Source organism: Mauremys mutica, chromosome 6 (assembly GCF_020497125.1).
Source record: "Mauremys mutica isolate MM-2020 ecotype Southern chromosome 6, ASM2049712v1, whole genome shotgun sequence".
Lineage (NCBI taxonomy): Eukaryota > Metazoa > Chordata > Testudines > Geoemydidae > Mauremys > Mauremys mutica.
In genome coordinates this window covers 75145356-75289534 of record NC_059077.1, presented here as the reverse complement: position 1 = coordinate 75289534, position 144179 = coordinate 75145356, and the positions used below count along the sequence as shown (strand labels likewise).

Genomic DNA, 144179 nt, shown 5'->3' with positions numbered 1-144179 from the left:
GAATCTGCTTTCCAGTGGTGCACACCACAAAGGAGAGGGACACTAAGTGTTACCTGCAGAATTAACTGGCCTCAAATGAAATGTTTCTGGATGGGAGGATACCCTCACTCCCTTGCATGCTGAGATTGCTGTAGCAGAAGGCATTCTTGCTACAAGTGTAGCAAGGCCTACTCACCTCAAGCATTTGACAGGCAATAATGCCTCCTCCCATCCCCTGGGGAGACTCGGCCTTATAGCTGAAGGCATAATTTGCACTTCAGCTTTAAGGAAAGTTTCCCAAATCCTATGTAATTTTGTGTGCATTTCTATTGGCTTTTTGTTTCCATTTACAACTTTTATTTTGTTGTTCAGGAGGTGATTAAATGTTCCTTACTGTGATTTCAAGAAAAGGAAACAAACCTCTTTTCCCCTGCAAGTTTGCAGCCCTCAAAAGATGTGCACAGATTTTGGAAGGAAACTTTTGTAGATTTTGCTAAAATTCATCTTATGTGTACGTTGCCCAAAGTCCAATTTATTTTCTGTATGAGAAAAACAGCATCATCCATTTTTCTCTGACATTTGCTTTGTAAAGACACGAATTCACTGTTTTCACTCCAGCAACCTTGCTGACTAGAGGGTGGGACGTCTTTATAAAAATTTGAACAGATTGTCTAGTTGTTCCATGTAGCAATAACTTTCAACTGACACAAGACTGCTTGTTCATAGCTTGCTACCTATATTGCTACTTGTCATCATGGAGCCAGATTTAAAATGAATACCCAGGTTGAAAATGATTTATATCACATTTTAGATTGATTAAGGCAAAGGTTCTCCCCAATAATAGTGGAAAAAATAAGGGGAGGAGGTGGAGGAGAAAGGCTGACTGTGTTTGCTTATATGATTTATAAAACAAAGATTCACCCAGAGACCCTAAGTACAAAGTTAAAAATATAAAGAAGTGCAGCAGTTCACACACTGAGTCTATATCAGATAAAGAGCTCCCTAATATCCCAAAGAGAAGAACCTCAAATCCCCTCTGGCAACACCTATTTCAGTAGATAAACTTTGCAGTGTGCCCTGAAGGTCAAGAAATTTTAGCTGAATTGGGTCACTGCTCTGAGCAAGGTTACACGAGACTGTGTTAAAGATGTTGGTGACAACCAGCAGCCCACCTATAATGTAGGCCTTCCAATTATCTTACTGTAGACAGGGACTATGGTAGACAGGATCGAAACTATTTACATTTTCTGAATTGTGATTATTTGTTTGTTTCTGGCAGTGATTTTCAAACAAAAGAGGACACAGTCCCTGCACGCAAGTGCTTACAATCTAAGACAGACAGACAATGGGAAGAGATAAGTGATACAATACATAAGTAAAGAGGCAAGTCTGGTAATTTGCTATTTAAGTGAATACAGCATATTAATAAGGTTATCAGTTTTCTCCTTTGGTATCTAACCCAACCATAATCAGCCAGTTAATTTCCTGTAGGCACCATCTGGAAAGAAATCAGAAGCCAGTGCAGATTATGGAGTGCAGATGTCCTCTGCTCTCTGAGTGAAACACAGCTAGGTAACTTAGCCCTGGCATTTTATACTCTGGTTTTTAGTAGCCTTAAGGATTAAGCTGAGCAGAGCATATTGCAATAATCCATATTGGATCTTACAAAGATGTAGATAACTGGAGAGAGGTCCACCTCCAAGAGAAAAGTCACAATATTTTGGCTACTGGGGCTCCTTGACTATCTGAATCCCCCTGGATTGTTCACATTACTCATAATAGGTGGACCAACCCCCCTCTACTAAAAGGGCCAATATCATCTCATTTCCTCCAGATGTTCCCCTAACTGGCATCATAGCCATTTATTCTAGACTGATCTTCAGATCTGATTAAAAGGAGTGCTATCAGCATATTGATGGCACTGCTGCCAGTGTGTGTGTGGGAAATGATACACAAGTTCATATTTTAGTTATGAAGCGACAACCATCATATATAAATGCAGAAAGTGCATATGATGGGATGGTGAGGTGCCATTCACTATACTTTTAATAAGAGTTAGTGTGAGCAAGTTGTAGCCAGTTTGAGGAGAAACATTCTTGATCTCAGAACAAAAGATTCATATTTGTTTTGTAACATTTTATGTGCACTGACTTTCTCTGATGTTCTGTTTATTTTCATGCAATGAATCATGCTTATCCAGCAAGAGAATCGAGGGAGATGATAATTTAATAACAAAGCTAAATCAGAACTGTGTCAGCACTCTGGATGTAAATTTGAGAACAAACACTTTTGAAACTATACAACCCATTATGAAAAATACAAAATTATTTGCAAACCAGACTATCCCTAGCCATTCATTTCCATTTGACATATGTGTATGATCAAAATGTAGTCCTAATAAAATGCTACATTTTCCTTTACAAAACTTGAAATCTTAAAGGAAAAGAGATCCTGTTTGCAGGGAGATGAACGTAGGTGGTCTAATATGTCTCTTCCTTCTCCAACTCCTATGGTTCTGTGATGACTGACAAGTAGTTTAGGCCTCAAAATGCAGGGTTTGTTTAAGTGTTTATTTTGGATTTTCACATTTTCTACTGGAAACTCAAACAAAATGGTACTTTTCAGGAATCTTAAATTATGACTCACCATCCCTCTTCCCAAAAGAATCTAGCCTTCCATGGGAGCTCAAAGGGAAAGAGGGAGCAAGGAGCCTTCTCTTCCCTTGCACCAATGTGCAGGGACTGAGAACAATCACAAGCTTTCCACACTGATCGCAAGGGTTGGGCAAGTCTTGCACTGGGAATGGCGCTAGACTGGCCAGCAGAGCTCAGCTACCCTAGGTAGGGTACACGCTATCTCATGTTATAGGGTGGTAGAATTCATGCTGTGGGGGATGGCCCTTCCACACCACCTGGAGGAATTCTGACTTAGTCTGCTGTGTGCAGTTTTGCTGCCTGACTCCTTCACACATCCCTCCCAATCCCATTTCTGCTATGGCTTAAATCCACAAGGTAGCCATAAAGCTATCAAAAGAGGTCTTGGAAATACTGCATACTTGGTGCATCTTGGAGGACAATTCTTAACAGGTGGATGAGGCAGCTGGAGCCCAATCCCAGACAGTCAGCAGGTGCATAAAGCAGCAGGAGGGCAACACCAGATGCTCAGCAGGTGGAGAGGGCAGCAGGAGGGCAACATTACTTTGTACTCTACTTGACATTAATTACACTTGTTGGAATCCTGCATGCCTTCAAAAATGTCATAAAAGTGTTAAATTGCAAATGGTGTTGGTTTAAATTCTGGAAACAGGATTTTTTTAAACAATTGAAGATGTGAAGTGAAACTTAACATTAAACAAAAAAGCATCCTTCTCCAGCCCTACACCATAAAATAAGGGTTAGATCTAGTTTTATACAAAGGTGTGAGCTGCAGTTTTAATTTGCCCCGATTCATCCAGGCCTTCTAGGAAACCTTCAGAAACATTAATAAAATATTGGACTTTTTAATTGTTGCTTTGCATTGAGCAGAAGTGTGCACTGGGGTCTCAGTGATGCGTAGGTATTCATAGATTTTAGAACCCAGTAGCACTTCCAGTTATTCCTTTCTATTTCCATTATCTTGCTTTGGTCAATGATGTCTTTTATTATCCACCATACGTGCATTCACTTAGCTTTGTTAGGCTCCTTTGGAGTTCCCTTCTCTTTTCTAGTCGACTAACTTAAATAATTTTGTGTCCTCTGCAGATTTTCCCACCTCCCTGTTCATCCTTTTCCCCTAAAACATCAATAAATACAGTAAACTCTAATCATACTATAGAAACCTAGAGATCCCCTGTGTAAGCCTTCTGTCGTGTTGAAAACTGACCATTTATTCCTACTCCTTGTTTTCTGTTAATCAGTTTCTAATTCATGACAGTCCTTTAACTCTCACCCCATTACTATTTCGTTTCCTCAGTGGCCTCTGGCAAGGTATTTTGAAAAGGCTGTTTCGAAGTCCGAATACACTATATCTATAGTTATATCTATTGTATTTCAACAATTTTGTTGCCATGCTCAAAGAATTCTACTGGATGAGATGAGCATGATTTTCCTTAACTGATCTTCTTTAGCTGGTTTGCCCAGCTCATCTTGTTCAGCTCACTGTTGTAAATTCCATTTTTAATTGTTGTTCCATCCATTTTCCTGGCACAGAAGTAAGTTTCACTGGTCTGTAATTCTCAGGAATGGATTACCTCTAGGTATGTTAAGTAAAGCATTTGCTAACTTCTAGAGGAGGCAGCCTGGAAACCTAGTGGAGCCATCAGTTCCATGGGAATACCTAGCTCCTTACCCATGTATGCTGGACTCCTCGGTGCTTCTGCTTTGAACCCTCCTCCTGCTATCAGCACAGCTCCCTGAGTATCTGTGTTGCAGAAGGCTTTTCCATTTGTGCCTGTAGTTTACCATTTCTTCTCTGTTTCCCAAATGGAGGTATAAGGCAGAGGAGAAGTGCTAGGAATATTAATTACTCAGCAGTTTTCTGCTAGGTCTGAAGGAGAGGATGCACTTCAGCAATGGTGGATTTAAGCTCATGCAGCCTGAGAAGTCCATTGGTTCTGCTTTTCCAGAAATTGCGTATCACTTATACACATGACTTATCACCCAGAACGCTGTCATTGCGTCCCTATCCAAGGTTCTGTTTTACTCTGGTTCCATTGAACCATAACAGAGAATGAATTCCTTAACTCATGGAATTCCTTAATTCCATGCTCATTGTTTTAAAAACTGCACAATGGCATCACCTCATGCCTTCCTGGTCCATATAAGGGTTGTCACATTGTCTGGAGTTGTTCATGACATGAGTGCCAATCTCAGGGCAGACACCCCAAATGGGTTTTATGTTCTATCGTTAGATTTCATCAACACAGTAACAAATGTGAACTCCTGAAGCACTATAACAGTCATGGAGTCAGACAGTCCCCTTTGGTATTCTAGTGTATTTTGCAAGCCAGGCAAGCTGAATTTAGTGATAATTGGTTGCTATACACCAAAGATCACAAAAAATTCAGGTTGTTTCCAGTCCCAAGAGTGCAGCCACTTATCCCAGGTCAATTTGCACTTCAAAACTCACCCCAAAGACAATGCTTATAGTGAATCCTATAGTAAACTAACTAAGGATTTATTAACTAAGAAAAAGCTAGTTACTGTAAAAAATTATTTACAGGTTAAAGCAGGCAAATACATACAAATGAGTTAGCCTATGGTTGTAAAAGATCACAGAGCTGTAGTTGTCTGTCAGCAATGAATGTCTTTTAGGGCTAATCCAAGTTGACTTTGGGGATCTCTGCTTGTTTGACTCCAAACAGCAAAGAGATGAAAAATTTTCATGTCAGCTTGAATTCTGGAGGAAGGAAATAAAGATAGCTGATGAAATGAGCCCTTTTTCACACGGCCTGTGCAGGGGTAATTAGCAAAGTCTTTGTATTGTGATGTTCCACAATCGCCTTTTCGTTTTGATAGTCCTTCCTGGTATCCAAGAGATAATACTTTTCATAAGGATTAAGCACTAGGTAAAGTTTTTTGTTTGTTTGTTTGGTAAGTTACATAGTTCAGAACAAATATTTTGCAGCTATATGACAAGCATTACCTTATAGCATGGGATACAGACATTATAATTTGAATGCAGAAAATTACAAACATTTCATAAAACCTCATCACATCCTTAGCAGTTCAATTCCCATCTTAACCATACTAACACACCGGTGAGCTGGACTAGAGGCCTAAAGCTTTGGCAAGAGCTGATGCCTGGTTTCCCAGCATCACAGGTGTTCCAGGAAATGCAGAACTTCATAAACAAGTGGTGACTAGGAGCGAAAGCAGACAGGTAGTGACAAGGGGGCTTTATAAATACACAGAATTGGGAAACTCATTCTGGGTGAGAAAGTAGCTGGATGGGGTGGCTTATATTACTTTATATAGTGCCCCAAAAACAGATCCAGCCCAACATGGAGAAAGGATGCGCTCACCATGCTCCATTTCTACACCCACAATGCCCCATACCAAACTGCAAAGCCCTGACCACGTGGAGCTGTAATAGAGGATCCTGTATTGGCTCCCAGGGATAATGGAGCATAAAGCACGTTTTCATCCCCCCTTTCTTGGCCTCTATCTCAGTTCTCTTACTATTAGCTGTTACCAAGAAGTTAAAAAAAAAGTTCACTTGTTTCTGCAAGTTAAAGAATAAAACATGATGCATCCCATTTGGATACATGGTTTATTTTCCTCTTACCTAGATAAGGCTCCCAGTTTGCCTTTACCTAGATTAACAATGTTTGACCTGAAACACTGTCTGTTTCTATCTAGCTTTGCTAAACGGCAGTGCTGGGTTTCTCTCCTCCTTTCCCCAATCAATACTTTATGTTCTGAACAGAAGAATCATGACTCCATCTTTTTTTAAACAATCTGGAGGATGGAGGTTTCACAGTCCTTCTATGATTTCATTTGTGTATATCAGATGGTTTTACTCAGTTCTCTAAACCAGCAGATCCCTTTTATTAAGACCACTTAAAATTAGACTTTTAGGAGCCAGTGTTGATTGATAGTACATACAGTAAGAGATTTGAGTGTTTGCCTGCCTGATACAAAATGGCCATAATAATTAATTTTACTTAGCACATCTAAAACATCTTTCATCCAAGGATTTAAACCCTTTTACAAACTAAGCCTCAGAACATCCCATGTGTGGTAGGTAATGGATGGAGAGAGATTATGTCAATTCAGCCATTTCTGGGATGGATTACAGCAGCTGTTTGGCAGCGCTTTGCAACACTACAGCACATTTTAGGGCAAATAGTGAAAAGGGCCATATTCAATTGAAACTTCAGGGCCAATGGAAGTAGGTGCTTTGAATAATGTAGTTACTCAAGCTGATGATTGGCCAGGATATGAGGGTTTAACAATACCTTAGAGCTACATTAAGGCTGGATCTACCAAAATTTTAGTCTTCACAAAGAGCTTCAGGGGAACCCCGAATCAATACTTTATCCCAACCTCACCAGATAGACTTTTGTATACTTCCCACACCATGAGCAACTCCCAAATGTCATGCCTTGACCCACTCCAGAAAACAGAATAATCTGTTTGCTGCAGCCTTATCTGCTGTACCGATTCACTATTCTGCCTGTGTCCCATTTGTGTGTGGTATTGAAAACTATGTCAAAATTATAAGCTGTCAACCTAATTTGTAAAGGAGTTCCTGGTCCTGCTTGCAGGCACAGGGCCTCTGCAAGGAAACGTGCAAAATCAGTCAATCTGCAGAGCGCCAAGCTAAAATAAGGTGGGTTGAGTTGTACCTCATTCTTTTAGGGAGCAGCCTGCTTCACGTGTGTCTGGTTTTTGGGCTCTGGTGAATTCTGAATTCTAAGACATAAAGTGATGTTTCAACCTTCCAGCAAGAGTATTTGTTTTTCATCTAACTTCTCTTTGTACGCTTCAAACATAACATCATTGACCATAGAACCCATATCCAAATGGTTCAGTAATGCTTTTTTATTTCCCCCATAGTCTGTTACTACTTTAGAAAGGGCCAATGGATTGCTCATGACTAGTAGCCAGGACCTCACTTTTATGCATAATTGAGGGCAACAGTTGTATTTTATACAGTGCCGAGCACACTGTTGGCACATAACAAATAATAAGTACAGGCCAGCTTGTGCCCATACCTCTGCACATCAAGGGTTCCTTTCTATGTGTGGCTCTGACCCCAGACATGCATGAAGTGTTTAGCTGCCTTCACAACATTATGCATTTGGACTTAGAGATGGGCTCTTTATAGGTCCATGGACCAGACGTGTAGATGTGAGAAGATGTAACAAGGTCTCACATTGTCTGCCTGGCATCCTGTGGGGATTCCATGGTAAAATCAATATAGCCTGAGTCTCTGTATTGAGGGATCCCTTCTCCCCCCTTAAGCTTTAATATGGACAAGGCCTTTGATAAATGGCTCTGGAGGTCAAACAGGAGGAGTGCACCTTCAGTTCTGACTCCTATCACACATTTATGTGAAATCTACATCTAAGACATAACCACTCAGCAAAATGGTGACTAGCCAGTGCAGCTATTTTCTATTGAAACATTAAACATGCGATAAATTACATCTGCAAAAGATTTGTTTCATATGTCAAGCACATGTTACTTCTAAATCAAATGCTAAAACATGCCTAGTTTAGTCAAAATTGAGCAGAATGCTGTAATTTATAATCTTGAAGCACACTGCAGCGAAAAATGAAAGACTATTAAAATGTAATGCCAGAGATGCACAACACAGAATGCTGAACAGGCATGTTTGATTCAGTGTGGTGTTTCTCACACCATTGTGTGCACACACAAAGTCAGTTTGTTTACCAACATTTGTGGAAACAACCTGGAAAAAATGATTTTAGCTGTTTAAAGCTGCCATCAGGTTGGAAATTATTATGAGCACAGATACTCATGGCAGAGGTTTTGTCCTCTCTTCCCCCTATCAACTTGCTTTTAACAATTGTCTGTTGTTCTTCAAGCTGGCTCCCTGCAGTACAGTTGCTAGCAAATATTCATTGGGGTGTCATCTCTGTTTAAAGTCTCATCCTACACACCTATTCATCTGTGTTAAGTGAACAGCAGCATCAGCTCAAATTAAGCTGGCATGAAAACAGCCACTGTTAATAATTTCTGCTGTGATTCAACTTAGCTTTGGATAACAGGTGAAGATGTTTCATAACTGAGGCAATTACAGCTCTGTAAGCTCTTTCTGGCTGCCTGTTTAATCAGAGGAATGGAATACTACAGCTCCTGGTGCATGTGGAATGGTCCGGGCCCAACCGCCATCAGACCACATTTGTTATCTGCTAGATTGAACAGGCTGCCTGGCAGGGACAGATGCTTAGTGCAGTGATTAGAATGTAAAGTGTTTGGAAAGGCTGAGGGGATTGAAGTGAATGTACTTTATCTAAACTTACTACAGACCTTTCCAGTCAGATAAAAATCTTATAAACCAACATTCTCTTGATTGGAATAGAAACTTTATATACACACACAGATGCGCGCGTACCCACACACACAGACACTGTCTCTGTGTACACACACACATTGTTTACATGGAGCTAAAAAGAGATCAAATCCATGGTGAAATCATTTCATATATGAGAAAAATCCTATTTACAGATGGTCAATAAAATGTTTCTTTTGAGATTATAATCAAGTGCACTGATTTAGTGAGCTGTTTAACAGATGTTAGTTAAAATGTCGGAGAAAAAAGAAATAGCAAGATGGGTGGAAATTAATAACTAGCAAAGTACAGATGAAGTTTGTGCTCTCATAAGAGAAGTGATACATTAGTTTGATGGATCTTTGGTAATTTTTTTTAAAATTAAAGAACAATGTATTTCCATCTAATGAGAACGCAGTTGCGCTATTTAAGTGGTCTTTCATGTCAACACCACATTGTTCAGACTATATTAAAAACAGTCATATACTTTATTGTGTGGATTTTCAGATGGTTCATTTTGAGCCAAATATTTTTTCCTTCAGAGCTGAAAAGAAAACCAAGTAACCTAATTGAATTTTTATACATTATGATTTCCAGAAATGTAATTCTTAATGGTTTCTGATGTGCCTAAAGGCATGAATCTTAAACTACTTTTTTTAGAAATGGGCTTGGGAAAAACTGAAAAACATGTTAGATGTAGCTTTTTTCCCCTCATGTTGCAAATACTGAATTTGTATTGTATGGATTAACCTACTTGGAGTATAGTGCTGTAATGTTTTCATGAAAATGTTTTTAATAATCAACATATATTTCAGAAGCAATTGATTACAGTTCCACGGTATCTGCAAATGTGTAGTGTGCATGGCTTTTCAGAAACAGTAGGCATATCTGCTTACTTTTCAAAGCAGACTGTTAGTAGGTTTGAAATATTTGTGGTTCCTTTACACAGAAGGTAAAATTTAGAGTGACCTATTTCCAAATTTCATTATTTTTTTCCAGAATGTACATATAGAAATCTTCTTCTTTCAGTTAAGAGTACATATTTTTGAAATTATCTAAAACCATCTGACAGATAAAAATGTTTGTGGGCTTCAATCTATATTCAAATCCTAATCTGACCAGCAAGTAATTGTTTAATTTAGTTTTGACAGTCCTCTGTCTATTGTTGCCTTGGAATATACTCTGCATACTGTATCTTCCCCTGACAATTACTCCTGTTCCTTATCCTTGAAGCTTTTAAAGCTCTGTGTAACATTAGCCTATCTAGCCTAGTGAAAATGTCTTTACAGATTAGTGTAATGTTAATACTACTGGCTCCCTGCTTTTGACCTGAAGTGGAATATATTGCACTGCTGGAACAGATGGAATCAGAGCTTCATTGGGAAACAGAGATTGGTTGGCTGCCTGCCAAAAGCTCAGTGCTAGAGGCTGTAGGATCTCCAGCTAAGGAAAGCAGCCTTGAATCTATTCTGTGTTCTTAGAGAGAGAAAAAAAAGTATCATAAGTTTGCCATGAATTGAAATATGATTGTTAAGGTTGTTCATCTATAGATGTTTACTCACCATTTTAAAAGTTATTGAATCTTTTGGTGCACAATGAAGACATCTTCACTGTGTTTTGCTAAAAGAACTGAGAAAAAAGTGAGAGAGGAAAAATCCTCAACTCCAATTAACATTCTGCATAAGCACTGATATACCAATTAGAATAATACAAATAATATTCATATGGCTTACTGAACTAAAAAAACCCTCACTCCCTTTCGCAGCAAAGTGCACAGAGATTCCAATGAAAACTATCTCCTTAAACATCTTGGGTTGCATACTAAAGCTATTTAACCTCTACTGTATGGAAAAATATAAAGGGACAAATCGTTACAAAATATACATCCTCTGTTATATGCTGCTTAAATACATTAACTGCATTATCACAAGCACACCAGCTTTCATTTCATGTATATTATTAGACCAAAAGGATCTCTAATTTGATACATTTTTAATATTAATCTGTCACATCACATTTCTACATTTGTTGCAGTTATATTTTTCCTCTCAAGTACTGCATTTCTACAGCAGTAAAACATATGTTGTTTTCTGCCTAAGTAGATGGGTAATATAAGCTGTGATGTGGAGAGTATTTTATTTTTTTTTGTATCCTTTCATTTTTGAGGGTGTAGTTGCAGAAACATATATGTGCTTTTATCTGTGATAAGAACTACCATCTGGTAGCTAAATGTGCACAGCTTATTGCTTGGAGTGCTTATACATATTGTGAAAACACACAGCTTTTGTGTATGTTAAGAATATGTGTAGGCAGTATCCTAATAAACCCACATATTAGCTACTTGAAAGTGTCAAATGGATGTAAGAGATAACTAATTCTAGACAAGAGGGATTAGGCCTGGCACGTTGCCAAAAGTGTATATATGCCAATAGTACAATTGTGACCTTTTAATATCACATTGTTTTCAACCTCTTCCAGCAGATAAATTGTTTAGGGGGAAATGGAACCTCTTTGACAAGGAAAAGGCCTTTGTTACATTCAAGGAGTTGAAGCTTTTATCCTTAGTATACCAATTCACAAAGATGTGCAGTGCATGTGTGAGAGCAGAGAGAGAGACAGAACGTATAAATTTGAGTTACTTTGACCTTTAATCCAAGAGACCAAGAAGAGAAATGCACTAGGAAGGTTGGTTTGTTGCTGTCTAGAGACTGATAAGCTGTAATAAAGGTGCACTCAGTTGCAATTCATCTAAAGCTTCCATTGCTATAGTCCTCTTTTTTCGATTTTTGTTACCTCAAGTACTTATCTAAATCCCTTTCAGTGCCAGCTTGAATGCACTTTGTATTCTCTCCAACTGTGACTGGTGCTGTCTGTGTGCTTCAGCATACACTCTTCCCCTTGTTTGACAAGAACCAGTGCCAACACCTAATTAAGGATAAGCCACAGAGCTCTCTGCTCTATCTTTGTCAATTGCTACCTTCCTATCTTTCTGCCTAGTTAAGTTTTCTATGACATGAGCAATGTTTCAGGTTCAACCTACTTTAGGCCCATCGGTTCCCTACCCAAGAACTAAATACAGCATAATTTACAGCCGTTAATTTTAGAAGGATGTTTACTGTAGCTAAATCTATGCATCTGTCTATGAATCTCTCATATAGACACACATGCAGATATTAATAAACACCCAAACATATATTTAAATATTGTTCACTATTGAATTACTGTCTTTGTCTGATTTTTCTCAGACTGTTTTCTAGTGTGTTGTGGGAGGGACTGGAAGTGTATTTCTTTAGAAAGTAGTGTATTTCAAAATACAACAGGAGTCTAATTTATCAGGACAAAGTACCATTGGCTCACTCTCCTGTTGTGCTGTACTAAACATTCTATTTCAATTATACAGATGAATTTAAGCCACAGAGCAATAGCAAAAGGGTTTGTCATTCTAAAAAACAGAGAAAATCAGATTAACATTGTTGATATGTGAGTGACAGACAACCAATTAAATGGGCATACCTTAAAACTTGTTTTTGCAACTATATATGAGACTTATTTTCTCCTACGTACACACCTAGGTTAAATTATTCACATGAAATTATTCACTCTTATTTGTATTTGCTTTTCCTTCTTTGCCCTGAATTTTTCTATGTATTTCTTATTTTTTCTGGGTTATTGGATTCTTAGGTCCAAATTCTGATCTGAATTAGTTTGGTGTAAATCCAGAATAACTGCATTGAAGCCTAATAGTTATTCTGCATTTACACTGGTGTAACTGAGAGCAGAATATGGCCTTTTATCTTGTATTTTTTCCACTTGGCTTTCTGGATAAAAAAATAAAATGAACCACCACCAACCGAAAGTTCAGGCAGAGTAATAGGAACATCCTAAAACAACAAAAATCTAGTTCTCATTGAAGGCAAGAAATATTCTCAGTGGTTTGAAAATTTGAGAACCTTATTATGCTGTACTTACTTAAGGAGCACCTCCCTCCTCCCCAGTGGGAATTTCTTCTAAGTAAGGGCATCAGATGCTGAAGTACCATTGCTAAGTGAGTTATATTAACGTTCTTCCTAGATAATCAGTGGTCAGCTAGAAAATTGCACTTGAATGAACACTAGTGATATTTGGGACATCCATATGCTAGTATGGGAATTTGGAGCAATTTTTGGCCAGGAGTAGTGTTGTCCCATTAGGCCATCTGTTAACTGTGGAAGTTTAGAAGGGATCTCCAGACCGCAGATTAAGTTATTTTTACATGTTGGCTGCTCCTCTTGAGAAGTTTCAATTTAATTGATAATGATGCGGTGGTGGTCTCAGGGCAGTACTAACTTATGTTCCAGCTCTAATGTCTTTTACCCAACACACTGACTTGCTCCTTATACTAGAAAGGATGTAGGAAGGATTTGTTTAGAGCTGGCCGCTACTCTGTTAGAGCAGTTTTACATGCCCATTGTATTGCTTCTCAGTGCAAAGAGGATGTCTTCGGTCTCGTGACCTAATGTCACTTAGAAAGCTGTGAGGAAAATGTGTTTGTGTGTGTGTGTGTATGTTTGAATATAGCATATATATGTACATATATAATGTCACAACAAATAACTTAGTGTCATACACAACAGGGTGCTTAAAATGTGTGTCTTACAAGAATAGACTCACACCAATAAAGTCTTTATTACACATGATACCTGTGTTTTCTACCAGGAGAATTAATGAAAGCTATGGTTTAGAAAGATGCCTGAACATTTCTATTCTAAGACCATGTTTTATGTCACTTATAGCTTCATGAAGCTTTCACCTACTGTAGTTAAATTAATTTCTTCCTATGCATAATGTTTTGTGGGGTCAAGTCTGGGGAGAAATTGGCTTATCTGTTTTCCAGGCAGAGGGAAAGAGGGGAAAATGCTTTCCTCGTGTTTTTTTTTTAAACTTATTTTTTAGCAATTCCAGAGCCAAAAGAGCTGAGGGCTAACAAGTCAAAATCTGGCAGACACATAGATTTCAATGAGCAGACATGCTCTTGTTTATGCCAAAGAAAATAGGGTTTGATTTGGCTAAGTTATGAGCCTTGGAATATCATTCTTTGTGCAAACTCTATATATTTAACAATAGCAAAATTAACTTCAATTATGTTAAACTCTGAAGGTAATATGAGTAAATTTCAGGGACTCTGAGCATACATAGAAGTATACAATGTAATTAATGTTGTAGAAAGGTATAGGAGATATCTAGTATGAGAAATAATTGTGTGGGCACACTTTAAGATGTTAAATTTGTTGATCCATAAATTGGTATCAAAGGAAATTATGCTCATTGATCTCTCTGTTGCCCTGAGTCTAGTTGCAATCATGCGCCTTCTTCTTACTAAAAGATATTAGCTGTCATGCATTTCTGCTAAAGTATTTCAGGGTTACTACAGCAGCCAATTGTTTATGGCAAGAAGCAGCCATGTTTGCCCATCTTCTCATACTACCACTGAAACCTTGTAAATGGCCTACCTCAAAAGATAAATACTTTATTAAAAAAGGATAACATTTTAAAAAGCACCTAAATGCCAAATTTTCAAAGGCACTTAGATGCCTAGTGGGATTTTCAAAAGTGCCTAGGCAGGTTAGATGCCTAACTTTCATTTGATTTCAAGTCTTTTTGCTCTGAATCATTCAGAACAGGGAGTTGAATTTGAGTCTCCAGGTAAATGTCCAAATGACTGGGTTATTGTCTGTCTTTCTTTCTCCTCTGTTCCCAGGGCCAGCTTTAGGAACTGCGGGGCCTGATTCCAATACCCGTTGGTGGTCCGGGTCTTCAGCGGCACTGAAGGACCCCCCACCACTGAAATGCTGCCGAAGACCCGGACCGCCGCCGGGTAAGTAAAAAAATTAAAAAGGTGCCTAAGGCACAGGGCCCTCTTAGGTGTGGGCGCGGGGCCCTCTTAGGCGCAGGGCCTGATTCCGGGGAATTGTGGGAATTGGCCTAAAGCCGGCCCTGTCTTCCCCCCCCTCCTCCAAGACATTTTATCCTGGACCTGAGAAACCTTCCTGACAAATGTATTTTGTTGAAATCAATGTTTTCTCAAAAAGTAGCAGTTCCTGACCAGCTCTACTACACGCCTAAGTCCCACTTTCCAAGATAAAGCCTGAGTCCCACTGACTTCAAATGAGACTAAGGGCATGTCTACACTTATTGTGGATCAATGCCATGGTGATCGATGCACTGGTGGTCAATTTAGCGGGTCTAGTGAAGATCCGCTAAATCAACCACAGATCGCTCTCCTGTCAACTCCGGTACTCCACCGGAAGCTGTATTGACTCCAGCTACATTATTCACATAGCTGGAGTTGCATAAATTAGGTCGACTTACCCCGGTAGTGTAGCCAAGGCCTTAGGCTTCTAAGTGCCTTAGTTATTTCTGAAAACAGGACTGGGGTTCTTAAGTCATTTAAGGACTCTAAAATAATTCTATAAAGTCTCTAGATAAAATTTTCAAATTATTATAGAATTATCAGCTTTTCCTAAGTGTGCCCACCTGTGTGACCATATAGTTAGTGAGTTAACTTTTCTCGCCTGCATGTTTAAGGTTGCACAAGTGATCCTAATTTTGGTACTTTTCCATGCTCATCTGTCAAACCTCAATTTTCTTTTCATATAGTTTATGTGCATCTCTTTATGTATGTGCCTGTAGTCACACTGGTGCGATGTGAGAAGCTGGGACCCTGATCATTGCATCCTCCTCTAGGGAAGGGAACAAAATGTGTAAGTTGCACCACTGTGCAGGAAATGATGGGAACGTACACCAAATTAGCAATACTGTCATGCTGCCCTTCACAATGCAGTGAGTGCACAAGAGCACATCAGCAGAGCTTAGGTCACACACAGCTCCAAAGAAGTCGCCAGAACAAAAGAACAGAGGAGATGGCCCCAGAAAATAGCACTGAACTGTAAGCTTCACACACAGAGTGCACATTCAGAAAATGACATTCCCACCCTGCTCCTAATGCAGCACATGCACACACTGGATAGGATCCAGGCTTACTCCCTTCCTGTGGTTTTCTTTGTTGTTAACTTAAATAACAACAAGATTGCCTGCCAAAGCTTGCTCCTGAGCTTGGCTATTTCTTGGGTTGCCCCCTGCAGGACCCTCTTTGTCCCTGTCGCTAGTTTCCCGTGCCTCAAGGAGGCATTCAAAAACCATTCTATATCCTGAGCTGGAGCCAATAGGATTCACCTGCTCTGGCTGCTTAACAGCATAAATATCTCTACATCTTTATGCAGGGCCTTCGAACTTGATCCCAGAGTGTGCCAGTAGAATAACTTGGCATCAAAAAGCAAGGCTTTTTAGTGTGAAGCATGGTGTTCTGGATGTACATCACAGTATCCATGCTTACAGCATGATTCTGTGAGGCCTGGTGGTGGTAGTGCATTGTCTTGATGGGCTTTTACGAGTTCAGATGCTCGGTGAAGTCAAGGTCCCTATCATGGTAGTATTGTTTGTTTCCGCGAATTGTCCTAAAATCCAACTCTTGACTTAAATTGCGTACATTTCACTCTCACTTTATTGCAGGTCATTGCACACATAAGGGTTCTCCTCCTATTTCTGCCTGTGCACATAGGTAGTAACTCAAGTAAAAGTTTTGGTTATAGGTGAGTGCCCTATGTATGCTGCTCCGTTATGCTACAGGCAAAGAATGCCCTTCAGAGATATAAAGACAGAGTTCTTTTTAAAATATTGTGTTGTAGTTTATTCATTTTAAAGCTACTACTAACTGAAGCATAGTCACTGATTTATTTTATTTTATTTATCTTTTGAGACAACCCTGCAGGAGGTAGTAATACAGTAGGAAGAACTGCCTCTGTAAATAATAATATGTAAACTAGGAAAGTGTATTGTTTATAACAGCAAATGTTTATTGAATTTGATTTCATAGTGTATTTTTGGAGCAGGCTTTTGGGGGGAGCTAAGGAGACTGGAGTGGGGCTTCTTTTCTGAAACTGAGAGGGGGAGAGGTTTATTTGATTTGCATTTGTTTTGTTGCTTGGTGTTGTATGTATGAGGATATGGAAAACATGCTGCTGTTCTTAATTTTGAACTAATGACAAGAGTGCCTAGAGCCTAGGATAAGACTTTCTTTGTTACTTCAAAATAAATAACTGCTGATCAGTCATAATATATTAATTTAACATATTAAGGCTAATTTGGGATACAAAGGAGCTCAGCTAAGTCCAACAATCTTATAATCTTAAACCAAAGTATGATCCAATTTTTTTTCTTGGCATTTGTATGCCTCAGCATGCTTTTGCACAGGCACGCCACTACTTAAAGTAGATTCCAGGTTAACTCCTCAAACTCTTTATAATCAAGGTTAAGTGGACTCTGTATTTAAGCTCCTGCAACTCTTTTTTCTAACGGAATTCAGTGTTAAAATTCATTCTGTGTGAATATAGATTGCTAACTTTGCTTTGGTTAGAAAAACAAAGGCATCTCATTACAGCAACCTGCTCAGGGAGCTGTAGGTTAGTTTCCCCTATTGCAGAATCTGATGTCAGTGTGGTAATTACTAGGCACAGTCAATAATACCTCTCCTCAGTATAATTGCAAATCCAGTACAACCATGACCAGAACTAAATTGCTTCAGAACAATCAATAGGAATCTCCTGATTGCATTCCCTGGTGAATGCATCAAATATAAAGAGGAAAACTGTCCATCCAAGCAAAAGGTCAATTTTTACAAATAAAAAAATACAGCACAAGTACTAGCACATTAGGTTTGTTTTAGAAGCCTCTTGGCTTACTATGACTGGAAGTGGGAGGACTGAATAGGAGAGTATTTTTAATCAACTAATGAAATAATACTTCCGAAGGATAAAAATTTACTCAAGAAACCAAACCAAGCCATTTTGAGGGCCTGATTTTGCAGCCCTTTCTCATCCTGAGTAGCTTTTACCAGGGCCGCCCAGAGGATTCCGGGGGCCCGGGGTCTTGGGCGGTGGGGGCCCCCTCTTTGGGGGTAAGTCGGCAGCGGGGGGGTCCTTCCGTTCCGGGACCCGCCGCCAAAGTGCCCCAAAGACCCACGGCGGGGACCCCCCACTGCCGAATTACCGCCGAAGCGGGACCCGCCGCCAAAGTGCAGCCACCGCCAAAGTGCAGCCCCCACCGCGGGTCTTCGGGGCACTTCAGCGGTGGGTCCCAGAATGGAAGCCCCCCCCCCCCCCCCCGCCGCCCAATTACTGCCGAAGACCCGGCTGCACTCCAGCGGCGGGTCCCGCTTCGGCGGTAATTCGGCGGCGGGGGGGTCCTTCTGTCCCGGAGAGGAAGGATCCCCCGCCAGCGAAGACGGGGAGCGAAGAAGCTCCGGGGGCCCGGGCCGGGCTCCGCAAGAGTTTTCCGGGGCCCCCGGAGCGAGTGAAGGACCCTGCTCCAGGGGCCCCGAAAAACTCTCGTGGGGGCCCCTGCTGGGCCCGGGACCTGGGGCAAATTGCCCCACTTGCCCCTCCTCCCCCCTCTGGGCAGCCCTGGCTTTTACTCATATATGAATGTCTGATTTGCCGTTCTGGCTTTGGTACCATTTGTTGTCCTCTTAGTCAAGCTTTTGCTTCAAATGTTAGAAGCAGAGATAACTAATGACTCTAAGGTGTGTATATGGTTAATTAATAAACAATATTGGCAAGATGATGTGCAATGGTTGAGATGTTCCTAAATTTATGCCCAAAATCCATCATTGGACATCTAAATAAGAGGCTTAATTTTGAAAAGAGCAGAGTACCCAGCAACTCCCATAATACCTCAGAGAGCTCCTAGCTGCTCAGCAGTTTTGCAAACCCAGTCACTAATTTAAGAGATGTTTTTCAAAGGCAAAATTGGAATTAGGTACCCAGTGTCCATAGGCTTTTCAGTGGGAATTGTGTTCCTAACTGACCTTTGAGCCTTTCAAAAGCTCTTCTAGTATTTGACAGCATAACTTCAGGGAACCTATTTTTGAACAGCTTGACCATTTTTTCCTTTTAATTTTGGATCAGCTGTATAGCAACTACTAAGTATACAGAAGTATGCTAATGCTGTTTCCTTATGACAGCTTTACTGGATGGGTTTTCTAAACTGAGTTTTTAGATACAAAATCTTCTTTAGCATAAAATTGTTAGTTTTCTCACTACTGCAAATTATGCTGCCCACACAATGCAAAGTAAATACACCCACACAACGCTGTGGTGTGTGAAACATCAAGTCTACTTCTGCTTAGGCTGTGCTGACAGAAAATGTTTTCCTTCCAATGTAACTCTATCTTCGGGTTTGACATATCTTTTGTTACAGACTTCTGAGCCAAATATTTTCAACAGGTGTCAGATTAAAAAAAAATATTTCCAGACGCATTTGTAATTTTAGAATAGTAGAAAACAGCATTGCCCCACGAGAATACATTTTGTATGAATTGCTTGGTATAAAATTCTCTTCCTCACCATACTTTAAAACAAACAAAAAAACTACACGTATTTGCATTATGGTATGGATTAAAGAACTGTAGTCAAAAGGCTGTTAAATAGCTAATAATTTCCTTATATTGGAACTGAATGTGGATGTACAGTGTAGCTACATTAGCACTCTAATGCTATGAACATTTTCAATTACCATGCTTAACCTTGCTAAGAAGCTAAACAGAATGCTATCACTAGTGTGCTGCATAAAATAACACAAAGCAGCACACTATTTTCTCTTGCTTTCTCGCTCCCTTTTTCTCTCTGTTCCTCCCCTCCCCCAGTAATGGAAATGTGTGGACTGTTGCCCACACCAGTTTTAAATTGCTCAAGCAATTGTTTCCTGTAGATTAATTTGTAATTCTAAGTCTTAAGAAGAATGAAATGTGAGCATGTCCCTCCCTCGGGCCATTTACAGATCTGGAGCTTTAATGTAATCTAAAGCAGAGGTTGAAGACCTGCACAGGAGAGAGTGAAATAAGGAAGAGGAGGAGAATGTGGGGGGAGACACAGACAGAGACCCTGATATGGCTGCCTGGTTATTTCTACAGTGAAGGATTTTCTTTGCCAGACAAATACTAGTTTCTTACAGTTGCATGCTGTTTCCATTCATGTAAAAGTCTCACATGAGCCTAAATGCATTGAGTATGTGTACATTGACACGTACATGAGACTGTATTTCAGGGAGGCCTATATTCAGTTGGATTCTTTGTTTATACATAGTTTGCTCTGACGGCAATGAATAGCTACATTTAACAGATAGTATTCAAAAATCAAAATCCTTCTCCATTAGAACCACTTGAATTCCACCATTTTGTATACGTGACAGTTGGGGCAAGGTTTTTAAAAATATTTCAATTCCTAAAGATGCAGGTAGGTGCTTAGCAAGATTTTCAAAAGTGCCTAGATATCTACTGGAGTTTTCAGTGGCCCCAGGATGACTAATCGAGAGAAGCTAAGCATGTAGGAAAAAATACGCATTTTTAGGAGCCTAAATACCTTTACAAAATGAGTCTTGGTAACTTCCTTACACCCCAATCTTCCTTATTCCCCTCCATCTGTTTTATTTTCCAATATGATTGGCTCACCGCAGCTTGATATTTTATTACTACTTAATTTCAGTCCTTATCAATGAACACATTTTTAAGTTCACATCAGGTTAGTACAACCACAACAAAGAACATAGGAAGGAAAGAAATGAAGCAATGGAGATACTTAAAATAATCCGGATGTGGTATTAGAAACAACAATGTGGTTACTTTGGATTTTTGCAGAGAGTCACCCAGGAATTTCCAAAGGATATATTAGGTAATCTATGTAGGACATGGCCTGTATTCTGAGAGATTTTAGTACAATAGTCTGTGGATGGGTTTCATTAAATAGGGGTATATCACTCTTTCCTCTTCCTTGGGGTTAACCTCCCATGGAGTGGAACCATAGACTCTATCTCTCAGCACTAGGGTGACCAGACAGCAAGTGTAAAAAATCGGGACAGGGGTAGGGGGTAATAGGCGCCTATATAAGAAAATGCTCCCAAAATCTGAACTGTCCCTATAAAATTGGGACATCTGGTCAGCACACAGGACAAATTAGTTGCTGGGAGAATGGGGAAATCAAATGACCTCACTCCTTCATTTTATCCTGCTGGAGCTGTTATGCTTAGGTCTAAAGTCTCCATGGCAGTGGGTGGGACTGAAAATTGTTGTTTTGGGTTTGTTTTTTTTATACAAACGCAGCTTAAGGTGGAGACAGATCATTTAGGAAGCAAACATTTGTAATGTTATCCCTGGGATTTCCGCCAATGTTTCTTTTTTCTGTATTGGCAAGAGCTGGTGTTCATTTCTGTCTGCTTGGAAAAATTTGTTGTCATAATAAACTTCAAGGACTATTGTTAAATAAATGTTTAATATTTCTCTTAATTTTACTCTGAGTGTGTGCTGCACATTCACAGCAGCATTAGATTTCCAACCATTCTCTTGCAATGCAGTGAGGTCTAATAAGGATCTCCCTTCCCTACACAAACATAGTCACTCCTGCCAAATTCTCTTTGCTCAGGCAGTAATGTCAAAGCCCATGCTACTCTGTTGTCAGACAGGGAGAGTATAGGATTGATCAGAAGGGAATAGGAGAGGTTGGCCAAGTACTACTCTGGAAAGGCCTCTCCAAGAAATATCTAGCACTGACTTCAGGAAGAAAAAGTCTTGCCACAGCATCCCATGTGTATTGCAACTACCTGCAACCCACTCTTCAGTCTCTGCACAGGTAGGCTCACATTAATAACAAAGGAAATTCACAGGAGCCAATTTGAACATTAGAGCCCTGGGGTTGCACTTGGAACAAATCCTGGTGGTTCAACACAATGCTGATAGAAGGACAGGGATGCAGGAAAATGGAGTATACCTAAGAACCGTGTGAGTCCCCTTTGGCACAGGTTGGGGTGTAGTTAAAATGAAGAAGGAAATGTTCATTCCCAGATACCTAGGTCTTGGGCAAAAATTGAATTGTCATGATGTATCTTCCTGGGATCTTACTACAAATACTGCAGCGTTATCAAATATAACCAGTACTGACTCTGTAAACAGGATACTAGACTAGACTGATCACTGTTCTGTCCTAATATGGCAATTCTTCCATTTTTATAGGTAGGTGGTGTTATACTTTGCATGTTTCAATGTTTCATTCAAAGTTCTCAAAACACTTTGCAAATGTTAAACAAGGAAGGATCTCCTCACCTCTGTGAGTAGGAATTTATTTTATAAACAGATCAACTGAGCCCTAGAGCTGTGAAATGCCTTGTCTACGGTCTCTCAACCAGTGACAGTGAAAAATGTGACCCAGAGCTCCCACGTTCTCTCCTAGACCTTGGATTGTGGTTTTAGATTAGGAGAAATACTTTTTTTAGAAGCACATAAGTCCCAAATGAAAGCTTGTTTAGGCCACATGGGACCTTTTAAAAAAAATCCCACTCCTAACAATTCTTTTGAAAGTGATTTTTCCTAGTTTAGAGACCCAGTTATTAAAGCTGCATTTTATTTATTGATGTAATGGAATTAAATTACCTAAAACAGTTCTAAATTCTGCTTCGAAAGTGTGGTGGGAAATATGGTTAGGAAGAACCTATGAGCTGAGCTCAGATAGTATTGCTGTGTTCTGTAACTACCACTCCACCAGTGCATTATGGACAAGCCACATAGGGAAAAAATGGTGTATTATTTACCATGTGTTAACTAACACATAATGGCTAACACCTGGTAACACCCTAGTGTGGACAAGGCAGTCATAGTTTTAACATGCATTAGCAGACAACTGGCTCACCCTTTATGTTAGCTAACACATTGTGCAAAACCCCCTATATTTTTACTATCTTTCTGGTCTGTTTGTACTGTGCTTAGTAGAGTAGGGTCCTGGTCCATGACTGAGGCTACTAGATGCTACTGCAATCGAAATTAATAATAGCAAAGACATGGTTTAAATGTTATGAAAAGTTCAGCAGTATCCCTAATTTTCAACGAGACACACAATCTTTTTTACTCCTGAAGTTTTCCAAGGCAGCATTTCAGAATTGTCAGATTGTTTTTAAAAGGACAGCTCTGATATAGTACTCCAATTCTTCACGCAGAATGGCGTCCATATGGTGAGCTCAGTGAATTCTGACCCTTCACTTATGATGTTCCCACTTTGCCAGCCAAAAGAATGCTGTAGTAGGAAGCCAATAGACATCCGTAGCAGCCAAACAATTGAGCTTAAAGGGCACTCAGTCAGTTATAAAGATATTATATGGAGCCAAAATTTGCGATATTAAACAGCTTTTCTTTGTGTCTTAGTGAGAAAATGTGCATTAGATTTATATTAAAGAGATTATAAAAATGAGAGTTCTGGAAATTACACTATAATTGCCTGATGTCTTGAAATATGAAATGACCCAGTTCTTCCATGTGGCTTTTGGATTGCCTGCCAGGTGTTGCTCAACATTTCAGCACAGCGCTTGATTCTTTGCCACATAACTCACTTTTAATTTTTCCTGCCTGGGAACTTCCTGTCATCTGACTTCAAGAATGCTTCATAGGCTTCTGATTGTTGAAAGCATTCAACTCCCTTTGCTCAGCATGTTCACTCCATTTTACCTGCCCTATAGACTTGTTTTATTGTTGTCAAACATTGCTGTTGCACAGTTTCAATATAGTTCTTAGCCTGTTTTTTTTTTTCAGCTGCACTGGATCTTTGAAAGCTGGCAGGATGAATTGCTTGCTTTCCAGTCCTTAATGTTTATCTCCCTTTAGATCTTGCCATCTGCTGTGATTTGGCAGCTCAGGTAAATGAATTTTTTCAGCTTCCTTCGGTTGTTGTCTCCTACGGATATTACCTTACCTGCCTTCTCCCTCTCTCCAGATAGCATCAGCTTGGATTTGATGGCATTTATTGAAGCTGATACATCTTATTAGTGTTTCCATGCTGATTGTCATTCTTTAAATGTAGTGAAGGATGCTGGTGGAGAACAGTACAGAGTCATCTGCAAAATCAAGATTGGTTAATATTGCCCTTTTTTTTACTCTTTCCACTTCATTCCTTTTAACTACTTACTTTTTATTGTATTCTCATTGTCTACTCTCTGGGCACAGCAACAAATTACAAACCATTCTTTCAGGATCCCAGTTCTAATTTATGTGCGTTTTATGTCAGTGCAATCATATGTAGTACCTGGGTCACAGAAATCATAGATGGCAATGGCCTATTAGTACATCGTGTCCCAGTATTAAGGACCATGTATTGTAGTGGTTAGATTTAAAGAGACAATCTCAAGCTTTCTTATTTTATTTTTATTTTTTTTATAGTCAGGTTCAGGATGAGCCTAACTTTTATATACTTTGTGCTTTTAGATTGAGTCCCTGACCCCAAGATCCCACAAAATCCAATATGCCCCTTCACCAACACACAAGGGATCAAAAAGAAGCAAAGATAAGGCATGGAATATGGAAGAAAAGGGCATTTCTGGATTTATTATTATTATTATTATTATTTAATATCGGTGTCCTAATTTTGAAACACTGCCTCCATTCATGAGGCTGCTCTATGGAGTATGGAAGAAGGGGGAATTTGTGGGTATAAATGTTTCCTTTTAAATATAGAAGTAATTGATTTGCACAAAATGGCTGCCAGGTTGTGCCTTCATAATATCCTCTATGCGTTGTATTACTTTTGGTTTGTATCTCTGTATTTTTTTATTATTCTGACACCTGGCATTGAAATTAAATAGAATCAGCTTTTGGTGTACGCCAAGTCATGTTCAATCAGTTATTGAAGGGTGGTTGAAGAGCTCCTCCAGGCAAGAATTAATTTGAATTAAAAACCCATCTGCTGTACTTTTTTTGTAGTTTGTCAACTGTTCTTGGATTCTCTTCTAGGTCAGACCTGTGTTGTAATTTGGCAGGTGTTGCAGTCTGTCCACAACGCTTGTTGACCAAAAGTAATCTCCATATGACAGCAGTTCTGTAGCTTATATGAAATGAGTTGGTGGTCTCTGTCCAATTCTGATAGACGTCAACATCACCAAAACCATCAACCCATTTGGTACTCTTGTTGTGAGTCTCAGAGGAGAGTCCAAGAACTGAATTGGAACTGATGCTAAACTACCCTCTTGCCTGTAGAATCAAAAGTCTTAGCAGTAATCCCTATGACTTTCATTTACCTCGGTCTACTTCGTTAGGTCTGGGGTAAACTACATTGCCAGGGGATTGCATGGGGTTTCATTACATTGCTGCTATCTGTGCTTCATCTGTTCTGTGGGTAAACAGAGGACTTTTAAAAAGTTGCCAGCCAAGCATCTGCAACCACAGGCAGTAAATTAGTTTTAAAAAAGGAAGTTGTTTGGTTCTTTTACAATGACCCCTTGCTTCTTTCCATATTTCAGATATTTGCTCTTCAATAATTTTTGGCAGCTCCTTTTTAACTTTATACAGTACAGTTCTCTAGCTCCTTTCAAGAGCATGCATATTGAATAAAGCTAAAGAAGCTCCATAAAATGTTGAAGAGGAGCATTTTGACTAAGGACATTACCAATTTTTGGGGTGATGGATAGCTGTTTAAAACACTTCATTCTCTGACAGCTCTGTTTCCACAGCTACTCCTTCATATTTGTTCTCACTTAAGAATTTTTCAAGCAGTTACAGTATATCCCAGAAGTTAAAGATGTGAAAGGTTTACTAGGTCATCTCTGGCATCTCAGTCTTTGAACTGCTTAACTTCTTTCTAATCCTTTTGTGTGGGCTCTGATTTCAGGCTGTTTTAAAAATTACAATGATCAGATTATTGAAGGTTTTATATTTGGTAAACATTTCCTGACTTCAGGCTTGTTCATGTCTGTTTGATTCACAAAAGCTTTTATTTCCTCTAGACATAACAAATGTTGTTTGTTTTTTTTTGCTGAGTTATCTAGCAAACTGCTTTACCACACTTCAGCCAGTGTAAGATTCTGCTGTCAGGGCATTATATGGAACAAAGGATAGGTTTCATGACTCCAGGGCTGATCTTTACTTAAAATGCTGCAGCAGCATCACTATAACGCTTCGTGAAGATGCTACCTATGCTGATAGGAAGAGTTCTTCCATAGGCATAGGAAATCCATCTCCTCAAGAGGAGTTAGCTAGGTTGATGGGATAATTCTCCAGTTGACCTAGCACTGTCTATACCGGGGGTTCAGTAGGTTTAACTGCATTGCTCAGGAGTGTGGATTTTTCACACCCCGAATGATGTAGTTATATCAACTTAATTTCCTTGTGCAGACCAGGCCTCAAGTATTAATCTATAATACTCTTTACCACCAGGTCCTGGATTACATTTCAGATTTAGATTTCTAATCGACGCAGATGCACAGCACATATTACTGCACTTCTAGTTTTTTTGCTGTAAGTTCTATAATAGAACCATTTAAATCACTGCTTTCATTTTGCATTGTTTTAATTCACTAACCCAGTTTAAAGTTGCATATTTTGTTGAACCAGTGCAAATCTGCATGTAGATAAGGCTTTTTAATCAAAAAGTAATGTTGCCATGCAGATCATTAGGAACAATAAGTGACTGCTTCTTGGAGCAGCTAGTTCTGGGACCGACAAGGGGAGGTAGTTGTTGATTTAGTCCTAAGTGGAGCACAATATCTGGTCCAAGAGATGAATATAGCTAGACTATTCGGGAAAAGCAACCAAAATATAAATAAATTTAACTTTCTTGTGATGGTGGTGGGGAAATACCAAAGAAGTCCACCACAGTAGCATTTAACTTCAGAAAGGAGAACTACACAAAAATGAGGAAGCCAGTTCAACAGAAATTAAAAGGTACCCTTAGTTTGCAAGTGAAATGCTTACAAGCTGTATGGAAACATTTTTAAAACACCATAATAGAGGCCCAAATTAAATGTATACCCCAAATTAAAAAACAGAGAGGACCAAAAAAGTGCCGCCCCGGTTAAATAACAAAGTAAAAAACAATTAGAGGCAAAAATGCATCCTTTAAAAAGTGGAAGTTAAATCCTAATGAGGAAAATAGAAAGGAGCATAAACTCTGGCAAATGAAGGGTAAAAATATATTTAGGAAGGCCAAAAAAAGAATTTGAAAAATAGCTAGCCAAAGACTCAAAAAGTAATAGCAAAAAAAATTTTTAAATACATCAGAAGCAGGAAGCCTTGAGATGCTGAAAGAGCACTCAAGGACAATAAGGCCATTGCAGAGAAATTACATGAATTCTTTGCATCAATCTTCATGGCTGAGGGTGAGAGGGAGATTCCCAAACATGAGCCATTTTTTTTTTGGTGACAAATCTGAAGAACTGTTCCAGATTGAGTTGTCATTAGAGGAGGTTTTGGAACAAATTGATAAACTAAACCAGGGGTCAGCAACCTTTCAGAAGTGGTGTGCCACGTCTTCATTTATTTATTCTAATTTAAGGTTTCGCGTGCCAGTAATACATTTTAATGTTTTTAGAAGGTCTCTTTCTATAAATCTATAATATATAACTAAACTATTGTTGTATATAAAGTAAATAAGGTTTTTAAAATGTTTAAGAAGCTTCATTTAAAACTAAATTAAAATGCAGAGGCCCCGGACCAGTGGCCAGGACCAGGGCAGTGAGAGTGCCACTGAAAATCAGCTTGTGTTCCGCCTTTGGCACGCATGCCATAGGTTGCCTACCCCTGAACTAAACAGTAATAAGTCACCAAGACCAGATGGTATTCACCCAAGAGTTCTGAAGGAACTCAAATGTGAAATTGCAGAATTAGTAACTGTGGTATGTTACCTATCATTTAAATCAGCTTCTGTACCAGATGACTGGAGGATAGCTAATGTGACACTGATTTTTTTTTAAAAGGCTGCAGAGGCATTCATGACAATTACAGGCTGATACATGCGCAGTGGCTATAATAGGCCAGGGGAGGCTCAGCCACCCCTGGCACTGCCATGGCCACCGGACACTTAGTTGCAAGGTTTTTGCTTTATTATAGCCCATTCGGGTTCCGGAGCAGCTGAGGAGGTAGTATGTGCTATTCAGCTTTCCGGGTTCATCAGTAGTCTCCATGGACTCCAGAGAGATTACTAATGAACCCAAGAAGCTGAGTAGCAAATACCACCTTCTCAGCTGCATTGGGCACATCAAAAGCTTCTTTGGGAGGAGAGTGAGATGCCTTTCTCAGGAGCAGCTTGGGGTTTTGGGAAGGGAGACATGACTGCAGCTGGCTCAGAGCTCCTCCAGATGGGGAAGGGGGAGGCTTTGAGCACCTCCAGGCAGGTGTGTGTGTTGGGGGGTTGGGCCTCTGGCCAGTCAGGGCTCCTCTGGCTGAGGGGGGAGGTGGTACTTGTGGCTCCTTCAGGTGGGGGGAGCTCATGGCTCCGGCTGCAGGGGGAGGATGGGATCTTGGGGCTCCAGTCGTGGGGAGGATTGGGTGGAGGGGCCGGAGCCAAGGGCTAGCCTCCCCAAAGAGGGGCTCCAACCTACGCCCATGGGCCGATAAGTCTACTTTCAGTATCAAGAAAATTGGTTGAAACTATAGTAAAGAACAGAATGATTGGACCCATAGATTGACGCCATTTGTTGGGGAAGAGTCAACACGGCTTTGTAAAGGGAAATCATGCCTCGCCAATCTATTGGAATTCTTTGAGGGGGTTAACAACTATGGACAAAGGGGGATCCAATGGATATAGTATACTTGTACTTTCTGAAGGCTGTTGACATGGCCCCTCACCAAAGGCTCTTAAGCAAAGTAAGCACTCATGGGATAAAAGGGAAAGTCCTCTCATGGATCAGTAATTGGTTAAAAGATAGGAAACAAAAGGTAGGAACAAATGGTCAGTTTTCAGAATGGAGAGAAGTAAATAATGATGTCCCCCAGAGATTTGTACTGGGACCAATTCTGTTCAACATATTCATAAATGATTTGGAAAAGCGGGTAAATGGTGAGTTGGCAAAATTTGCAGAAAATACAAAATTATTCCAGATAGTTAAGTCCAAAGCAGACTATGAAGAATTACTAAGGGATCTCTCAAAATTGGGTGTGTGGGCAATAAAATGGCAGAGGAAATTCAATATTGATAAATGCAAAGCAATTCACATTTGAAAACATAGTCTCAACTATCCATAGAAAATGATGGAATCTAAATTAACTATTACCATTCAAGAAAGAAATATTGGAGTCATGTGGATAGTTCTCTGAAAACATCCGCTCAATGTGCAGTGACTGTCAAAAAGGCTAACAGTCTTGGGAACCATGAATAAAAGGATAGATAATAAGACAGTAAATATCATAATGCAACTAAATAAAATCTATGGTACACCCACACCTTGAATGTTGCATTCCCCATCTCAAAAAAGACAAATTAGAATGGGAAAAGAGAAGGCCAAGAAAAATGATTAAGGGTATGGAACAGCTCCCATATGAGGAGAGATTAAAAAGACTGGGATTTTTCAGCTTGGAAAAGAGATGACTAAGGGGAGATATGACAGAGGTCTGTAAAATTATGAATGGTATGGAGAAAGTGAATAAGGAAGTGCTGTTTGCTCCTTTGTATAACACAAGAATCAGGGGGTCACCCACTGACATTAATAGACAGCAGGTTTAAAACAAAAGGAAGTACTTCTTCACGCAGTACACAGTCAACCTCTGGACATCATTGCCAGGGGATGTTGTGAAGGCCAAAACTGTAGCAGGGTTCAGAAAAGAATTAGATAAATTCATGAAGCGTGGGTCCATCAATGGCTATTAGCCAAGATGGAGGGATGCAACCCCATGCTTTGGGTGTCCCTAGCCTTTGACTGCCAAAAGCTGGGAGTGGACAACAGGGTGGATCACTCATTTGCCCATTTTGTTCATTCTCTCTGAAGCACCTTGCATTGGCCACTATTGGAAGAAGGATACTGGGGTAGACGGCCATTGGTCTGTCCCAGTATGGACATTTTTATGTTCTTAACCAAGGGTGAAAATCTGGCCTCATTGACGTTACTAGCAAAACTTCCATTGATTTGGTGTGGCCAGGATTTCACTCCAAATGGGCAGTTCTCACAGATGCATAATAAGCCTCCCATTATTCACAGAAATTTGACATCTTAAAATGGGAAATATTTAGGGAGATATGTGGCAGAGAAACTGGAATATAAGGGAGAAGTGGAGCAACCCACAGTGACACTGTGGGAATGTTGTTTGCATAGTGCACACAACTACTATCTTAAAACCCCTCGTGGGCAGGAAGACTGTGGTCTGAAGCCACTGCTAAAGTCTGGGGGCGGTGCGAAAGTGACTGTGAGCATACACTCCCCCATTCTCCCATAAATCATCCACATGAAGCCCATTTACCTAGGCTGTGCATTGGTGACAGCATTTAATCCCCTAAGGCAGGGTGGCACAACAGATTATTCTGTAGGATGAAACACAAGAACCAGTTTAGGTTCTTGGAGATTTCTACCATTGGATCAACTGCCACAGAAGCCAATGGAAGATTTCCACCCAAAACTAAGGATAGATTTTTTGTCTTTGTTATATAATTTTCTGGTCTCTTTCTTGGTCAGTTCATATTTTCCAACTGTGCACAGTTTTGTCCTGGTCCTGGTCCATATTTTTGTTAACTTTGTAAACTGGTCAAATCTGGAACAACCATGATTTTCCCATTTTGACCTTTACTTTGAAGATCGTTATAATTGTGCCAACTAACTCAGCTGTCAATATTTTCATTTCACACCTTTTTATAGGGGTTTACAAATGAGCTATAAAATTATACGCACTGAGCATATGAGGTGTGAGCCAGCAAGAAATTTAATAAATTATGTACATAAATACAAATGTGTCCATTTTAAAGTTATATACACACACAGTTAAAACTAGTGATTTCAGGTGTATTTTATAGTCCTGTAACTCAAAGGAAATTTTGTGGGGTTTAAATTGAAGTGATTAGTCTATTAGTTTCTAATGCGGACCAAACTAATCTCTTTAGGCATTATGGCGAATAACCACATTATTTGATTTAGGAAATTATCTACTGTGCACTTAGGGTAACTTATCTCAGTGAAAATCACACACACATTTTAAACAAGTGACTTATTCCAGGACTCAGTCCTCCTCTCAGATACACTGAAGCAGAGTGTGTCTCCATTTTGCAAGTATATCAGAGTATGTTTGAAAGACTCTTTTTTAGCATGCTAATTAATGTTACTGACACCAGACTGTCTGAAAGATTAGTGGTAACAAAAATAACTTTTTGAAAATTCCCAGTTGTGTATCTTTTAAAAAAAAAATACTTCATGCTCATATTAAACCATTAGACAGTAACAGCTCTGAGAGAGCTCCTATACTGTACTGTAATTTCCAAAATTGCATAACTAGAGCGGTGGTAGGTAAAACTGTACAAAATTAACCGGGGTTTACAAATAATCTCTCCACAAGCTTCCATATGACAGGGGGGCTGTGATCTGCAAGCCACTTCAGAGTTTTGCTTGGAGTTTTAGGTCCCCCTGAACTACAAAACTGAGTGAAACATGAGCAAACCCTTCTGAAACTCTTGCAAAATAAGGAACCCTTGTTAGCATGTTGCAGACTGGCAAAATCTCAGACAAGAAAAAAAATGCCTTGGGATGTGGCAGCACTGTGATCAGAGGAATATTTCTTGATGTGATGGAAATGCTCACACAGTTGTAGTACTGGGTTACATTAATAAGGATGTACACTTAAAATTTAAAGAAATTGGGTGCTTCTTTATAAGGCTACACAGAGCTCTTCAGATCTGGGGAAGGAAGCAGAGTGTCTGAGATAAATACAGATTGGGACAGTATGTTAAACTGAAAGGGTTAACGTGGTGTAATACAAATTGTTGTAATGAGACATAAAATAGTGTCCCTGTTAAGTCCATGGTTTTTAGTTTCTAGCACGTGTTACTCCTTCTCCTTAACAATTTGCTCAACTTGTACTTAGCTCAGATACTCTGCTTCCGTCGCAGACCTGGAAAAAAGCTGTGCATCACCCGAAAGCTTGTACCTTCCACCAATAGACGTTGCTCCAGTAAAATATATTACCTCACCTACCTTGTCTCTCAGAAACCCCACAGTTAAAAATAGTGGATAACACACAAGTTTTGGAATGTGCTTGAAGGATTACAATCAAAGACACAGGCAAATGCCAGGCCTTTCCAGAATAGCTATTGCTTGACTGTTATACTTAAGGGATAAAGATTGAATCCTTTCAAAGGCCAGGGAGCTGAAGACAATCACAAATAGAGAAAAATAAATCCTTTTCTTCCTAGAAGTTGGGCCTACTGAAATTTTTTTACTGAAATAGCAGTAGCATAATCTTTCAAAGCGTAAGGGTTTTGTTCAAAATATAGGTCTATGTATTCCTTGGTTCGGAACTTGCAAACAATACACTGTCTCACCTGGAGGTAGATCCTTCTTCAGTGAACACATACAAATACATAGCAACAGATTCTGAAGACAAAATATAAAATACCAGAACTGTTTATTTGGGAAAATTCTAATAATCATATTTTCTTTGCTTTGCATGGAAACAAACGCTGAATTTCCATCTCGTGTTCCAAAAACTTTTTGTATACAGAAGCTGTGTGAATACTGTGGAGCTACGTATTTGTATTGCCTTCATCAATGTAGGATATAGTCTCACAAAAAAAGCAAAACGTCCCTCTGAACTGATCGCATTTCCTACCCACCTCCCCATTTATTTGCTGATTTATTATGCAGTTTTCTCCTCCTTTTATTGGAAAATTTACTATCACTTATACTTTGATATGGTACCAGTGCCCCTATTTCTGCATAAAATAAGGGTGAGCATAGGGCAAACACTCCTACAGCATTAAAATGCTAGTGTTAAAATGAATCTGTCTCTTGAGGAGGGAGTTGTATCATAGTTTACTTAACACAAAGGAAAAAGGCACAGGGAAGGGGCTTGGAGGAGAGAAGGAAAGTAATAGGGTCCTCCTGTCCACACTGGTGATCTTACCGTTTCTGCCACCAGGGAGATGTAACAGTGGTGGTTGTATAATAGTGGGAGATTCCTTGAAAAATGCTAGCGTTCGTACAGCTCAAAGCATATTTTTCTCAAAGCATCCCTATTAGGAATCCAGCTGCTACTGCTGATCTCAAGGGAAAGAATCAAATCCAGATCAAGTAGGGCAGAAGCCTGTATCTCATCTGTGGCCTTCATATGATTTCTACAGTGATGTTCATTACGATATCCCCTAAGAAGTCATTTGAGTTTTATGAAGAAAAAGAAAAACCCAGCCCCATCACAAGCAATCTCTAGTCTTCACTGATTTCACCAGAATAATTTTGCCTATCTCTTAAAATATATATATTTTTCATTCAACACAGATTCCCCAACAGAATGTGCAGCTATAGTGCTGGGCAAAGTATCAGAAAATGGAAACAATCAGTTCTGAGAATACCGTTCTATCTTGCAAGATTTAAATGCAATTGAAAATGTTGCCCATTTTTATATACTAGTAGCAAGAGAGAAAAGAAACAAAGATAAAGTGATGCACAAAATGGGAAAAGTCTTTAGGGACATTGAATCAATTGAGAACAAGATGGAAGTAATCAAAAGGCAGTCAACAGACCAAATAAAACTTTATAAAAAGAAAGTTTAAAGAGGGCTGGATAATAGTACAAGCTTTCTGTTTACACAAGAGACTAAGATTACAAAACAACGTATGAAATAATTAGCATTGGTTAAATCTCAAAAGGTTTAGAGCTTTGTTTTCAGTTTGAATAAGCATCCAAAAATTTGATTGCTTATCCAGATCTTATCCATGCTTTCATGAATCTGCCAAACTGGGTTAGAAGACACATAGAAGAGGCATGTTCATTAAAGTTCCAGTACTTCCTTCTTCCAACTGGGTCAAAACAGCCTCTCTCTATATTCTGGCACATTTGCTGCTGCTCTCTGGAAATGTAGATACACATAAAAATGAATTTTAAAAGCCCTGCAGATTTCCCTAACAGTATTAATTATCAAATAATGTTCAAGTTCTGAGTGAAAGTTTGCATAAGTTCTGATTTCATTCAAAATGGTTTTGTTCCTCCTTAGAAATAAAGTTAGGGAAAGATGGTTGTGATGACATAAATACAGTGCTGTGAAAGATATAACTCTGTAAGGGAGTGGCATAGACTGAAAAGGGAATAACATCCATATTATATTAAGCTTCTTCTTTTGATACCTTTGAGGGTAGGAAAATGGGTTAAACCTAGATAATGACTAGGTCTAAACCATTCATTAATATAGTCAATCAGTCATGATGATGATGGGAATACAGCTAACAGATGTGAACCAAACTGCAGCACACAGGGAAAAAAAATAACAAGGTAAACTAAAAGCTATGCCTCTGACTGAATTACAGGTGACGTGTTGGAAACTGATGTATTATGTACTCAAGATTTCAGGGTAGCAGCTGTCACATCATTGATATGCTAGCAGTGCATTTCTCCTGACTCATTCTGGTTCCTTTTTAGCTTGTTCTTTGAATGTGCTATTACTATAAAAAGATTAATTTAAGCATATCAAATGAATTTGAATTTTATATATAAAATTCTACAAAGGATAGGCAGATTTTTTGCCTCTTATTTAGATGCTCTATGAATTAAATGTTACATTTGCAACACAATCTTACATTTCTAGCAGAACCTATGAGTTTAACAACACAGCTCCATTGACTAAGAAATAGTTTGTCATTAAATTCCTACCTTTTGACTTCCACTGAGGAGCTAATGTGCCGTATACAAAAAAGGGATGTTCTGCTGAAACAGGCATAGCAGAACTTCCATTGGCTCCACCGCACAGGTTCTTAGAGTTTCTCAACTGTGGGAATGCAAGACTGCCATGTAAAGTTAATAATCTTCTGGATAGGGGAGTCTATAAATTAGGCAAGAGTTCTGAAATGATTGGTCACCAACTGTCAGACAAAACAGCTTAAATTTGGGGGAAAGGGAGTAAATGCAATAATTATCTTCGTATCATTCCTTCTTTAACTAGAGTTAGAGTGATGCAAGCACAATGTAGTTCCTGCGCAAGGATGTGTTTCAAAGCTGCAGAATATTTCCATAGTCAGAGATCAATTATATGAATAACTACTCAACAAAGAATACATACTGGCATATGGTTTTGCTAAACAAACTTTGTCAATCAGGGTTTTAAAGGAATAGGTAGAAACTCCAGGAAATGGGTTCAATATGATCCAGATAGGTATGTGTTCGTTTATCAAGCAGCAGCAGAAGCGTGTGCATGCAGTAATTTCAAGTTACTCTTAGTTTCAGTAACTACTTTCATTGCACTTCTATTGTAATTCTAAATTGTTCATGTCCAGTTTTGCATGCCTCTCTTCCCAACATGGGCATTAAAACCTGCTCATCAGCCAACTAAACTTAGGAGTGAAATTCATACTCTAATTATGTTGATAATGTACACTCATACTTTAATCCCTGGCCACATCCTTAGGCTCTACTCATTTATATTTGCTCATGCTGGAGTTTGCATATCTCTCAACTTCTGAAAATATGTTTCCATTTATGGAATAATTGTTTCCATTTATGGAATAATTACATACATGGAATTTATTCCATACCTGTATTATGACTTGATCATGATCTACCTGTATTTTCACGGAGAAGAGATTTCTGGTAGTAGTCAACTCTTTAATCTAGAAAAAGACATAATGATAGTCAATGGTTGGAAGATTAAGCTAGACAAATTTAGACTGGAAATAAGTCACACCTTTTAACAGTAAAGGTAATTAACAATTTGAAATGACTTACCTAGTGGTGTGGTGGATTTTCAATCACTGAAAGTATTTAATTCAACACCACATATTTCTCCAAAAAAATGCTATAGTTCAAACAGAAGTTATGTGCTTGATGCAGAAATTAATGGGCAAAACTCTATGCCCTGTATTAAATACGAGGTCAGACTAGATGATCATAATGATCTCTTCAGACTCCAAATGTTTATCTTACTCTGCTGTTGCCTTCCTAAAACATGAGGATTAATGTTTAGATTCCATACTTATGTGGTGATGCAGACACTTTTGCTGACAATAACAAATAGAATGAACCAACAGAGATGTTAGTGAGATGGGCTGGAAATAACAATGAGATTCAACTCGGAAAAACTTCTGCCAATATATCTGGGGCAAAAATGAAGTCAGTGTGAAACTGAAGTAAGAGTGAGAAAAATCAGACCCCCCTATACTATGAACTTTTTTGTAGAGTTCATTGAGATCAACTGATGAAAAATGCTATATAAGAGCCAAGTCTTATTACTGTGTAAGTAAAATAGATGTTTCAAATTGGCAATATAGTATATAATAAATACAATATATGAGATGGCACTGGTTGAACAGTGCAGTAAAAGTTCAGAACGTCCCCTATTGCAGAATAACCGGTGTGAGGAGTCTTTGGAGGAGGAAATCTCAGTGAGGATCCACTCACCGAGCATCAACTCATCATTCCATGAGGAATAGTGGTTCCTGCCCCTCATTTTGTTGTTTTTGTGTTTTGTGCAACCAGCTTGATCTCAAACCTGGTGACTCGCCAAGGATCTAGGGGAAGCATACAACTCTCCCTTGGCTCTGGTTTTGTGTGGCTCCCTGGTAGCATGGCTTCATTAGACACTCAGCCAGGGTGCTCCATGGAAAAGTTGAGCTTAAGGACATATTATTTTTCTGATTAAGATTCATGGGGCAAGCAGGAGGATCATGTGCATTTTCCTTGGCCACTCACTTCTCCCTCTGGACCACTGGGTTTCCTTCCCTTCCTCTGGGAAGTTCAGAAGAGGCAGGAAGAGTGTGGTGCTAAAGAGATGGCTGAAGCTCCCTCTCCTCTCCTACATGCAGATCTGGGGGAGAGTGATCCAGGCCAAATTTTAAAAAAAAACGAATTACCATTGTCTTTCTTGCTGAATATTGAATATAGGAAAAGGCACTTTATAACACTCACTGCTTCATATTTTGCCTAGCATAGAACTATTCAGGCAATTATTGATGCTGACAATGCAGCATGGGGAGATGATTGCATAGACAAAAACAGTTTGCCTAATACTTTCAGTACAGTCACTTGTCTAATTGCCGTTAGAGATACATAGTAATGTACAACAGGACTTTGGAACTTTTCAATTAAGAAAGAACTGGAGAAAAAATTCCAAAATTGAAAGCATACATAGTCTATCCATGGGTAACCTAGGTCAGATTGTGGGCTGAAACAACAAACCACCCATTGACGGGTATTCTAACAGTGCAATGTCCAGAAATTGTGTGTTTACTCATTATTGGTTTTCTTGTCACTTATAATCCACATTGGTAGATACTTAGGCAATGCCCCTACAATGGACTCCACACAGGTGGATTTCTGCATCCATGCAAAGCCCCATTGAATCTGTATGGGGGGCAGACTCCATTGTAGAATTGGGTCCTTAGGATTTTATTTATTTTTATTTATTTTTCTTGATTCTTAAAACAAGGAAGAAATTGAAGATTTAAATTGTTTAATTCTTAATGACCAACGTAGGCTCTATTGACAGAATCTTAGTGCTTCAAGAATGTCCAGTAGAAAATAGTCCTGGTTCAGCTGAGGAATATGGAGTTTCCTTGGTATCACTTCCTTCTCCATGTCTTGTCTTCTCTTATGCTTTTATCTTTTCATCTATTTTATTCCCTTTAGCAGTGACCATGAAAACATCATTTCCTATTCATTATAACTTGTAAATTATTTTTAAAGAGAGTCCCAAGCAACATAGTTTGGATCTGAATACAACCTCTTCCAAAACTTTTAGTGTAGATGTTTAGTTATAGGGGTTTGGCTTGGGGCAATCTCTGTTGTTCAAGGTACTCTTCTCATTTATATATATATATCTTGTGCTTGCACTATTTTGTCCAGTGGATAGGGCACCACATTACAAATCAGGATATCTAAATTCCATTCTTTCTTCTGCTAGTTAGTTGCTGTAACACTTTGAGCAAATCATTTACCTCTCTACACCTCTGTTTTTTCATCTGTAAAATAAGGATAATGATGCCTTATCTAACTTCAAAAATCACTTTGTACTCTGGTGATGAAAAATCCTATTGAACTGTTAACTATTATGTCTGTATGTTTACTATAAGAACATGTAATTATACAATTGTATGACTTAAAATATTTTCATAATCCTGAGAATTCTCTTTGCACTTTCTATGGTTTCAGATGTCTGGAGAAACTTAGACCTTAGTCCTGCCCAGTAATATTAGCTCTGATAGAAATCCTCTAGAAGTTAGAACTTCAGAGTGGCAGGAAATAAGGCCTCAGTCTGCACTCAGATCTGTGTGGGTGAATCCCTGAACCCATGCAAAGCCCATGGAAAGTGGGGCTCTACACAGGCACAGGTGTTCACCTAAATGGATTCCCACAGCAGTATCAGGTCCCAGATTTAGTTTCCAAAGGATGAGGCTAGGAAGATTTAGGCAGCCATTCACCACTAGTAAATTAAGGAGAGAAAAATAGTGGGTAGAAACTTTGTTGTTGTCCATTCTCACCCATTTACCAAGATTTTGAATTATATGCATACTTACTTTGGATGGTTATGGGGCTGCATTGGAGCAATGAAAGGAAGTAACATTGATAGTTCATCAATGGCAGTAATGATTTGTTGTTGGCTTAGTCTTGTAAGCAGTGTGATGGGTGGTGGGGTAATTGTGAACCCTGTGTGCGTGATCCTCTATTGCCTTGTCCCTTAGGCTATTATTACACATGTGCAAACTGGATGTAAAATGCTACCATGAGATCTGGAAGTGCTTTGTACTCACTTTGCACTCTGTAAGTGACTACAGAAAGTACAAGGTAGTGCAACCCAGTGAGTTCTTTTGTCTGTGTTTGCACACCAGTTTCATTGTGACAGGATTTCTCCTGTTAGCATTTAGAACTTTATTGATAAGTGTTTTAAGATACTTAGAGACCAATTTTTTGAGCAGTTAAGTGCTGGCTGAGCTGAGGCCACTCCCCTTAATGGGATCGGGCCGTTAGAAAGCTAAACCTGATATTACTAGTCTTACAATCAGGCAGAAAAATATCACATCACATTGATTGAATGATCATCTATACTGTATGGCTAATCTTGATTTTTCTGAACTTGGGAATTGAACCAAAAAAGCTCATAGTAATTCTAACAAATCTAAAACAAAAATGTATGTAACTAATTTATAAACTACAGAACAAAGTACTGTGTTCTAGTCTCATTTCCTTTTATCATTTTTGCATGTAAATATTCATAAAATATTCAGCAATGTACAGTAGAGGCATTTCAGAGCTGGTGCAGAAATTGTGTACATCTCACTTTCGGGGGCTGTGAGGGCCAAAACTCCAGACAGGATCAACAGCTCCATACTTTAGAGGTCCCATGTAGCTTTCTTGTCCAGTTTCCTGAATTTTCCACTTTCAGCTGCAATCCCCAGTTTCATGGGCACCATTTTAAACATCATCTGATGGAGGCACCACGTGCTTCATACAAACATAGGAGACACGTACTCAGCCATGGGTCCTTGGCTCTCCAAGACTAACCTGCTAAACACAGTTTAACGAATACACAATTTAAATGCACTCAAGATGTACTGATAGCCTTGCCATTGAGAGAGCAAAAGAGAAGTGTGCACAAAAATATTCCAATAATCTGAAACACATTGTAATTCAAATATGTGCAAAGGTATGGAGCCAAATTTACACAAACACCATTCATAGTGTAGGAAAAAAGCTATCAATGCTTTACAACATACAAGTAAAACAGGAGAAGCAGAGGCCGTGGAAGCATGAAAATACATGCTGCCAGCCTACTTCTAAAAGCATTACTGACTCAGAATGCCTGTTGTCTAAGAGGTAATAAGCAAATGCCGTAGCTCCAAAAGATTTCAAATGGAACAGTTGAACAGCTAATTCCTGCCCCAAGAATCATGAAAATGAACAGTGGAAAACATTAAATCAAATCTGAAATATAAGAAAACCCCAGCCCATGAAGGGGTTTAAAATGTTGTGAACATAAATTTAAAGAATGTGTAAAATGCTAAAATAATAGCAAGAGACACCATAACAGAAATAACATATCGGGCTACACTATCCTTAGCAAGGAGCCTTGCAGCAGCATCTGCAACTAAAATCTGTAAATAAACTGCCAATAGGTCCAACAAAGAAAAGAATTATAACCACCACACATGGATATTATAAAAGCATGGCTCAAGAGTTCCAAATCAGATCCGGAAATGTACTATACTACTGAATCTGAAACAGCCCTCAAACTGAAAAAGCTGATATAGCAACCTATGACCGGTATCTATTAAGCATTGTTATCTGTAAGCAGTACTTGGTTTTGGATATGCATTGAAGTTTGTGGGTTTATCTGAACCTCTTGGATCTGCAAAACCGGACTGGTTATTTTAGAGTATTTTAGCATTACATTTCTGATCTGGAGCAAAACCAGAAAGTGCAGAATGCACAAAACGAAAAACCAATGGGAAAAAGATGGGTCCAAAAGCTTTCTTGAGCCTTATGAAGGGCTTGTTTCTTACATTGGGTAAAGTCTTGAATTGCTTCTTAATTATCTCAACTTGTTCGTAATTCACCACTTAGAATGCAGAAAATATTGATAACACTGTTTCCCAATGGTTAATTCAGTGTGGAATTAGATCAAACAAATGAATTATGTGATGATTCTGAATACTTCAAGTAGATGTTTTTATAATGATCACAAACACTGCTTGAACAATCTCAAAATTATATTGCCTTGTGTTACAAAAAGCTTATTCTTTCCATAATGGCATCTTGATAGAATGTGGGTGGATTGAATAGCTCCCAGGACATTAGCAAAGCAGTGACATAAAAGCTTTCTTTTATTTTCTGTAGCTGTTTGTGATACCTTGAGGGAAAATACACACTGTATATATACATACTGGAACATGGTGTGTTACAAGGAATAAATACATCAAGGAGTTCTGGTGACATCATAAATCATGAAAGGAAAGCTTGAGTGAATTGTCATGTTTCCAAAAAGGTGCAATATATTTTTAATGTAATTCTCATTTCTTGTTATAACAGATCAATACCATGCCCATTCAGGATTGCCAGAAGTTCTGTGGGGGCACCCATGTCTTTATGCCTATAGTACAGTCTGACTTGCTTGTCTTGGACTGAGGCAATGATTTCACTAAGCTCTGAAGCTGTTTAACGCATTCTTCTGTATGCCCTGCTAATGGGCTCAGAATTGCTCTGTCCATGCCATACATGCTTCTCTTTGTGTAATGTACCTCAAGGAGACACTCTGACTGTGTGTACTGTTAAATATGATCCAGTCAAAGAAAATTTATAGCATTTATTATCGGTATTTACAAGGTTGGAAATATATAGTATAGGAAACATTAAATCAAAAGAAACTGCCACCCAATCTGTCTGACATTTAGTCTAATAGAAAGCTTTCTTGTAGGGAAAGATAAAATGTCCAACTCTGAAATTCCAATCTTAATAAAAACGGAAACACCAATTTTAATCTTATTGATCCTGGCCTGACCTTTTTCAGAAGCTCTGCTCTGTTTATACTGGAGCTTCTGTGAGTGACTGGCAATGAATGGCTGAGAGTGAGATACCCCCGGGTGTCACTGCCTGTTTCCCACATCTACTCTGAGGCTAGGCAATGTTGTGTGAACTCCACCTCAGCCATCATAAGTTGTTCTAGAGTTCTTGTACCTAGAGTTCTTGTACCAGCAGACCTCGACATTGCTGTCCTGGAGAGCAAAGTTCAAACTTCTGGGAGTATCCAATTATTAAAAGCTTTGTTCCTCTACCTGATCCCCATTTTTGTACAGTTGGATGTAGTCAATGCTTCACAGCAGAATCTGTGCAAGACTGACATCTTCAGAGCCCTGACTCCTTGATCAAAAGTGTTGTGGAATTCTTGAAACACCTTCACTGCATTAGTAGTTGAGGGATGTTACAACTAGAGCTGGGAAAAGAAGTGATTTTGGTTTACTGGCAGCTCCAAAAAATTGTAAAAGGAAAAAAGGTTGATTTGGGTAAACTGAATCCAAAAATTCTGAAAAATTTAGGTCAAAGAAGTTGACAATTTTGTTTTGGTTTTCTGCAATATGAGTTCAAATCCCTTCTTTATGTCAGGCAGAGGGGGGAAATAAATAGTAAGTCATTGGAGTAGGGACACCAATTTGGGTCTTATACCTCCCAGATGAGTGCCATAGCCACTGAGCTATAGAGTCATTCTCACTCTTCATCCATATGACTGTTGAAGTATTTTATACATAGTGGAACAGCTTCAACAAGAGAGAGACCCATAACCTAGGATCAGAGCACATGTCTGTAGTGTGAGAGAACCAAATTCAAATCCTTTCTTCACATAAAACAGAGAACATAGGGTGCAAAAGTGGGCAGTTGTATTTCCTCCAGATATTTTGTGAACGGTGTCTAAGTACTCAGTGTGGGGAGGGTGGAACTTTATTGCCAAAACTATTTGGTGAATTTGCGTCAAATTTGTGAGTAATTTTGGGTCAATAGAAACTGTAATTTTCAGGAAATAAACTATTCATCCAAAATATTTAATCTAGTTCTAGTCAAAACTGATTCATGCTTTTGTAGAAAATTAGGAAGTAACCATACAAAGAGGGAAATAACATGGAGTTTTGTTAAGGTGGACCAGACACCAAGTGTGAAAAATCGGCACAAGGAGGAGGGGGGGGGGATAATATTGGGACTGTCCCTATAAAATCGGAACATCTGGTCAACCCTAAGTTTTGTCCATGTGGGGCCAGGGTTGAATTTTTCCAGTTTGTGGGCTAGATTCTGCCCCAACACAGCTCCTTTGCACTGATCCTGTGCAAAGTTTGCTGTATGTTTCTGCAGAATTTTAGCGTTATAGATTTCCATCTTAATCATTGTTTCATACAACAAACAATTAACTTTTGGGATATTATTCCTATCCTGGATTTTCATTTATTTCTAATTAGAACTATTCTTTGTATTTTAACACATGATCCCAGTGTCTTCCATATATGCACCACTAAGAAACCTTCAAAACTTTTGGCTTCTAATTACAAAAGGTGATTATGGCTTCCCATTAGCTTCCTTCTTATCAATAAGGTGCACCATGCCATCAGTGATGTGGTCTTGTACTTAACACAAAAAAAGCAAAATTCCATTGAGAGGTTTATTAAGCAACATCTAAAATTCAGAGGCATTATCTTTGGTTTAGACAGTACTATTTTAACTATAATCCTGTGATTTACCCTAAATGGATGCTTGAACAGTGATAGTATGACTCATTAATCAATAGTGTGCTATTTGAATTTTACCATGAAGCTTAATGGGATGGCTTTGACAACTTTTCAGCAGCAGTGTCAGTGTATTTCCTATCTCAGCATTTTCATAAATCCCCAACCATCATTTTTCACTTTAAATCCTGCTTCAGTTCAATATTGTCCAGCCATCTGTTCAGAATTTTTTAAAATTTCCTTCTATGAAATACATACTCTTTGTAGATAGCCATAGGTATACACTGCTGGAAGTGGAATAGTGAGGAAATTCTGCTTTTTGTACAATTGGAATAAACATTCTTTACAAAGGAATTTGTTTTCAATTTACATAACGATTTTTCTTTGGCTTAGAGACTTGTTTTTCTAGTCAGTTGGGGTGGTACGTGTTCAAAGGTTAGACATACTTTTTAGATATCTAACATATCTTGCCACATCTGGCTCAAACGGGCTTGGGGAAATGCCATACCTACGATGGATAAAATAAGCAGCATGAGTCTTGAACCAAACTTGAACTGAAACTTGAGATTTGTGGAGGGCGGCAGGGAATGGTGATTGTCCGATTCCTTTTACTCCTGTGATTTAACACTTCTCTGTGATTTTTAGTTACAAGAGGGATTTTGTGCAGCCAGGATCTCCTGAGAGCCTGTTCATGTACAGTCTCTAAATATCTGTCTAGACTAGATCCAAATGTTTGGTTTGAACTTTGGGACCTTACAAATAAAACTGAACCTGTTGAAGTTCTCCTACCCCACTACAGAACATGGTGATCTTGAGAATCCCAGTTGTAGACAAGGTAGCTTGATTACAAAATGTAACTTTCCATCAGTGGTTACCATCATCTTCCATATAGTTTCTAACAATACTCCCATGAAGATGAGGTATTTCCACAATTGTTATATTACAACAGCTGCAGAATTGCTGCAACTTGACTCATGGAAGTACTACATTTTAAGTGTTGTAAGGGGCATGGGGAATATTAAGAAAGGAACATTTCCTGTACCCGCAGGTAAGTTGAATACTGGGAAAGTACTACTCAGTAAGACAGGTTACGCCTCAGCCCAGCACCTATGACATGTGGCAATCCCAAAGGATATTTGTGCTGTTGCACACATGAAGCAATATATATGGTGCAAGCAGCATGGTGTCTAGGTCTGTAGAAATAGTCTCATCCAATTCTGGCTTCATGGTCTGATGTATTGAGAAACAGTTATTGAGACTGTGTAGTAAAATCCATAACATCCAGGGAAATATACCCTGTCAGTCTAGAACTTGATACTCCATTGGCCCAACTGCACTTTCTTCCACACCTGACCCCAAAACTCTGTTCAAGATGCTTTGCAGACCCCCAAACAGGTTCCCCCAAATTGTATCCTTCTGCTTCAGAGCGGAAGGCACATTCAATAGAAGTTCAAGTTTTTTTAGTCTTGTGCTGTAGTCCCTTATTAGCTTGATTGAATATGCAGGTGTTTTATTTCCCCGATTCCAGGGTAAACAGAAGGAACAAACAAATGTTGCAACACCCTAGGTTTCAGTGGCTGTGGAGAGAATCTAGACTTTAAGATTACATGTTCAGAAATAATGCCAAGGTCCAGATAAAAGATGTGGTGTGGAACTGCATGCCAACATTTGTGTGCACACCTACTGCAATTGCACACAAAATGGTCCTATAGATAGGTAAATGTAACAACTTTATGCACTTCTTATTCTGAAAAGCTGGTCCCAAACAAGAAAAATAAATTGATAATTCTACAAAGGTGACAGCTGGGTGATTTTGTGGTTGCATACCAAACTATTATTTTTGGAGGGGTGGAGGGAGTGAGAGCGGGCCTGGGGATGGCAATTCAGTTCAGCACTTTTTGAGATTTCAAAATATGTTCTCCTTACATATTGGAGTGAAAACAGAATTGTTGGAATATCCATTTTCAAAGTGAAAAGTTTGGGCTTCAGTCCAGGAAAAGGTATATATATCTGTCCAGCCATCCCTGAGGGTTAGGGAATTAGCTTGTAATGTGGAACACACAGATTCCAATGCCTGATCTGCCTGATTCCAAGGAGAATTTTTCATCTCAGATCATTCTGAATCAGGCAGAGCCAGAACTTTGAACCTGGGTCTCCCATATGTCAGACCACCACCCTAACCACCAGGGTACAGAGTGAGAGTCCCCACTCCACAAAAACCAAAACATCTCTTTAAAACTTTTCAGCTTCAAAAAAACATATTTTGGTTAAATGAAATTTTGACAAAAATGTTCTGACCAGCTCTTGTGGGGTGGGGGTGGGGGTGGGGGCAGGGGGAGAGAAACAGGCCCAGATATTCCAAATTAAGTGCATATAATTGCCTGCACTTACCTGATATCTTTCAGCATGAAAATGAATTCAGGCGTTATATTTAAGTGAGCAGGAGAATTGTGCAATCTTCTACATTAAGCAGCAGTCAGTTATATTGTGTTATCATGCTAGCATCAACTTGCTTATAATTAGAATTATTTGCCAAACCAAAAAGATTTATGCCCCACTGCATTATTGTTTCCTCTTCTAAGTTGGATTGTGTTCATGTTTCATAGGAGCACTGTCAAATTATGTGGGTGCAGAGCATATGAATGGAGTTTCAGGTGGAAATGGTTTCCATGATGTAACTTGACAATTTATTGTAAGCATAGTCTCCTTTTATCCTTTGGAAGGCTTAAGCATTTGCTAGAACACCTGGAAATTGCAGAGATTAAATACTAGAAATCAAGTTGAGGCAGATTCTGATATCTCTCTGGCTGTTGAGTAGTATCTTATTCTGGGGCTACTCTTGCTGATTTCAATAGGATTAGTCTGAAAGCAAGGCAGTACTCAGTGGAAGCGGGGAATCAGAATTTGGCCCTTTATTTTTAGACCTCAAACACTAACTCATGCTTAGCTTTGCTTATTTAATCCTGTTGAATTAAGTGGAGCTATGCACAGGCATTAGGTTAAGCACATGTGTGAGTGTTTGCAAGATGGGAGCCCCTTTCTCAGCAGTGACAGATTGCCTACTCTTCTTTTGGGGGAGGGGTGATTATTATTTCTAAATAAGAAACATACAGCGATCAGGAGAGGGGAGTTAGTATAACCAATAGCTGCCTTTTAAGATATGCATTAAATCAAATTGAAAATAAAGAGCCATTTAAAGTTAGATTTTTGTGGCACACTTTTTTTTTTCTTGCATACAGTAAAATGTTTCACCTTGCATATAATACACAGATGGAGTGCATGCAAGTATGTTTTTTTGTTTTTTGTTTTAAAAAGTGTACAAATCTGCAAATGAGAAAAAGAATGTCAGCAATAATAGACTTCTGTAATTCAGTAGGGATTATGTATTATCTTCTTTTCCCCCTGTGATATTATTTTAACTTTAATTCTGCAATCTACTTTATGTTCAGATCAATACCATCTGGTCTTGAGGAAGTCAGACTGTGAGTGTCTGAATTCCTTTTCGTCACAAGCATGTGAAAACTAAAATAAAAATTACTGTTTGTATCTGTAGGACGGGTATTGGCCAAACTGGGATTATAGAGGAAAAGTCTTAGCTCTTGCCTTTTAGTGGAGCCTTTATTCTTTCCTTTACTGCAAAAACATTTTCAAGGAAATTGGTAAATATTTTATGAAAAACCATCCTAATCCTTCCAACACCACCGGAGGGATCAATGTTTGCATTTTATATTCCAAGTTTCTTCATTTTAAAACTGTGGAGTTGGCAGTGAGATTTGGCACCACCAGTAGGATTTGGATGGGTTGGTTAGATTGGATATATTTAGGACAGTTGACTTCTTCTGATGTAATGGATAAGTGTAATGTCACGTTTTTGCTATTTCATTAGCTATAAACAAAATATTTAGTAAATGATTAAATTATGGATGCAAGGCTTCATTTTCACTCTAAATCACAATACTAGCTTTTCCCCATGATCATTCACTTGGGATTGGAATTTACAATTTATGATTGCACCTTTTCAGTGTTAATATTTTTAAGACAAATGCTAATTGCCAAGAGAATTTTAACTCCTTCTCCCCCCTTATATCTGGCATCGGAGAAGCATTGAAACTGCTCTGGGCTTGTACTGCAGTATAGAAGCTGCATCCTTCCACATGTGCAGCTAGCCCAGTGGAACTGATAGTGACTAGATGCTCCTTCATCATTCCCATCATCATTCATTCCCATCCTCAAAATCCCTTGAATGTTTAGAGGTAGGTGCCCCTCAACCCATTGCACTGGTCCACCAAATCCTGCTCCCTCCCTTAACCAGCAAAAACACATCCGATGTGTCTGGGATCTCCAGGCCTGCTCTTTTACATTTTGCAAGTCAGAATTAAGCATATCCCCCTTCTTTTTTAAAATTACATATTATTGAACCTCTTTAAAAATTCTGTTTGCAACTTGCTCAATATTTTTCAGATCTATACACTGAAATAGTAGAAATTAAATTGCCTGGACAAACATTGTGAACAAATATTTCCTTTATTTTTCAAGAATCAGAAATCAAACAACATAATCTATTTCCTTCTGCCTTCAGACAGCCAACCGTGTGTTTTTTGTGTGATGGAAGTATATAAAAAGTACACCTACTTATGATCCCAGCTGGGAGCTTGTGTTCTCCAATTCTAGAATATCAAATGGTAATGAAATAGTAATAGCTTCTGAAATCACCAAAATAAGAATACACAGTTTCCCTTTTTTATGTGGTAAAAGCAAGGCCTGCCTTCCCTCACTTTAAGCCCATGCAAATTATATGGCAATAGGAAAACACATGTTAATTCTTCTGGACATGACTTATTACAGAAAATACATATAGTTTCTTTTAGCAACCCAGTCATTCATCATGTGCTTCCTATTTAGCTTTTTGGGGGACCTGAAGGCAAAATCCCATTTGAAGTCTATGGGTATTTTTCCTGCACAAGGACTTTTGTATTAACCCTTTATTATTATTTATCACTATATCAATAGTTGGTTTTTTTCATGTTCACATTTTAGCTATAGACCTGTTAAATAATATTTAACATCTTCATAAATTCTTCTATAAATTCTACATTTTTACTTGATGGACTGTACAGATTCAACAAACTCTAGGCCAAGCCAAACTGCATGTTTCAAAGGCCTAATGCTAGCTTGGGGTTTGCTGTCTTATGGGACAATTTTTGAACCTGATGATCTTATTAGTGTAATTCCCAGAAATGCTACCAAGGTAAAAATTTTGGGCCTGATAGCACAGTCCTGGAAAAGTTTATTGTTCCTGGATATATTACAATTTGAAGACAATCTGGGAGTGAACTAAAAACACAGTAATGCAGATAGCTGGGCACAATGTATGTCCTAGAAAACAGATGTATTGCATCTGTACTGATCTCACTATAAGGCCTCTTTGGTTCTCATGTTTTTTGTGAAGAAGTAAGAGCATTGAGATGTTGGAGAATGTATGGCATTACTAGAGTAGCTGTTTTTGACTAAACAGGTTTTGTTTATGTTTTTGGGCTGGGGGAGGAATGCTGTTTTGACAAAATGTTTGTCAGGAAAGGGTTCTCTGGTCCAAGCTTCACTTTCTGGTCAAAATGAGAGAGAGAGAGGGAGGGAGGGAGAGAGAGAGAGAGAGAGCAGTCAATAGCCCAGTGATTCAGATGCCTGAGCTATGAGAGACTCAGGTTCAAGTCCTCGTTCTAATATATGTTTAACTACTTCTCCAATAGAAAATATTGAGAAACTAACCCTAGAAAAGCTGATAGATTGTGATTAGGGCACTCACTGGGAGACCCACCTGCTAGTAGGGTTATCAACCCTCTAGGATTGTCCTGGAGTCTCCAGGAATTAAAACCCAATCTTTAATTAAAGAGTGTCATATGATGAAACCTCCAGGAATACGTCCAATTGAAACTGGCAACCATACCTGCAAGTCCCTGTTTAGAATCAGACAGGACACTCACCCAGGATGTGAAAGACCCATGATCAAATCCTTGCTCCAACACCAAGATTCTTGTGGAGTGAATGGACCTTGCATTGTTGTTTTCATCAAAAAGTTTCAATTTTGTTCCAATGTAAAATGGGAAACAATTTGAAACTTTGAAAATATTAGCAGGATGGGAAAACGATTGTCTACCCAGCTGAAGTTATTAATATTTGATTTTGAGCTGCTGCTAGGTAGCAGGAGAGTTCTGACAATTGCATGTTGTTTTCTTAAATTTAAAAAATTGGCAGAATCAACAAAACTGTACGTGGACAGTTGTTACTTGTTCTAAATCAAAGTAAAATAAAAATAAACATTTATTTGAGGTATACATTTAACTGCTTTAATAAATACATTTAAAATATTTGTGTAGTTAAAATATATAAAAGATGTTACACATACCGGTATAATGAAACCTATATCTGTAACATACAGTATTGTGTAAAGTATTTGTTCTCTTAATCAATTTGTTCTCATAATCATGAGTACCAAGGATATTTCGAGGACTGTTCCTATTCATAGCCACCCATATTTTTAGTACCAGTCAATTTTGTTTTGTTGCAATTTCATCCTATTCCAGCATCTGTGTTGGTTTGACTTAAATCACACTCATGTTTCTTAGACCAAACCACAAGCTAACCAGAGCCAGTTTATTAAAGTCTGCATGTTCTCTTAAAAGTTTCTAGGCAACTTATGGAACACAAATTGAAAACAAGTTGGGATTTCAGACCAAAGATGACACAAGGGTGAATAGGCTTAGCTTGATCTTGTGTTGCTGCAAAACATTAAAGCTCTAAAATAGTTTTTTCCCCTAATAAAAACTAAAGATAAAATTTTCAAAAGACATTTAGACACTTAAGAACCTAATTCTTGTTGAAAGTCCCTTTGGAAAATGGGACTTAGGCTCTTAAGTTTCTCAGATGCTTTTGAAAACTTTACCCTGAGCTAACAAACATGGTTGTTGTCAAAGTATGCTATGTAAAATATGGTTAGCTACCTTGATCTTCTATTTGAAAATCCTCTTTATTGCTAAATTCAAATTTATAAAACTGCAGAAGGAACTCTTTTTGTTTATTTATTTATTCCTCTCTGCCATAACACTCAACTCCATTCCATTCTCATGCATCATGTGTGAGCCTTACTCATAGAATCATAGATTTTTAAGGCCAGAAGGGACCATTATGATCATCTAACCTGAAGTCATGCATAACAAAGGCATAAAACCTCTCCCGATAATCTCTGCTTCAAGCCCATAACTTCTGTGTGAGCTAGAGCATAGATTTTAGAAAGACATCCAGCCTTGAATTAAAGACTTAAAGTAATGGAGAATCCATCATGTTCTTGGGTAAATTGTTCCAGTTGTTGTTTACCTTGCTCTGCTAGAATAGAGCCACTTACTTTCAGAAATCTCTACCACATGTAGGTACTTGGAGACAGAGTTCCTCCCCTGCCCTGCCTCTTCCCACCCAATTCTGCCCCCTCCCCCAACTGCGCGCTGTCCCCACTCCTCCCCCACCCCGCCTCCTGCATGCTGCAGAACAGCTGATTGCAGTGGGTGGGAGACACTGGGACAGAGTGGGGAGCTGGTTGGTGGGGCCACTGGCAGATGGGAGGCGGTGGGAGGTGAGGGGGAGCTGGCTCCTGGTGGGTACTAAGCACCCACTAATTCTTTTCCATGGGTGCTCCAGAGTACCCACAGAGTCGGCACCTATGGATTTGTCTCTGTGGAGAGTTAGACATGTCAAAGGGTGGTAAGTATTATTATTCCCATTTTGTAAATGGGGAAGTAAGGCAAGCTAGGGGTGCAGTATGTCAAAACATACTATGGAACTTTTCGTGCATAGTAGCAGTGTCCACGTAGCCAGTTACTGTAATAGATTTACGGCCCAGTTTGCTGTGCGCTAACTCCCCATATAGACAGACTCTTGGATAAAGTAAATAGATTGAGCTTCTTAAGTCTCTTACTATAAAGCGTGTTTTTCAGACCTCAAATTCTTGATGTAACTCTTTTCTGAACCCTTTCCAAATTTTCAACATAATTTTTTGAAGGGTAGACAGAAGGAGACACACTATATTCCAGTAACAATTTCACTAATATCAGATATAGAGGTAATACCATCTACTTCTTGATATCCCCCTAGTCATGCATTCAAAGCTCATGCCGTCTTAGCTATAGTATTGCACTGAAAGTTCCTGTTCAGCTGGTTATCCACCATTACACATCTGTCTCATGCTTTCAGAAGAAAATGACACAGGTTCTGTATTCTTGTAGGAATTTTAGAGACTCTTGTAGAAATTTAGCAAACACCGACCTAGCTGCTTATTACTATTGTTTTATTTGTTACAGCAGCACCTAGAGTTCCCAAACCAGACTGGGACTCTAGTGAGCTAGGCACTGTTCAAACACAAAGCTAAGAGAGTCCCTGCCCTGAAGAGCTTACAATCTATAAGACTGTCAAAGGGTGATAAGTATTCTCCTCCCCATTTTTCAAATGGGGAAGTAAGGCACAAAGATTAAGCAAGTTGCCAGACAAATCTTGAGACAACATATTCAATCAAATTGGAGAAGCTTTAAAAATAGCTCTTAAACTATGTTATCAGATTTGAATTAGTGCTTTCTGTAACATTAATTCAGTACTCCTTTTGGAAGATCATTGAAAATATGTTTGCCTTGATCAAGCTTCATTAGGTGCTTTGCAATGAACTCAGTTATCATTAAACTTCAATTATGAGATAATTAATTACCTTTCAGGGACAGAAAAATGCCATATAAAATAGAAGTGAAAGCTTCCACACATTACCCTACTAATCTGCTCCAACCCAATTCTTAAAGGTCCACCTCTCGGAATTAGTAGATTGCTCACTCTCCATGTACAGCTTCTTTGCTGGGACTGTCAACAACAGTCTGTGGTGATAACAGCTGTATTGTTTGGGTTCAAGGGTAGCCTCATGATTTGGTGCTCCTGATTGGCTGAGTCCATTCAATAGCCTCAGGGAAAGAGAGGCCTGCTTCTACACTGTTACAGTAGGAAAAATCAAAAGAAAAAATACTTTTTCCACCCTGGACCTCTTGAACAGCAGGGCTGCAAACCCAGGAGAACTAGTTTTTACACACACTATTCACATGGGAGTGTATGCACAGCTCTAATACATATCACTGCCTGAAATGGCAACTTGTCTGTAGTTCTGCTTCATTCCAGGCAGTCATTGGGGCCATTTCTTTTTTTAATTAGAGGATATCCACATTCCACACACAAATCTGCACCCGCCATGGTACACATTCATTTGCAAATCAAATTATTAAGGTTGAACATGGAGGCAAACAGCTAGGTAGGCTCCAAACTAGCTATATAGTTGTCTTAGTTGCATGCACACCTGCAGAAATTGTGCATGTGTATCAACTGGTAGACCTTTGCCTCTCTTTTTAAAAGATTGGATCAAAATAATCTTTGACTGCTTCCTACCTTTATAGTGATATGCATCTCAAATTAATCTGTGGCATATTTTTGTTATCTTAAAAATAAAGCTACTACTTTAATCAATCTGCATTGATTGAGGGAAAAGCCTCATTAGCTAGCTGTACAATAAGTTATATCCTTCAGGTTTCTCTATGCCTGAAGAACATAGATAGTTGTGCAAGAACTTAGTTAATGGGGGTATTCCTGAATCAACTCAAATAATAGAACTAAATTTACTTCCACCTTATTTATAAGAACATTGCCATCAAAACTTATGTTGGCTTTTTTGGAAAAAAAAATTACCAATATTCCTATAAACTTTATCCATTAGTTGAGCACTTTCCACCTCCATTCACTAAAGTTATTTTTAACCTTTCTCACAATCTTTCTTTTCCATGTTCTGTCCTTTGACTATGCACTTATAAAACCATTTCAAAAGGGTGAACTTCCCCTTGGTTTGCCTGGAAATAAATCCTAATGATATTTATTACATGACAAAGGAGCACTAGAGAGTCCTTTTTCCCTAGACAACTTGAGAACTAAGAGACTGCAAAGGCTGCACACTTATAAGCACAAAAACAATACAACAAAGATATGGTCAGTTAGAAATATAGATCTGTAGCTTGTTTGGCTATTAATTTTTCCACCAATTATTGTACATTATAATTTTCACTCTTTCTTGTATGCCAAAATAGCAGCCAGAAGCTTGGGATGCACGATGCAAGATGTTAGTAAATTACACTGAGAGCAATCAGATAATGTTGTTAATATGACTCACTTCAGTGCAATTTCTTTGCTCCTCCCTTCTATGATTAATTACAACTAAATTGATGTTGCCAGCAATGATTAATTTACAAATTCAGCTGCAGAGTAAATGAGCTACGCAAAACTGAGTTGACATTGTTACTTGTTTTAAAAGTTCTCACAAAAAGATCACACGCCACAGCTCAGCCTATTACTAGTTATTGCATATGCATAAATAGTGGGTAGATGGCATAATTTTTAAATTAATATTTTATTATTTATATGCTACTTGTTTCTCCAAATTTATTCCTGGTTCCATTTAAATCAGTAGATTTACAATGAGGATGAGTTTGGTCCATTCTGTAAAACCAGTCATTTAGTCAAATTACTGTTTAACTCAGATATTTGAAAAATAAATAAAACTTCCAAGCCTTTGATTAGAGAACTGAAAGAGGGCCACATACTTGATGATATACCTAAAGTAGCTAATTGAAATAAACACTTAGAAGAATAAATTAATTGCACTTCACTGCATATTGTCTAATGGAAGAAATCTGCCTTCTTTTATTGTACATCAGTGGGAACGGTTATCTATCTTAGGGACTCATACTGCTCCCCTTCACCATAGTATCTGTGCACCTTCCATGTAAAGCCAATAACAATAGTGAAATGTGATTCACAAAGTCTCTAGCACGTCTCTCTTTCTAGGGTGAAAACTCTGTTTGGAATGGGGGGGAGTTAAGTTTTATTTTTTTAATGTTCATTTATTTTGGGAGGCGAGGGTTGGGTCAGAGTTTATTAGCTAAAAGGGAGTATCAGTGTCTTGCTGTTCTTATGGTGGAAAGATCTCCAAAGAAATTTCTGTGGGGTGCTCTGCATTTTTAGGAGCATCAGGAAAGGGTTAGCCTCCTAATTTTCAGCTCCTACTTTTGAAAATATAGGCCTAGATGTACTTACAGCTGTTTTTCAGAAGAGGTGGTTTAGTCACACCTTGCATAACTGGTGTCTCAAGATGAATGGTCCCTCAGGTAATGTGTCAACTCTTGAACCACAGCTCTTATTTGAGGCCTAGCATAATCTTCATCAACTGGGTGGACCTCTTGTTACTGCATTTAAATATTGTACATTGTGACTATGACAATTTTAGAATCAAGTGGAGGAATTCTAACACAAGAACCTATAAAAATATACCATATAATAAACAGTGGTAATATATAGATTCAGGAGTCTGGGGAAAAAGAGGAATAACTAAGGCTCATACTCAGTTCAAGTGAGAGCCGTGTTCTGGTCAATTCCTATTCCTTTTAAACTCCTTTTCCAAATCTTAAGATTAATTTTTAATGTAACAGAATCTTAGTGTGCAATTACATTTACGTGGAAATAACTGGCTGAATAGCCATGTGCCTAATAACAGCACAATGGAATTTAACCTCTCAAAATTTTGACCCCAGATTCATAGGTGCAATATTAAAAATGCTGACAATGACATTAGAATTTAGTTATAAAGTATTGTTTTCCTTCTACTGAGCAGTAGCAGATTTTAGAACATTGCGGGTTGTTTTCCCTTTTTAGGAGAAATCAGTGACACAGCATCTGGGTGTTAAGTTAACGTAACTTGTTTTATTTTCATTATATATGCTAGTCCTTGAACAGAGCTGGTCACCAGGAAAAAGGCAAACTCTTCTTTCCAGCAATCTCAGCCAAAACACTAATGCCCATTTCCCAGGAAATGAGTCTGTCCCAAATTAGAGAGATTAAGGGTGAGGAAAAATATTTTGTTTGCAACAAGTTCCCCCAAAAGAACCTGCATCACAAAACTAAGAGGCTAGTGTTTTTCAGACTGCACACTGCTTGCGTGCTAACAGAAACAACTTGCTAACTTACACTCTGGTGACTTCCATCATAACAGTATAACTAGAAGATAATGTAAGGTTTATTCTGCAGCCCTACTCACATTGAATAGAAATAATGCAAGTATTCTTACTGGCTTCAGTGACACTATTTTGTCCATATGTGCTTGAAAATATATTCCATTTAAAAAAAATTTAATGGTCTTTTATGAATTTTTCAGTTTTTCTATAATTTGGCGTATAGAATTATGGATCTGTACCAAATATCCACTCATTCATCTGTTACAGGATTGGTTATCTTCTTATTTGACTCTTTAAATCACCAACACAAACTCTAGTTTTTTAAGAGGCTTGTCAGAATTCAAACATCACACTCTCCAACTCTATTTTAAGGCCCAATAGAATGTAAACATTAATTACCACCAAACTGACCAATAACACACTTACCAACCATCTTCTTTTATGCCAGGCAGTTAACTCCATGAATGTCTAAATGACAGTAGCCAGGGCTTTATGTTAAACCAGTTTAATTAGACGAATGCCTGGATTAATTTAATCTTTAAAAAATCCAATTTGGAAGTAGTCCCATAGTGCTGGTCTTACCTAGAAGATGCTAGAAGTATATTTAATTTAAATCTGGTCTTTACTCCACTGCTTAATTATTTTTAATGACCCATGTAACCTACAGTAACCTCAGTGGATCCCTGTGGATAATTTTTTGTTGCCAAGCAATGCAATTGCTATTGTAATTCTAAATTTCCTACAATTCTGCGCACATGGGCCAAATTCTGCTCTAATTTTCATCCTGCAAAACCCTTTGAAGCCAATAGGGTTGCACAGAATTTTGGCCTTACTGCAGGTTTTTTGGACATTGTTCACAAATATGACCTACATTAACCTTCCAAGTCCTCATCTACATTTTTTAGATGAATGACTATTTTGTTATCTTCTGGAGTCAAAGCTGAGCTCAGAATAGATTTAATCCAAATTTAATTTCTTCATGACAGAACACATGATCTACAGAAAGAAAACCGCGGGGATGCTGAGGTCCATAGGCAGTCCAAAACTTGGATCCATGCTGGATACTGAGATACATGAATCTAGTAGTCTCCTCTTCCTTGTGGAGGGTTTATATTATGAGATTAATTTAATATAACAGGTAACCTCCATATGAACTCTTGTTTCCTAATACTAGTCATTGCTTATTTGGATTTAGGGATGCTGTTACTAAAATTAGAAAAACTTTTGTGTGCTAAACCAGATTAAATTACAGAAACATCCTGGAACAGGCTGAGTGAATAGCCCATGATAAGACAGCTGCATTCAGGAACATCTGGGTGATGTTAGTACCAGAGATCAAGAAAATGTACATCCAGCATTATAACATTAATAGGTAAGTGATTTGTGTGCTTCTGTGATGTCTCTGTCAGTATATCCCAAGTAAAATGGTGAAACACTGGATCAAGACCTGGTGAAATTTATATCCCCTGCACAAAGCCAAAGTGGGCTTTGTATGAGGTACCTATGCACCAGCTGGATCACTCCTGAACTAGCTTAGAAGTATTGTATGTGGCATCTGTGCAGCCACCTAAGCTAATATACAGCTTCAAGAGCAGAGTAGCGATCATTGCTCACTCACTGTGTGTCCCCCCTTGTGTGTGAATCCACTAACCAAACCCCTGCAACTCTCCCAGAATACCCACACCTCCCTCCGACCCCCTACAGTGCCTCACAGAGAACAGCCATGAAGCATTTATCTGTAGCTAACAGACAGCTGTGAAGTTCTCCTGTGCAAGCTCTTTGTAGCCTGCCACCCTAGGCAGCAGGGCTTTGGCATTTCTTTGGGATTTTGAGCTTTCTGTACCTGAAATGGCAGAGGCAGGATTTCATGCTAAATGTAGAAGTCAGTCCGGAATGTCATTTAACTACAGTGCATAAGTTCAATAAGAGTGACTTAGAGGTAAAGACCTCGGCTGTACAGCAATGAGAGAAAGAGAGACTTTGCATGTGAATAGTTTTCACTTGTCTCACTTCCACTAACAGAAGGTCTGTGCTGGTACTATGTAGAAAAGTGCAAGTGGCTGTTGTCTTTGAAATAACTGGATGGTCTCAGTTCAGTTTCTAATCTGTAAGTTTCCATTTCACACAAAAACACCATCACAAAGAGCATTAAAAGGAATCCTTGTTGGCCCACCCTGTAAAAGGGCAAAAGATTAAATAAACGTAAGAATTAATATACCGCCTCACACATGAGGTGAGAGTTGAGGAACAAGTGTGTGGTTCGGGGAATCTTGTCCTTGTAATAAGGTTCTGACATATAGGTAGTCACATGATCCCAGTCATGTGACAGGGTACCCTAGGGACTGCTATTGTTGTGCTGCTATTACTGCAAACAGGGAGTTTCAATTCCCAGTCCTGTCATTCTATCTCTCTTCAAAAGCCCTAAATCCTATTTAAATTTGAAAAGAAGCATAGTATTTCTCCTGAGATACATGTAAAATGCAAATAGAGAGGAATGAACAGAGGATTCTGCAATTAGCACAGCAGTGTCCTCTTCTTGGGACCTCAGAAAGTTGTGAACAACCCTTGCTGGAGTTGCACTAAGGATGAATTTTCCCTCAACATGCCAAAGTTGCTGGTAATTAAAGAAATTCAAAAATTGATCTGGCCCGGTGAGGGAGTCTTCCTTGGTGCATACATAGGCAGCCCTCAAATGTGGTGGTTTCTCCCAGATGTGAGAGTCTCCCTGGCTCAGAAAGTAATTCTGAGATTAAATGCAAGGGTGTGTCTTTTCATCCTAATGCTGGAAGACATGGAAAATGTGTTTAACAGCAACAGCAGCAGCAATAGGAGATCTTCCTTTGTGCTCTCTAGACCCTCTTCCAATAACAAAATATGATAAGGGTCTTTTACTGGTTGGTTGTTCTGGGGCTGTGCCTGCTTCTGTTTGCCCTTCAGTGTGGAAACCATGAGGTCAGGTTGTCATGCCTTGTGGCTCTCGAACTTTTGAAGATTATTGTATGTAGTTCGAAGGTCAGTAAGTTTGGCCACCCCTGCTATAGGGTCAGTCTCACTTTTTCTCTGGCCCAGTGACTACTTGCAGTCATTATAAATAACTACGACTTGCCACTATGAATTTTGATTCTCTGAAAAAAATCATTTTGGTTTCAACTGAAAACAAAACTTTTTTTTATTTTTCAGAACAGCCAGTGAACCCAAACATTCATTATTCTCCCCCTTCTTGTTGGATCCTCACACACACACAGCTCTCACCAGCTTTGGCCACTAAGCTCGTATTTTGCTCTGCTACTTTCATAATATTTTTTTTCAGCCAGTATACTCTGTGCCCATGAGTTGATCAGAGCTTTACCATTCATTACTATGTACAGGTGGCTCAAAAATCATGTCACCTCACAAACCTGTATGATGATGATGTGTAAACTTCTGGGAACATTCTATCATAAAGTTGAATATTATTCTGTTTGTTAAAGTCGAATATTGAAATTATTCATGCAGGTCACATTTAATAGATTAAGAATTACCCCCATTTTATTCAAAAAGCAGTTATTCCTGGAGACTCAATAGCAAAATAAGTTCAACATTTATATACTCCATTCAGTTCTAGTTTGTATTTTTAATTACTTCCCCTATTGCTAATAGCCAAAAACAAGTGTGAGGTTTTCGTAGTTGTAATTGTGGGTTGTTTTTCTCCCTGATGTTACAATCCCTTATTCTTTGATGCTAACAAATGATTAAATAGATTCACAACAAAACTCCATGATCTTATGCCTTATTTAGTAAACAAGTTGACTTTGAAGCGCGTGTTCAAAAATTACATGACTCAAAACTGCATACTAGAGAACCAACATTAGTCTTACAATCAGGTCTGGTTAAGGATAAACAAATTTGTAGCATATGTGGCATGAAAGAAGGATGATCTTCTGTAATGACTTGTTCAAAGAAGATGAGTAAATCAGGATTTTTTTAATTAGCTGTGCAGCAAAATTGATTTTCATATTAATTTTCAGGCCTTACAACAACCTCAAGACTATCTCTTTAATTTTTTCTGTTACATTAAATAGGCACTTTTTTTTGTCCATACCTTTTATATAGTGCAATGAATATATACAGCACTGTACAAAACTGTTACCAAACAAATACCAGGTTTCTTCTTCCAAAAATCTAACAATGCAAAGGTTTGAAGCCACTCTTAGAGCTGAGACCTGTTGGAAACATAAGGAAAAATAACAAAAAATACATGGATGTTATTTAATATATCAAATTAAGTAGTGTAACAAGATGAATGGTATGCTTTGCAATGAAACATGTGCCTTAAGGCTTTGGGAAACAGAAGATTTTATAATACCCTGTGCTTGTATCATCCCAGCATGATATACTTTACAGATCTACAGTATGATTTTTTGTATTACCTATTCTTTTACATAACATGATAAATAATGGAAAAAATGGCCATGATCCTCAGATATGGAATAAATCAGGGGTTGGCAACCTATGGCACACGTGCCAAAGGTGGCACGCGAGCCGATTTTTGATGCCATGCAGTGGCGGGCTGAGTGGCTCAGCCCACCACCGCTCTGGGGTTCCAGCTGCTGCCCCGTTGCCAGCTGTGGTCCCGGCCGCCGGCCCCACTCAGCACGCACTGCTGGCCTGGGGACCCCTAGGGAACCCCAGGCTAGCAGCGGGATGAGCAGGCCAGCGGCTGAGACCCCGGCTGGCAGGAGCCAGCGGCTAGAACCCCAGAGTGGCGGTGGGCTGAGCCGCTCAGCCCGCCGCCAGCCTGGGGTTCCATTCACTCAGCCAGCGGCGGGCTGAGTGGCTCAGCCTGCTGCCGGTCTGGGGTTCCAGCTGCCGGCCCCGCTCAGCCTCCTGCCGGCCTGGGTGGGCAGAACCCCAGGCTGGTAGCGGGCTGAGTGGGGCCGGCGGCTGGGATCCCGGCTGGCAGGAGCTGGCAGACGGAACCCCAGAGCTCAGCCCGCTACCGGTCTGGGGTCCCAGCTACTGGCCCCGCTCAGCCCAGACTGGCAGCGAGCTGAGCAGGGCATGGGATCCTTGTCTGGGGTTCCAGCCACCAGCCCTGCTCAGCCCGCTGCCGGTCTGGGGTCCAGCCGTTGGCCCTGCTCAGCTCGCTGCCAGTCTGGGGTTCCATTCACTCAGCTGGCAGCGGGCAGAGCGGGGCCGGTGGCCGGGACCTCAGGCTGGCAGCGGGCTGAGTGGGGCTGGTGGCTGGGACCACAGGCTGGCAGTGGGCTGAGAGGCTCAGTCTGCTGCCGATCTGAGGTCCCGGCCGCTGGCACCACTCAGCCCGCTACCAGCCTGGGGTTCCATTCACCCAGACCGGCAGCAGGCTGAGCAGGGCCAGCGGCTGGAAACCCAGGCAAGGATCACATTAAATTGATAAGATCTGCATTTTAATTTTATTTTAAATGAAGCTTCTTAAATATTTTTAAAACCTTATTTACTTTAAATACAACAATAGTTTGTTTATATAATATAGACATATAACATTTACAAATGTTAAAATGTATTACTGGCACGTGAAACCTTAAATTATAGTGAACTTGGCACACCACTTCTGAAAGGTTGCCGACCCCTGGTATAAAACATGAGTTGTCCAAAGCCTAACACAACTTGCAGCATTAGTCAATATTTTTGTTAAGGGTGGAAGGATGAGGTCTGAGCATTAACTTGTGTTGTCAAAATAAATAGGCCACTTCAATATGGTGACATCCATTAACAAATTTGTGTGTCTGTTTGTGTATATATATTTATAGTAGCTCTTTCAGAAAGACAGGCAGAATTTTCTATATTTCTCAAGCAAAACTATTCTTTCAATGTATGGAATTCCATCAGGCCTGTTTCTATTGAGTTGGTTACATCTGACCTCTAAGTCCTTATTGAAGCTAACGAACCTTATATTTTATTGATGAATTAAGTTATCTGAATACGGAGATTTTATAGGTATTAGTTATATTGAGTCAAATTCGCCTCTCATATTCATGGGCCCAACTCCATGAAGGCCCTCAGAGATTTTGAAAGTTATACTATAGATTAAATAATTCAGCAAATATTAGTCATCTACCTCTACCGGTTAGAGTGGGATGTAAATATTATCATTATTAAATATTATCATCCCAATTTTACACAGAAACTGAAGGAGAAGAAGTTAAGGGTCTGGTCCCAAGCCAGGTGATAAAAATGGGAGTTCTTTGACTAACATCAGTAGGCATTGCATCAGTCCCTAAATTACCTCCCCAGAACCAGGATTTTAGGATTTAGGGTTCCCTGATTCTCAGACCTGATTTCACTCCAGCAGACACTTCTTATTCTTATTCTCATGCTTCTTCCTCCCCTTCCCCCATGAGATTTTTTTCAGTTTTCAACTGTGCAGTTCCCCTGTGAATGATAGTATTTCTTCATCATACAAGTTTGAGGACCTTTAGTCTGTCTCCAATAGGAAAATTATTGAAATATTTTCCATTAGTGAAGCCATTGGTTCAGTTGTTTTGGGATCCTTTGTGGAAGCTGGCCACCACTTTGGGTTTTTTTTTACACTGTACTAACAAGTCTTCTTCCAAGCAGATCTAATTAATATTTAACTCTTTTTTTAGGAAGAGTGAGAGGCAGGGCCGGCTCTAGGTTTTTTGCTGCCCCAAGCAAAAAAATTTTTGCACGCCCCCCCCCCGAATTTTTTACATATGTTTGCACTTTGCAGTTTTGTTTTGACTGTTTAAAATTTAAAAAAAAATGAAAACAGAGAATTTGTAGTTAGTGAAACAAAACTATTTCCTACTAATGTAATTTTAACATTTAATTTTAACAAAACCCTCCTGCCTGGCCCAACTCTTACCTTGCTGCAGATCTGGCCCGAGGCGGATTCAGCTCCAGTCACCACCGCTCCCAGGGCCAGGGGTTGGGGCTGCTGCTGGATCCCAGCCCCGCTCATCCTTGGTCTTCGTCTTGGCCCTGGAATGAGCTGGGCTCAGCCCGGGCTGCCACTTTGCTCCCCTCTCCCATCCCCTGGCAGGAGGTGGCGCGGAGGGGAGGAGGTGGGGACAAGCCAAGGAGGAGCGGCCCGCCCGGGCATCATGTCCCTCCCGTCCTGTGCAGCCAGAGCAGGGACGCGCTACCGGCTCCTGCCTGGGGGGTGGCTGCTGCCTGTGGGAGAGCGGCGGGGACAAGCCGAGGAGGAGCGGCCCATCCTCTGCAGCCGGGGAAGGGCTGTGCTACTGGCTCCTGCCGCTCTTCCGCGGTCAGAGGCCACCACCCCCAAGGCGGAGCCGGTAGCGCAGCCCTGCCCAGATGCAGAGGACAGGCTGCTCCTCAGCTTGCAGCAGCGCGAACCAGGGCCGCCCAGAGGATTCAGGGGGCCTGGGGCGAAGCAATTTTGGGGGCCCCTTCCATAAAAAAAAGTTGCAATACTATAGAATACTGTATTCTCTAGGGGGAAAATTGCCACACTTGCCCCCCCCCCGGTTGCCCTGGGAAAAATAAACATTTAAAAACCTTCTGCATCTCAGCACAAACCCAGTTTTGAGGATTTCTTTTCAAGTCACCTTTACAAGGTATCACTGGTTCTCAGCATCAGCTAGTGCTAAAAGGCACTAAAGCTCATTAAAAAGGTTGTACAAATATTTTCCGTCAAAACTTTTTTTGGATCGAAAACAAGGGGTTTTTAAAAAGCAGAATAAAATCACAGACAATGTCTGCTTTCTTTCAAAATTTGTTGTGGTTTTTCTAATTGAAAAAGCTGAAATAAGTCTGCCAAAACCTGAACATGATTTGGGGTTTCAGAAGTGTGTGGCCAAATATTTGCTGCTTGCTGTGTTTGATTGTTTAAAGGAACAATAAAAAAATTCTGCTTAAAAAAAATCCAAAACTTTTTAATTTTAGTGGAGTTAGATGGCTTGCCCCCTTGATCTTCTCTGGCAAAAGCACACACAACAACAGACAGACAGACTTTCCTCCCTCCCAGATTTGAAAGTATCTTGTCTCCTTATTGGTCCTGTTGGTCAGGTGTCAGCTAGGTTATGTGATCTTCTTAACCCTTTACAGGCAAAAGAGGAATTCACCCTTAATTGTATGTTTATGACACACTCTAAAAGCTTATCAGATGTCACTGCTCAATCTGACGGGGGCCCTAGTAAGCCAAAGTTCTTCCAGCCCTTCTGGAAGGGTTTCATCTTTGGTCAGAAGGACTTGTCTGCTTGCTGAATCAAAAGAAGGCCCTGAGTCAGTTTAAATGTGGACTTTTTATGCCAAACACCCTTTCTTAGTCAGTTGGTCTCTGGAAAACCTAGTTTGAACCGGTTTATGCAAGCGTCCCCAGGCATGGTACCTCTCTGGAGGTCTTTACAACCTGAGTGATTCACCTTAAATCACCATCCACTGCTTTTAGTTCCTGAAGGAGCTGTGGTATCATTCCCCCTCACTCTCCTCCACTGCCCCAAGTTGCATACAGTCCCTGGCCCACAGTGATACATACACCATTCATAAGCTTAATACAGTATGTATCCCCAGAGATACTGCACGAGGTTGCATCATATGTCATAACAACCTAGTATGATATTAGTTTCTTTTGTAGCTGCATTGTATTGTTGACACATTCACTTTGTGATTCACTATAATCCCCAGATCCTTTCCAGCGGTACTACTGCCTAGCTAGTTATTCCCTATTTTGTAGTTATGCATTTGATTTTTCATTTCTAAGTTTAGTAATTTGCACTTGTTTTTACTGAATTTCATCTGCTGATTTCAGACCAATCCTCCAATTTATCAAGGGCATTTCAAATTCTTATCCTGTTCTCCAAAGTGCTTTCAACCCCTCCCAGCCTGGTGTCATCTGCAAATTGCCTAAGTGAACTTTTGACTCCATTATCCAATTGATTTATGAAAATATAGAATAGTGCTGGACCCCTGTGGGACTGCTGGACACATTTACCACTTTGAAAGTGTATCATTGATAACTGTCCTCCAACCAGTTTTTCACCCACTATTTCCCTACCTGCACATGACCGAGCCGTAGAAGGCAGGCCAAGCACATACTTGGCTAAAATAATGTAGAAATATCTTGTGGTTAATCTGAAGAGCAGAAATACACTATTTTCCTTCTTTGCCCAAGGACTGACTCAGTGATAGGTCAGAAGGAGGAATGTGCTCATCCCATCCAGCAAAAGTAATAGTTTCAGCCAGATAGCTAGGCACTGGAACAGAGGCTGGGTGAGAAGCTGAGGGTTAAGGTAAGCAAGATATATTTAGTAGGTGCCCCCTGTGAGACTGAACTCAGGCCAGTGGGCCATTCAGGCTAGGCATAAGAAGACTGTGTGGTTACAACTAAAGCTGGGTGATTTTTTTTGTTCAATCAAAACAACATTTAAGAAAAAATGTGCAGAAAAATGTTATTTCATTCAACTTTTGTTTTCCACTTAAAGTCTTTAAAAATGGTTTTCATTGAGCTTTTCCTCTCTTGGCCTTTCCTTCTCCTTGCCTCCTTTTCCCTCTCGGGGCGGGAAGAGAAAAAGGTAAAGAGGGAGAAAAAGGAGGCGGGGTAGAGGGGTAACAACAAATTGAAAACCTTGGAGGCTTTTTTGGTTCTTGTTTCACCAAGCAGAAAAACAAAAACAAACAAACAAATAAAAACCCTGCTAAACGTTCCAAATGAAATGAGATGAGATTTTTTAGAATCCCTGATCCATCCTGCTGCTTGTCCCCTGACAACCACCTCCCCGAGACCCCCCCAATCCAACCCCCCCTTCCCTGTCCCCTGACCGCCCCCCCCAGAACATCTGCCCCCTCCCTGCCCCCTGAGTGTCCCCGGGACTCCCTGCCCCTTAGCCAACCCTCCGGCCCCGGCTGCTTACCCCTGGCTCACTGCGCACGTCGAGAAGTGGCCCTGAACAGCGCTGCAGCCACATGGCTCCGGAGGTGCCTGAGCTCTTCCCCGCTCAGAGCCGCGTGGTAAGGGGAGGAGCCGCTCGGCCTGTTTAGGACGCGCTGAGGCACCGGGGGGATGTCGGCCCTGGCGCGAACAAGCAGAGGAGGAGCGGCCCGTTTTCTGCAGCCAGGCAGGGCCGCGCTACCGGGTCCCGCCGCTCTTCCGCGGTAAGGGGCCATCCCTCTTCCCCAAGCGGAGCCGGTAGCGCGGCCCTGCCCCAGCTGCAGAGGACGGGCTGCTCCTGCTCGGCTTGTTTGCGCCGCTCTCCCGCGGTCAGTGCCACCTCCCCCCCCCCCCCCCCCAAGCGAGAGCCGGTAGCACGGCCCTGCCTCGGCTGCAGAGGACGGGCCGCTCCTCGGCTCACAGCGGTGGGATGAGCTGGAGCCCCAGCCTTATGCCACCCCCTATATTTTGCCGCCCTAGGCACCTGCTTGTTTAGCTGGTGCCTAGAGCCGCCCCTGGTGAGAGGGTAAATGAGTGGCAGAATGTCTGTTAATACCAAATTAGGACTGTTCCTGCTCCACTTGAAAGCCAGAGGGAGCTTTGCTATTGACTTCACTGATAGCTATAAAGAATAAGATGGAAACCTTAGAATATCCTGGCAGTGTCTAATTATCTTAGGCAGGAGTGCCGCCAGCTTTTTTGGCGCCCTAGGCGGCGGAAGTTCCCGCCCCCAACAGAGGCGATAGAAGATCTGGGCGGCGCAGTCGCTGCCCCCCAAATGTTAGTGCCCTAGGCAACCGCCTAGGTCTCCTAATGGGTTGCGCCAGTCCTGATCTTAGGGGATAAACCTGCTCACTGGGACCATTTTGCATGTGGAGAAGTTTTTCACTGCAGAAACTCATTTATGTGATTTCCCCCTCTCCTGCCTCCCACCTCCACTGTTTCTCCTTTATATTACGTACAGGAAAAAACAGCCATGGGTAAGTATTGTGTTTCAAAATCTTTCTGGGTACTGCTACCGGTATAGCAGTGGGGAAAACAACGAAAACCATATTCTTAAACTTGTCCATCACATGTGAAAATAATGAACAAGAAAATGACTTTTCTTTTCTAGTATTTTTCTTATTTCTTTTAAATTATGCTTAAAACAAAGATTGGTTTTAGTCATGTTTCACTATAGGGTATTGTTGATGCAGGGTAACCAAAATCCACCTCTTAATCTCCCACTTTCTGTAAAATGAGCTTCTTCTTATCAAAGCAAATATCTTAAATAATCTTTTGAGTTACTATTGAAACAGCACCATTGCATCTACATCTCCACTGACTGTAGGTGTATCAAGGTTCCCACCTTTGAATAAACCCACAGCTTAGAGAAGGAAGAAGCCACAGAAGTAATCACTAATGTGGGGAACCAGTGTCATTCCTTTCAGGACTTTATTAATGTATTTATTCGACTCAATTGAGAGTACCTTGGGAAATAGAAGTGAAAGACAGCAAAGCCCAGTTAAATCCCTACAGTTAATTTTTTGAAGGCTTTCTCCAGAGAGGTTTTAAATGACCAAGAGATGAGCGTGCAGGAAAACGCAACAAACTATGAAAACACTAAATCTAAAAATTGAATTGTTGTAAATATTCTACTCTGCAAAATTCTACAAAAAATTAGCCCCCCAAAATGAGGCTAACAAAGGTGTGTGCACAAAGCTAAATAATCTGTTTTAATGTAATCTTTATAGCTGACAGAGCTGCGGAATGTGCTAGAGTCAGTGATGTCATATCTCAACAGCCCTTGGCACCTTCTAACAGCCATAGCAAGTGTGATCCAGCTAAGCCTGACAAACAGTGCTGACATTTGGTTTCACATACTGTGTATTGTGAGAGCTGCGTGCACATTATCTCGTTTCTAGTAAAATGATCTTTTGGCTTATTTGGCATGCTATTTTGTGTATATACAGGGCGAAAATAATGTAACATTAGTAAATAAATAACTGTCAACCATCCTCCTAAATCTATGGTTAATACTATATCTCATACAGGGTAAATACTGTGTTTTTGCTAACAAATAATGAAAACCTATTAGTAACAACAGTAATAGTTGTAAATGCACAAGTGAATGGATTTTAATTATGACTCTGGAGGAGCAAAGAGAGTAAGGGAGGGAGAGAGCACCATATGTGTAATATATTCGCTGTTACAGCTTGCACTGATTAAAACTCTGTTTGTCGTATTATACATCATTGTACTGTAGTTGTAGTAAATGTTCCTTGTAATGCATTTTCAAGTACAAAAATTGCTTCAGAAAAGAGCATTTAGGAAACTAATTCTATTGAAACCAATGAAGTGTTGACACATTGCCTGATGCGGATTTGTTTAAGGAAGCTTATTTTAGGTTATAAAAGTACAGTCCTCAAGGCAAAAATCAGTGACTGCTTGGTATAGTGACTGAGAGAACACTGCAACAGTATGTTCAGCAAGAAACCCCTCATTAATCCTTTCCTGTAATTCTACCCTATTCACCTTCTCCCTTGCCTGACTCAATAGAATTTAAAACCTGCTGTCAGCACAGTAACTAACCCAGAACCCATTCATTACTCATTGAAGGCATTTGTAATGTTTGCTGATTTGTCCATGAATAGGAACATGGTCTAAATCTGGATGGAGGAGACCTTTTTTTCCTTGTCAGTTTAATTGCCCCTGTGTGATGCGTTCCAAGTGTTAGAAATCATCAGGGGTTTTGACACCCTCATCTTTTCGAATAGCCATGGCACTTCACTACATCTAACCCCAGAGAAAAAGAAAACGTTTGCAGCTGAAAAGAAATATGCATCACTTATTAAAAGCTGCTCATTCACATCAAACTAGGCTACTGGCACCCACAGTCAACTTCCAGTGCCTGAAGCCTCTGTTGAAATTAAACATAAAAAAGCAGACGTCCCCTGAATCCTAAAAAGGCTCCCAGTGTGACAGAATTCAGCAGTTTAATGGCAAGAGGATGATAATTAATGAATTGAGTGACTCAGTTGTTGCCAGAAATATGCATGGTACATTTTACAGGACATGTGTTGAATGGAAAACATGCAAATGACAATTTGTAGGGAATTTACATAGTCCCTAGATAACTGCTTTCTTGAAGAAAGGTCTCTCTCTGTAGACTCAATGAACAACAATGCAGCTGCAAGCAGGGTGCTCAACTGGACTGTCAGGAGAACATATACATTTCATTCATTTGCTTGATATACTAGTGTTGGTTGTTACTGACATATGAGCAAGTCAGCAGGAGACATGTGAACATCTGTGATGAGGCCTGACTGGCTCCTCCTTTCAGAAATATTCTGCCAGGTTTCTTTATAGATAGATAGATATCGATATATATCCTGTATCACAGATAACATTCTTTGTTAACTGAGGAAGACTTTACTTGCTTGTTGCTTTGCTGCAATGTATTGGGATTGAGAGGTAGGTCATAGGGTCTCTCTGATATCTGATGGTTTCTTTTTCCAGTTAAATATCTGTTATTGAGTTGGGGGGGGGGTCTTTGGCTGATTTCAGGAGTTTCCCACACAGATCTTTCCTAATCTGTGAATTCCAAAGTGAAAAATGTTATCCTATTATTGTCTGTCTGCATATTATATACAAGATTCTCAGGGTTACTTCCATTATTTTCTAAAATGGCTGTATATAAAAAGCATATTCATTTTTAATACAAGCTACAGAATTATATGCAAAACAAACCAGATTCTTTCTGTGTAGGTATACAGTGCTCATAGCCATGAGATCTGAGATTAGGGAACATTTGCCATCTCGCTATCACATTGACAGAATGAATATGCGTAATATAACATTATTTGTTCTTGTCGGTGTATGTGTGTGTGTGTGAGAGAGAGAGAGAGAGATTACACACACACACACACAGAGCGTCCAGTCTGAAATGTAGCTATCTTATCTAACCTCTGTTATTCATACAAACTGCACAGGGCCAAATTTATCATTGGTATAACCAGAAGAAATCCATTGATGTCAATTGGTAAAATTCGTCACTGGTGTAACTCCACTCATATCATTGGAGTTGCTGCAGGGTTGAATATTGCCAGCTGGGTGTAATTCCTATTCTAGTCTGACAGAATACTATTGGCCAGATCCTCATGTGGTGTAAATCGGTGTAGCTCCATTTAAGTCAATGGAGTTAAACTGACTATCTGAATTGAAGATCTAGTACTATGTACTGGTTTCTTTTTTGGTGTATCACTGTTGAACCGGAATTCTGACTCCACTTTCACAAATCTTTCCCTCCCAGATTGCTGATAGAAAGATTCCTGGTAAGCTTGACCAGTTAAAGCCCTTCTACCTTGAGTGGAAAAAAGGCATTACTTCAGTTAATTGGTGCAGTTACATCTCATTCTAAGAGTTTTTGCACTGCAGTTTAGGGTTTCATGCTGATCCAGTTGACATAGCTTGGATCAATTTGACCCTCTACTGCAGTACTTTTCCTTTGATCCAGACCAGTTTGTAATTTGACCCATTCAGATGACTTTCCTATAATAGCCTAGCAAGACAAAACCAAATCAGCTCCATTTATCTTAATGGGGTTTTTGCAGACATGAGGCCTTGCCGATCTTTTGTGGAGAAGAAAAAGGAATCTGTGTATCTGATGGGCTTTGAAATACCATCTGGTGTTTAATGTTATTGTGCTCTGTTCTCATAGTGGTGTGCTGAATCATATCTTAAAAGTTCAACAACCATTCAGTCACAGTCGCCATTCAGTGCGACTGTGTCATTATCAAAGATTCGGATTTACAAAATGCTGCCTGCAAACAAAGCAGATTTTACAGACACTTCTCCCTGCGGCCGACTCTGCTGACAGAGAAGTCTTCAAGTGTGAAGTCTGCTTGTCTTACATCTTTAGCTACCATTTGGATGTACAGCAATCCTGTTTAACCTAAAAAATTACTGCTTGAGACGTGTAATCATAGGTAATACAGCCAACTTTTAAGGTGTTCTTTTTTTTTTATTAAGGGGTGGTCATAGAGTTTGAGGTTTTGAGAGCTTTCTTTTTTCTTCAGGTGGGGGGAGGGTCACAAAACTGAGTTTACAAACACTTCCCCCCAGTAATAGAAATCCTTGTTCTTTCAATTAAAATTATAATAAAGACAAGCATGTTTTACTAGCAAAAAGGAAACGTATGCTGTGTCCTGGGTGCAGAACACCCTCTCCCTTCCCCCACCCCCCAACAAACAAAAAATAGATGACCGATTAGCAGGTTACCAGTATAAGATATGCAGAGTGTATTGATTTTTAACCTCTACTTGGCCAAGTCCCAACTCCACTGAAGTCAATGGCAGAATTCTCACTTTAATAGGGTCAGGATCTCACCTTCTGTTTATTAGTTTCTCACTCGTTCACCCTGTGCTCCATTTTTTCCATTGTGATTTTTGTTCTGCCCCTTTCATCCCCCAGTCTTTTCTGAGCACTACATGAACCCAATAACTTCTTAGTTAAGCTTTCCAACACATGATCTTTGAGTTAAACAATTAGGCAAAAAAATCTCTAATCCCTAATTTTTACATGGAGATGCATCCCTATAATTCATCTATTACTATAGATGCACTGTGTATCTATATATTGTATGTAGAAAGATTTAGTATATGCATATTTTTCATTTACATAAAAATAAGTTAATGGATACTTTAATTGCTGATCTTGTGGTTAGTGCTTTCAGAATGATAATATTGCATTCTATTTTCATTTAATAATGATCAGAATTCTTTATGTGAATCACAACAGTGGAGCATTTCTACATATTATTCATGAACTAACAATTTCCCCCAAAATGCTTTTTTGCTTTTATACATCAGCAAGCAGCTCTATTTGAGTAAATGATCCATTCTTGACTCATTGTGTATACAGAGAGAAGATCCGCCTTTGATTGTTGTTTTAATAAACTGGAAGTCTGCCAAAATTCTCCGGGAAGAGAGCATTAATGATAGTACTGTGAATCTAGCCCTTGTTTGCTCTTAGACTGAATTCAACCCCCACCCCCACTACTCTTTCTTCTGCTGATATAGTCTCTTTTCCTAGCATTTGCTTGGCCTATCTTAAATACCATGAACTAATAAACACTGTGATTTGGAAAAGAGAAACATTCACAAGCACTGACCATGGTACATTTTAAATTCTTCTTATGAGACTGAGAGGGTAGTGATTAATGAGTTTGTTATCTATCAGAAAGCTTCAGTTTAAGTTATTTATCAAAATGCTTCTATCATGCTGTTGGTGTGGAACAGGATTTATGGTAAAGAAAAACCTGCCATCCATCCATAGGATCTAAATCTATCAGCTCCACACATTCATGCAAATAACACTAAATGATATATCTGTAGCTATTGGAAGGTAAAATCATTCTGGGAGGTTATGAACTACCAAAAGGAACATTCTTATAATCCAACTAGAAATGATTTCTTTCCAACCTATTGAGCTAGTGAGTGTCATCTTCCTAGTATCAATCTCTCCTTATAAAAAATACTAAGCTGCTGATGATCAAGAGATTACGTTAGTAATGCTCAGTGACTTTCCTGTAATTCTCCAGAACTCATCTGTAATACATTTGATAGGGGTCATATAGATTTTTATAGAGAGAACTTGTAATTGCTCTGCTTTGTTCTTCAGCTCTTTAGCTTTGACAGAGAGACCCGCCTGCACCTTGCATAAAGCATGCTTATTTCCATCTGCCAGGCAGGGAATTCTGTATGTAAAAGCTGCAAATGCAAGAACAGGAAAAGAACATATGGTGCATCCCACCCTCCCCCCTACATTATCCTATGATTGCTCTCTGTTATGCATTTATAATTTTTTAATCAACCCATATAAAATCCTAGAACACTAGCTAGAGATTGCATATGTGCCAGGTTATGCCATGGAGTACAGGTATCATGGAGAGCATACAAATGTAAAGAAGTCCTTTATGTTACAGTTCCCCTACCACTGCCTGCTGGTGAGAACTGCAGGCCAATCCCTTTATTTCCCAACCAATTTACTCTTCCTGCCTGTGTGAAATACAGGAGAGTCAGAAAGGTTAAGAAAAACCTAATGGCAGAATCCAATTTAATAGGAGTACACAGGTGTTAGCCAATAGAGATTTTTGAATGCTGCTTTGCATGAATGGAGTTGTTTTTGTTTGGTTTGATTTATATAAGAGATCTGAATAACAAGGCCCATAACCTCAATACACCAGTGAGATCAACACCACATCAATAGCTCACTGAATTCATGCCTTATTGCCCCTTTGCAATGTTCTGTAACATTCCTGCCAAGTCACCAACCAACGCCCATGAAAAGTTCATTAATGAATTGACGGTGTGATTGGTTTTGTCAGCACCAAATGGAAATACAAGCAAAAGCTCCCTCGGGAAGAACAAAAATGTGTTTGTGTTCCAAGACAATTTGATGAAATAATCTGAGGAAACAAAAAATGATGTCCCAGGGCCTGGTCCCAGCAAACCTTTGGTGCACAGCACACTTACTGAAGTCAATGGAAGTTCTCTATGTGGAAGATTTACAGGATTAATCCCCAACTGACCACAAATTTATCAGACACACAAGGTGAGTGAGGTCCAATAAAAGATATTATCTTTCCTATCCTGGGACCAACGCTGCTAAAACAACACTACAAACACAAAAATATTTGATCTTTTAAAGCACTTTTCTTTTTGGTAGCTAGCAGAATTCTCCCACTAGACTTCGAAAATTTGCTGACTTGCCACTCTCCATACACACCCCTGCCTTGACATGCCTTTCCCCTACACCTGGACTTTCAAGAGGGTTTTTTGTTTTTAATTGTGATAAGCTGTCTTAGTCACTTCCCACTTGAGGTGGGTCTCTTTTTGTTGTTGTTGGGCGTTCCAAAATATTTGGATGACTTTTATAGTTTCTAGATAAAACTGAAAATGCTAGAAATCCTTCAAAAAACATGTTCTTGCAAGCCTTCCAGCCCAATTTTGTAGACTCAAGCAGTTCTGGTGAACTTTAATATTAAGCACCCACAATGTGCTAGATTCTGTACAAACATATAGAAAGATGTAGTCCTTGCTCCAAAGACCTTACAATCTTTTAAAAAAAAAGGGGGGGGGGAGGAAGCATGGGGGAAAGGGATACAGCAAACAAAGTGATCTGGGTCATGCTTAGTATGTCCTATTGATTCAACTGTTTTTGTTTTTATTTTTAATCACATAGTTCAAATAACCTTAAGGTAAGCAGACAGACTTTTTGATAGTCCAAACTGAAACTACACTCCGAATATTTGAGGTTCACCCTGCTTCTAACCCTCCACAATGCATGACTCCACAATTCAAACATATAGTCTCCCCTGTTAAATATATTTCTAAATGTTGCCACTGTTATTCTTTATCCACCATATTTTTAAGGCATAGAACAAGCTGCCTGTCTTTGAACGTTAATTAGAAGGTTTTGTTATCAACCAGTGACTTTTATAAGTGGCATCTGCCAAACCTTTTCTTGGTTCAGTGGATGTATGATTATCTGTGACAAGTGCAATACAGAAGATTTTGTTTACCTTGCTTTTTTAATAGGGTGCCAACTCACTTCCTCCTCTTGTCCAAATTAAATGAGTTCATGGATTTAATATGCATTTTGATGTCATGCTGCTGCTCAAGCTAAAAAGCATGTGTGTTTTAAAAAGAGTGGGGTTTTTTTGTTTTTTGGTTTTTTTTAATCATTTCCTTCAGGTCTCTGGCATCTCCACTTTAGGACTTTTTGATAGAAGGGTAACATTATAAAAATTGTTTACAAATATCTGCAAAGAAATCGAATGATCAATAGTCACCAAATACAGAGATGTAGTGAAATATTTTTGACTGCTATAAACAGTGAAAGAAGAAATCCCAGTGTTCTGTGCAATTTTCAATCCTGACTGTTCAGTGATCTTAAGAAAAGGTGGAGTTAAGTAAACATGTATTTTGCCTTCAACCCACTTGTGAATTACTACTGGAGCCTGACATCTAAAGTAACTTAATGGGAGTAATTAAATCTAACTAGTCTTTGCTTCTTTCTCAAATTGCATAATAAAAAAAGAATGAAATAATATCCTTAGACATAGTTTGTTTTCCAAAGTGGGAAACATAAAAATGCAGAGAGATGAATTATGATGTTATGACAGCAATATTTGTATTAAAGTAGATTTATGTGCTGTTGCAGTTAAGTTCTCTCCCATGCCCTGCTGATAGGAGTTCCATTCCCTTCCAGCATTCCTCCTCCTCTTACTCAGTCATTATCAAATACCTCCATCTTGTTTAAATAACATGGTACTTAACCTCTGTTTGATGTTGGGAATGTAGGGCTGTTGAAATTACAACCAGGAGGATATGAGACTGTGTGTGTTTGTGTATTCAAAAGTTTAACTTAAAAAATTACTCACTCAACTGAGTTGCAGTCAATTAAACTTATGGCATGCATCTTTTCTTGAAAGCTCTAGCAGAATTAATAATAATTGTCCCAGTATATTGGAAGTGATGCATATAATGTTGTTAATGCTATTTTGTTAGGGCAATATGACATCTAAAATATTATTCAAGACAACTGTGTGTGTGTAGTTCATAGATCAACTTAAAAAAATGAAACTTAAGCACTTGCTTGGGCTATTAATGGGTACAAGAGTTACAGTTCATGGAGTATCAAATATAGATGCCTTTGTGTGACCAAAGTGAAACTTTTGTTCACATTCTTTGACTATTTGAAAGGACATAATGGTGGACTTTTGTTTCATTTCTCATGGAACCTCATTATTTCATGGTTTTTGTGATTGTTTTCAATACTTGGACATTTATTGTGAACTGTTTGTGGTGGAAGTGAGAAAAATGCACAAACATCATGGAGAACTTAAGAGCTGCAACATGAAACCTTAAGCTGCATGGGAGGCTGATAATGGCATAAAGGATCAGATCAGCTGTTAGGAACAGTCAAGGGGACATGTGGTTCATCACGGTCTAAAGTGAAAAACAATATTTAAAAAACCAAAGAGAGCCGCGTCGTGTGTCAAGTTACATAGCTGATAAGAGGGTGGTTTGGTATTTCAGTGTTTTAAACCTGGGTCCTCTTTTTGCTGAACCCTTTTGGTGGGTTCCAATTTCACCCCTTCCCTATTTCAAAGACAAGAGGAAAAAAGTGGGATGGAGTTCATTTTGGAAAAACATGATCTGTTGAGGCTTTGTTTTGCAAAAACCAAAATCGGAAGTGGTTCAGAGTTGGTTCCTGTTTTATCTCAGTCTCAAAGCTCAGAAGAAGGAGCAGGGGGGAATAAATGTTTCCAGATTTGACCCATTCCTACTATATAGTATTAATGGCTGGTTAGTCCTGTTTTCAGAACTATTGAATAAGTCTGTCTTCTCTTTTTGTCTGGGTACTTAAAAGAATTCTTATCATCCTAGTCACTATTCAGAATTCATGCATGGATGTTTGAATTAAAATGAAAAAAAAAAACCAGGCTAACTAGAGTATTAAATAATGTCTGTGGTTTGACTTTTGGCCTCTTTGCAATAATCACCCCGGGTCTCCTCCTAAACATTGCCCTTTTAGAATGATAGCCCTGACTACAGTTAGAAAGGATGGAATGGATGTGTCCCCCTACAACTTTCATCAAATAGTCTGAAGTCCATTTGATCTCTTTCCTCAGCTTTCACCCAGTGGGTATAACAACAAGCACAACTTCTGCAATCACATTGGTGCCCTGTCAGAGGAGAACCTCTAATTACCATGATGTCAAAATCAAACAAACTTGTAACAGCTCCTCCCTAAATTCCTCCACATTTTTGATTGTCTTGTCCCCAGCTGTTATGTCTGCCATAAATGTGGGAGAAGGTACAATTTTAAATGTGTGGCAGCTCTGTTCATTCAAGAGAAGTACCTCTACCACAGTTAACTATTTAAATAAATGGTTCCTGGACAGCTAAAAGCTGTTTTGACTTCTTATAGTCAGGGACAATCTGATTTACTGCTGACCAGTGCAGGAGTTTGTTAAATTGCACTCCAATACAATTTGTATTTTCTGCCATCTTTTATGAACCAGATTCTAATTTGCCTTTGTGTTTGGTGTACAGGTTAGGGGGAAAGCACAGGAAGCCAGTTACAATACAGAGGAGTGTAGCTGCCTGCTACTGTCTTCATGCTCCCATGAGACAGACTTCACTGCAAAGCAGGCAGGGAGCAGAAGGAGCAATGGCTAAAGCATGGTTTATCTTGTTGAACTCCTTTTCCTGGGAACTCAGGGAGGGATTGTGCTTCTACATTTCCCCTCCCCCAGGTCTGTACCTAGTTGGTATAATTTCGCTCTATAAAAGATATATAAACGTTTCCAGCTTGCATGTAAAACCCTTTGATGTCACACAGTAATCTCACTTACAAGGGGAAAGCAGAAGTCTTTTGCTCCGTCGACTTGGGTTTCCCTTCCCCACATACTAACTTTAAAGGAGCAAAATAAAATATATTTTTTCTGTTGTTTAGCTGTTCATTTCCCATTGCCTGTTTTCCTGTCTAATATCCTCAGAGCTCCTGAAATCATTAATTTTCTGCTGCCTGCCTGCAGCTGTGGCTAATGCACCCAGAAGGCTTTGCTCTTGATAGTTACAACAGGATGTAGCAGCACTATTGCAAACAGATAAGGAAAATAAACAGGCTCAGGAACTCTGGGCCCACAAACAGGAGACCCAGACTTAAAGGTGACTGGGGGATGGGAGACAATTCTATTCTAAGATGGATTCAAATGAGAGGGCAATGCTAAGGATGAAGGGGAGTAGTAGCATTTGGAACTGGGAAAGAGGATTAAATTAATATAGGTTTTGCTCACTCTCATAAATGAGTAAGACTAGGCAATTTTCTCCTTTTTATTCTCACTTTCTTTCAGGGTGTTGATCCCCGATGTTGTCTGTGTGATGAACTCTGAAACTGCATATTGCATCAGTCTTTCCCTAAAACATTTCTGGGAAAGATTAACTCTGGCTTGTCTTGTCATCACTGTTCTTAGGGAGGGAAATAACATGCAAATGAAATCACAATATAAATCAGAACAGTTTAAACATGTAACAATGCCATTTAAAAAAAGACGTCTTGGATTTTTTTTAACTTACTCCCTAGTGTCACTTTTAGTTAGTTACAGATGATTTAACATCACCACTATACCCTAGAAGAATGTGGTCAGCCATTTAGAATTAGAATGAGGATTTAAGGCTAACTCATCTTTGAAATCTCCTGAATACAAGAGGAAGGATGATCGAGGAGTTAGGGCACTAGCCTGGGGCTTGGGAGTCTGTGTCCAATTACCTGTTTCACCACAGACTTCCTATATGACCTTGGGTAAGTCACTTAGTCTGTCTGTGCCTCAGTTCCTCCTCTGTAAAATGCAGTTAATAGCACATCCCTACCTCACTGGGATGTTCTGAGGATAAATACATTAAAGTTTGTGAAGTGTTCAGACAAGGTACTTATGACAGATAGATTAAGTAGACAACTGACAAAAATGTGACTCTCTCTATCCCTGCTTCCACCACATACTTCAATAATAGAATATGTTTAGCCATCTCGCGCAACTCTCCCTCACTTTAATCCAATTCACGTGCAAGTCTCAACATCATATCATATCACATCATATCAAGTCCTGTGGCGATGGGCGAGCGACGAAGCAGCAGGTGTGGATACACTGGGAGCTGTAGCCGCGGACCTGCACACAGGCAGCTCAGGTATAATGGTCTTTCCTCACTGACCGAAGCAGCAGTGGAGCTCGGCGTCTTCTTGAGCGACTGAGCAGCCCTATTCAGGATTGCACTGCTCTCCTCCGTAGAATGAGGAGGGGGCTAGAAAAGGTGCCCTAAACATTGCCTGCTTCACCTTACCCTGGCCAGCATACCGCGGCATGTCGCCAGAGAGCTCGCACGCTACAACATTGACATTGCAGCTCTTAGCGAAACTCACCTTGCTAATGAAGGACAGCTGTCCAAGTCAGGCGGAGGCTATACATTCTTCTGGAGTGGCCACAGCAGTGATGAGCGTCGCGAGTCTGGAGTTGGCTTCAACATCAAGAATCATCTTGTTCAGAAACTTGCCAGTCCCCCCAAGGGTGTGAATGATCGTCTCATGACAATGCAGCTTCCGCTTCAAAAAGGAAAACAAGATACTTTGATCAGTGCATACGCTCCCACAATGACCAACCCAGAGGATGTGAGGGATAAATTCTACGAAGAACTAGATGCTCTGCTATCATCAGTGCACCGCAAAGACAAGCTGATCCTGCTTGGCAATTTTAATGCAAGAGTCGGATGCGATGCCGCAGCCTGGGAAGGAGTCATCAGGGAAAAATGGAGTGGGAAAATGTAACAGCAATGGTCTGTTACTGCTGAAAACTTGTGCAGCACATGACCTTCTGATCACCAATACGGTCTTCCGCCTCCCTACCCGTAACAGGACTTCGTGGATGCATCCCCGTTCCAAGCACTGGCATCTGATCGACTATGTCATCATCAGGAGAAGGGACAGACAAGATGTCAGGGTTACAAAAGCTATGTGCGGCGCTGACTGTTGGATGGATCACAGGCTCATAGTATCCATGCCGAAGAGACGACCACAAGGCTGTAAGGCTCTCAAAAGGATCAACGTGTCGAAGCTGAAGAACAGCTGCCTCACTGAAAATCTAGTGGAAGACCTACAGAATGAGCTTGCTGATCTTCGTATTGAGGATGACGCTGAGAAAGACTGGGAGCGATTCCGCAACACTGTCCATACAGCTGCATTGAAGGTATTGGGGCCCTCCACACACAGGCGGCAAGACTGGTTTGACGAAAATGATGCAGAAATCCAGGCCTTACTTGCTGAGAAGCACCGCCTGCATCATGCATATCAAAACGACCCATCCTCAGCGGCAAAGAAGACCGCCTTTATCAACGCTCGCAGAACAGTACAGAACCGACTGCGCAAAATGCGGGACTTGTGGCTGAGCGCCAAAGCAGATGAAATACAGGCATATGTGGACAGGAATGACTATAAGCAGTTCTATGAAGCCCTCAACACACTCTATGGTCCACAGTCTTCTGGGAGCTTTCCCCTCCTGAACTCTGATGGCACTGTGCTCCTTACAGAGAAGACGCAGATTCTCCAGAGATGGGCTGAACATTTTGAAGCAGTTCTCAACTGCCCCTCAGTCATCAATGATGAGGCCATTGACAAGATGCTTCAGGTTGCAGTCAATGACTCCATGGATGCTTCACCAGAAGAGGACGAAGTGAAGAAAGCCATCAACCAGCTGTCAAGTGGCAAAGCCCCAGGGTCAGATGCCATACCAGCAGAGGTGTACAAAGTCGGCGGACCCGTGCTGCTACGGAAACTCACTGAGCTGTTTCAGTCCTTCTGGAAGCAGGGATCCATTCCACAGGAATTTAGAGACGCGTCCATTGTGCATCTCTATAAGAGAAAGGGCAATCGCCAGGTATGCAACAATCACCGTGGAATCTCGCTGCTCTCTACAGCGGGGAAAGTTCTTGCACAGGTTCTGTTGAACCGATTGATCACTCACCTGGAGCAGGGCTTACTGCCAGAATCATAGTGCGGCTTCCGCAAGGGACGTGGGACTATTGACATGATCTTCGCTGCGCATCAGCTACAGGAGAAATGTCAAGAGCAGAATTGTGAACTCTACACAACTTTTGTGGACCTCACGAAAGCGTTCGACTCTGTCAGTCGCCAGGGCCTGTGGAGGATCATGTCGAAATTCGGCTGTCCAGACAGGTTCATACGAATGGTACGTCAATTTCATCACGGTATGATGGCTCGTGTCCTGGATGACCGTGAAACATCTGAGGCCTTCCCAGTCACCAACGGCATCAAGCAAGGGTGTGTTTTAGCACCCACTCTGTTCAGCATGATATTCTCTGCCACTCTGACTGATGCCTTTCAACACTGCACTGAAGGAGTAGGCCTGAAGTACAGAACTGACGGGAAACTATTCAATCTGAGGCGACTGCGTGCCATCACCAAGGTGAAGGAAACTGTACTTCGAGAAAAAAACAGGAGTACTTGTGGCACCTTAAAGACTAACAAATTTATTTTAGCATGAGCTTTCGTGAGCTAAAGCTCACTTCTTCGGATGCTCTCTTTGCCGATGATTGTGCTCTGAATGCTAGTACAGAGCCAGAAATGCAAGCCAGTATGGACAAGTTTTCATCTGCATGCAACAACTTCGGTCTCACCATTAACATCAAGAAGACTGAGGTCATGCACCAGCCAGCTCCCCACGCTCCGTACTCAGAACCGTCCATCACTGTAAATGGACAGAGACTTCACGTACCTGGGCAGTACCCTTTCCCGAGCAGTGTCAATCGATGAAGTAAACTGCAGAATTGCTAAAGCCAGCTCTGTATTTGACCGATTGTGCTCCAACGTCTGGGAACGTCGAGGGATCAGCCTACCAACAAAGCTGAAGGTCTACCGAGCAGTGGTGCTTCCAACTCTGCTGTACGCCTGCGAGACGTGGACTGTCTATCGGAGTCATGCACGAAGGCTCAATCACTTCCACATTTCCTGTCTGCGAAAGCTTCTAAAAATCAGATGGCAGGACAAAGTGGCCGATACTGAAGTCCTTACCAGAGCCAGTCTGCCGTCAGTTCACACACTGCTGATGAGAGCCCAGACCAGATGGGCCAGACAAGTCGTGAGAATGTCAGATGAGCGCATTCCTAAACAGCTCTTCTACAGAGAACTCACCCAGGGAAAGCGCTCCCATGGAGGACAAAAGAAGCGGTTCAAGGACACGCTGAAGATCTCTCTGAAGTCCCTCGATATCAACACCACCACAAGGGAAACCCTCGCACTGAACCGTCCAGCGTGGCGCAGCCTCATTCACACAGGCAGTAATACCTCTGAGGCAAGGCGTAGCGCTGAGGCTGAAAGAAAGCATGAGCTGCGCAAGTCCAGAGCTGCCCGCACATCATCGACAGTGCCATCACATGTCTGCCCGACGCGTGACAGGACGTTCCACACCCGAATCAGACTGATCAGTCATCTTCGGACTCACAGAGCCCGGTCATTGAACGAATGAGTTGTTGAGGTCTTCATCGACAACGATGGATGAACATCATCACATTTAGCCATGTATTTGCCACTTTTTTTCACTTTCTACTTATTTAGTTGTACACCAGTTTGAGGCGGTGTGACTCAAAAGATTCCATACATTTGAATCCCCAGACTCATGACATTGACACTTGTCCTTTATAAGAGTGAAATTTTGTATATTTTTTGCATGAGGAACAATAAAATATTTCAAGTGAATAAAAGAAGAATATTTTGTACTGATAGAGACTAAGGCCTGTTCTGTGTGTGCAATAAGCACAACAGCCACAACAATTGTTTTAACAATATGCCTTATTTGCAAAATTGTAAAAGTAATTTAATAGAAATACTCGGAAGTGGCATTACAGCTGCATGTCATGTGCAGGTATTTTGCTTGCAACTACCATGCACATGCTTCATATGTGTATTCCTGGCAAGCAGCAATCAGATAGTCAAACATGGTTTAATAAAGATCTTCTCACTTTATCCCTCGTTATTTTAAACTGACCTATTTTGAAATCCTGAATATAGATGCTTAATATAAGATGTTTTAAATATTTTATATGCTGCTTAAATAATTAATTTTGGGAAAGTTACTTCTCCACAAAGAGAAGCTGCATCTACTTACATTCCACTGTTCTTGAGGAAAAATGGAGTGGCCTCGGAATTGCTGAAGTAATTGGCTGTGGTACCTTATACTAAGTTGCATAGAAGAAAACAGAAAAAGAATAGTTAAGACTGATTCAGCAGAAAACTTTTGTTCACATTGATCTCCCCACAGGGTACAGTGCATTGGCCCTGCCAGAACAGACTGCTGCTGGAGATGTGGGTCTCCTGGAGCCAAATTGGCTTGCATGTTTTGGGGTTGTCCCAGGATCCTATTGGCTAGAAGTAGGCACAAGGATTAATATGATAATGGAGACCTTAAAAATTACTTCCCAGACTGTGTTTTGGGATATAGTCCACCATCTTGGAAACTCTCCAACTCATGAAAAGCATGGTTCTCTAGCGTTGTGCTTGTAGCAAAATGCCTCATATTGATTAGATGGAAGAGCAGACTGTCTCCAGGATCAGAAGCTTGACTTAGCAATTTGTCTGGCGTGGCAGCTTAACAACAGGTAACGTTCAGAAGAGGGATCTCAGGTAAATTTGAAAAGAAATGGTGTGACTTTTTAAACATCTTTGATTAATTACAGCAGATGGAAACCAAAATGTCACTCTTCTTTCCCCTCCCTGCCTCCCTCCCTTCCTTTCCATTCCATTTTTGTCTCCCCCCCCCCTCCTCATTTGGTGGAGAAGGAGAAATCAATAAAATAGAAACAAAACAGGGTAATTTGTACGCAGACTTCAGGAAAAAAATACTAAATTCCCCAGTGTGAGACGATTGCATTTTTCCAGCTTCCTGCTTGATCCACTAAAGAGGGGAATTTGGCTTCAAAGTTGAACACAAATGGACCAAGTTTTGTACCAGACACTAGACTTTAGTCAGTACCACTCTGCAAATTGTCATAATCCCCTTCCATTAAGCTGAGTAATATTCACTGCATTTAATGTACTGGTGGGCCTGAACCAAATGTTGGATCCAAACATCCTCGCTTTTGAGAGTGTTCAAATTTCAGATGCAAATTTTGTGGTTTGAGTTCATTTCTTATTTGATCTCCAGTCATCACTCAGAGCTGATAGCGCACAGAAACAGTATCTGGAATTTCAGCTCCTGAGGTAAAACTATTAGGCCAGATCCTCATTTGGTATAAATTGACATCACCCCATTGATGCTAATTTCTGTGAAATCTGAACAGCTGTTAAGTTCAGTTGCCTGTATCTCTCATTATTTACAAAGAATTGTGTGAATTAGTCTTGTTCACACAATTGCTTGCAAAAATGTGTGTTCTTGGTATGAATCCCTGAAGCCACATGTGAACAAGGGTGTACATGCACAAATAAGAGTATTCACCAGTCATTGTTTTTCGTCATTCATGCTTCTTTATTTTCCTGTTTTAACAGTTTGTCATTCTCTCAGAGAAATAATCAATACTATGTGACTTTTAAGATGACCACTTACACCCTATGAATTACAAATAGCCAACATGAGCACTTCATTTAAAAAAAAAAAAAGGGCTAAGAATTTGTTCCTCAGCAAATTCTTACAAAGAACTAACATTTACATGAATTGGGATGAGCTCATGAAAGAACGGGGGGAAAAGGGTTAAAATAATCAGATAATGTATTTTAAATTATTAATTCTGCCAGCTCTACTATGCCGGCAATGTGTGATTATTGTAAAAATATTTTTATTGACATTTCTCCAGTTTTCAAGTACCTATAGCATCTGTTTCCACTGAAGAAAAATGAAAATCCGAGGAAAGTGTTGCCGAGAAGCACATTTTCTACTATAGTAAAATCTAGTCTATGTCGGACTTTTTTTTAATCTTACTCTAGTTATCAATGTCCTAAAATGACTTTGTTCTCTCAAGTGCTAGCGGTAAACTAATATATATGCCTCCATTTGCCTTTTGGACTTTTTAAAAAAATGGTGATATGGCATAAATTGACAATAACATTCAGCAAGATGAAACAAATTTACACATCATTTCAGGGGAACTGAAAAGTAAAGTGAGTGAACATTCTTAATTTGGGAAATGAACAAAAACCTATACTATGGGGCTCCACTGCATTGCCTTACTACTCATCATGAGTTATGATGTTAACTCTAACTTGTGGAAAGTGTTTCTTATATCACATTCTCTATCAGGATATACAGTACTACTTTTCATTCTTTTAATATAATACGAGGACTAGATTTGTTGTTGATCCTAAGGACGAAGTGGTATAACAGAAGAAGCATTAGGCCAGTTGACTTAACATCATGCATTCACTGACTAAATTTATGATCCACTCACATTTGCCATTTATTTAAACATAGAGAGGAAGATGACCAACTTCAAAGGATTGATCAATTAGGTTTCTCACCTTAAACTAGTAAAACTCCACAGTGAGTTACAATGACATTAATGTCTGTGTTGAAGGCTGTGGACCTTGACCCTGACCTGATGCAAGGATAATAGGTACATTTCTAACCATGATTTACTTATCTTCCCCAGCTAAATGAATTCTAAAACCTTGTGTCAATATAGCCCCCTAAGTGTAGAATTAATCCAACTTCCATGTATGTGCAACCCCATTGGCCTTTTCAGTCTTATACTACTGGCAAATAAAACCTCTGATTCTCTTTTCTCATGGGGTAGTAAAAATCCTAAATATGTATCTAAACTGTATGTAAAGTACAAATTCAAATGTCCCATCATCTCTCAGAACAATTATGGAGAATCCCTGGAGGGCTGCCAAATGCCTGGTAATGAGAAGGGGGAAACTTTTCTATCTCTGATGAGTGATGGAAGGTAACCTCCATTTTCTGCGATTTAAATATTTATGAAGAGGTCACATAAGAAAAGAGGTGGGTGTGGAGAGGGAACAAGGTCTTAGTCATCAGAAGAATTCTTAGAAAGTACCAAGAAAGATAGCCACTGTTGTATAATATACCCCATCTCATGCCCCTGGTTTAAAAAAAAGGGGTCTTGTGATGCGGGATACTATTTATGTAAAGGTCTGTTGTATGAAATTCACATCTGTCTGGAAACACTCTCTATAAATCTTATCATTAAAACCAGCTGGGAGTTATTAGGAGTGCCATTGTGAAGGAGAATTCACCTTCAATAAGGATGAAGGATCAATTGTCAGGATTGCCCACAGAGACTGCCTGCCTAAAATTTGCCTAGTGAAGCCTGCCCTGCCCCCAGGTGTTTTGGTACTTACTCTAATGTACTCTTATTTTTTCTACTCAATGCTATTGAAAGCTTTGGAACTAGGGACCACAGAAGAGGAATTAAGGGGACCACATGGACAAATAACTCCAGACTCTCCATACCTCTCCATCTGGTGAGGTAGGTCTTCTGCCAAAATAACTCAGAACAGGAAAAAGCATTCTCGGGGTGTGACTATAGATGTCTGAGAGTTAAGTTTCAGGAATATGTTAGGTTGGTATTAGGTGCATACAAAATGGACCTTTGTGTGTTCTTCATTAGTGATGGGCAAAACAGATAGTTTTGGAGGAATGCCTGCTTAGTATTTTCTAGGTTTCACTCATTTCTCTTTCCAGCAGTTCTACCCTTCTTCCTTGTCCAAAATACTTGCTTTCAAATCAGCCATTTTGTTAATTTGAAAAACCAGAGTTTCTACTAAATATCATCCTAAAGTAGCATTATCTGAAGCACACATGCTCGTCCATTCTGAGAGACAGTTGTCATAGTGGATTATCCAAGATCGCGTTTTTCCAAACTGGCATATATCACGAAAAGGCCAAACAGCCTAGCTGTTCTGGGCCCCTGTCATTTATCACCAGGGAGTTAAAACTCAAAAGAAAGCATTGGAAGGGGATTGCAGCATTTTGAGGCCATAAGCAGGCAGTGTAAATTACTCTGGGGAACTGGCCCTGCATACAGTGGTTTCAGGGTCAGGAGAGTGCAAAGGTGGGCTTACTTAAACTGCTCTCTTCCCAATGTACTCTGGACCAAGCCATCCATTTTCCTGTAGATTTGAACCATTTTGTTAGTCTTCCTTTGCGTGGTTGTTCTGCAGTACATAGTGTAGACTAAACTCTGCTTTCATTGAGCCCAGGCAACCATATTGACTCTGATGGAGTTGTATGAGTTCAAATTAAAAAAAAAAATTGACTCAACTGCATACTTCCTTAACAAAGTGAGGTGCACAGTTCTTGAAGCATTTTAACAATGGTGTTTTAAAATTATCCTTGTTTGCCCATTTTTTAAAAAATCAGTTATTTATTAGTTAATATCAAATAGAACTTGATTTTGTTCCCAGGCTGGTTGCTGACTCAGTTCTTAACAGCAGATGTATCAGAGAAACAGTAGAATGTGAACTTGTTTAGTCAAACAACGCAGAATTCCTTTTGACTGTGATGGAGTGTGTGTGTGTGTGTGTGTGTGTGTGTGTGTGTGTTTAAACAAAAGCATTTCTAGCTATCAGATAAGCAAGTGTCTCACTGAGAAAGATGGAAGACGGATTGTAGTGTCTCTCCCAGAATACAGTGGAAAATAGGAGCTGCCATCTAGAAAATGACAAAGCTGTCTCTAGTCCCTGTGGATTAGTACTCCATCTTTTACTGAACAAATAGACTGTTAGCTAAAGGTTGTGGCCTGCAAGCCAGATGCAAAAAGTTGTGTGAGAGTGACGCTGCTAATTGCCGGTTTAAAATGATTATAATTATTAAGTATTGTAATTATTTGTATTTCAGTAGAACCTGGAGACCCCATCCAGCCTTTGGGCCACAGTGTGCTAGGCATTTAGTTGGGGATTGGTCCTGATTTGAGCGGTTGGACTAGATGACCTCCTGAGGTCCCTTCCAACCCTGATATTCTGTGATTCATTGAACAAACACACTGTGCAAGACAGTCCCTGTTTCAAAGAGCTGACCATTGAAACAAAGGATGGGAGGGGGCACAAAGAGACGTGGCTAGAGGCAGGTCAGTGGTAGATAGAAGCCAAATTTTCCAACTTTCAATTCAGTGACCTATCCATTTAACAACAGTCTCTCTCCACTTAGGGTAAGCTGGTCAGGGATGATATGAGTCAGGCTCAAAGTAACTGGAAATGTCCTTCCCTCGTGATTCCACAGCCTTTTCTTGGGACTTGTTCTGCCACAACATGGATACTGTTACTACTCCTTGCTGGATCAGAACAACTTTTGGCTCCCTAATAGCATTCTGGCAAGAACAATCTACTGGTTACATGGAACACCCACTGCAGCCATCGCATGGCACTCAGTGTCAGCCTATCCAGATTCTTAAAATAGCACCCATCAGTGTAGTATATTGTAGTCAAAAATATATACCATCTATCCGATTGTGATAGGCCTATGGTCAACCCTTTGTGTAGGTCTGATTTTTCCAGCCCAGTCACACAGGGAAGATAAACCCTGAATTGCATGATGATGATGGCAGTGTCAGACAGTAGAAATGACATCTCCAGGGGATACCAATTGACACTTCAGCACTTTTGCTGCCAAAGAACTGGCTTGCACACACACACAATTACAGGGGGGGAATGTTAAAAGTCCCTGGAAGTTGAAAGCATGGTGAGAAACCACCAATTATTTGTAACTGGAAAGTGAACATCTTTTATTGTCTATGTGCTATTATGTAGCCGACATAAAATGACCTTAGATATTCCTACCCCCCCTTTAAAAAAAACCCAACAACAAAAAATCTTCCTTCAGTTTCCATTAGTTGTGTAACCCAACTATAACAAATCCAGTCCATGCTTTAAGAGTTAAAGTGTTTAACATTGGTAGGAGTGATAATGATTCACAGTAATTTAAAAGGAATTCCTTTAAGAGCATAAATATTGTAAACATATTATAATGTAATGGGCCTGATTTTTCTTTCACTTTCCACGTGGTTTACACTTTCCACGTGGTCAACTCATCTGCTTCAGTTGAGTTCATTCTGATTTACACCAGCATGAGAGGAGAATGCATCCAAATGTTTTTGACGGGGGGCTCATTCTTATTTTACTACTGCATTTTAATATTATTTCAAGTTCTAGGTTATGTTCTATTATTTAAAAAAAAAAAAAAGCATGTGTGAGAAAAAGGGGAACCATATTCATGTCACACTAAAAGCTCTGTTTGATTTTTTTCACCCTTCTTCTTGCTGTCCTTTCTTCTTTTCCATTCTTTTATTTTCAATGACATTTCCTATGATGAGCACTCTGAAAGAATAGCTATTGCCTCTCTTGTCAGTTTTGTTTTGTCAGCTCTGAATGCTGGGTCTTGCTTTGCCATTTTCAAGGTCTCTTTCAATCCCTGGAACACAGCTGGCGCTTCAATCAGGAGCTCATACCGTGAAGAAGCTGGCAGTTGATCCCCAACCAACTATGTGGAAGATATATAATATATTTCACAGTACACAGTGGAATACCCTTTTCATTTTATCATTGAGAGAGACTGCATCACTCATGAGTTCTATACAAAAGTATTAATAATGTCCCATTTTCCTAAGGGATGTGAACATTTTTGGGGTTGAACTTCGGTGACCTTAGCTTGTCAGGCTGATATGACTTTAACAAATTCAGCAATGGAAACTTTTTTGTGTCTTGGTTTTAAGATCTCATGTGGTCTCACATCTGACGGCATTTTTTAATCACTTCTCTGAAGAGGTTGCAGGAATAGGAGTGTTGAAAGAGAGTTTGTGGAGACCCAAATGGCATAGAATAGCATAATTGAATTGTGTAATAGAAAGACAGTGACAGATTAAAGAGGAATTATTTTAAATGTACTTACCTTTGCTTCTAATAACTATTATTGATTGCAATTAATCTTTCAATAATTTTGAAAATCTCTCCCACACCCATTAATGCTGATTTACTGTTTGTATTTCCATGAACTTGGATAATAAAGCAAATCCAGGCAAAATTCCCATAAGGAATGCAATATGAATACAGATATAATGAAAGTAATCAGAACGCAGTATGTGCCAAAAGGATTTTTGCACCATTATTATCTATGCAGGGACAGCCCCACCCTCACCCAGGGATGATGATGTGGGTGCGGTTAAGCAGAAAGGGCAGGGCAGCTCAGGATGCTGAGGGTGATGCCTTCTATTGTGCTCCTTATTGGCTACCCAGAAAGAGATTCTTATGGCAGCATGTGCACAGGCAATCCAGTGACCTAACCAAAATCATCCCCAAGCCAACTAGTCACGAGCACTGAATTGTAGAGCAGTACCTGGCATATTATTCTGCTCCTCCACAGGGCTTAATCCTGCAAGATTCCTGAATGTCTTCAACTCCTACTGACCTTATAAAATTAAGTCCCTAGTGTTCCAGGATCAGCCAGCTCCATCCTACTCTGATCCTATGCAGGTGCAGTAGGGGAGAAAGGCTTCCTACAGCTTGTTTCTTCTGTCAGTCCCCCATGCTATATAGGGCAGGACTTTCATGTGATTTATATACTTAACTTTAATGTGTATATTCATATTTTAAATCTAGATGGAATGTGCTAGTAAGTATCCACAAAAACAACGAGGAGTCCGGAGGCACCTTAATGACTAACAGATTTATTTGGGCATAAGCTTTCATGGGTTAAAATCCCCACTTCTTCAGGTGCCTGGAGTGGAACTTACAGATACAGACATAAATATATACTGGCACATGAAAAGAAGGGAGTTACCTTACAAGTGGAGAACTAATGCTGAAGCCCAATTTAGGCAGGGTGGATGTGGTCCACTCCTAATAGCTTATGCTCAAGTAAATCTGTTAGTCTTTATGGTGCCATCGGACCCTCATTGTTTTTGTGGATACAGACTAACACAGCTACCCCCTGATCCCTAGTAAGTATCGTACATATAGGTCAACCTTTAAGAAATCATGTGCAATATTTTATCTGTCAGCAAAAACAGACCAGATAGGTGAGTTAATATCTTTTATTGGACCAACTTCTGTTAGTGAGTGAGAGAGAGAGAGTGAAGCTTTCGAGCCACACAGAGCTCTTCATCAGCTTACGTCACCCACCTTCTCTTTCTAATATCCTGGGACTGACACCGCTACAACTACACCACATAGAATAGTGAAAACAGAATCAGTATCATGCAAACATTTCATTTTACCTATCTGGGTGAGCAAAGGCTAAACAAAACCATTTAGTAACAAGTTTAGTGGAACATGTATTTTCACTTTAAATACAAGTCAAAGAGGAGCACATTCCTATTAGTGCCTGAAATAAATCTAACATGCTATATACACCAAACATTGGTTCTTTAAGTGATGTGGTATATACATGTGAGGCTTTTTTTTCCCTGTTTAATTTTTTACACTCTTATTCACATCTCCATGTCATCTCTCTGCTGCTTGAAGTGACAACCATGGCTAGTTTAGCCAGTTAAGATGTCACTGTGGGTTTTCTTTACTACAAAAGAGACGAGCCACTGTCAGCCATTGATCCAACAGCATGCACACTGGCCTGATAGCTGAAAGCTGTTCAGAACTGTCCATAGGTTTTTCTTCTTCTTCATCATCATCATCATCATCATCATCATCATCTCCTTTTTGTGAAACCATCTGAGCTGTTGAACGGCTCCCTTTCTCACTATATTTAAACACAGACTCACTGTTATCAAACTTCCCTTTTCCTTAGGCAAACATACATGCTGAATTGTCTAAAAACAGTATCAATTCAATATGGGATGCAATATACTGTTAATGTATAAATTACATAAGATATATTGCAAATGTTACAAAATTAGCCAACATTCATATTTAATTAATCTAAGTCATTATATCAAATATAGTGAAAACTGGCCAGTTTGGTCATGTGTTAAATATTTCTTATGAACTGACACACACAGTTTCTCAACTGCTTGACCTAACACGAGTTTTCCATCTCTAATTTCTCTACATTCTATTTTAAACATATTAATACTGTGTAATTTATTAAATATTTAACAAACACATAGAAGGTGTAAGAACTATTCTGTAAACTGCTTGGGAAAAAGACAGTGTTTCTGATATGTTTATAGAGAACCAACATATTGAATGAGCAATTACTCAGTTAATATAATTATATTGAATTAAAATAAGGCTCCAGTCCCTAAATTGCATAACTGCCATTCACTTCTGTGGGAGTTTTGCCCAAATAGAAACTACACCTCTACCCCGCTATAACGCGGTCGTGGGGAACCAAAAATCCCTACTGCGTTATAGCTGAAACCCTGTTATACTGGGGTAGCGGCGGCAGAGCTCTGGCGGTGATTTAAAGAGCTCCTGGCTCCAGCCACTGCGGGGAGCCCGGGCCCTTTAAATCGCTGGTGAGCCCTGCTGCTACAGCCCCCGGGGTAGCAGCGGCAGGGCTCCAGCAGGAGCCCCGGACCCTTTAAAGCGCCGCCGGAGCCCCACTGCTACCACGGCACTATACGTGAATCCGTATTATATTGGGTCGCGTTATAGCGGGGTAGAGGTGTACAGGTTTGGGCCAATAACTGGTTTGCTGCATGTGTTCCCAATATAGCTGAGAAATAGAAATAGCTAGTAGAGGCAATAATCTTACCCCCACAGTACAGTAAACTATATTGCCAGACATTTAAAATTTTATTTTTAACAGTCAGCCCCCCAAAAAAATTACATAAAAAATAATAGCTTTCCTAAGGATTTAATGAGGTCACCTGCAAGGGTTATCTTTGGCACTCCAAAATTAACTTTCTTGCTGACACTTGGGAGGGCAATTAGGACCCCATCTTATTAGCACTGAAGGTTAAAAATCCAGTATTGTCTTGTTTCAGGACATAATCTTTCATGCTTCACAGCTCTTTTTTTCACAATGAATTGCAGTGAAAATACTGTGGGGGGAAGGGAAAAGGGCAGACCTGAAAGAACTAAATAAATATCCAGTTTAAGGATGTTCCTTAAGGCTTTCCATTCACTGACCCTGATAAATATGGCTCCAGAGCAGAAACAAAGCTGGAAGGGGTTGGTGAACTATAATTAGATCCAATAACTTCCCTTAACTGAATTCCTAACATGACGTTTAAAGAACAGGGTGTTTATATGAAGTTGAAGTACACCCTTCTTTTGTTTGAGGGTGTTAAATACAAACTACATATATAAGTCTTGTGGTTCATCTATTTTGTCATGATGAAATTCTATTGCATTTTATTTTTAGCCAGAAAATATCATTCTTTCACAGCTGTACAACTGCTAAATGGTAAAGCCCAGAGAATGATTTTATTCTCACATGAAAAAGTCCTTCCATTCCTTCCCCCTCCCATCCCCATTGAAAAATAAACAGTGTATTTTGATATTTTCTGTAAATATTCAGGCTATTTCTAGATTCAAATTATTATTATTATTAAAAGATGTTGTCTTTGAAAGATAGTTTTCGTGCAGTAAAGAAATTTATTGTATTTTATGTATCCATAGCTTCCTGGCTATACACAGTCCTTTCATAAGAAGCCTCCATCCCAATGCATTGTGCCGGTAACAAGCAAAATGACCCTCCAGGGTCATGGGATAACACTTACCCCTTGATGCTTGCTTTTTTTTTTTTTTTTTTATTGGCACCTGCTGTGAGGCTTTCAGTATAAATACAGAGTGCTTGCAGCAAATCACAGATGTTTTACGCACTGGAAAAATCGACAGGAAGCAATCACTAAAAGAAAAGCAGAACCAATGGGGGGTGGGGAGAGAAACCTCATTGCATTTTCTATTATTTATTTATTTATCTATCTGTATTTTATTTTATTTGTGCAGTGCTGGCAATGTGTTTGGTGCACTACAGTTGGCAGAACTTTGGTTGGAAGCTCATATAGCTCATGTACGGTGCCTGTTTCAGCTACTGTTGTTAGACCCTCAATTTCATGAACATTAAATGTACTCAAGTTTCTTTTCTTTCTTTTTTTAACCAAAAAATACTGTGAATTCAGTGAAAGCAGTTCATATTTGCTGTCTTTCTTTGGGCTCCCCTTCTAAACTTCTCCCAAACATTCTTCTCTGAACTTAGTTCTCCATGCAATCCTGCCTGATTTATCCTTTCTCTTTTAAAGAATAGCAGAGCCATACCTATCTGCTTCAAAATATTGACCAAAATCTTGTGTGAGGAAAGGAAAGTGATGTGAGCTGCTAATACGGTCCATGGGTTCTCCCTGCACTGTCTCTAGGCGGGTTGTAAGGAATCGCTTCCCAAACATCTTCATATTGTAGTTCCCACATGCTTTGCAGGGGTGGCTGTGAATTTCAGCCACGGTGACCATAAGGCCAAAGATCAAAGAAGAATAAAGAATATTTGAATGGGAGGAGAAGACCAGAAATTTTGAAAAACATTGCTCTTGACTATGTCTCAAAAATTGGAAATGTGAATGAGGCCACCAAAAATTGTAGAACAGAATGTCTTTCCAAAGAGTTTCCTCACTGATGATAATACAACCTCGTTACATATATTTAATTTACTATAAGGGGCACAGAGTATAATATAATAATTTACATTTGGGATTTCCTGATGTATAAGAGAGATTGAACTGTCAAATCTATAACACCAAATGTTATTACAAATGGTATCAGTAAAACTTACTTGAAGGTCTTTTACTCAATATTCTAAATATTTTGTTTTCATTATTTCAGGGGTCAAGGGGTTATTTCTCAGATATTTATGTACTTTTAGACAGGAAGCCTTTCATGGGGCCTTTCAAAAACAATATTTTTGGTTTCTTTCTGTGGGGTGAGTAAAATGTTCAGACCTGGATTTCATAACAGCAAAATACTTCAGATCTAATCAGTACAGAAAAGTTGAACAAACATTACCCAAATTACTTTGTATAATTTTTTCAAACATTAACCAACTTACCTTTTGGGTTACTGGGACCATTATTCCTAATTTGATTTTTGTTTTGATAGAGAAAATCTTCTCAAAATATCAGTATGTCTTAAACATGGGGTGGATTTGGAGCTTCCTGTAATAACTTAGGAATACTGTATTTTGATCAGGTTATCTTACTATATGCATCTATTGTGCTAATTCCACTAGCAACATTGACAGCAGGGGCATATCAGGATTCACCACGCCTTCAGCAGTCACCTGATGGACAATGCTGGAACCATGTGCTGTAATGGTCTGGCTGGACCCCCTGCATGGCTGGCTAAACAGGTTTTTCCAGGAATGTCACAGCCCTGGGGGGAGACGGGGGACAGCAAAACCTCAGAAGCGTTTTAATACACAGACACACTCTCAACTAAGTCATATGGTTAAAGTGGAGACCTAAATTAAATATAGGAAGTAGAGAGTCCCTGCCCCCAGACTCTAAAGGTTGGTGGGTCTGGAAAAGACATGCCTACCTAAGTCTTTAGGTAAGATAGATATGCATATAGACTGTTGTTTTAAAAATACTCAGTTCTTACATTTATGTTGATCCATGTGGATGTCATGTTATCTGGTTCACGAAGTATCTCCACTTGAACTTTGATTTCTTTACTTTCTTTAGAAATAAAAACCCAGATCCTTGGGGCTTCCTCATCATCAGAAACTGCTGGTATTGTTTCCATGCTGCTAATGGAGGCCTGAGTGTCATCAGGACTGTTAAATCTTATGACATCTTTTATGGCGTAAAAGGCTTTCTAATCCTTGCATAGCTGGTTTTGAGTTTTGCTTCTCATCTGAGATAGTCAGACAAATATAATTTAGATAATATTTTTACTTCAAGGTCCCAGAGACACAGACGAGGTTTTCATCTCGAGGCCAAAAGACCAAAAACATCAAGACACTTGATCACGGCCTTGGATAGACCAAGAGACTACTCACACTTGATCTGAGCTCATAGAGCCGAGTACATTTCCCTTAAGTTGACCAAAAAGGGCCTTTGAAAAAGAGAATCTACAGAAGGACAGCAATAGAGCAAAGGATCAGGTACCTCTGTTTAGCTCTCATGCAATGTGACTTTCTAGTGAGTTATAATTTGTCAAATTTGGTATAAAGCAACTTTTTAAACTAGTTCTTGACTTAAATTACATTAATAATATCCCCCCTAAAAAAAATTCTTTCAAGCATTACCATTAACAAAAATAATAATAATAATAATATTTGGCAGTTTCTCTATAGATAGAAAAGAGCATATGAAATAATGTTGGGTATTTTGCCAAGTCTGTCAAATGAGTAACACTTCCACTTTCTCAGCTCTGTCTCATTAAAATTGTATTCTAATTCTGTCTCAACTTGGTCTCTCTGCTTCATAAGTCATTGCCTGCTCATTACTTGTAGTGTGAGAGATGAAATTTATTCAAACTTCATAGCAGGGATAAAGAATTGAAAGGCAGGCAGCTGGGAGAAATGAAATTAGCTTATTTTAATGTTTTTTCGAGAAGACCTTTTCATAGCCATGGGTTAACATAAGTGTCAGTTTGGATTTGTGGCGCTATCTTTGTTTAGTTGTTTGGGGTTTTTTTTAAATACACAGCATTTGAAACACTGATATATGCTTTCATTTGTCATATCAGTGAAATAATGTTCAATATCTATGTTGATAATGGGGTCACATATTTGCTACAATATTCTGTAATTATGCAATCATTATAATTGTCCAACAAAGACTAAATTTTTGCTATTGTTTATTAGATTCTACTGCAGAATCCCTAAGTGAATGCTATACACTGTCAATGGTTTTGGGCAAATTATATAAAATGTAATATAATTTACAAGCAATTTAATGTGGAATACAGAAGGGAGCTGAGCTTTCTAGCCCAAATATTCTATCTCAAGCTTTGAATGTCAAAAGAATGCATTAAGGGATTTCTAATTTTGAATATAGGAGAGCATTAGGAGCAAATTGACTAAAAGCACAGTGCTTTTCCATTATAAAATTGAGTTGTTAAGGAATTATATGGTCTAATTACTGAACTTGGTATTTTTGACTACTTGGATTATGAACAGATATTGTCATTAACTAGCTAATTAAATTGACTGCAATAACAAGCAGTAATTTAGAAATATGTTCTAAATTAGTTTTTATATGAAAGCAAAGTCTTTGTTGATCTGTGTATATGATTAGTGTCAAGTGTCATGAATTAGCTCAGAGATCTCTGTGGAGGAAGGGCGTCACATACAGAAATATCTGTATGTGTTTTTGAGAGACAGAGACAGCCAGAGAAGCAGTTAAAATGTTTTTATTAAATTAAAAAAATGAAATAAAATATGGATGAAAATTCCCACATTGTTGTCAGTATATTAATGAAATATATGCATATATGGAAAGTGAAACACATTCATTTGTCAAAAAAGGAGTCAGACAAAATTATATTTGAGGCTACATATTAATTCTTCATTCACTCAAAACTCCTCCTGCTGAAACCAGTGGAAGTTTTTGGTAGGCAGGAAATGGAAGGATTGGGCCCTTAATCTTTAAATCATACAACTTGCAAATGCTAAAATTACAAACATTTGAAGCCCCTGATAATTAAATGTGATATACAACCAATTCTGTCAAAGTCCCTTTGTGATTTGAAAGTACGGAAATTTTTTTTGAACATCATAAACTGAGTTTATAGTAAGCAGTGAACCATATTCCCAAACAGACTTGAGTTTGATGTGGATATTGTAAAGGAAAACACATGTTAGCTGGACTGGAAAGTTGAGTATCCTCTAGGGAGTTTTCATTGTTGTAGATTTTGTTTCATTGGTTCCTTTCCCACTATAATATTCTCATCACACTCTTATATTTCTTTCATTCTGCTGGTCTACTTGTTGGCTTGGGGAAGGGGGAGTCGTTTAAACAGGGACATAATAGTAACACAGCAGTAAACTGAGACATTACAGTGCTGGATTTAACCTTGATCGTTTTTTTAAATAAGTCATTTTCAAATAGTTCATACTGACAGTGCCCCTGTACACAGAATTTATCTGAACTGTTTTCCTAAACTGTTTGAAACCAGTTCAGGCAACATGGGTGTAACCCTAATAGCCAGAGGTCAAGGTGCTCCCTGGTATCTAATAGGGTATTTCAGCTGGTTTGGCCAGTGTACCCCCAACTCATTGGTGTCATGATCTTTATAAAAAAGATGTCATATAATATATCATTGGGAAACCAATGGCACACTGGTGATTAATATCATTGTGAAATGTATATATGAATAGTGGTGCCAGGTTTCAGAGTAGTAGCTGTGTTAGTCTGTATCAGCAAAAAGAACGAGGAGTCCTTGTGGCACCTTACAATCTCTAAGGTGCCACAAGGACCCCTGGTTCTTTATATTAATGCTGTATGTGTAGTTATGGATGTTCTATGATGATATGTTTTACAGACTGTATTTGAACAAAGAAAACAGATCTGCCCAAGTCTTGAATGCAAATTAAGCAGGGTTAAGTAGTGAGAGTGGGATTAATTTACATATGCAGTAAACAGAACCATCAAAGCTCACCAGATCATGGGGGAGTTAGCATGTCCAGATCACATAGATTTACTGCACTATAAAGAGAGGTGCAGAAAACCCATCAGTTATTCATCACTTGAGGGACTAAAGAGCGCTTGAGATCAGAGAAAGATGGGTCCATCAGCAACAGGGTTGAAGTCTCTGGAAACTGATTATAGGGGACAAACTTGCTTAGGCAAAGACTAAATGAAGTTTTAGTCTTGGAAGCATATTCCTATTTTAGTTGGTTTGTAACTCTTTTTAATATTTATTCCTTCTACTTGGTATCACTTAGCCTATGACTATAATAAACTTGTTTTACTATTTACTGTCCAGTGCTTTGATTAAAACAGAGTGTTTAACTCCAGTAATGTGGTAAGCTGCTGATGTACTGTTTCTTTAAATGGAGCAGCACATTTAATAATTCTATAAGTGCACCAGAAGAGGGTTGGACACTTCAGAGCAGATTTTTTTAGGGAAATTCGGGACTGGGAATGTGTTTGGGGTCACCCCTACATAAGGGCAGGTTAGGTTAGACATAAGGGAAAACTTCCTAACTGCTAAGGTAGTTAAGCACTAGAATAATTGCCTAGGGAGGTTGTGGAATACCCATCATTGGAGATTTTTAAGAGCAAGTTAGACAAACAGCTGTCAGGGATGGTCTAGATAATACTTAGTCCTGCCATGAGTGCCAGGGACTGGACTAGATGACCTCTCGAGGTCCCTTCCAGTTCTATGATTCTATGAAGGTAACTGGATGATAGAGATTAGAGTGGGGCTCTTGTGTTGTAGGAAGGTTGCTGGGGTCAGAGTGCTAAACTAGGGCTGCATAGCCCACACAAACTCAGAGGACTGCATGTTTTTCTGCTGGCTGTTGGTGTCCAGGCTGTGAGCCACAGCAGCTGAGCATTACAGGGCAGGCGGTGACACCCCCCCTTAACGGTCTGGATTGCACCCCAGAATGTGACAATAGGCTGCATCCTAAAGTAGTCAGGGCCTTCAGCAGTCTAAAGGCTTGTCTACACTGTGCCGCAGTGCAGATTGCAGGGGTGTGAATTGCATAGGTATCCAGTTCATGTTAAAGTAGTCCTCTTTCAAACAGGACTACGTTCATGCAAACTAGGTACCTTTTAGTTCACACCAGCAGTGTCCACACAGGCAGTTAGCATGCCAAACCTTTGTGCACTCTGCAGTTAACACCCCCAATTTCCGCACTACAGCACAGAATAGACATAACCTAAAGCAGCTCATTCTCTGTTCCTGTCAGCTGGAGCCTGGGAAAGCTGCACTTGTGATATCAGTATTAGAAATATTGACAAAGTCCTCTACAAAAAAGAGGGATGTCAGGACTTGATTTTTCTAACACACAAAAAAAGCAGAAATTAAGGTGATTTGCAGTTCACCTTTAAACTTTCTGGGCTTTAATACTATCGTGTTACAGACACAATGCAACAGCACACATGGTGATGTTAAATACAGATAATGGTCCATAAACAGTGGCACATTTGGTGTAAATTTTGACTTTCAAAGTTGACCTTAAAATGTTCAGGTTACAGAGAATCCATTTATATTATGCAGATTTGTATAGTATACTCGGCTATAAGTAACCAGAGCACTCCAGAAAATTGCAAAAGGAAAATATACCAAACTGGGCTGAATGCGATTAGTTATGTGGGATACATACTCAGTGACAAAGCTGTTCAACTAAAACCAAAAAAGTTGGAGGCAATTGTAAATGGAAAGACCCCAAAACAATTAGGCCTTACAGAGTTTCATGGGCAAATTTTCATCTAAGTGAATTGATTCTTAATTTATCGTAGTTATATACTCCACTCAGAATGCTGAGTGGCACTAGAATGATAGGTGAGAGGGAAAAAAATGGGCATTAAAAAAAGTTCTCACAAAGTACCTGTATTAAAATAGTTTTTGCAATTAACAAAGAACCCCAAATCTGGATCAGTGCAAGCTCATATGGATTGTGGGCTGTTCTTTTGCAAGATTACCAGATGCTTCTGAAGCACTGACTAAAACACAATAGAAGTATGCTCAGATTGGGGGGTGCGGGGAATGTTGGCAATTGCTTATGATTGTGAGAGACTTCATAAATGTGTTTACAGGCAAAAACAGTTGAGGTAAAAACAGATCATGAATTTCTGGAAGATGTATTACAGAATATGATCATGAAATTGCACAACTACTCATTAAATGTGAAATACAGATCTGGGTAAGAAGCTTCCTACAGCCGACATGCTTTCAAGAGTGCCTAGAAATAGTGAAAGCCAAGAGCTGCAGGAGAAGTTGTTTAAAGTAAATATGGCTCACATGTTACCAGTTTCTTAAATGAAATTAGACAAGCTCAAATGAGAAACACACAATGCACTATCCTTTCAAAAGGTTGGAAGGGTAATTTTAGATGGATGACCATCAGACAGCCCTGGAACCTTCAAGCATAAAAATGTATTTGAGACTTTAGATATGAAAATGCCCTTTTTGATGGGATTCCATCTAAAGGACATTGGGCTAGATTTTTAAAGATATTTAGACATCTATTAGGTGCCTAGTGGGATTTTGAAAAGCACACAGGTGCCTAACTTCCATTGGGATGTCATTTGAATCCACTGGGACTTTTTTTTTTTAATCTTGTTCTTTGCTATTAGTAGTTAGTCACATAGGCACTTTTGAAAATCCCACTAGGTGAATATCTGCATCTTTAGATCTTTTCAAGAGCTTTTAAAATCTGGCCATGTGTCATAATGACATACAGCATATGATCAGAAATGTATACATAGTGTACAGTTGCCATCTGGGTATTGGGAAGTCTAAGAACAGATATTGAGATGTTCTCTTCTCTCTGTGCATGTATGCTGTTCATTGAAGATAAGCTACTGAAATAAATATAGGGACAGAATGCTAAAGAACCACTGAAACTATGAGATTCCTGATTGCCCAAACCCAAAACTGGCCCAGATATATATTTCAATTAAACAGGAAATATTTTTTAACTGAGCTGTTACACAACGCATTGAGTAACAATTCAGTCATTCTCTTTGACATATCAATTCAAGCACACCATGCTAAGTCCTTACTATGCACCAAAAAAAAAAAAAAAAGACTAGCAGAAAACTCAGTACAAATAGCAAAGAACGGGGGGGTTGGGGGGATGGGAGAGGAGACGGGGAGTCCTGGTGGATTCAAGGAATCCATATTTACCATTGTTAAATTTTACAGGTCTTTACTAAGATCACCAGTTCAGAGATTTTCAGGACAAAGGACAAAAACCTTAGTGTTATGGGTGAAATCCTGGCCCCATTAAAATCAATGGGAGTGTTGCCACTGACTTCAGTGTGGTCAGGATTTCATCCAACATCTAAAAGTTTCTTAAACCGCAAGCAATTAGTTTTGTATTAATAACCAAAGAACTATATGCCAGGAAACTAGAACAGTAGAAATGCCATAACAAGAATGATAAGTTACCATTTTGTGAGATTTCAGACAGAAACTGGTTAGCCACTATTATAACCACCCTTGAGGGTTAGTCCTACAGGAGGAAAGTAAAACAAAAGCAATGACATGGCTCTCTTTCTTGAGGACATCTAAAATGTTACCAATAGTGCTCATATGCTGCTGACAGAGGTAACACATTCCCACCCAATCACTGACAGTGAAAAACCAGAGGAATGCAAACAGGTTTCAGGTGGCTACCTTATCTCAGTGGCTGCATAGGTTACTGCAGAAGGAATTGTTTTGAGAACAAGTGGCTGTGTGATTAGAAAGTTATTGTGCTTTAGAGGCAGTAATTAGAGGCAAAATAATCCTCTCATCCTGCAAGGAAAGAAAGTCAAGTTTCCTGACCTTCTCTATCCTGTTCTATTTGACTGGTTTTGTCTCTGTGTGTGTTTAATTGGCTGTATTGCTTATATGTTTGTTTGGATTTGATTTCCTCAGGGTACGTCCAGACTACCCGCCAAATCGGCGGGTAGCAATCGATTTTGCGGGGATCAATATATCGCGTCTCATCTAGACGCGATATATTGATCCCCGAACGCGCTCCTGTTGACTCCGGAACTCCACCGGAGCGAGTGGCAGGAGCGGAGTCGACAGGGGAGCTGCGGACGTCGATCCCGAGCGGTGAGGACGGGAGGTAAGTCGGGATAAGATACTTCGACTTCAGCTACGGTATTCCCGTAGCTGAAGTTGCGTATCTTTGCTTGACACTGCCCCCCAGTGTGGACCAGGCCTAAGAAGGAAGATATTTCAGTAAATACTGACCCATGTCATGTGACTTGGGTATAATATTTTGTAACCTTGGCTCATGCTAAGTACTAGACCCTGATTACATTTATCTAGGCTCAGTGGCTTTATATAGTGTTGACTTCTTGCATATTTTTGAAAGGTTCTCTTAAGGGCAAATCCTGCCTCCTTATACCTGTCAAGTGTCACTCATCTAAAATTACAGTCACTCGTTTGCCCCTGCTGTCCGTTTGTCATTCATCTCAGCTGTTGACACTCTTGTGCAGGGCCACAAGGATTGAGCTGCCACTCGGGCTACTGAGCAGGCAGCTAAAGCTGTCTCTTTCTTTCTCTTCTCCTCTCATTCCTTCTACATGATCCCTTGCCCCTGTTCTCTAGTTCAGTGTAGCAGCACAGCAGGACAAATGGCAGGGCAGTGGAATGGTAATCAGTAGCACTATGGCCTATTCCTGGCACAGCCATTGACTTGCTGGTGTGATTTTGGACAAGTCATACCAGCCCTATGCCTGAGTTTTCCCAGGGTGTTTGAGATATACAGATGGAAAACATTATATGGCTACAAAATATTCTTGCTGTGCTTACTTAGGATTCCATGTTTCTAATTAAAGGGTAAATAATAGACACCAATTATAATTTTATATTTGAAAACTACATGAAATACCTTGGGAATGTAATTCATAACCCTGTGAAAAACAACATTGTTAGGTTTAAATGCAGCTTTTGTCTTTCCTCTCTTTAAGTGAGGCTCAGCCCACTGAAACACAGTTATTATGGAAATGGCTGTAACTTTCAATAAGCTAATGCCAATCATTTGGAGCTATAACATGAAGGGAAAGAATTATAACATGCTGGGAATTTTGGTAGGAATGGAGTTATAAAAGAAGTCACCACATTTGTTTAAAGTGTGGTTTGGGAAAAGACAAAAGGGCATGGAATTGTGTAGTTATTTCATCAATGTGGATGTAATGGAGAGAGACCATTGGTTTCATAGGCCTGTGTTAGATTCCCACAGCCCTGAACAAACAGCTCTCAGCCCTATATTTTCTAAGCCTTTGTTTTCCCACTTTGGAATTCTGACTATGGGCACATTACCAAGCCAACTGGATTGACTACAAAGCTCCAGTGTAACTCTTTTTATCACAAAGATCAAGACAACAATTGTGTGCCTACAAGAAAAGAACAACTGAAACCATCGAGCAAACATTAAAAGAACAATTCTAGAGATAGTTGCCTTTGAACTGCAATAATGGGCAACATTCAGTCCCTAGATTTGAATTCTGAGTAAAAGGAATTCATTACTAACTGCCTTTCCTTGTAATTATCCAAGCGGCTGGCAGCATATATTTTCAGCAGCATTAATTTTGTCAAACGTAATATTTTGTAGTCATGCTGAACCCCACACAATGGCAGTATTGTAAATCTACTTTATAGAGTTAGTTTTGTTTATTATAGAGTTCGTTTATGAAAAGGGAAGAAATCTAAATTTTGTCTTGGCTTCTCCCCAAACCACAGAAAATGGAGTATTGTTTTACAAGAGCTTGTTCTGAAATATCACTTCCTGAATGTAAAAGAAGTATGGAATTTGTGCAGATGCATTCCAAAAGCATGCACAATGTCCAGCTGAAAAAATATAGTAAGAGCAAACAAACTTTCTTTCTCCCCAGTACAGCCCAGTTTCACACTTTAAAAAGAAAGAAACTACTATTTTTAAAATAAACAGTTCATTTAGTGATGCCGTAGAAGCAATTTGAACTCAATTCTACCAGACACCAATAACACAAAGTAAATATTCTATTTGAGGATCTTTGACCACTGTTATTTTAGTTCTGGCACTACATATCCAAACCTTATAAATAGTTTCTCTGAATCATGCTCACCATACTCCAACAGTGTTTTTAAACAGATAAGTGTTGAAAAAAAACTTTTCTTTAATCAGCTACTTTTCCTTTGTTCCCTTTGGGACGAGATGTGACAGTATAAGTCCTTCACAGATGTCTGTTTTTTAAAAGGAAAATTCAGAGAAAATTCTAAGAATTTAGAGATCTCCAATGTCAGATTATGCAATCTATATTTATAAATGACAAAATCCACATGCACCACGTAGTCTGAACAACTGGAATACGTGTGGGAACCTCACAGTGATTGGAGGAACAAAATCCAATCATTTCAAAACACAGCTGGTGAAAGTTTAGGATAGAGTTCCTACCCCTCGTGGCTTTTATGCCAGCCTATGGGCTCAAATAGTGGCCACAGTCTCTCTCTACAACACCATGCAGGAATTTTTGGCTAGGTAACAATCTTCAAGTCATATAATCTCCAAAGACCCAGGCCACTAAGCTTATTTCCAGTTATTTGAGAGGTCACAGAAAGACACTGCAGAGACCCATCTCCTTCTCGCCCTCCTCCAGCCCTGATGATCAACTGAGTAGATGGGTTTGGGGAGATGGAGCTACTGAGATTCCCTCCATTCTAAATTCTACATATTTGAAATTTTCCAGAGATAAAAGCTTTTGGTATTCAAAGTGATGGCAAGAAGATTGAGGGGCCAAGAAACTGTCAGTCATTTATAATACAATACTCACATGCAGAGCCCAAAACAAGTATGGAGAGAATCAGCCTGGGGAATCTGCCAAAAATGTCAAGGGAATTTATAAAGGGCATGGAGCTCTACACAACTTCCCTACTCCATGTATGCAGTGTTGTTGTAGCCGTGTCAGTCCCAGGATATTAGAGACACGAGGTGGGTGAGATAATATCTTTTATTGGACCAACTTTAGTTGCTGAGAGAGATTGTCTCCAAAGTTGGTCCAATAAAAGATATTATCTCATCCACCTTGTCAGATGGTGGAATGTCAAGGGGAGATGCTGAGGCATCAGCAGGTGCCAGATCTTTCAGCTCAGTGGAAGCAAGCAATGGCCTAGGTTTGTACAGTCTCCTATCACTATGGGGCAGCTCTCAGTCAACATGGCTGGGAGCTCTGGCTTCTAATCAGAGACCTAGGCATATCCTGCTGCTGTAAATGCAGCAGTTGATGTCCTAAAGCCTTTCATGTAGATGGCCAGTGTGCTCCTGGGAATAGAATCTGTGTGCTGGATGAATACAGAGTGGCGGAAACTCAAACACCAGTGGGAGAAAACAAAGACCTTTTCAGACAGGATGACACATAATGAATTCAACAAAGCCTATGCTGAGGCTGTATTGCAAGCCAAGAGAAAATTCCTATCAGCCTCCATTGAGACAGCCAAATCTCACCCCCAGGAGCTATTCAGAGTGGTAAATTGCTTCATCAGTTCTGAATGATCAGAACTGAGCACTGAACTATCATCTTAATTTGCTGAAAAGATCATCCACCTGCAGGAAGCCTTCTCAAGAAGCAACAGGATTCCGTGTACCCATACTCACTAACCAACAGCCTACTTACATACCCAAAATTCAGTACATTCACTCATCAAGAAGTTCTGGACACAGCAAAGGAGTACCAACCCAAGATTTGTGAAACTGACCCATGCCCTTTCTAGCTTGCAAAAGAGAGATATGAACAACAGGTGCCACTTCTGACCAAAATAGCCAGCACATAATTCAGAGAAAGAATTTTCCCTTCCTCTTTCAGACACATAGTAGTCCAACCAGCAGTGAAGAAATTCTCCCTGGATACTTCAGTCCTAGCCAACTATCACCCAGTGTCAAACCTCCCTTTCCTGAGCAAGCTCATAGAGAAGCTAGCAGAAAGACCAACTACAAGCTCATCTACCTGAAGCTGACATCCTAGACTTGGCACAATCTGGATTCAGGCCAGGACAAGGAAATCATTCTGTTTTAGTGACACTGATGGATGAACCTCCTACTGTCAATGGATAGAAGATAGGCATCCATTATCATCATCCTGGACCCCTCTGCATCATTCAATGCTGTTGACCATCAGATACTGCTGTCTCACCTGAGAGAGGTGGCCGGGGTCAAGAGTAATGTACTAAAACATGTTGAGTTCTTCCTGGAGGGATGCACCTAAAGAGTGGTGATGGAAAACTACCTCTACTGGCCCCTCACTAGTGTGATTCCACAAGGATCAATTCTACCTCCAGTCCTCATCAACATCTACCTAGAACCACAAGGTGAAATGGTCAGGCAACATGCACTCAGGCACCAGCAATATGAAGAATGACCCAGCTCTACTCATCCTTCACCATGTATGACCACATCACGACAATCAAATACTTGGCCCAGTGCTTGGATGAGATTTGCTCTTGAATGAAGAAAAGCCAGCTGAAGCTGAACCTGAGCAAAAGAGAGGTGATGCTGATGGACAAAGGAAAGTATTTTCAGGAGTTTGCAACCATGGTGAAATCTCTTTTGAATGAAATTTCACATCCAAAATTGGTCATTTCAGTCTGTAATCTAGGAGTACTCTTGGATTCTGCGCTAACACTGAGCTCTCACGTCACAATGGCCATGAGTAATGCTTTCTGCCATCTCCACTTGGCTAGGAGACTCCATCCCATCCTGGCAGATGAAAACCTGGATTAGGTAATTCATGCCTTCACCACCTCTTTGCTGACCTATAGAAATGTGATATACCTGGGACTATACTTAGGAAATTCCAACTAGTAGAAAATTCTCCTCACCAGCGTGAGCTAGCCCATCACACCTGTCCTCCACTCTCTATTCTGGATGATTTTGGGCTTCCCATAGATCTTCAAATCAAGTTCAAGGTCTCTGTCCTTACCCTCAAAGCGCTCCTTGGCCTGGGCCCTGGGTACCTAAAAGACTGCCTAAAGCTCTGGGACGAAGACTATTCGATGCTCCTTTGGCATCATGGAACTCTCAACAGTAAGAGTAAAGCTCATGTATGCAGGAGACAGAACCTTATCCAGAGGCAGCCCAAGACTGTGGAATGGACTTCCCCAGGAACTAACCTCAGAATTTTCCACTCCAAGTGTAAGGCGCATTGCTTTGACCTTACCTTCTCTAATATAAACACAAAGATGCATCTGATGAAGTAGGCTTTAGCCCATGAAAGCTTATGCTCAAATAAATTTGTTAGTCTCTAAGGTGCCACAACTACTCCTTGTTGTTTTTGCTGATACAGACTAACACAGCTACCACTCTGAAATATAGTGACAGATATACTTATGTCATAAATGCATTAAAAACCTACATTCACTGCACATGCTTGTACTTCTGAGGAGAGGATGAGAGAACAAGTAATATGTGACAAATATGTAGTCATGTTGCTTAATTCGCTACTGGAAGGCACTCGGGTATTACAGTGGTGAATGCAGTATAAAAATCTATATAGAATAGAAGTGATCAGCATGGACATCTCCTCTGCTGCATTGCTAGTAATGGGATCCTTCATTAAAGCCAGTCTCAGCTCTACTTTCCTGGAAGTACCTCAGGGGAATGTTCTGAGGCTTAATTCATTAGTGTTAGAATCACAGAATAATAGAATATCAGGGTTGGAAGGTACCTCAGGAGGTCATCTAATCCAACCCCCTGCTCAAAGCAGGACCAACCCCAACTAAATCATCCCAGCCAGCGCTTTGTCAAGCCGGGCCTTAAAAACCTTGAAAGATGGAGATTCTACCACCTCCCTAGGTAACCCATTCCAGTGCTTTACCACCCTCCTAGTGAAATTTTTTTTTCCTAATATCCAACCTAAACCTCCCCTACTGCAACTTGAGACCTTACTCCTTTTTCTGTCATCTGCTACAACTAAGAACAGTCTAGATCCATCCTCTTTGGAACCACCTTTCAGGTAGTTGAAAGCAGCTATCAAATCCCACCCCCTCCCTCCCCATTTCTTCTCTTCTGCAGATGAAATAATCCCAGTTCTCTCAGCCGCTCTTCATAAGTCATGTGCTCCAGCCCACTAATAATTTTTGTTGCCCTCCACTGGACTCTTTCCAATTTTTCCACATCCTTCCTGTAGTGTGGGGCCTAAAACTGGACACATTACTCCAGATGAGGCCTTACCAGTGCCAAATAGAGGGGAATGATCACATCCCTCAATCTGCTCGCAATGCTCCTACTTATACAGCCCAAAATGCCATTAGCCTTCTTGGCAACAAGGGCACACTGTTGACTCATATCCAGCTTCTCATCCACTGTAACCTCTAGGTCCTTTTATGCAGAACTGTTGCCTAGCCCCTCGGTCCCTAGTCTGTAGCAGTGCATGGGATTCTTCCGTCCTAAGTGCAGGATTCTGCACTTGTCCTTGTGAAGCTCATCAGATTTCTTTTGGCCCAATCCTCTAATTTGTCTAGGTTGTTTGTAGATCTCTTTGAAATCCTAAATTGAAAAGTGCTGTTGAAGCATAAATTTATTGTTTTTGAAGATCTGGTGTTTTAAGAATTGCAGCGTCCTGTTATATCTTTTACTTCATTTTTTGGACACCACCAGCATTGTCCAGAACCTTTGTGTGGAGCTCCCCTTGATTTCAGTTCTGGCCCTTCATATTTTCACAAGGCATTTTACACAAACATACATATGTTGACTTTTATTTTTCATTTCTTTGTGTGAGTAACTTATTTCCTTAAATATTGGAATTTTTGTCCCTGATCTGGGATTTTGACCTGGTTTGTTAAGTAGTTCTCTCTCCATATTTAAGTAATAGTCATCCTGGAAAAACGTGTCGAGGCACTTCTCTTTTTGTAAATGATTAACCTTGGTAAATTACCACTACTTGTGAAATTGTTCCTCTAAAGAAGGTTTGGTTCTTTTTATGTGCACTTGATAAGGCAAGCCATAGGAGAAGAATAGAAAGTGCACTAAATATCCAACCAATGCTGTTCTGTAAAATCAATCAAAATGAAGAGAATATGAAATGAAAGTGATGAAACTACAGTGTATGAGCATCATTACATTTTAGTGAGTATGTAAAGCTTGTTTTCAATTATTTGCTATTAATATACAGATACTAATTTGGAAAGAAACACACAAACTCACTCACAAAATCCCTAATAAATCTCTAGCAAAGAAATTAAACATTATTCTAAAAATGTATAAAACATATATGAGATTCTACCAGAGCTTGACTATTCAGCTCTAACATGGGAGATTGCCATTAAAATGTAATCATAAAATCATGCATTATTTATATAGCTATAAAAGTAGCATTGGGTCTCCCAAGATTTTTATTATTATTGTATTATTTACCTCAAATTGCAAGTCTTCAACCTACTAAACATAAATGGATAGGTTATTTTCGAATATTATCTTAAGAAAACAAATTTTTTTATTATCTTTCACAAACCTTAAAAGCCCAAAAGGCAGAAATAATCCCCTTAACATTAATTGCTGTTTTACTAAACGAACTGTTCCCATTACTCTACTGCCCCCAAATAGAAATCTCATTAAAACACCACCCCTTTGTTTTCAGTGTCTACTTTGAAAGTGAGGGCTTGTTTTTTCCTGGCAAAGAACTGGATAAAGCTTCAGACATCTTTTGGAATATTATTGAACTCATTACAGCTTGTTGTTAAAGCTACAAGTACTGATATGTCACAAATGAGATTAATTTAATCTTCATTTTTGCTTTATTTGTAGCAAAGTGCTACTGTTGCTGGACATTATTAAATATAAACCACATGATGGTAGACTTATTGTCATGTAAGAAGCAAATAGTTTTAAATATAACACATTTATTTAAAAAATAGAACTGGTTACTGGTATGCAACAAACTGACTTTTTAATTTTGGAAGGTAAGCTTAGAAAAGAAAAAGGAAAGATAGAAACTCAGACCACAGTCCTATAGACTACACTGTGTTTCCTTAAAGCAGCTCTTGTATAATGCAGGGAGTGCTGGAATAATAAGTGACTTCACCCTCTACCGTTCTGCGAGTGAATCTGAAATCCAACAGCACTGTGTAGCAACATCCAAGCAATGTTTAGTGCGGATCTCTTGAAATCCACATAGACTTTTTTTATCCAGCTCTTTCTTGACTTTTCTGCTAACCTGGTTGTACACAGTAAGGGCTAGACATGCTGGGGTATCAAAGACAATTGTGGAAATGAGTCCTTCATAACTCGAGGGCCACTATCTGTTTTTAATGCCACTAGAATCCCTCAGTGCTGAAACTGTGATTTATAATGTGTTATATTGTTACTCAATGTGTTGTGCAACATCACAATTAAAAAGAAAAAAAATTAGTAGTCCACTAATAAGTAATCTTCCTATTAAATTCAGATAGAACTGTGCTAATCTTGGATTAATGGCAATCAATACTCATCTAATTTCAGTGATTCTCTTCTATTATGTTCCTATAATTATTGCAGATTTCACACTTAACTTCTAATGAGCAGCTTTTATGCATTGTCAGAAGAGGGCCAGAGCATCAGCTTCTACAAGTGAAGTAGGAAGAAAAGGGATGGAGCAAATTGTTCTTTTCATCCATTTCCCTTGCTCCTGCATGGGGATCCTGCTGATGCTAGAAACCATTGAGGCATGACACACAAGTTGAAAAATGTTGGGCCCCATCACTGAGCTGCGTGAGCAGCCTCACAATCACTAATAAACAACATTCCTGGGAAGTGAGTATTATTATCAACCCCATTTTACAGATTAGAAACTAAGGCATACTGATTTGCCCAAAATCTCACAGAAAGTCTGTAGTGGACCCTTATGTCCTGAGTCCCAGTCCAGTGCCTTAATCACAGACATTTTCTTCCTTTCTAGAAACTGATGACAACTGCATTTAAACATGGCTATATCTATGTCTACTCCTAGTATACACAATACCAAAATGCATTTGATGGCAGTTACATCTTTGGCCTAGAAGCTTGTATGTTATTATTTACGTGCTGGTCCAGAGAAAAAATATCACATTAGCTGCCTTATTAACATTTTTCAGGGAAAAATAATTCCCACATGTAAATTAAAAAAGAATTTAGGATTTTCATTCCAACAAATGAATGCACTAAGTCTAGCCTTGAATTCTAAGTATAAACAGCATCTACAAAATTATCCATGCCCCCATACCTCTCTGTTTTTCTCTTTTCCATATGTTATCTCTAAGAGACTCCTAAAAAAATAAGCATGCAGGAAAGCTTGAGGGAAAGTGGTATTTGACATGTTTTCCTTATTAAAATCTTGTGATGTCCTTCAAATATATAAAACCCAAGATGGGAAAACTCTGAATATGACTGTGCACACGCTGGTGTTCCAGTTACATCATAAACCACTCTGCCATCACTCTTGTGGTTACAATGATACATTCAGTAGGTAGACTTAAAGTTATCAGGAATCTATGTTTTGAATATCATATGTCTGATCAATAGATCTGGTTCCTGAATTTTGAGTGTATAAGGACAGCAAACTCTGTAGTGGGGTTTCATTCACCTTTCAAAATACAAATCAACAGTTTTTGAAATACTTTTTTTTTTTCCTGCAGAGGTAAATAATTTATCAGGAGAACAAAGAAACAGTATAACACTGAGGATCAGGTTTTCAAAAGTATACAAATACATTTGCTCATTCCTCACTTAAGCAGGAAAATATTCAACAGGCACCTGCAGATCTGGTATTTGTATGGATGTATGGCCAGCTACCTACCGAGCTGATGAGATGCACCACAAACCTGATTTACACATGTTTCTAGGATATTAAACTGTGTAAATTAGGTGTATATTTAGTTGTATGTACAATTCAGCATGACTCGATTTAAGAATCATTCCTTGAACAGACAAGGAGTCAAAAATGCCCATTAGTCATGATGGTCCTCAATTTATTTGCGCAACACTTAAGGAACAGTAAAGCAGATTCTGAATGGTAGATATATTGTCTAAATTAGCCTTGTCTACACTAGTTTCTTTTTCTCTTTAATTTCCCACCATTGCTACAGTCAGATAGTGGTAGCTCTAGTGTAGACAAGATTATGGCATTTTTACCACGATGTATTTACTATCTTTCAGAAGAGGGCTCTTAATAGATAGAGTGAATTTAGAACAAAAATGTTATCCAAACTTTGCAAATTTCTATCGCTTGGAATTAGTACGTAAATTCTCTAAAAAGTACTATTTTCTGAAGGCCAAATTCTGTGCTAAATTATTTCAATATATCATAAAATACATTTCCTGTTTCCTTCCCCACACATTTTACATAATACTACATTGGTGGTCTTTATTGCATTTTGGGAAAGAGGGCTATTTGCTTGAATGCAATTCTAAAAATAACAGGATTATTCTCATCTTTCATTTAGCTTAATAATACACCACATACATTTGTCAATCAAATTAGAATTACTGTCAGGCAATAATAATGCATTTTAGTTTAGCCAATATCAGTCAGACCTGATTTATTTGCTTAATACAAATCTAATTGACTTTCAGGCTGCACTTCTCTTTTCAGCTGTTAACCGACCAAGTACATCTTTAATTTCCAAGACCGATGGTTTGGTAGCAGTTGAGAGGAAGAATGATTTGCATAAGGCCCCAGAAGGGTGCCAAAACTCTTCACGCTTTAAACAACAGCCTTTATTATTCTGTAAGTGGATGTGTTGAATTTTCATGCTTTTGTTTCCAGTGCAGTCCTGACAGAAAAGAATAAAGTAGATTTTGCCAGCACCCCTGCTGTGCCCCGGGGGAGAAATTCAATGTGCCTCATTTGTCTTAATTGGAGAACCGCCCTTAGCACCAGCTTTTTCTATGAATATATTAGCATAACAGACAGAAAAGTCCAAACCCACTTTTTTACAGAAGTATTTTTTTATTTTCTTTTTAAGAGAAATAAAAACTGTAATGGAAAAAATACATTCATCATCTCTTAGGCTTCTTACTATTATTGTTGTTGTAAAACACTTTATACAGGAAAAATGTATCTAACCTACTTTATCTCTCCAATGTTGTTAGTGCTGTATAGTGAAAAATGTGATAAATACCACCCGTGACAGAGAGCTGAAAGCTGCTCTTTATTCTTCATAATGTGCTAATCCTATATATTTGTTCTTTGCCTGGTTATGTTGCTTTTTCAGATGGAGGAGATACTTTTCGCACATTGAGACTGATGTGTGGTAAGTATGAATGAATCTAGGAACAAAAAAATCTTACAATAGTGAATTTATTAGCACTAAAACAAAATGCAGTTATCTTTGCCAAAGCAAGATTTCAAGCGCCATGCCTATTCATTTGAGAAATATTAAATTCATCCTCACATTTTTCATTTCACAAAAGAACTCTAAATCTAGACAAACAATCTGTGCAGTTTTAAAGCATTTCTAAATCAGGGCTCTCCCAGTGTCAGATTGAACTAATGGGATTTAAAGGGTAGGGTTTTTTTTAAGTATTTAATTTACATGTTCCCGTGACTGATATTAATCCTTACATTTGTTAAACCAGTCAGCCATTGCTAGCACAATGAAAAAGATGAAAAACATGTGGAAAATAGGTAATTTCTTAATAAATTGTGATGGATACATTTTCTTGGAAACATGGCTTCATTTCAGAAACAGATGAATCCATATTTAGTCTTGATATTTTCTCCCCAGGGATCTAATCTATTCTATCAGTCACACAGCCATTTAACTAGATGCCTTCCATGGCTGCTAAAATAAAGTATGTGGTGGTGGTGAAGTTTTTTAAAGCATCTTGCAAAACATGTTGAAAATGAAAATATTCTTTGGGTCAAGATTTTTTCAATTAACTGGAGGAGTTAATGGCTTTAGGGTCCTCTTCCAGCTGGAGCTGAGGTCAGATAGTTATCTTAGCCTCTTAATTCCGGTATATAATTCTTTGTTACCAGCTCTCTATGACAGTTTATCAATTTAACTAGTAATGTTAAAAGATTCTCTCCCACCTTTTCCTCCTCCTCATTATTCCATCACCCCTCTCTTACATACACACACCCTTAACACATACTCATTTATATTGGGATGAGCTGTAAAGTTTTGGAGACTAGTGGTAGACTGTTCTCTTTCTTGTGCAAATGAATCTGCAAAATAATTATTTAGCAAGATGTGTTTTTGAATGCTATGTAGGCATCCCACTCTACTTGTGGTTTCATTTACATTATAAAAATGAAAATGGCTGACAACAGTTAACTGATAATCGCCACTGCTTTGCTAAGCAAACAATCCAGCAAATCTGAAAGACAGGCACTCTTCTCTGTTTCTCAATCCTGGCACCTTCTGGGGACAATATTCAGATTGCTTAGCACAGCATCCTGTCTTTTCTAAATAGAACACAAAAGAATATCTCCTTTGTCTGGATGCCAGATTCCATAAAGTATTAATTTCTAATATGGTTTGTGTCCTGATAAGGAAAGAGGCTTTAAACTGTTAATTTAGCGCAAACAAATTGCTTCAAGAAGTGCCACACATTATTGTTAATTTGGTGGTGGGGAAAAACACCTGTATCCATGTTACGTTCTGTAATTTCCCACTTGCGATAATGGTTTGCACATAAACCAAAATGGGAATTTACAGTATGAATGGGTAACCCTGCATATATCTGGGGTTTATATCATTATTATTTGTATTATAGTAGTGCCTAGGAGTCCTAGTCATGGACCAGAACTCCTTTGTGCTAGGCACTGTATAAACACAGAAAATAACAATGATCTCTGCCCCAAAGAGAACTTGAAATGCTATAATGGAACAACTGCAGCTGCATCGCTATAGTGCTTCAGTGTAGACACTACCTATGTCCACAGGAGGAGTTCTTCCACCTGAGAATTGGTAGCTAGGCAAATGGAAGCAGTCTTCCATCAACCTAGCACTGTCTACACTGGCGGTGAGGTCAGCTTAACTACCTCACTGAGGGCAGGTCTACACTAAGAATGGGGGTCGAACTAGGGTACGCAAATTCAGCTACGTGAATAGCGTAGCTGAATTCGAACTACCCTAGTTCGAACTACGTACCCGTCCAGACGCCGCGGAACCGAACTCCGCGGCTCCAAGGTCGACTCTGCTAACTCCAGCTGCCGAGGTGGAGTACCGGAGTTCGAACTAGCGCTTCCGGAGTTCGAACTATCGCGTCTAGATCAGACGCGATAGTTCGAACTCCGGAAAGTCGAACTCACCGCGTCGACCCGCGCGGTAAGTGTAGACTAGCCCTGAGGGGTGCAGAGTTTTCATGCCCTTGAGCAATGTAGATGGATAGACCTAACTTTTTAGTGTAGACCAGGCTTAAATAATTCAAAACAATTCTAATCTCTTTTATTTCCAGATTAACCAAATCAATATGTAAAATAAACAATTCTCCCCTCATACAAATTGGAATTCTGAATGGTGTGTAGCCTGAGGGATCTTGTTGGTTGGATATGATCTGATCTCTGAGAGGTCCTGGATGGTAGTGCTGGACTATTGCTTGTCATTGTATTAGTCACAGAAATCCACCTTCGAATTCTCCTGGAGCATATTCCATTCCCATTCTGTTCTATCTACAGCCACATGTCACCTTCATTAGGGTTTTGAAGGATAAGGGTGCACATGAAAGACAGGGGACAGGGGGAGTGTACACTACTGCCCATTCATCCAATCCCCACCTCCCAAATCCATCCAGGCCTTCTCATATAAGGGGATGGGATTTACTAGTGTAAGTGGGGGAAACAACCCTTTCTTCACTCTGTAGCCAAAGCTAATCTCAAGTGCAGAGATGCCCAATGTGGTTGTATGGAACCTTCAGGTATTACTCAGCAACCATGTGCTCAGACAAGTGTTTATAAAACCTAGCCTAAAGGTGCTAGGAATTCCTTAAGAAAGTATGCCCCCAAATTCTCTTATAGAGTTGCTGTGGTGGAAAGAAGAGAGGGAAGTAGCTTACCCTCTCATACTACCTTATTGGATGGAGTTATGAATAACCTGCAACCTAGAAGATCTCTTAGAAGAGTCCATAACTGGCAGCAGTACAAGGGCCTGCTAGGGGAAAAGCAGCTACCCTTCCTCATACAAAGTGAGACAGGAATGGGGAATGGTCTTCAGCTTCAGACAACAAGGATAAGATGGAAAAGCTGAAGACTTTTCTGGGGGAAGGAGGTAGGTCTTGGGGGGGAAGGTTGTGCATTAGCCAGCTGGCTGGCAAAAGGAAGCATAAGCAGAGTTCATTAATTTTTCCCTCTGTGTTAACATCTTGCCCTCAGGTTTGTGGACTGTATTGTATCATAAATTCAGTCTGTGAGTGAGTGGATTCAGGGTTGGAAGTAGTAAATGTTCCAACCATTTATTCATGCAACCATCAGAACGACATGGGCAATGGCAATAATTACATGTACAAATATAGATATTCAGTTAAGTTCCATTTTTATGTAAGTACGCCTCTATTTAAAAAAACTGGTCCACTGTTAAGCCTTAGTACATATACACACTTAATCATCTGTTTCCAGTTATATCACTCCACTTCTGAACTGTTGTGGATTTGTGACGACTTGTCCACATGCTTTACAGCAGTACCTCTGCACATTCTCCATTCATTATGGAAAATGAATAAATGTACCATCTGTGATGTTTACAAGTCTATCCCAGATTTCTACTCTCAAGTCCAACTCCCCTGTGTAGAAGGGGTGAGGGATATACTATGTGTTCCAATGCCCAACCAAAAGGAGGCATTCACTTCTCAGACACATAAACAGCACCTATTCATACATAACATAAATAATGTTCTTTTCCAAAAGTATGGTTTTCAAGACGGAGCTGGCTGAGAGTAAGATGGTGTCATTCTCGCTTTTCATGAATAAGGTAGTGTGTGAACTCCACAAGCCTTATGTAAAGCATTTGTGTCCATAGAAAGTTCTCTCACTCTCCATGTCACACAGGGTTACCACATTAAGTGTTTATTTCTAATAAAACTGTTGAGTAAATAGGCAACTAAAACTCATACAACTTCCTGCCACATTCTGAGTTGCCACTTCCATAGTGCTGCAGTTAATAAAATATATGCCTTTATAAAAACTAAAAATAGCTATTTCCAGTTTTTTGTGCTGAAATGAAGCCCATCTTACTGTTTTTTGACCTTGCTTCCGTTTGAAAGTATACATTTCCTCAGAGGTAAAACCAAGAGCTGTAATGTACAGCATCGGAGGCCAGTGCAATGAACTGCGTAAATAAAATTTACACGTAGAAAATAACATATTCCAAATATTTTTGCAAGTTTAAAGGCTATAACATTTGTACTGGCATGTGCATAACTCAATTAACTCTTGTGAATGGGTTTTCAATGTTCAGTGGTTTAGTGTGATAGGTCATACTTATTTTATTATCTTTATTCAAGTGATAGAGATATTACCATGCCCATCTGATGTTTGATTCCTAACATGCCATGCAGATAGCATTATCTCAAGTACTGAATGTGATAAATGTGGAATTGAACTATATACAACAAACTATAGTGATCATATATGGCTTATTTATTGGTGACATTACTGTAGTATGTATAAATATTTGTACCATACCTGTCTCATAGCAGCCTTCAACAACTATTCTTGGCTGATAAATGTTATAAAATGTTGCCATCTTCAACAAAAAAGGTGCCCAGACTTTGTGTTCCATGTTGACTACTCTAGTATTAAGTTTTGCTGCACACATTTGATCCAGCATGTCATTGGCCTGCCAGAAAGCCTTCAAAAGACATTTCACTGGCTCAAAATCAAATATGTACCCTGGATGTTTGTTGGACTAAATGACTGTACCATTTTAGACAGTGCTGCAAGATTAATGATTACACTGGTTGACCAATTTTCACTCTTGGGGCAGTATTACAAAGATGTGCCTTTTCCATGCACCTCATGTTATGAATAACAAATGCATCATTCCTTCTGCCATGAGTGTTAATAATGGTCCAAGATGCCCTCTTTTCCTCTCCCATCAAGGAAAATTAACATGGCGTGCGTGTAATTTATCTTGTGTTTCTTTGGATAGGCATATACTTACTGATGTCATATTATATGGGTTATTCTCCTAATCACAGAGAACACTTTAAAAGTGTATATCTCTGATAGAATGAGGCCTCTGGCATGTATTTTTGAGCCAAAGCAAATTAACTGTTCCTTCTCCTCATCATTCTTTATAGATAAAAGTTATCAGAGATCAATCAGTCTTCAAATAGGTTTATATTCTTCCGATCCAAAGACCCTGTCTCCTTGACTTCGTTTTGTTATCTCATATGATTTAAAACACAGGAAAATTCGGGAGATATGCTTTATAAACATGTTCTACCCCATTTAGATGAGGTAAAACTGGAGAGGGAATACCGGTCTTGGTAAGCTTGTCTTTTTTCTATAAATCTGTTTTCCTAGATTTATAATATACTGTATGATGAGCGGTACTGCAATTTTTCCATTTGCCCTGGTAATTACTTTACATTCAACTTCCAGCTTTGTGCCTTTCTTTTTATGCAGTACTGAGCTGCTCTTTCTCTCCTGCTGCTCATGTCAGAGGCAGTTGAACTTGGAGGTCAGCATGAAGGGAAAAGAGCAATATAACTGCATGCCGCAGAGGCCAGACATTCAGTAAAATCATGGAGCATCTTGTCAGGGAAACACCATTGAAGTTCATGGGAGATTCACCACTTTCCCTAAGGAAATAAGAATATTGTATTGTCAAAAAATAGCAGTCATCCCTTGACAGTGACATGCCAGCAGAGAGAGAAAAAATGTGGCAGTATTTATTTTGCAATAAAATTTATTTTCCTTTTCTCATCCTTGCTCTTACTTTATTTCCAGTTTTCTCCCTCCATCTTTCAATATTTTTAGGTATTATAGCTGAAATAATATGTATTGAATAATTTATTGAATAGGTTTGTGTCTCTTTCTGTTTACTAATTGTTCATGAACAGGTCACAACATTCTCAGATGTATTTGTTATTCCAAACTATTCACAAAAATGTTTTCCTATAGGAATAGCTCATGAATAGTTCATTACAAATATTTGAACTTTGAAATTCACTTTGTGTTTCGTGTCATGGTATCATTTCTGCCTCAATTGGTTTGTTTATTTAACAAACCAGTACTAAGAAGTCTGAATATAGAAAATCACAATCAAACATATACTAGAAACTTGCTTTTGTCAGACATTTGAGCTTAAAATGTTCTTAAGTGTTGGTGAGACGCAAAACCAAAGAGCTTACAAACACAGTGAAATCGAATTTGGTTTAAAACTCAGCTAAATAGTCATCCTGTGCTCAGCTCTAATATACATTCTTTCATCTTCATATTTTTTCATCTTTACCCCTTACTTGGTTCATCTTTTTCCTCCACCTTTGTTATCTGAGAAAAATTTCAAAAGTCCTTCTAATTCCACAATTTTCTACAAGGAAAAATTTTTGGTCTCCTTATAGTTTTTCCTGAAAAAAGAATTACAACTGGATATTTTTGGGTTTGAAATTTTTATTTGTTTATATTTTTCTGTTCTTTTTTCTCCTTTCTCCCTCTTTTTTTCATTTTTCTACTGAAAAAGGAAAAATGTGAAAATAAGAGAAAGTGGGGAAGGAAAAACAATAAAAAGTGGAAAAGAATTTTTTTCATTTTCCAGTTTTGCCAAAAATGACAAATGTCTCCACCAAAAATTAATTTATGAACATATTCTATTTTGAAAAGGGCCATTTTAAGTGAAAAAAAATCAATAAAATGTCACCAGTTTTATGTCACTCCTGTCTTTCTCAACTTTCACCTCTCCTGTGCTCTTCCTCTTTAGTGCTATCAGTTTATGTTGGCCTTATCTACACTGGGCCTCTAACTATACTCTTCATAAGTCTAAACCAGTCTGAAAAGGATGAAGGATATCAAATGATGCCACAGTTATATGACTACCAGGTCTCAATCATCTTTTCTTCAAAATGTTAGAAGCAGGGTGACTGATAGTTGACAAGATTGGCAACAACCAGAGAAGGTTTCACAAGCAAAGGCCTAATGATCACTAGTTTGAGTGAAACCTTCATAGAGGAAGCTATTGCCAATCTCTGCCAACACAGGACCCAATAATCCAACCCACACTAGATTATACCACCCAGGAAAGGCATGTTGCAGGCTTAGCTGTCTAGCACAAGCAGACCACAATGAGCTAGCCTGGCCAAAACTCAACCAGACAAGATATTGTGTGGGTCCTACAGATACAGGATCCTGCAGATCCTAAACTAGTGTAAACTGTCATAGTTCTGTTGAAATCAGTGAAGCTATGACAATTTACACCAGCTCTGGCTCTGCCCCACTGTGCTTAAGTCTGGTTCAGGTAACATGTATTTAACTCCAATATAGATAGGGTTTTCATTCCATTTTCCTTAACAGATCTCTTATTTTCCTGATTCTTTCCTACGTTTCTTATGGATAATGGAAACACTAGCTTTCCTAAAAACTGAAACTGAGGGACACCTCTATTTTTATAAAGATATAAACATCTTTGTATAAAGGAGAGGAATATTTCTGGGCTGGTCCATCAGATCGCGGTTCTGTTTCTTGTCAACATTGAGGAGGGAGTCACTTTGTCATCCTGACCACACAACTCATATCAAATAAATTTAAGCTTTAGATTGTTGATTCCAGTAACAAATTAATCAATGGCAATCTCATCTGTACAACAGCTTACTCTGTCACCTTCTCTTGATTCACTGTCAGGACAAAGTTGTCTATTTGAAAAGGAGATAGCTGAAATTCTTTATCCATCTAACAAGCCACTGTGTCTCGCCAGGATGTGGAGGTGCTATCTGTATTAGCATGATGGGTGTTTCACTGCATGAGCTTGAGTTGTTCTTTGCACTAAAAAGTCCTTGCAGTACCCTCTGTCTCCCATGTTCAGTTACTCCAAAAAGCTGCTGGCAACATTATTTTATTCCTCAACTGTCACTTGGCTGGGATGCTGCTGCTAAGTTAGGTAGCTCTGTTCTCAGTGATTTGGGACAAAAGAAAGGTCTATGATTAGGTTTTCTATGAAATGTAGATGTGACAAGTCTTTTCAAATCCATGTAGTCCCCACATAATTTAACATAATTTAAGTCTCTCATTTCCTACCATATAATTATAATACATTAAGCTGTTTCACAGATACTAAATATGAAAGTGTACCGGCACTAAAGTATTTCTTACCCTAATGTTATCAAGTCTGTAATATTTTAACAGGAAAGAAGACCTAAATGCAAATTTTCATTCTCTTTGTATAACATTTATGCAATAAAGAATGAGTTGAGTACATGATTTTTCATTTCTGGATAGCTAGGAATAGTAAAGCATGAGCTGCAGAAGAAAGCATTAATCTCCCAAGCTGCTAAGAAATGAAATGTCACATAGAGCAACTTGTTCCTCACTGGCGCTTTCCCAGCATAGCTTTTTTCAGGAGATTCTTCATCAGACGGAAAAAAGATAATACTTAGTCTGATTATATTAGATTGCAACACATGTATATTCTTCCATGCATTCTGAGTTAGATTCTATATTTGGAATATGATGCCTTTGTATATCACTTCTTTTTCTCTCTTTTATATACTAATTTAATATTATTCTGGATGGTTTTTAGGACATTTTTACATTCACTTTAGAATTTTTTAAAATGTTTTTTATGACAATGAGTAAATATTTTCCCTATAATTTTATTTCTAATTTTGCTTTGAAAAATTTGGTTACCATACTGTCATCTTGGTTGCTATGGCTTTTTTCTGTGCATGTATGCGTGCAAGTGTGCATATTTAAAAAAAATAGCTACATTTACTCATGCTGTTGATTAAGATGTTCATATGGGGTGAAATCCACCCCCATGCAGAGGTTTTATACGAGCACTTGGCACAAATTAGCAGCACTTTCGCCCTATTTTGAGTACCTAAGTGGGACTAGAGTGATCTTAAGACCTTGTGTGGCTCTTTCACAGAGGGATGAATTTCACTCATGGAGAATAATTAGTGTTCTTTGATATGTGCATTTTTAAAAGGAGCCATGATCTCTAAGTGATGTTAAGACCTTAAGGGACCTGATCCTGTAGTCTTTACTCTAGTCAAGCTCCCATTCACTTTGGAAATTTTGCCTGAGTCAAGACTATGGGATCTGGACCCTGATGGAGTTAATGACAATGAAGTAGGAAAGCTGGCAGATGAGACTGTACCTGTGTCTTTTATTAATCCCATCTAAAAAGGTATTTCAACAATATTTTGTTACAAAATATAATGTACTAACATACTGTCAATGTTCCATGTGTGGAACTCCCATTTACTTCAATATAAGTTCTGTGCTCAGAAATGCTGCAAAATCAAGCCCAATAGCTATATTTTGAGGGGCTGATCTAAAAACCCACTGAAGGCAATGGGGTTTTCCACTGAAGTCAGTGGGCTTTAGGTGAAGCCCTTAGGAAGCGGCGGTTTGGAACTCAGATAAAATTTCAGTCTTACATTGCTTACTAATTCCATTTTTGATGCAACTCCTGAGAACCAGGAGAAAAGCACAGACACTTCTTCAAACTGAAATCATTTAAGACCCTGACTGATCTGATGGAGACTGATCTCTATTACAACAATGTAAATCCAGAGCAAATCCATTAATGTTAATGTAATTACTTGGCATTTATATCAGCATTATTGAGAAAAGAATGCATTTGATCTACCATAAATTGTCCTCTCCCTGCTTTAACAAAATCCTTGTCTATATGAGGGGAAACTGACCTGCATAACTATTCCAGTAAAACTATTCTACTAGAGCAATTCCAGTATAACTTGGGTCTGCTCATTAAGTGGTGTAATTATTCTGGAATAAAGTTAGTTTTATTTTGGAATAGAGTATCCACACAGGGAGTTATTCCAGAACAGTCATAGTGGAATAGTTGGCCATCTTCTTGTTCAATGTTTATACAGCACATAGCAGATTCTGGATCTTGACTACGGCTACTATACTACTACTAATAGTAATTAATTATTTTATGGAATAGCTATTCAGGCCAATTTCCCCACATAGACAAGCCCTAAAAGAGAGAATCTGAACACCTTGAAAGCTATAGGGTAGCAACTGAAATTATTTTGCTTTCTTTGCTTACATCAAACCCATCATACTAATGTTCGGTAGCTTTTTGTGTTTCATTTGTCTTAGTAGTTTCTTAATGTTTAAAATATCTGCAACAAAATTAGAAAATTTCATAATTCAATTTTTTCAGATGTCATTGTGAATTAATAAAAATGCTCTGATTTCACAAAAGAACTGTCAAATTTCATTGTGATCATGTGACGACGAGTGTTCCTGGACAAGACCTTTTCAGGATCAGGTCTTCAAACAGTAGTCCTACAAACTAAAGTCTTCAATGAATGAATGAATGAATGAACTTAGTAGGCAGCAGGTCTAAAACAAACAAAAGGAAGTACTTTCTCACAAAATACAGAATCAACCTATGGAACTAGTTGCCAGTGGAAATTGTCAACTCCAAAAGTATAACTAGGTTCAAAAAAGAATTAGATGTGCCATTGATGGACTTATCCTCCATTAGCTATTAGTAAAGATTGTCAGGGATACAACCCATACTGTGGGTGTCCCTAAACCTCTGACTGCCAGAAGCTGGGACTGGATGACAGGAGATGGATCACTTGATAATTACCCTATTCTGTTCATCCCTTCTGATGCATCTGGCACCAGCCACTACTGGAAGACAGGATACTTGGCTAAATGGACCATTGGTTTGACCTGGTATGACCCTTCTTATTTTCTTACAAAATAAAATTAGTCCCTCCCAAGAAAGGGATATTAAAAAGGTACAAGACTTAACAAATATAAAAGGAACTAGTATAATCAATAGATAAGGAGATAGGAGACTACTCAAAGTAGCAGTGAACAGAGAAATTAGACTGTCTAGTTGAGAATAAGCAACTTGTTTTGTGTAAATGTACGTTGGTCAGACATGTATATCTGGTTTTTAGGCATTTAATTATTTAGACTAGGGAACAGCTAGATTTTTGAGAAAGATAACAGAAACTTTCAGAGCAAGTTGCTCATTCTACAATGAATGAAGTTATCCACATTGCCTTCTTGGTTACTTTCATCTCACAAAGAGAAAATTAGATAGGTCAAATATCTAGCTATGTTGGCAGCAAAACACTTTTATATTTTAGTGGAGCTGTTCCCAAAAGTGCAAGCCATTTAGAAGTTAGCATCTGGACAGAAAACAGCAGGTTCCTATCATCTCGTCCCACAGTCAGTCCCAGTGGCATGTTTTCTAGATACATTTTAGACAAGCATGAAGCACTTAACAGTGGTTATTCTAAGGCCGGTCTGTTCTCCACAATAGTGCCACCACTGGTACCAAAGTTGTGTTCTGAAGATATGCAGGAAGTAAAAAAAATATATATATATGCCAGAAGACAGTTTTAAGGATCTTGCCTGACAGCTGTAGACTTCATCATGAAAATAGGTATTCACTGTTATTGAAATAGATTGAATTTTAGTATTGTTACTGTCAGTGTGATTTTTCAGCAATCTTTGTGCAATATAAGCCCTCCAGAGATCTGTCTCTGTTTGGGAATGAAGTCCAGTATCAATTTTGATTAGACATGGCTGAAGTAATATTTATTTGCAATATATTGTTCTCTTTCAAATATTCCATTAATTATCGAATGTGTGGTCAGCTTAGAACCCACGTTTTCTCCCACTGTGACTGCAGAAAAATGTCATCTTTCAGATTCACTTTCATTTCTGTTGTCACTACAAAGTGATGCAGATATTAATTAACTCCACAAAGTTCAATTCAGTATCACTACCATGAATTTGATTTTTCTGCTTTTACAAGCAGCATATTGATCCTCCATGCAATCCTAAAATATTCTCACCAGCACAACTATCATTCATAGAGTAATTGTACATTTAAGGGGTCTGCAAAACATGATTTATAGTAATAATACCATAGCACTTTTCATTGGCAGATCTCAATACACTTCACAATCTTTTAAAGTATTTAAATCTTCACAAAACCCTTGCGGGGGTGGGAGGGAGGACTTCACTCCTCCCACAAACTGTGGAGCAGTGCTCCACAGTGGTTCTGTCTGTGTCTGTGCCCAGGAATGTTTTGGGGAAAGCGGGGAAAGAGAGGGAAGATTTTTCTGATTCATAAGCAAAACCACCCCTAGACAATGCTTCTGTGGTTTCCTAGAGAAGTGCAGATTAAAGAACCATATTATAAGCACTATAATACCTTCCAAAAAGGTACTTGGAGATATGGTCTATTATCACATATAAGGAAGGACGGTTCTCAGAAAAAAATTTCTGTCCACACTTCTCAGGAAAGTGTGGTAGGAATAACATATAAAGCAAAAGAGAACATTAAGAATTCAAATAATAATATACTTACTATGGCTATAGCTCCAAAGACCTCAAAGCATTTTGTACACATTAATTAATAAACCCTCATGCGAGACAGTCAATCATTGGAAGTCAGATATATGAAAAGTACACAATACATCATATTTATATGCATACATAATTGTGGGAACTCAATGAATTTTTTTGAATGAAAAGGGTTTTTGTCAAATGGCCTTTTTTTATTTCACTTAAAAATTGCGAATATCTTTTGACTTTAAAAAAACCTACATTTTCAGTTTTTTAAAAATTGCTACGTATTTCAATAAAAATGTAGGTTTTTTAATGAAAAAAATCAAATAAATTTTTGGGAAATTTTATTTTACCAAAACTGGATCCATAATTCTTCAAAATTAAAACTTTGAGATTTCAATTTTTTTGTTAAACTTGTTTATAATTTTTTAAACCATCTCTAACAGTATCACATATAAAGGCCATGTAATTTTCAAACTAAATTAGTTTTGTGGTTATCCCCTGAAGTGCACCTAAAATGAACAGTGTTGCTGGCATGGGCGACAGGTATAATAGGCCAGGAGAGGCTAAGGCCTTGGCTACACTGGGGCTTTATAGCGCTGCAACTGTCTCGCTCGGGGGTGTGAAAAAACACCCCCCTGAGCGCAGCAAGTTACAGCGCTGTAAAGCACCAGTGTAAACAGTGCCCCAGTGCTGGCGCTCCCAGCGCTGTAAGCTAATCCCCATGGGGAGGTGGAGTACCTGCAGTGCTGGGAGAGCTCTCTCCCAGTGCTGGCGCCGCAACCACACTCGCACATCAAAGCGCTCCCGCGGCAGCACTGTACAGCTGCAAGTGTAGTCATACCCTTTGCCTCCCCTCACCCAGGATGTGGTGCCACCCACACTCCGCCCTGAGGCCCAGCCCTTGCTCCCCCTCTCCCCTGAAGCGGAGGAAGAGTAACGGTTGTGCAGCCTGACTTTCGAGTGCTTAACCATGTAGCCCTGATATTCTCTTTAACACAGATATTAGTGTGGAATAAAAAGAAAATTCTCAGTGCTGCAAAAGAATTAGTTTAGTATGGTATTATCAATTGTGCCATGCCTGCTGTGAGTTAAAAACACTGTTTAGTCAATGGACTGCCTGAAATGTCCAATAAGCAAAGATCTCCAGATCAAAACAAAACAGAAAAATGAAAGACTTAAAACATTTCAATACTTTTTCCTCTACCCAAGTAAAGAATCTTTTGCCCAATCCCCTTATCTTCATTCTCCCTCTATCCAGAAACAAAGGAATTGAAAACACTTTAAAAAGAAGATTTAAATATGCGAGAGCTTTTATTTATGCTAAAGTGCTTCAGGCCCTCTTGAGATGGTCATCCAAACTACTCCAAACCTATCAGCAAGGGGTGGATAGTACATGAATAAAAATCTTTCTCCCATTGGAGATTCAAAATTCATAGCCCCTTGCAGTTTTTAAAACCCAGCTAAAAACATATTTATTTAATTATGCTTTTAACTAGATCATTAACTACTACGAGTTTCACTGTTATAAAGCATTCTGGGTGCCATCATTAAGGGCTTTATATAAAATAACATGATTGATTCCTTAATTGTGGGTGGACAGATATTTTTCAAGATTTGCTGAATTAAGTCCATTTCTTATGTGACAAGGAGACATTGATAGCTTTCTTGTAGTGTAGTACGCTTTCCCCCAAATTAGAAGACTTCAGGTGAGACAGTCTCAGATAATGTGTGCATTATCCTCTTCATCACTGATCACTGTACTTGAAGGAGATTTAAAGTTTCCCCATGGCAGACTGCCGTGTTTGTCAAAAGCAAAGACACACAATAGTAAAAAAAAATAAAAACAGGTATGAGTTCTGTTATAACTGATGTCCCATTGTACCCATTTACAACTAATATTTTCCTGGGGCTAATATGACAGCAAAGAAGTAGAATACATTGATACTAGAGACTAGATTTCCACTAAGGGTCTGGCACTACTTGGAAAACTGGAAGAGCCAGTTGCTACAAGGCTTTGATCTTAACACACTCAAATATGTGCTTGGATTCAGAGTAGCAGCCGTGTTAGTCTGTATCCGCAAAAAAAACAGGAGTACTTGTGGCACCTTAAAGACTAACAAATTTATTGTAGCATGAGCTTTCGTGAGCTAAAGCTCACTTCTTCGGATGCATAGAATGGAACACACAGACAGGAGATATTTATACATACAGAGAACATGAAAAGGTGGAAGTATTCCACCTTTTCATGTTCTCTGTATGTATAAATATCTCCTGTCTGTGTGTTCCATTCTATGCATCCGAAGAAGTGAGCTTTAGCTCACGAAAGCTCATGCTACAATAAATTTGTTAGTCTTTAAGGTGCCACAAGTACTCCTGTTTTTTTTGCAAATATGTGCTTGTTATTTACCAAACATGGGTTTGATACTCAGCTGGAGTCAATGAAACAATGCTGATTTACACCCTCTAAGGATCAATGCAGCTATATCAATTTATGCCAACTGAGGGTCTGACCTCATTTCTCAAAAGGGGGCTTAATATATTTACCAAGCAGCTATGTGTTCTCAGTTGTGTAAGAGTTGGTTTGTTTTTTTACAGTGGAACCTCAGAGTTACAAACACCTCAGGAATGGAGGTTGTTCGTAACTCTGAACAAAACATTGTGGTTGTTCTTTCAAAAGTTTACACCTGAACATTGACTTAATACAGCTTTGAAACTTTACTATGCGGAAGAAAAATGCTGTTTTTAACCATCTTAATTTAAATGAAACAAGCACAGAAATAGTTTCCTTGCCTTGTCAAATCTTTTTTTTAAATCTTCCCTTTAGGCTTTTAGTAATTACTGGTTAACACAGTACTGTACTTGCTGGGGGCGGGGGGTTGTCTCTGCTGCTGCCTGATTGCGTACTTCCAGTTCCAAATGAGGCGAGGTGGTTAACCAGTCAGTTCAGAACTCTGGTGTTCGTAACTCTGAGGTTCTACTGTAATGTTACATTAGATCTTTGATATGGACTTCATTAGAGTCAGCTGCTCCCTGCTGCTAAACTTCCACTGTCAGCAGTTTTGAAATCATATTATCTGAGGACTTAGTGCATGTTTCAAGGCAATCACCATCAGTACAAAAATAAACAAATATTTCCATTTAAAGTGAAGGGGCAGTGGCATAAAGGTTCAGCATACATAAACTTGGCGACCTAGTCATTTCATCACAAAGTCAATTGCTTTCTTCATACAACAGGGGGGCGGGGGGAAATGCTGCAAAAACAAACTGCTTTCTATTCTGTAGCAATGCCTGAAGAACTTGCACTGCAGTAATCTTAATTCAGGGGCAATCTATTAAGAACTCAGCATTACAGATCCTGAGAATCAACTGATAAGCACATTCTTTTTTTTTTCATTTTAGTTAATCCTCTTAAAGATTGTACTAAGTAATGAAAGGGTGGGATGAAAGAGGCCTTTTTTATTACTACCACATACATTGCTTGTGTAAATGTTTCATTAACACACTGCTTGACCAGTATTTAATTCTCCCTTCCCCCTTTGCTATGGTGCTGCTGCAGCCTGCATGACTAAACGTGTGATTTACACATGTTTAAGAGAAACATTCGCACACTTGACTGCTGCACTATTCTTTGGAGAGGGAGAGAGAAAACCCATTGTAGAGGACATTTTGGTGTACAGTTCTCTTTTTATATATGCTTAAAAATTACTTCCAACCACACACTAGTTTTGGTTTTATTTTCCTAAATTTCCTCTAATATACGTTTGTCTCTCACAAGCACCCTTGGGCAAGCTGACATTTATTAAGCATGAAGGTTTTGAAGAGATATTTATATGTTCTTATTTTCTTAGAGGAAAAGGCAAAAGGGATTCAGAGGAGACTTGCCCTTTCATACACTAGAGTACAAGCAATATGCTACCCTTTAAATCCAAGGGTACTGGTCAACAGTAGAGAGAGAGAGATTTTAAATTGCTGGATGACGGCTTTTAGCATGTGTTGTGTTTTGTATTTGAACCAAAGGCTGTAGTTTTCTTTACTGAATGAAGCATTTCATATTATTTCCCTCCAGTCATATGATTACAATCCTAATGTTCTGTGTTCTGTAGCTAATCTTGTAAAGCCTGACAGTTTTCATTATCTCATTCAAACAGAAATATGACATTTTCCATATAATCATTATTTTTGTAGAAATAAATAAGATCTTTGTCATCTGTCTGTAATATATACTTGATAGAATTGAGTAGCAGTAGCTGAACACTATTTAGTATACAGTACTTGCGTGTTATCAGTAATAGACATATGAGCACGGCCACCTCTGTTACACCAGTGGAAAAGCAGAGTAACTCCACTGAAGTCAACGGAATGACCTTGTAAAGACTTCATTGAAGTTACTCTAGGTTTACACCAATATAATTGAGAGTAGATTTGGCCCACGTTGTGTGTAGTTTGCATAAACGCAAAATATAATTTGTTTTTAATGAGGATATTATTTTAATTTAGTAATGAAAATGAAGATGGGGGAAAAAACAAATTTATTTTCATAACCAGTCTGCTGCTTTTTGTGTGTGCGCAACATGTCAAATTGTTTACTCAATTTATATTTTATCATAATGCTCTATATCTGAAATTAGAATTATAAGTGGAAAATTGATTGAAAATATACGCTGTATGCCTCAATCAAGTAATTTTTTCAGACCCATTTTGTTATGTTAAGATTAATATTCAAGTTCTTTTGCTACAAACTTTCAGTTGCTACAGTTAAAGTGTCACATTTAGTTTGGTATATACAAGCTTGTTTGCTGCCATGACCATGATCTGGTTTCAAAGTGAATAGATTCATTTGGATCAACAGTCCCCCCAGGGGTAAATGCTTAAATGTATTCAACCTTAGTGAGAGCTGAAAACATCAATACCTTCATAAAGCCACTTTTGATTTGTATTGACTAAGGTGGTGCTGCTAATTCACATACATCATTGTTTACTTCACAGAGCTTTTAACATGGTATTTGATTTATAGAAATAGTGATTCAATTTCTACAAAGAAGTGGTAGGATAAGACCTTCCCCATATTCTTATTTCAGCTCTGAAATGCCAAAATGAAAGAGGAACTCTGTTGTCACCATGCAAATAAATTGTTCAATAAATGCTCAGATGTACTAAATTTTTGACTTCCATAGTAACAGGTAATAGCAATGTAGATCTGCCAGATAAGGTACAATCAATTATTTAAGCATGTTGCTAATGTGTTCACAGCAAAATCATTGATTTATATCACATCAGAAAGTGAAATACATTAGTGAAATATATTTCTCTCTCACACACTCTCTCTCACACACACACACACACACACACACACACACACACACACAATTTTAATACCAAACTTGTAAGAAAAACATAGCGAAAAGATCTGAAATGTATTACATTAATTTATTTCATTAAGAAGCCACGAGTGATTCTGTACAGGAAACACTTAAGCACATTGCTAAACCCACATAAATAGCATACCAAGTCCCATACGAATAACTGCAGCACTTACATTTGGTATGAGTTTAGAATTTTTGTTTGATGTTACATCCAGTGCAGGCTTGAAAGCATCTTATGTAGCTCATTAACTCTAAGCAGCTAAAAACTAATGGCTTGAAACAAGAACTTAGTTAACTGTACATACAAGAAAATTTGAATTACTTTAGAAGTGTTAGTAACGTTTTTTTAAACTATATTCCTTCAAAGGTGTCCTTGCCTATAGCCAGATCTTACAAACAGATATGCACACATACAACTTTTGCTCACACAAGTAGTCTAACTGAATGAAACGACACACATGATCAATGTTACATAGTGTATAAATGTTTGCAGAATCTACCCATTGACTGTTTCCTCAGACCTTGTCTACAATGGGAATTTATCCAGTTTACAACCATAGGTAGTTACATCGGTGCAACCCCTAGAGTACAAGGAAAAGCATCTATTTGCATCAATGGAGTTTACTGCAAAGTCACTATTTGCATCCATGGACTTACTAGTCTTTGACTATCTACGGTACAGTTTTACACTGATGCCGTTACATTTGTTTCTGTGCACCAATGGCTATCATCACAGCTCAAAGTACACAAGGTTTCAGATTAAAGTTTTGCAGAAAGGAAAAATCTATATAGCTTTTATTGAGGAAATCTGAGTTAGATTTTGAACTAAAATTGTAAAAACTACGTTTTTCAATAGTATCAATATGAAAGACAGAAATTTGAGGTACAAGAAAGCAGCTACTTCATCAGGATTGTATTTTGGGGACTAAACTATTGATAAACAGAATATTTTTGTGTCTACAAGAGAATTCACGTTTCCAGGAAAGATAAAATTAGAAAGCTTAGAGACACTATAGGACTCATCAGCATCTCTCAGTTAATTAAAGGAATGAGTGGAAAGCATCAAGGCTTGCTCCCCTCTGCATGAATAATTCACTGCTTGTATCCATTATTAAAACCAGTTACTTCACCACAATAATTTCCAGCCTGAGATGGATTGGTCTCAGAAATGAGAGATAAATTGCAACAAGGCCTACAGCTATATTAATAAATTGAAATGAACATTTATTTGCTCATCTAATTAGAACTGTAGTTTTTTCCAAATAGTGTAGTAATGCATTACCTTGACAGCCAATACCTGCTGTAAGATATAATTAACAGAAGTGTTTTTTCTAAGATTCAGTATTTTTAAAAAATATTCATGTGTTAATTTTGTTCACTTTAAACTATCCATTTTTAGTGATTGTGTTCCACAGATGGTCTTGCTTGGGCTCATGAGATCTGGGCATTTGAGGTATTTAGTCATAAACCAGCAAATAAAATATACATACATAACACAATCCACTTAGTCAAGTCTCTTTATTAAAGGTGTCATTGTGAAATTTTCCCTTGACTAGTATCTGAAGAAATTAATCTCTTTTTCAAAGCTTTGGTTAATACCCCACACCCTAAGACAAAAATTAAGAATTCTGGTAACATTAATTCATTCTTGCAAATTATTTAACAGAATATTTGCCTAAATCAGGAATAGAAGATGTTTATAAATTGTCATACCAGCATTGGGCTCTTTTCAGGCTTTGGGATTAGTAGAACTGTTATAAGTGTGTGTGTGTGTGTGTGTGTGTGTAAAAATTTCAGATTTCCTTTCCTACCTCCTCCTGCACAAATGAGAGAAGAGCCAACAGCTCCAAAACACTGCCTGGTCTTTGCATTGAGCTTGCTGATTTGTGCTTAACATTCCTCATCTTTGTTATTCCAGGCACAGGTCTGCTGATGGAAACAATAATAGGAGCAAACAGTCATGGGTGTAGTTTGGGCAAGGAGAGGGGAAATGCCCTCCCCCCCCCAACTGCAAGCTTCAGGCAGGCACGGAATTTGCCCCTCGATACACAGCCCCATTGGCCTGACTGGAGCTGCCCCCTCCCCCAGATATAGAAGTCAAACTACGCCTATGCAGACAGTCTACACAGGCTATCACCATTTAAACCCCCACACCATCTAAACCTGCACAGAATAGCAAGCCTATAAGGACAGCTAATAGACAGATGCAGCCGCACAGGAGCTAGCAAACAGAGCTGTAAATGGGGGAGTTTCAGTGAGAGTTTGCAAGGAGAGTTTGCGGGGGAGACTAAGAGAGCTAGGCAGAGGAATAGACAGGCTAGTGAAGGGACTGGGTGGTGTTCTGGTGCCCATTGGGAGTTTGTTTTGCTGTTGGTGGTGGTGGTTTGGTTTGTGTTTCCTGGACTAACAGGTTTTAGGTGGGAAGGCTATGACTGATACAGAGGCAGTAGTGGAAGACACAATGAAGATGACTGGATGTGGAAACTGCAGCATGTACGTGATCCTGGAGGGGGTGCCTAATAAGAGTTTCATCTGCATGAAGTGCTGCCTGATAGAGCTGATGGAAGAAAAGATCCGAGGACTGGAGATGCAGGTGGCAACTCTGGTTGAGTTTAGAAGGGGGTTCGAGCAGATGATGGAGCAAAGACATGAGGAGGCTGAAGGGAAAAGCTCAGACTTGCAGATGGAAGCAGGACCAAAGAATTCTGATGGGAGACTGCTGGGTGAGGACAGTGGAAGCATGTGACTAAGAGAACCAGGCAGAGGAAAAGATGAGCTAGTGAAGGAAAAATAGAGCTCAGGAACAGGTTTGCAGAGTTGGAAAATGAAGAAGGAGCACAGCAGGTGGTCGCTGAAGGTGAGAGGGCAAGGAAGAAGAGAAGAGCAGCTAGTCCCATAGGAAGAGGGGAAGAGTCAATGGAGATAACACCAAATATGAGCCCCAGGAAGATACGGGATGGGTTGCGGAGGATTGCAAGGGACAGCCAGCCAGAGGGAACAGGGGATAAACCAGAGAATAACACCATCACCAGAAAAAGGCCTGTAACCAGAGCTGATCCGGAGAACAGAAGGGTGTGCTATCTGCCGGGTGCTAAGATACTGAGGCTGAAAAGGATCCTAACGGGAGCGGGAAAGAATCCGCTGATTGTCCTTCATGTGGGAACAAATGATACATCTAGATTCTCACTGGAACGTATCAAGGGAGACTATGCCAGGCTGGGGAAGACGCTTAAGGAAATCGAGGCTCGGGTGATCTTCAGTGGGATTCTGCCCGTTCCTAGAGAAGGGCAACAAAGGTGTGACAAGATTATGGCGATCAACAGATGGCTCAGGCAGTGGTGCTATCAGGAGGGCTTTGGGATGTATGGCCACTGGGAAGCATTCATGGACAGAGGACTGTTCTCTTGGGATGAGTAAGGAGGGAAATAGACTTCTTGGATGGAGGCTGGCACAACTGAATAAGAGAGCTTTAAACTAGGAATTTGGGGGAGATAGTTGGGAGATGTCCAGGTATTCTCCACGCCGGAATTTAACCTTGAGAGGGAAGAAAACGAAGTAAGAGAGGATACAGCCATGGGAATGAGAATGGACATAAGGAGGAAGAGTAGTGTAGATACCACTCTAATAGGTGATATTGGTGGTAGAATGTCTGTGCCTAATCGGGTAAAGAATGTCAGTGAAGCCAAACAGCAAAAATGAAGATGTTTGTACAATAATGCGAGGAGCCTAGGTAACAAAATGGAGGAACTAGAGCTACTGGTGCAGGAAGTGAAACCAGATATTATAGGGATAACAGAAACATTGTGGAATAGTAGTCATGACTGGAGTACAGGTATTGAAGGCTATGTGCTTTTTAGGAAAGACAGAAATAAAGGCAAAGGTGGTGGAGTAGCATTGTATATCAATGATGAGGTAGACTGTACAGAAATAAGAAGTGATGGAATGGATAAGACAGAGTCTGTCTGGGCAAAAATCACATTGGGAAAGAAAGCTACTAGACCCTCCCCTGATATAGTGCTTGGGGTGTGCTACAGACCACCGGGATCTGATTTGGATATGGATAGAGACCTCTTTAATGTTTTTAATGAAGGAAATACTAATGGGAATTGTGTGATCATGGGAGACTTTAACTTCCCAGATATAGACTGGAGGACAAGTGCTAGTAATAATAATGGGGTTCAGATTTTCCTGGATGCAATAGCTGATGGATTCCTTCACCAAGTAGTTGAAGAACCAACAAGAGGGGATGCCATTTTAGATTTTGTTTTGGTGAGTAGTAAGGGCCACATAGAAGAAATGGTTGTAGGGGACAACCTTGATTTGAGTGATCATGAGCTAATTCAGTTCAAACTAGATGGAAGGATAAACAAAAATAGATCTAGGACTAGGGTTTTTTATTTCAAAAGGGGTAACTTTAAAGAATTAAGGAAATTAGTTAGGGAAGTGGATTGGACTGAAGAATTTGTGGATCTAAAAACGGAGGAGGCCTGGAATTACTTCAAGTCAAAGTTGCAGAAACTATCAGAAGCCTGCATCACAAGAAACGGGGAAAAAAATCATAGGCAGGAGTTGTAGACCAAGCTGGATGAGCATCTCAGAGAGGTGATTAAGAAAAAGCAGAAAGCCTACAAGGAGTGGAAGATGGGAGTGATCAGCAAGGAAAGCTGCCTTATTGAGGTCAGAACATGTAGGGATAAAGTGAGAAAGGCCAAAAGCCATGTAGAGTTGGACCTTGCAAAGGGAATGAAAACCAATAGTAAAAGGTTCTATAGCCACATAAATAAGAAGAAAACAAAGAAAGAAGTGGGACAGCTAAACACTGAGGATGGAGTGGAGGCCAAGGACAATCTAGGCATGGCCCAATATCTAAACCAATACTTTGCCTCAGTCTTTAATGAGGAGTTTAGGGATAATGGTAGGATTACAAATGGGAATGAGGATGTGGAGGTAGATATTACCATATCCAAGGTAGAAGCCAAACTCGAACAGCTTAATGGGACTAAATCGGGGGGCCCAGATAATCTTCATCCAAGAATGTTAAAGGAACTGGCACATAAAATTGCAAGCCCATTAGCAAGAATTTTTAATGAATCAGTAAACTCAGGGTTGTACCGTACAACTGGAGAATTGCTAACATAGTTCCTATTTTTAAGAAAGGGAAAAAAGTGATCCGAGTAACTATAGGCCTGTTAGTTTGACATCTGTAGTATGCAACGTCTTGGAAAAATTTTTGAAGGAGAAAGTAGTTAAGGATATTGAGGTCAATCATAATTGGGACAAAATACAATATGGTTTTACAAAAGGTAGATTGTGCCAAACCAACCTTATCTCCTTCTTTGAGAAGGTAACAGATTTTTTAGACAAAGGAAACGCAATGGATCTAATTTACCTCAATTTCAATAAGGCATTTGATACTGTTCCACATGGGGAATTATTAGCTAAATTGGAAAAGATGGGGTTCAATATGAAAATTAAAAGGTGCATAAGGAACTGGTTAAAGGGGAGACTACAACGGGTCATACTGAAAGGTGAACTGTCAGGCTGGAAGGAGGTTACTAGTGGAGTTCTTCAGGGATCAGTTTGGGGACCAATCTTATTTAATCTTTTTATTACTAACCTTGGCACAAAAAGTGGGGCTGTGCTAATAAAGTTTGCAGATGACACAAAGCTGGGAGGTATTGCTAATACAGGGAATGACCGGGATATCATACAGGAAGATCTGGATGACCTTGTAAACTGGAGTAATAGTAATAGGATGAAATTTAATAGTGAAAAGTGCAAGGTCATGCATTTAGGGATTAATAACAAGAATTTTGGTTATAAATTGGGGACACATCCGTTGGAAGTAACTGAGGAGGAGAAGGACCTGGGAGTATTGGTTGATCATAGGATGACTATGAGCCACCAATGTGATATGGCCGTTAAAAAAGCTAACGCAGTCTTGGGATGCATCAGGCGAGGTATTGCCAGTAAAGATAAGGAGGTGTTAGTACCATTATACAAGGCACTGATGAGACCTCATCTGGAATATTGTGTGCAGTTCTGGTCTCCCATGTTTAAGAAGAATGAATTCAAATATTAGGGAGGGAGAGGAATTATTAAAGCTTAGTACCAATGTGGACACAAGAACAAATGGATATAAACTGGACACTAGGAAGTTTAGACTTGAAATTAGATGAAGGTTTCTAACCATTAGAGGAGTGAAGTTCTGGAACAGCCTTCCAAGGGGAGTAGTGGGGGCAAAAGACATATCTGGCTTCAAGACTAAGCTTGATAAGTTTATGGAGGGGATGGTATGATGGGATAGCCTAATTCTGGCAATTAATTGATCTTTGATTATTAGCAGGTAAATATGCCCAATGGTCTGTGATGGGATGTTAGATGGGTTGGGATCTGAGTTACTACAGAGAATTCTTTCCTGGGTGCTGGCTGGTGAGTCTTGCCCACATGCTCAGGGTTTAACTGATCGCCATATTTGGGGCCAGGAAAGAATTTTCCTCCAGGGCAGATTGGCAGAGGCCCTGGAGGTTTTTTGCGTTCCTCTGCAGCGTGGGGCACGGGTCACTTGCTGGAGGATTCTCTGCACCCTGAGGTCTTTAAACCATGATTTGAGGACTTCAATAACTCAGACATAGGTTAAAGGTTTCTTACAGGAGTGGGTGGGTGAGATTCTGTGGCCTGCGTTGTGCAGGAGGTCAGACTAGATGATCATAATGGTCCTTTCTGACCTTAAAGTCTATGAGTCTATGAGACCTTGAACTCAATGTGGGAAAAGATAAAAAGTGAATGGATTGGAGGAGAGGTTGACAGTGTCAAATCAGCAGCAGAGAAGTGATGCTTTGGATAGATCAGAAGAGACAGAGACCTGACTACCCTACAATATCGAACTGTTGCTGAGCACAGGTGTCAACAACAGGTGAAGCTGCACCAGTGCCAATTCCAGTTTAGATGAAAGCATAAAACAGGACAAAAACACTTTCAGCACAGTTTCAGCAATGTCCTGCTGTATTCAGCACCACCACTCCAGCTGCACACGTTGTTGACACCAGTTGTCAGCAGTGGTTCAATTTTGTGGCATAGAAAAGCCAGAGAGGAGATGGTGGAGGATGGTCCAGGTAAGAGAAAACCATGGAAAGGACCTTCCCAGACAAGATGGTTTTATTCTCTTCCTTAAGATTACTTCCTTAAATAATGTCCCTGATAGATCACACTCATATGAAATAATTTCTACCTATAGATTTTCCAGTGCAGCATTTTCAATAAGAAATATTTTTAAAATGAAATAAATATAGAGATACACACATCTTTTGCTGCATACATTATGAAATAATGGTAAAATTCTGTCAGAAGAATAGCAAATCCATAGGATATAAATCAGAAGGGGCTAAGTTTGAACTTGCAGTTGTTTTTATTTTCTGGCTCCAAGCACATTAAAGAGATCTGAATGTGAAGCCTGCTTCCTCCAGGCATGCATTCATCCAGCATGTGAACATTTGGCTTGTGTGCTTAAAGAAGTATGTCAAAACTGCTTTGTTAAGAAGGAAACAAAATAAAACAAAAACCACCCCAGACTAAGTGACAAGACTTGGTTTAGTGAGCTAATCATATTTGTTGTTCTTCTAACCCAAGGAGCTCCAGTGTAGAATTTAAATGAAATAAATGGTGTTTCAAACACACAGTTAGTGATTTTATATGGTCACTGTCATTTTTCTTCTTCTGGGAATTCAATTTGTTCCTGTTATGCCAAGGTCACAGATTGGGGAATCTTAGTGAACATTATGTCTCTGCCTTTGATGTAAAGGGTCAGTGGATTAGTACAAAGAAGAATTAATCCAATGTGCTGGCTCACCAAGTGATATTTAATTTATTTTAAATGAATGACTGTGGGTTCCTGTTCTTAGTTTCCATCTGGACAAGCAGAAGCCACCCTTCTACCAAACAAAAACTTCATAAATGAATATTCAAGGGAAAGTATTACTTCATTGTCAGCTCTAATTGCTAGTTTTACCTTATTAGTAGAAGCTTTTCTGTAGCTGAGTCTGACATACATTTGTTTGCACACTGTTATTAGTCAAGACTCAGTGAAGTCTTGTAATTAACACCTCCACATTATCTCATGCAGTGAAAGCAAAGACAAAAACAGATGACTCACTTTGTTTGAGCTTTGCTCTTGTTTTCTGATACAGAAGTACTTAAGAAGAAGTGTAAGCTCATCAGAGTTACATATGGAGGCAACAGAAATTATAAAAGGGATCTCAGGAAACAGTGCCTGGAAGTTCATTAAGAACTGAACACTAAGGCCTGGTCTCTTCACAGTTTTTGAACCACTATAAACATTTCAGTTAGGGATGTGATATTTTACCTAAAAAATTGCACTTGTATAAGCCCTAGTATGGATGCAGTTATAATGGTATAAATCTGCTTCTATCAGTACATCTTATTCCCCATTGCCATAAACTATATCAGTACAAGCACATTTATACCAGTATAACTGTGTCCACAATGGAGGGATTGTACTGCTTTAGCTATACTGGTACAGTTAAGAGGTACATCTTCTGTGTGTAGACAAGGTCTAATATAAATATCCTGATTTAAATGTCTAGCATGCACAAATAAATCCTGCAGGCTCATAATATACATTTTACTCATTGGTCAGACTTCTAGCTTATCAAGGACAGGCCCTGAGCTTGACTCCATTACTGAAAAGGAGCAATGAAATAGTCTCAGTAAGTATTACCTATAGGCAGTGATGAGCTGCCAAAATCTTAACAACCGGTTCCCTATAAAAAGTTCTGATTTAAAGGGGGGGAGCGGGGGAGGGGCCAGGGAAAGATCGTCGTGGGGCCGGAGGCCCCTGCAGGGCCTGGGCCAATTGCCCCACTTGCCCCCTCCCCTCTCCTCTGGCCAGCCCTGGAGCTTGCAGCAGCCCCCCCCCCCTTGCTGAGCCATTCAAAAAGTGGCAGCAGGATGACTCTAGAGCTCAGCTGAGCTGCCCAGCTGGTGCCAGTGGCTGGCCATGCTGCAGTTGGGGGGAAGCGGGGAAAGGGCCGGGGGAGCCTCAGCCTCCCCAGCTGGGAATCCTGGGAGCAACAGGATGGTCCGGCCCACAGACCAGAGTTCTTTGCCCACCCTCCGGCCCTTTAACAACCGGTTCTCCACAGAGGTCTAATTTTAGCAACCGGTTCTTGAGAACCTGTGGGAACCTGCTCCAGCTCACCACTGCCTATAGGACTACTAATCAGTGGATACATAGGTGTTCCCATGCTGGAGCAAACTAGCAATGGCCAGTCACAATGTCCAAGGAGAGGAAGATTCCCTTCATAATGTACCTAGCCCACTGTAGAAGGGGGAAAGTTTATTTTGTGATCCCACTGTTGATATATTTTATGCCCTAAACTGAGATTTGCAAGCTGAAAGTTACCTTTCTGTTAGGTGGGATTTATCTTCAAAGTTATTTGGCTCTTAAAATTCCAGCACCTAATCTGCCAAATCCAGTAGTTTTAAGCTGCCACTCCAGTATTGAGGGACGGGTGGAAGAAACAAACTAAGATAGCTATAGGAGTAAAGAGAAATTATGTTAATGCAACAATACTGTGGCCTTTCAATTAATAAGTATTTCCAAAGCAATATGGAATCCAATCATTAAATTATTATTGTACAGAGCTTGCCTGAGTTAAATATTCAGATAACAAAGCTTGTTTACAGGATGGAAGGTGGCCAAGAACTTTCAAAGAATTAATAGATATACCAAATTTCCCAAACTATAGAATTAGACTTTGGAAAGGCAAATGATTTAGAATGACAGAAATCCATGTTGATGCTGTGCTTCATTGTAAATAGATGTTGCCATCATAATAGTGCTTTTTAGTTGATACATGTTGCATCATTATTGTTGTTATTGATCCAACAACCCCATGTGGTGGTGGTTTATTATTTTGCTGCTGAAGGAGAGCTATTTTAAATGATTAGGTCACAAATGTTATTGTATTACTGTGATTTCGGAGAATTATTAAATATGGATAGCTTCATTATGCAGATCCCAGAGGTGCTATATATGATATGACTCTATTAGTTAAATCTCTGTTGGAGCTAGCAGGCGCTTATGCACAACTGAGGCTATCTGTATTTTATCTCAATCCCAAAAATACTGCCACTAACTGTTTTCAAGCACTTTGCCTTTGTGCATATTTTGGCAACACTTTTCAGTTCTGCAACAGAAAAATCATGCACATAAAATATAATTTATCCATCGCAGGTTCTTAAGTTTTGGTTGCAATAGACCATTGCACAATGGACTTCTGTGCTAAAATAGAAACGTAATGTTTTGTAACCTTTCAATGGAATTGCTAATAATAGCATTGCTTCACTATTTTGGCACTGGCCCAAAGTCTACAGCCATCCAAAGTGAAGTACACACTACAGTAACCTAATCATAACATTTCTCAAGGCTATAGGCAACATTTTTGCACATATTCATATTCTAGAATTGTTTATGAAGGAAATATTTCAGTACTCGTTTCAAAATAAGTATGGGTTATTTCTAGTCTGAAAGGGACAATATAAAAATCCCAGTTAAGAAGTTATTGACGCAGGACATTTTGTTCTTTATCTCAGGCCTTGTTTATAGTGGGGATTAGCTCTGACTTCAGTGCTTGAATAACCACCAGTATAGCTGCATCAGTGCAAACCCAAAAGACAAAAAGCCATGATTTGCACTTAGTTGAGCTTAGCCCAGTTTCAAGCAAATTGCTACCAGTTTAAATTGTAGTACAGTATTCCTCATATACACTAGATGTTTGCATTGACAGCTATACTGGTTGCTGGCCACAGATTACTGAAATTGGGACTAGCCCCTCATAGAGACAAAGCCTATACTTGTGCCACATGTGGTATGTAGGGAATTAGCACCCCTCAGATTACCAGGAAAGAGGAGCAAACCCTTTTTGTCTAGTGTTTAAAACACTGATCTGGAAGTAAGAAAACCAGGGTTGAAAACCTGACTCCATTGAAGTCAAAGGCAAAACTCCCATTGACTTAAACAGGCCAGGATTTCAACCTTAATTTCTAATCTTGGATCTTGGCATGGACTTGTTGTGTGACTTTGAACAAGTCATTTTACCTCTGATTTTACTTCATCCTCTGTAAAATGGGGTTAATATGTATCTATTTTCCTAAAGCACTTTGAAACTTTGAAAGGAAAAATGTTATATAAGAGCCAAGTATTATCTTACTGAAAAGATAGGGCTGCTACTGTTTAATATGGGAGCCCTTTTCCAACATATTCAATTATTAATATACAAGTCATTTTATACCATATTTTTAAAAGATGCTTATTTGATGCTAACGGCATCTAAATAGTAATTTCAGAGATATTGGTTGTTACAAGCAGTTAACATCCATTTTGTTGGTTGACCTCCCAAGGAAGGTTAATGGTCTAAAATCTGCTCATTAAGTATGGTAACAAATGTTTTTCAGGGAGGTTATTGCTGCCATAAACTCTAATCAATGGTTCATAGGCAGCAGCCTCTGGTTCAGTGTTCTGACTAATGAAGAATTAACTATTTCCAAACAGTTAATAAAGACTTTTCACCAATCTACATGCAGAACCATGATTTCCTTAACTTGTAATTAACATTGTCCCCTGGGTGCTAAATCCCACATCTCCAGATCAAGATTCCATACTGGCAGAGATGACAAGCAGTGAATATAATACCATTTCACTAAAGAGTGTTTAAATTGGCTATTTTAGCCGAACCAAACAAGTTCTAAAGAATAAGAAGGAGTGTTGAGTCTTTAATGAATCTTTGTTTGCTGAATCATACCAATGACCCTATTTTGTCATGACTAAAAGTTTTACACTTGAACCTTACAAGCTAGAGCCTTGAACCAGTTAATGAGCTACAAAGGGTTGTGGAGTTTTGCTTTGTTTTGTTTTTAAGACTGAGCTGCTGATGGTATAAGAAAAACACTAGAGAGCACTAATAAATATATGCCTCATAACAGTAAAAGGAAAAAGGTATATCTAACCTTTCTAAATAGCCTGAGGGCAGTGTTTTGCTTTCCAATGAAAAGGTCATCCAGAATGAATTAAAGTTACTTTCCTACTGAGGTCTAAGCATGTGGCTTCACTTTGAAAGCTAGAATAAAGTTGCTCTTACAGTTACATGTATCTTCTGGACATGGTTTTAAAGAAAGCACTGCAAAGCAATGAGTCACTATAACTGGGAAGAAATTGTGACAGTTTCAATTTGCACAGAGAAACAAAAATCCAAAATAATATCTTGCTACCTACATTTAAGTTTCTGAAATACAGTAGTCAATGAATGCAAAATGAAAACTTAGATCACAAGATGGTTATCCATTCTGTACCCTTCATATGAGACTTCATATCATTCAGGCCTTGTCATTCTTCAAAGTTATTCAAGTTTTCATTGTCCTCCTTCACTAAATCCCTTGGGTGAAATCCTGATACCACTGAAGTCAGTGGCAAAACTATTATTGACTTCAATGGGGCCAGAATGTCATAGCTGCAGGGAAGAGGGAATGATCACCTGTGAATGTGAGGGAGGAGGTTTTTACAGGCCAAATAAAAGGGGATATAACCAACCAGAAAAAATTGAATATTTAGGCAGCAAAGAACAAACTTTATTGCATTTTTAATGGGGAGACTTGGTCTTTTGTGTACCCTACTTTGTTGCAATGATAGATGACTTAAGGTGATTTTGTTCTTTGTATCTAACTAAAAAGAAAAAAAGTACCACTTACAGCTATTAGCAATATGTTTGTTTCCTCTTTCATATAAAACAATTTTAGGAACTGTGAACTATGAGTCATAGGAAATATATTTTATTCAGAACAAGCTCAATGTGTGTAATTATTTGGGAAAATTCCTTATCCTCGTATTACTGTGTGCATCAATACCACACGTTAAGGTGTGAGGTGCTGGATATCTGTGCCTCAGTTGTTCTGAGGCATGAAATGAAGACTGAGGGTATACAAAAACCTGAAAAGTATAAAAATGGGCTAGACCCAAAATCCTGCATCCAAAAACCTCTGAACTTTGGGGGGATTCAGAATGTTAACCAAAACTTGAATTTCCCAAAATCTCAGATCCAAACTTCCTTAAATGTTGAGATATTGGAGATCTGGACCTGGGTCTGAATTCTGTGGCTTGGGTCCATCACCATGAATCACAATAGCTGCACTTTTGGAATGTTTTATTTCATTTTTAGATATTTTTTGGTTTGTATTATATTCTCCAGCTCTGCATGTTGGGTAGAGTATCTGCACACACAGAACTTCTGTGAGCCAGATAGGCTCCTTCTTCTAAGGTTCCTAATTATGGAGGGAAAGGAGTGAGGTCTATTCTGACATTCCTGAGTGCAGTCCAGATGAGTGAGGGGAAGTCTCACCACCTGCCCTGTAACCTTGGTGCCTCACAATGCTTTGCTGCTGTAACTCCCAACCTTGACCCTCACAAACAGCCAAATAACATGCAGTCACACCCTCAATGTCTGTGGATAGCTACAGCCTGCCAGCACACTCCAGTCACACTCTGCTTTCCACCAGCTTTGGTTACCACTTGCAGGGCCCAGCACACTCCTAGTCCCAGATTTCCTCCCATACACGTGTTCTGCACTTTCCAGCCCTCTCCTGGACAGTCCAGATATTGGAGGTCCATTGCCCTTGTAAGGGGTCAGTAATAGTATACAACAGTTTGCTACTTTAAATGGAGTTACTCACAGTTCATTTTAAAGATAACACTGGATTAGTTTTAAAGAATAAAACAAGTTTATTTAACTACAAAGAGAAAGAGATTTTAAGTGAGTAGTATATAAGGCTTTAAAGTCAGAAATGGTGATAAGAGAAATGAAGTTAAAAGGCTTTCTAGTAACTAAACTTAACAAACTAGACTTGGTTCAAGGTAAAATTCTTACCACAGGTTCCCAGCAATACTGCTGACCAAATACTCAAGTCAGGATCTGCCCCCAAGTCCAAAGGGCTGATTTCTTTTGTCTTCTTTGATGAAAGAGAGGTGAGAGATGGATAGGGAGAGATATTCGGGTGTTTTTTGCTCCTTGGTTTTATAGTCCAGTAACCCTTTGAAATGAATTTTCCTGAGAGCTACCCCTTGATAATGTTCACTCCCACTGTGCGGATGGAGA

At 39.3% G+C, this 144179-nt stretch overlaps 1 long non-coding RNA gene across 1 annotated transcript; it reads left to right on the top strand.

The window, feature by feature from the left end:
* The first annotated feature begins 56299 nt into the window (after positions 1–56299).
* Positions 56300–95877, top strand: LOC123372118. The gene is made up of 3 exons (XR_006580107.1): positions 56300–56405; positions 56508–56639; positions 94496–95877. It is a non-coding gene; the product is annotated as an uncharacterized LOC123372118 (long non-coding RNA).
* The last annotated feature ends 48302 nt before the right edge of the window (positions 95878–144179 follow it).